Genomic DNA, 144179 nt, shown 5'->3' with positions numbered 1-144179 from the left:
CTGTTCCCAGTGTGGTCGGCCACCAGGAGTCCTCACAGGCTGAGGGGGTGGGTCAGAGGATGAGAACCTCCGTCTTGTCCGAGTTCAGCTTCAGACGGCTGCTCCTCTTCCAATCGGCGACGGCCTTCATTCCCTCGTGGAGGTTTTTTTGTGCGGTGTGTGGGTCCTTGGTGAGGGAGAGGATGGGCTGGGTGTCATCAGCTTAGGAGATGATGTTGAGGTCATGATGGCGGGCCACTTGTGCGAGGGGGGCCATGTAGACGTTGAACAGTGTTGGGCTGAAGGATGAGCCCTGGGGGACGCCGCAGATGAGGTCGGTGGCTTCGGATCGGAAGGGTGGGAGGCGGACACTCTGGGTTCTGCCAGATAGGAAGGAGGTGGTCCAGTAAAGAGCCTTCTCTTGGATTCCGGCTTCTAGGAGGCGTGTCTTCAGAGTGTGATGGCAGACCGTGTCGAAGGCGGCTGACAGGTCCAGGAGGATGAGGGCTGATGTTTCGCTGTTGTCTAGTTGGTGCCTGATGTCGTCTGTGGCAGCGATGAGGGCTGTCTCGGTGCTGTGGTTTCGTCTGAATCCGGACTGGGACGGGTCCAAGATGTTGTTGTCTTCGAGGTGGCGGGCTAGTTGCATGTTGACGATTTTCTTGATGACCTTTGCCGGGAACGGGAGCAGGGAGATGGGCCGGAAGTTCTTGAGGTCCTTGGGGTCCGCTTTGGGCTTCTTGAGAAGGGCGTTGATTTTGGCGTGCCTCCAGCTTTCCGGGAATGTCGCTGTTTCGAAGGAGATGTTGCTGACCTGCCGTCATGGGCGTCCGCAGGGGGGGGGGCAAGGAGGGGTGCTGGCCCCCCCCTGGAGCGACCCTCCTGCGGACGCCCATGAAAACCGTGACTTCAAGTCTGGGTTCTCACTCTCTTTCCTCTACTTTCTTTTATTTGCTTCCCTGTGAAATGGATCCAAAAAAGAAAGACGCTTTTGCTGGAAATGTAGTATTTTTCTGACATTTTAATTCCAAAGTGCATCATTGGGGATAAAAGGCTAAAAATATGAAAAATAGATAAATAACTACATAAAGTAAGACAGAGTGGTAGCAAACTGGCCAACTGATTTTATTCACACTGAAACACATTAGCACCACTTTTACAGAGTTTGCCAGTGAAGCGCTATTTTTGTTTTCTCGTCTTTGTTTTCGCTGGACTTGGAACTAGTGCACCAATCCTGGAGGTACCAAAATGTGTGGATTGGGAAACAAAATGGTGCTGCGGCTCTGCGTTCAGGGATGTGGTCTTTTTACCATACTGCTTACGTTTTGTAAGGATATAAGCAATGGCCATGGGTCCATTCAGGGCACTGTAGTCGTGTCCTTAACTTTTCAGGCAAAAGCACTCACTGATTTCTGAATAGTGAGTGTAAAAGCATTAAGGTAACCATGTTGTCCTGCTTACATTTCCCATGGTTTGCTAAATTTTGCATTCCCTATAAGTGTTTGCTTCTTCCAGGATGTTGTTCCTTCTTTTTTTTGTGGGCCGCCTATTGCTCTTGTCTAGTGCGTAATTTAAATTGCGCATCCAGGTGTTTAAAAGCGGGCAACAATTGGGTTGTAGTTGAAAACAGTGGGAGTTTTTCTCAGTGGGGCAGAACGGTGTTCAGTGGGGGGGGAGGATGTGGCACTATGGTCAGAGCTGCTGAATTTGGAACTGGGAACCAGGTTCAGCCTTAATAACCAGCCCACCAGACCACTCTCCTGCGAGAGCACAATCACATGCTAGACCTTAGAAGGCTTCGCAACACCTTAGAAGTCCTGGTGTCTTCGCACCAGCAGGTGGAGCATGACAAGTGTAGGTTAACCTTCAAGGCCTGTCCACCACTATCCATACTGAAGTTCACCTCCAGTCTTGCGGGCAGGCCAATGAAGCAGCACACCCTAGAACAGTCACTGAGGTCACAGGACCCTTGAGAAGGGCCAGCTCTAGGGCGGTGCAACCAGTGTGACCGCACCGGGTGCTGACTTTAGGTGAAGGCATCATGTTTGCAAGTATATTATGGTTTTAAAAACGCTTGCTGCCTCCTTCCTGGCTTCCAGAAATTTTTGGCAACAATAAAAATGTCATGATGACTCTGGTGATTAAGGTTCCTCCTAGTGAGAGATCAGAATTTTGTCTAGTGGAAGTTTTGACTCATGGAAAGGTAGCTCAGAAGGTTGATGTACCGGCTGCAAAGAACATGTGCCATGCAGATCACAAAGTGCACATGATGTAAATAGGTCAGTGGGCTACTGCTTTTGTCAGAGATCCTTTTGTTACTTGCAGTTTATAAGTTAAAATTCTAACTTAGAACAGTGAGTTATTAACTGTCATCTAAGAGCTGCATACAAACTGCAAGGTATAAATTCGAACGTTATGTCCCCCCCCGTCCCCCAGTCTTTGATTATCCTAATGTCCCAAAAAGTGTTCTTTTGGACAGAAATCAATTCTGATTATTAAGGAGAACCCCCAACCATGGTATTACGTTTTAAATTACGGGTATTGTGTTTCTCCAGACCAATAACTATAAAACTATACGGGCTACTAGTATGGTTGTCATGTGACTCCTACACCTTGTAGTCCTTAGTCTTATGTAACATTTTCTATACCTTGATTTACACACATATTGATTGTCTCTGTGTAATGTGTGTGATGTAAAGTGCTCTGACACCCTACAATGGTATGAGTGGCACTGTAAATCAAATTAAATGCATCTGAGAGCGAGTGGTTATGGAGACTTGGGGGCACAGTTAAAGGGTGGTAGTGAGGGAATCTATGGCAGAGGTGATCATTGGGGGGCACTAACAAATATTAATGCACAGGACACCACCAGTGCTATGGCTGGCCCTGCCCTTGAGGCCAGTCTGCCTCACCCAAAGGTACCTCCATTGGCCTTGTTTCAGCAGCAGTAGCTACAATTCACCAGGGATTGGCAATGCAGGATTTTCACTCACCGCAAACTTCACAGTCTCCCTGCTACATTCACAAGCACTTTTAACATGTGCTGCCTGCTGTGGGGCCACTGGAATTAATTATGCAGCAAAGGATGACAACATTATGCCGTAGTGTTGACTAAATTATGCATTAAAAAAAGGCTGCAGCGTAATGCATTATATTTTCAGATATTTTATTATGTTGACGTGTGTACACTTGCTAACAGTCTCTGGAAAGATTTTGCCTGATTAGTACCAGTGTAACATACAAATGCAGCAGTGAGAAAGGTGACCAGTCAACCTTTACAATAGGCCATCCACTCTGCAGCAACACAAGTCACATTTTATATTAACTTTTGATATGTTTGAGCTACAAACAATTTATTAGTTTAAATGGTCAGATTATGCAGCAGATCTTGCATTATGAGGCAAATATGGCAGAGCCATAATTTTAGAGAAAACATTTGCAAACTAGGATATTGTGCCATTCATGTTTGAACTGCTGTTGTTGAAAAAGGGTGAAGTGCTGATGACAGAAACTCCATGGCTCGGAGACAAAGTGCTTGTGTTTCCACATTTTATCGTATTTGGTACATTCTGTGATTAGAAGCATATCCCACTTTGTGAATATATTTTAATGTCAATAACTCTTTATAACCTTAAATAATCATGTGTATTCATTGGATGATTAAACTGGGCAGTGAAATGCCAAACAAATACTAAAAATTGGGATGTCTGCGCATTCTAGCCACACTTCTGGCTCCACCCACAGATCCAATCCTTGAGTTATTCCCTCCCTCTGATTCTCCGCCCACTGTTCCCCTACTTTTTTCCCCCCACTTCGACCACTGTGTAAGACTCCGCATCCCTGAACCTGTGATGTGGCGCAGCTGCGGGCGCCGGATGTTCCACACATTTACGGTGCCGGGCTTCCGCATAAGGGAGCTGCCCATTATTGTATCCATAAACGTGCGCACGATGTCAGTTTGACATTGACTACACGTAGAGGGACTCTAAGTTTCTTTTCAAAAATATAGCCAACATTTGGACCTATACATTTTATTTTGTATAAATTAATTGAATGTGTGTAAAATTTAGCAATGCCTGGGGAATTCTAGTAAAGGGAGCACCCATTGTCAAATCACTAGCGTGTGTGATTGCTGCATTATTTATTACTAACTTTGACGTTGTGCTTTAACTTTGGATAAAAGTTATCATGAATTCTAGCACCAAGAAGCCAATATTGGTAAATATGTGTGCTACAAATAATCCCTAACATACACTGTGCATACAGTATATTTAATCTGGTGCTTTAATCATAGGCTGTTTTAAAGTATTCTGATAAAAATCGAATCGGGCTGAAGACAGCTTTGATTGGTGTTGGATCGAGGACCCGGAAGTCTGCACACCTAGCAGACAGAAATAAAGCACTTTGTCAGAAAGTTTAGCGTTTTCCCTACAGCTGGTGTTTGTTGGCCCGTGGCAGGGTCAGTCACATGTCCTGGATTCCTCCCATTTGATTGAGTCTATCCCAGTTCTGCGCCCCAGTATTTCTTGTGCCCCACCTGGCACACATCATGTCGGAGGATGGTGAGGACGTTAACATTTTGCCCCCCCCCTGGAAAAATTTCTGCGGACGCCCATGCCTGCCGTAGTTGTGGTGCGATGGCTGCGTCCGCTTTGTTGAATACGTGGTGTGGGCATGGGTCCGATGGAGATCCTGAGTGGATGGAGTTCATGATGTTGCGTGTCTCGTCGTTGTTGACGTAGGACCAGGAGGTCAGGCGGTTGGCGCAGGTGGTGTTCACAGGGGAGGTGGAGTCTGGCACGGTCGGGGCGTTCAAGGTGTTGAAGCTGTCGTGGATGTCAGCGATCTTGCAGTGGAAGAAGATGGCTAGTGAGTCGCACAGTTCTTGTGAGGGCGGGATGGCGTTGGCGCTGGGGTTGGAGAGTTCCTTTACGATGCTGAGAAGCTCTTTGCAGTTGTGTGGGTTTTTATCCAAAAGGAAGATTTCTTGGCTACTCTGATGAGGCGCTGGTGTTTGCGGGTGGCGTCCTTGTGGGCTGCGTGGTTGTCTGGTGTGCGTTCCTGGAGCCATGTCTTCTCCATTTTCCGGCATTAACGCAGCTCGGCCTAATATTGATAACGGCAGCTGATTCCATCACGTTAACTGAGAGTGCATATTTTTCGACAATGGAATGTAGTTTAGCGAAAAAAGATCTTCTACTTTCTCAGTTACATAAATCCCTATGTACCGCTTTGGGCTAGTATTATATGTCTGTCTGAATTCTGATAAAAGAGAACTCACCTCGCAGTTGCATAATATTATTTCTGTTTTGGTCTTATTAATCTTACAGCCCCCTATTTTTTCAAAGTCTCTGAAGATTCTCTTAACTTCTGTCTGGGTATCTGTCTTTGGGTCTAAAAAAAGGACAATGTCATCAGCGTATAATTTTATGTCCGTCATTCCTTGGACCGGGACCTTATGAGCTCTTTTTTCCCTAATCGCGGTTGCAAAAAGCTCAATTAATAGAGCAAATAAGATTGGGGAAAGGGGACAGCCTTGTCTGGTACCACTATTTATTTGGCATGTCCCTATATTAACAGAATTAATTACAGTTTGTGCCTGGGAGTTCATGTAGGGTTGTTCTAGTAAGATTACAAAATCACTTGGGAAGCCAAACTTTTCCAAAATTGTAAAAAGACAGTTCCAAGAAACAACATTGAATGCTTTTTCAGTGTCTAAAAACCAAATCTGTGCCTTAACCTTATTGATATTAAAAAAATCAAGTGCCTCTAACAAATAATGTATGTTGGTATAAATCTGTCTCCCGGCTATAAAGCTGCACTGATCTGCCCGATAAGTGATCCCACCATCTTGTTTAGCCTATTGGCAAGTAGTTTAGTGAACATTTTATAATCAGTATTTAAAAGGCTTATTGGTCTATAATAATTCAAGTTTTCACTATCCTTATTTTTTTTTAAAATACTGACCACTACTGCTGTACGAAAAGATACAGGTGGGTCAACTCCTTGTAATAAATAATTTGCTAATCTTAAGAGCTCGGGGTAGAGTACTGTAGAAAATGCTTTAAAAAACTCTGAAGGAATGCCATCATCTCCAGTAGCTTTACAGTTGGGCAAACAGCTGATAACCGCATCTATTCCTTCCTTTGTGTATTCAGCTAGCAGCAGCTCTTTAAAGTTATTTTCCAGAATTGGAATTGGTAAATTCATTAATGGATTCTTAAGAGACCTGGTAAGATGCCTGATAGATATCTTTATAGTGTCTGAGGAACACCAAACCTATTTTTGACGTAGTCTTTACACGGATTTTAGTTACATTATCCTGGATGCATTCAACTCTGTTTCAAACTTGCTTTTCCTTTGCTTGCCAAGCCAGCAATCTTTCCGTATACTCGCTATCTTCATAGCTTGTCTGAAGATACAACCTACTTGCCATATCCCCTAACTCATAATAAAATTACCTCATTTTTGTTTTTGCATTTAGTACTTCTTGTTTGTTATGCGAGGTCCTATTTCTAAAATATTCTTGATTTGCATGGGACAGTTTATTTTCAATTACCCTTCTCTAATCCTTCTTAACCTTTTGTTTTGGTATCTCTGTTTAGGTAATTATGCCTCTCAATGTAGCCTTGAAGGCATCCCATATTATGTTAATTGGGGCAGAATCTTTATTTATCTGAAAAAAGAAACTCATCTCCTTCTCTAATTCTGCACACCATTGCTTATCAGCTTAGTTGAGTTTATTAAAATACCACCCTCTGGCTGCTGCTTCTTGTTTCTTCCCTAGCAGGGCTTCCAATTAAATAAGGGCATGATCTGAGAAAGCATTTGCAATATGTTCATATTTACTGACTTCCAGATTATGGGAGGTTAAAAAAAAGTCTAGCCTTGATGATGAATCACATTTCGCCGAATAGCAAGAGTACTCACGCTTTGTCAAATTATTGAGCCGCCAATTATCTAGAATATCTAAGTCTGTTTTACAGCTCAAGAGAGTAGTGGCTACTTGTGGTTTATTTTGCCTTCGGTCTTTTTTTGTTGACTCAACCGCGGGGATTTGCAAAAAATTAAAATCACCTTCCCATATGATCTGACCAGGTAAGCCTGACGGTGCTTGTTTTAACTGTAAAATGGGGAGCGGATCATCCACCACTGGTGCATAAATCGTAGCATGTATCAGGCGTGTGTTATTTATTGTCCCATGCAGGAATGCCCACCTACCGCTTGCATCCGAGTGTGATGCTTCAACATGGACATGCTTGCCTATATAAATGCTCACCCCCCTCTGAGCTGTCCCAGACACAGATCAACAATAAAAGCCTGCCTAATTTTTAAAAATTTTACTAGCATCTGCTAAGGTTCGAAAGTGTCTCTCTTGTATAAAGATCACATCTGGGTTGTGTCCTTTCAACTTGCTCTCTATTGCACAAGTTTCACGCCTATTGTTTAAACCGTTAACATTCAAAGATAAAATTGAGAGTTTATTCCTATTCATAATGTTTTAAAAGACGGGAGATTATAGCTTGTTTTGTCCACAGACCCAAAGGTAGCCTATTTAAAGTGCAGCTTGCTCTATATGTGCAAAATGCATATCTAAAGTGCGACTTGTGCAAAATGTGCAAAATGCATAAATGGTTGGCCGCCAGAAATGTTAAATCTTCTCTCCCTATAATACAGTAGCGGCCTACCTTATTAACTAACACACAGACCATTTAAATTGTGCAAACTGCGCAAATGTAACTTATCTGCTATGGCAATTGTGCAAATCATACAATAAAGTGCTGTATGTGCAAAGCACAGGTCTAAAGTGCAATTTATGCAAATATGCAGATTGCACAGATGATTTACCGCTAAAATTATTGAATCTTTTCTTCCTATAAGATATTAGCAGTCCATGACGCGCAGACATAAAGTTCAGGCGTACCTCAAGCGTAGGGGGGTTCATATAGCGTTCCTGCAAGAGACACATCTTAATAAGCAAGAAGGGGCCGCTCTGCAGAGGCGCTGGAGGGGGCAGCTGTTTTACACGACATTCTCAGCTTTTGCAAGGGGGACACTGATTTGGATACGGGCGGGGGTCCCCTTCCAGGTCACAAAGTCATTGGTGGACCCGGAGGGCAGGTATGTGGCGGTGGAAGGGAGGCTGAGAGGCAGGGTGATATCTCTCTGTAATGTGTATGCTCCTAATGTAGACCTGCCCGCATTCTTGTCTACCATCTCGGGCAAAATGGCGGGTTATTTGGCAGGGCCGGTCCTCTTGGGGGGGGGACTTCAACTCGGTTGAGGATGTGTTACTAGATAGGTCCCATCCCCCGCTGCGCGCGTCCCCAGCGCATAGGGTCGCCAAGCGTAGGTTGGAATGGCAGGAGAGCTGGGCCCTCACGGATGCATGGAGGGCGTTGCACCCCACTACTAGGGACTACTCCTTTCACTCGCACCTACATGACCTGCACGTGAGGCTGGACGCGTTTCTTTGTTCGGCGTGTGTGCTCCCCGCGGTGGGAGGGGCGGAATACTTGGCCAGGACGCTATCGGACCACAACCCTTTGTTGATGTCTCTGGACTGGATGGTGACGGTTAACTGCGTGCCAACATGGCGCCTGCAACCCGACACCCTAGATGACTTGTTGTTCAGGGAGGCCCTGGGTGAGCGCATTGAGAGGTACTTTGAGGTGAACAGTGGCTCGGCCTCCACGAGGGCGGTGGAATGGGATGCGTTTAAGGTGGTGGTGCGGGGACACTGTATTGGGCACACGGCTGGGGCTTGGAAAACTCTGTTGGATGACTTAGATAAGGCTGAGGCACGGCTGAGGGACTTAAAGAAGAGGCGCCCGAATCACCCTGAGTTGCAGGAGGGGCTTAGCGGGGCACGGGAGGGGCTGGCGGTAGAGCTGGAGCGGCTGCGTAGCTTCGACCACAAGGCGTACATGACGAGGGCGCATGCGGAGGGAGATAAGGCGGGGTCGATGCTGGCTTGGCTCGCTAACCCAGTTCGGAGGGGAGTGCCGATCATGGGGATCCAGGAGACAGGGGAGGAGCCCTGCCACACTCAACCCGGGATCCTGAATAAGTTTTGTGCTTATTATGAGGGGCTCTATGAGAGTGGTGGAACGGGAGGGGCGGAGGAGCTTGAAGAGTTCTTGGACGGGTTACAGTTACCACGAGTGGAGGACTCGGAGGCGGAAGAGCTAGGTAGGCCCATCTCTCTTGGAGAAATAGGTTGCGCAGTAAAGCAGATGGCCAGAAATAAGACCCCGGGACTTGACGGGCTACCGATCGAATTTTATAGTAAATACCTAGAATACCTTGCCCCACGGCTGCGCGAGGTGTACAATGAGGCACAGGCGAGGGGTCGACTCCCGGGCTCCATGTGCGAGGCCCTCATGATCCCGCTCTTGAAACCGGGCAGAGAGGGTGCGGCTCTGTCCTCGTACCGTCCGTTGTCTATGTTGACGACGGACTACAAGATCCTCAGTAAAATTCTTGCCAACAGACTGCTGGTACACATGACAAGCCTTGTTCACGGTGACCAGTGTGGTTTCATACCGACACGCAACACCACTCATAACATTCGTAGACTTACGAGACTGATGGGTGCGGACTGGCCGGGTGCCGTCTCCCCATTTGTCCTCTCCATTGATATTGAGAAGGCATTTGACAGCCTTGAATGGGGATACTTGTATGAGGTGATGCGCCGCTTCGGACTGGGGGACGGATACATAAAATGGACCAAGGTCCTGTACACCAAGGCGGTAGCGAGGGTTCGGGTGGGCACTCTGATCTCGAGACAATACCCGATCAGGCGTGGCACTAGACAGGGTTGTTCCCTATCCCCGCTCCTATTCGCATTGGCGATGGAACCCTTCGCTGCGGAGGCCAGACTGGGCCGCCACTAGGCAGGTTTATCATTTAGGGGCAGGGCGCACTTCATCTCCCTGTACGCAGATGACCTGCTAATGTTTCTGGCCGATGCGGGCCCCGAGCTCCAGGGGGCGCGGCAGCTACTGGGGCAGTTCGGCCGGTTGTCGGGCCTGAGGGTCAACTGGCCTAAATCCTGCCTGTTCCCCCTGAGGCCGGGAGAACCGTGCCCACTCACCGCACAGGAACTCCGGTGGGAGCCGCGTTGTCTGCATTATTTGGGGGTCTATGTTTATCATACCACGGCCGACTTACTGGACGGCAACATCACTCGCTGTATTAATGCCCTGCGGGGGTCCATGGACTTCTGGGCGACTCTGCCGTTATCCCTGGCTGGTAGGATCTCCCTGCTTAAAATGATAGCCCTGCCCAGGCTTTTGTACTATTTTAGGACACTCCCGGTATGGATCCCGAGCTCTGTTTTCAAACGCCTGAGGTCGTTGGTCATAGCTTTCTTATGGGGCACGGGAAGGAGGCGCATAGCGCTCGACACTCTGTTGCGCCCCAAAGATGAAGGAGGTATGGCGGTGCCGGATTTTGAAGGGTATTACCTAGCCGCGCAGCTGCAGATTTTTACTCAGGAGGTAGCGAGAGTATATAGAGGCCCCGAGGACGCGAGAGTGGAAGGCACCCCGCGGCACGTTCTGGCGTACATCACGCTGCACCAGAAGCTCCGGGTGGGAGACCTAACGGTCGAGGAGCAGACGTTCCGACTCTGCTGGGACCGGCCCGTAAGCGGGCGGGTGTCCGCCTTATGTATGCCCCCGAAATTCCGCTGGGGATGGTCACCGCCCTCCCACATGGAGGCGACTGGTCGCGCTTGCTAGGATGGGAGGAGGCGGGAATACAAATGCTGGGTGATCTCTACGAAGATGGGGTGTTGCTGCCGTTCCAGGACCTGCAGGAGCGATTTGACCTTCCGAGGGGCGACTACTTGCTGCATGCAGCAGTCACGGGCGCTATGCAAGCCCACTGGGGGGAAGGGCTGCAGGAACCGGGCACCTCGATGGCCTGCCAGTACACAATGATGGCGGCGGGAACTTTTAAGGCTGTCACATGCCTGTACTCTAGGATGCAGCGGGAGGCCTTGCAGCCTTTGGCAGCCCTGAAGGCCAAGTGGGAGCTGGACCTTCAAGTGGAGATACCTGACACGACCTGGGGCCAGTTGCTAAGGCGGGCACGGAAGAGTTCGAGAAATGCCAGGTTTCAATTAATTCACTTCTATGTCATTCACAGGGCATACCTCACCCCCGGGAAAATCCAACAGTATTTTGGGGTGGCCGACGCTGCTTGCCCCAGATGTAACACAATTGGGGCGGATCTGGGTCATATGCTGTGGGATTGCCCCTCTCTGGGAGACTATTGGCAGGAAGTTGGGCGGGCCCTTAACGGCGCGACAGATAGGGATATCCAGTTCACTAAAGCGGTTGGCGTCCTTCATTGGTTCCCTCACACGCCTAGGAACAAGACGACTAGTAAATTTATAGATTTAGGGCTTATTCTGGCCAAGCGGGAGATCACGAGAAACTGGAAGTCCAGAGTGGGACCCACGTATAAAAGATGGTATGGGGAGTGCCTGAGATGGGCCGCGTGTGAAAGTACTCTGCGGTACCAGATGGCCTGGAGGATGAATGACGAGAAAGCTCTGGAGAGGGCAACTGCATGGGAAGTGATGGTGCAGACGCTCCGTGATGTGGATGATGAGGGGCAGGAGGGCGAGAGCGAACTGGACCGGGCAGACCCTATCACTACACAGGAGAACACACCTTAGCGAATGACTACTTCCTCCTGCAACACACCAGACACTTTTACACTGATAACTCAGCGCAGAGCGACCACGGGGGAGGGTGGGTAGGAGGCTGGTTTGGAGAGGTGTTGGGGTACCGAAATTTGGGGAGGGGGAGGGGTGAAAATCACAAAAGCAACCCAGAGATATTTGCCTAATGTAGCGGTCAGACGTTGTAAGGAGTCACGAGAAGTGACCAGGGATGAGGTCACCCACACCGAGGACGAGGTGAACCCCCCGGATGAAGAAGGACTGGACCTTACTAATCTTGTACATGCTGAATATTTACTGATGAATATATTGTCTGTACATTTCTATTGGTGATGCAATAAAAATGATGTTAAAAAAAAAAAAAAATGAACAGAAAGGAAAGGAGGTTTGGAAGAAAGAGCCTGGAGCTCACTCACTCTTCTGGCAGAGGTGATAGCTACCAGGAAAGCAGTCTTGAGAGTAAGAAGACGTAAGGGACAGATATGAAGGGGCTCAAAGGGAGTGCACATCAGAAAAGTCAAGACAAGATTCAAGGCCCACTGAGGCATTATAAAGGGTACGGGTGGAAACGTATGCATAATGCTTTTAAGAAAACGGTTAACAACAGGGGACTTAAAAAGAGAAGGCTGATCTGGAAGCCGTAAAAAGGCGGAGATGGCCGAAAGATAACCTTTGATAGTGCCCAGAGCAGAGCCCTGCTGGGCCAAAGAGAGAAGGAACAGAAGAACCTCAGAAAGAGGGGCAGAAAGGGGATCCACAGTCTTAGCTGTGCACCATGCCACAAACCTGTTCCACCTACAGACGTACACCGTTTTGGTGGAGGGACGCCTGGCTGCCAGAATGACATCACAGATTTCGGGAGGAAGATCGAAAGGTGTCAACTGTTGCCGCTCAATCTCCAAGCATGGAGGTGGAGGCAGAACAGGTTCGGGTGGAGGACTGTCCCCTGCTGCTGCGACAGAAGATCCTCCTGAAGAAGCAGACGGATCGAGGGGGTCGATGCTCATACTGAGTAGCTCGGGATACCAAACTCTTTGAGCCTAGTCCAGAGCCACAAGAATCACTTGGGCCCTGTCGCGCCTGATCTTCTTCAGTACTCTGGGCAGAAGTGGTATAGACGGAAAGGCGTACAACAGACCGCAGCTCCAGTCGCAACGAAAAGCGTTGCCGAGCGAGTGCCACCTTGGAAATTCCAACGCGCAGAACTGATAACATTGCGCGTTCTCTTCGGTGGCGAATAGATCTAACCAAGGCTCTCCCCACTGCTGAAAGAGACCTTGTGCCACGTCTGAGTGCAGACGTCATTTGTGGTCCATCAAGCACCGGAGGCTGAGTTCGTCCCCCCTGGCGTTCAGAGAACCTGCCAGGTGTTGAACCACCAAGGTAATGCCTTGACGTTCCACCCATGTCCAGAGCCGCAGAGGCTCCTGACAAAGGGTCCAGGACCCCACCCCACCTTGTTTGTTGCAATACCACATGGCGGTGGTGTTGCCTGTGAACACCTGCACTACACTTCCACGGACAGAGGGAAGGAATGCCTTCAGTGCAAGCCGGATCGCCCGCAGCTCCAGAATGTTGATATGGAGCCGGGACTCCGCCAGAGACCAGAGGTCTCTGATATCCGCCTCTCCCATGTGGCCTCCCCATCCCAGGAGGGACACATCTGTCACCACTGTGTGCTCCCGGTGGGGAAGGGAGAGGGATCTGCCACTGACCCAATCGCGATTCGTGAGCCACCACTGCAACTCTCGTGCAGCGCCCTCTGAGATCTGGACGTGATCGGACAGGTTGCCCTGATGCTGTACAATATAAATGACCTGATCCTTCTATATTGAACAGGCAGGCCAGGCCCGTGCAGGGCGTTATACCGGGGCAGTGACGTTAGGCGGGGGAGGGGCAGGGTGGGAGGTTTCAAAATGCGGGATATGGAACATTACAGGTAAGTAACGAAAAAAATAAATAAAACAAATTTTGTTGCCTACGCTGAATCACATTTGGCGATGCAGCGCGGGCAACGAAATTAGTTTTATTCATTTTATTTGCTACTTACCTGTAATGGTCCATATTCCGCATTTTGAAACCCCCCACCCTGCCCCTCCCCCGCCTGACGTCACCGCCCCGGTATAACGCCCTGCACGGGCCGGGCCTGTGAACAGGCTACTTTTAACCTCACGCGTATCTGTAGTCATCAAACCTTTATGTACTACACAGGCAAATGTTAATGTCCCAATATGCCACCGTGGGTCCCCGTTCTCTTATACGTTGTGTTCCCCACATACACTCATCCTGGCGTGTAGTGCAGCACCGGAGCCGTAGAGAGGGTCAGCAGCACTGGGAGCGGCGCCGGTAACGGCACCAGCCGGGGCCGCGCTGGCGCCGCATCCCAATGTGGATCCCAGGCCGGAACAAAATTGCCTGGGAACCGGGGCAGGGGTGGCATAAACAGCACCCAGTGCGGCGCGGGGACCAGAGCAAAGGGCAGCGCCGGGGCCGGAGCCAGCGGCGCTGCACCTTGTGGCACCATGGCCGGAGCCAAGGGTGCTGGATCCAGTGGTTCAGGGGCCGGCACCAGGGGCGGTGCCGCGGAGCCAACAGGATCTGGACACGGGACCGCGGGGCCCGCAGGCGCGCTGGCAGGAGCTCGAGGCCTAAAAAGGCGGTCCATGGCAGCAAGAAATTCTTGCATCTGCTCTGGAGTAGCCGACGGACCCGGGTATGGCGGGTACGACGTGGGACTCCAATCCTCCGGAGGAGCCGCAGGAGCGGAGCCCCTGTCCCCGCCCCCGTCCACCTCCGAGGAGCAACGGGGGGGGGGGGGGAATGTCAGAGATCGAGCACGCTTCTTCGACTTCTTATGGCGTCGCTCACAGGAGTCTGAAGGTGAAGACTTAGAGCCCTAAGAGCGACGGTTCCGGTCCCGGGAGCGGTCCCGCAAACGGCCTCTAGACCCCAAGTGGCGGTGAGAGGAGTGCTGGGCCTCCAGCAACTTCCGGCGCCGCTCTCGCAAGGCCTTCGGGGCCATGGCTCAACACTTCCGACAATCCCAGGAGTCATGGTCGGTCTCCAGGCAGTAGAGGCAGACATCATGGGGGTCCGCCACCAACATATCACGGCGGCACGACCCACAAGACTTAAAGCCGGGCATCCCTACGTGCACCAGGAGTGGAATGGCATAAACTGGAGTGGAGCAGAGGGGTTGCGTAGTGTAGAGTCGCCTTAAGTGCCATGCAGTGAGGTGGTGTGGAGTGAAGTAGTGGCGTAGAGTGTAGTTGACTTGAGTGTCGTAGAGAGGAGCATCATGGAGTGGGGTTTCCTAGAGTGAAGCGGCAAAAGGAATTGGAGTGAGGGGCGTAGAGAGGAGTGGCATAGTGTGTTGTAGAGTGGCGTTCAGTGGAGTGGTACAGAATGAAGTAGTGGAGTGGAGTGTCGGAGATTGGAGAATCATAGAGTAAAGTTTCCTAGAGTTGTGTGTCAAGCAGTGGGGTTTCGTAAAGTGGAATGGAGTGGCGTCAAGGGAATTGCTTAGTGGAGTAGTGGGTCAGACTGGAGGGGCATAGAGAAGCTGAAGACCTGGCTATTCGAGCAGTAACGGCACCCTCTCCCCCCCCCCCCCCCCCCCCCAAGCGCCTTGAGACCCTACGGGTAAGTAGTGCGCTCTATAAATGTCTTTGATTGATTGATTGAGAGTGGAGGGGCATAAAGGGGAGTTTCACAAAGGGAGTAGAGTTGTATAGTGGCGTAGAGTAGAGAGGAGTGGCATACAGTGGCCTAGAGTGAAGAGGCATAGAGTACCGTAGAGTGGAGTGAAGCAAAGTAGAGCAGAGTCTTGTACAGTGGAGTGTTGTATAATAGAGAAGAGTGTCAGAGTAGAGGGGCATAGAATAGAAAAGTGGCATAGAGGGAGTTGTATAGAGTATCAGAATGAAGTGTCATGGAAGGGAGTAGAGTAGAGTAAAGTGTCATGGAGTGGCACAGAGTGGAGTAGAGTATTGTAGGGTGTAGTGATATAGCGTAGATTGTTGCAGTGTCATAGAGTGGCGTGTCAGAGCACAGAAAAGTGGTGTGAAGTGGCACAGAGGGAATTGTGTAAAGGGGAATACAGTGCTGTAGAGTGGAGGGGCATAGAATTAAGTAGAGTGAAGTGGTGCACAGAGGAGTAAAGTGTCAGAGTACAGTGGAGTGGCATAACGTGGTAGAGAGTAGTGTATAGTGGAGTGGTGTAGAGTGGCGTAGAGTGAAGCAGAATGGTGTAGAGTGAAGCAGAATGGCATAGAGTGGAGCAGCGTAGAGTGTAAGAGAGAGGGGAGTCGAGGGGCATAGAGTGGAGGGGCATAGAGTGGAGGGGACTTGAGTGGAATAGAGTGGGGTGGTGTATAGTTGAGTAGAGTGTCATAGAGAGGAGCGTCGTGCCAAGGAGTCCGTTTTTGTACAGTGGAGTGGTATAGAGGGAATTGCGTAGAGTGGAAGGACATATGGTGGAGGGGCATAGGGTGGAATGTCAGAGTGGGAAGGCGTAAAGTGGTGTGGCATACAGCGATCTACAGTGAAGTGGCATAGAGTTTTGTGGAGTGGCATAGCGTGCATAAGAGTCACAGGGAGCAAGGTGCCAACTGTGTGTAAAGGTGACACTTTGAAATGGGGGGGAAATGAAACTACTGAGTTAACTTTAGGTTGATGCGGATTCCATAAAACTCATCATTTAAATGTTCTTCCATTTCAAACTGTAACATTTACAAAGAGCAGGCATCCATCTCTCCGTGACCTGTAGCCATGGTAGCATATTTACAACTGGAAAATACAGCAATTTGTTTAAATGGGAGGATCTTAAAGTGAAGAAGCATGCTTCAAAAACATTGAGCAAGGTGAAAAACAATATTTTCCTTCACTTTGTTTCATTCCCCCTCCTCATAAAAAAGACTGTATTTTTCAGTTATAATTATGGCACAGTGTCTACTGGCCACTGAGAGCAAGAGGCGTGGTGTTTGTAAATGCAATACTTTGACATGGTAGAAAATTAAATAAAGAGTTGGGGAACCGGGTTCGAGTCTCAGCAACAACCCTCAACATCCTGTGATTCTGGGCAAATCATTTAATCTCCCCGTGCCTAACAAATGAATGTGTCCTCATGTAATGCCATTGGTTCTTGTGTAAAGCGCTCTGATACCCAAATCCTTCGGGTCAAGTTTGCGCTATATAAAACTCCATAATAAATAAATAACGTAATCATTAAGTTAACCATTCATTTTATTTTTACCCCATTTAAAAGCATTCAGAAAAATCATTTTGTTCTCATGCTCCAATATTTAGCTGACAAAGACGGAGTTAAATACCTCGGTTTTTCAGTTCTTCATCTCTATGCCCCATCGTGGGTCATAAATGTCAGTTGGTACTGCTCATTATCAGGCCATGCTATCTACAGCCTGATTATAATAATGTAAAATAAACACAGCCATCCCTTAACTTTAAAAGGGAAAAATTACCCTGAGCTTATTTAAAAATGATCTCAAGGCTGTAAACTACTTTGAAGGTGTCTGTGACCTACTGGTCGCTCGTGATCGCCTGTTTAGAGACATCTGACGTAGTGTATTGATCGTATTGTGTTTCCACCACACTTCGGAGTTACAAAATATTTGCTTCATTTGTGCTTCACTAATTCTGATATACCTTGAAATATTTGGACAGTTCATTTAAACTTTCTTTGCCACCCCCAGCACCCCCAGTACCCAGCAAAATTGTCACATAAATCCTCTGGCTTTGAGGTCAGCGAAGAACAAGCATTTACAATGCAACGGTTTTGCCTTTGGAAAAGTTATAGCTATTGGCATTGTAAATGACAATTTTTTTATTTATGTGTTCGTTTTGAAAACCGATAAATAAATGGCATTGTCATTTACAATGCCAATAGCTTAACAAATGCCACACACACCCACACCCACAGAGAGCCCCCCCACACAGAGCCCCCCCCCACACACACAGGGCCCCCCAACACACACACCCACAGAGCCCACCCACACCCACACAGAGCCCTCACACACACTGCGAGCCCCCCCACACACCCAGACTGAGCCCTCCACACACCCACACCCCCCCACACACACACCCAAACAGAGCCCTCACACACACTGCGAGCCCCCCACACACCCAGACTGAGCCCTCCACACACCCACACAGAGCCCCTCCACACACCCACACCGAGCCCCCACACACCCACACAGAGCCCCCCCCACACACCCACACAGAGCCCCCCACACAGAGCCCCCCCACACACCCACACAGAGCCCCCCACACACCCACACAGAGCCCTCCACACACCCACACAGAGCCCTCCACACACTGCGAGCCCCCCTGTACAAGTTATACACTGTTTTTAGAGATGAACCGACCACATAGGTAACCAATAGGTGTAAAAAGGACTTCAAAGGTGACAGACTGGGGAGAGAGATGATGATGTAGGAGGGCGAGAGAGAGGGGTTGTGCAGATAAAAGAGGAGTGTTAAAAGGGTTGTACACAGCAAGAAGTTTGAGAGGGAGTGTGTAGATAATGGGTAGGTTTGGGTGGGAGAAGCTCTTTGTGTAACATCAGGTGTACAAGGGATTGTACAGGCAACAAACAAGTGTGAAAGGGGCTGCAATGATGTACACTGGTGAAAGGGAGTGCTGCAGACAATAGCGAGGTGTCACAGAGGAACAGCAGACAGTAGGTAGGTGTGAGATAGCTGGGCTTTGAAACTAACTCAAAGGTGGGAAAGGGTTCTTCACAGGCAAGAGACAGGTGTCAAAGGGTGTAAAATACTTTTGCACAGAGCAGGCTGTGAGAGATGGGGGAAAGCAAGTCACAATGCACTTTATTTCCAACAGGCTTGTGTTATCTGCAGAAAATGGTCAGCACCAAAGGAGATCAACATGAGGCCAAGTGAAGGCACCCAAGGGGTGCAGCAGTAGATTAACCACCCAAGAGGGGGATTTAGAAAGTACCACATAGTCACAGTACATTAAGAGCACAACACAAAGCCTTGTCCGTGCCAGAAAGTATGGGGTATAACTAGGCTTTCCTGTTTTCAGTTTCTATTTTTGGTAAATTCTGGTGGGGTTTTTTCAGTGTTTTCAATACCATAAAAAGCTGTGGTTATCAGTGGTTACACATTTTCATGCCTTTATAAACAATAGAAACAGTGTTTTTCCAGTGTTTTGGGAATGTTTTGCTTTTTATTGCTTGCTTTCTGCACTGATAGTGCATGTGTTTAGACAGCGTGTGTACAGGGTATATGCGGTCCAAATAAATTTGTACAAATCAAACCTATTGTAGTACACCATATAATACTTCTTTAGTGAGTCTGTGGTCATACAGGCTCGTTCTTTCCTTCCGATGTAAACGTTTATCTGAGAAAAGGCCTTCTCAACATTGGCACTTGAGATGGTCAATGCCAAAACAGCTGGTACACAATTTGCTAACTATGGCCAATGACATTGCTTTGCATGTCAGTACTGGTGCACCTGAAGATTGTGATTCTCTAGGACATGTTCTGCAGCATTTGCGTTAAATTGGGCACAGTTATTGAAGCAGTCAAAAATGAAGTAGTACTTTTCAAAGTCTGGAGAACATTTAGAAGGGATCTAGAAGTTGTGCAGAGTACCTCGGTGAGGCTTCATTAACTTCAAATGCCATAGTTGGTAAAGGGACATATCTATGACCTCATTGCAAGCCATTTTCTATAGAAAGTAAAATAACATTTCCTGAATTGCTCCTCAACATTTCTTCGCTTACCAAGTAGCAAGAATTCTAACATGCAGCATGGTGCAGTGCCAAAGTCACTAAAAGTGTATCCCAGGCTACTCTCAAGGAGATGTTTCAGATCTACACCAATTTCGCTGAACACTTGGTAGACAAGGGTGTTTTCAGACTCTAGTATTTTGATTATGTCCACTACATCAGTCATGTTTTCCCGTAAAAACCAAACCATGAAGTGGACTGTAATTTTTTCACATCACTATCAATAAGTGACCAAAGATCATCACATTTCTTGCCTTTTGCAACATTACTAAGCACAATTTCTGTAAAAGGTCACCACATGGATAATATAGCATTCACAGCCTCTAGAACTGAGAACCTCCTGCTAAATGACACAGTTAAGATGACTCTTTCTTTGATGCCACACAAAGCACAAAATGAGAAATATTCGCATTTTAGTTCCTGGGCATACCGAAATGGACTACAAAGTCAATGGCAGTCTTCATTAACTCTGAAGATTATAAAGATGCTTTCAGCATACCATCTAGCAAGTGACAAGGGTCTCTTACAGGGAAGCACTTCAGCTCAGGTATCGATGTTGGCAGGTCATCATACAACTTTTTCATGTATGTAGCTGAATTACTGCAAATACAAACAATATCACTCCAATCTTTATTGAACTTGGTAGGAACTTTTAAGTAGCAGCATTCCAAGTGACTCTGCGTTCCATGTTTGCAAACATCTGGTGTCATGTTTTCACCACTATCTCAGATGCTTGGTGACAACACTCTTTTCACATATACCTGTCACTACACCTTGCATTCAATATTTAAAGCTTGGAGAGTTTGGTAATTTATCTACAATCAATAATGACTCACTAGAAAAGGAGGCTGATGTATCAAAGGATTTCACCCATTCTCTGTGGGTAAATGTGATGGTATATATTGGGAAAGATTCTTATGAAACCAGCTATTTTACCTACCAGTGAAATCAAATGTAGCCAAAATATCAAATATTTTTTTGATATTTCCATGTTATCTACAGTTTATAAAATAACTAAATAAGACCTAAAACATGCTGCTAAACACTATCTTTAGACCAAAGACCACAAAACAGAAAAAAAGCAGACGGAAGAAGAAACAATATTTTAGTGATATCCCTAAACAACAAAACTCAAGCAGAATGTTCGCCCAGTCTTTCTTGCTGCTGCCTAGTGTAATAAAGTTACATTGTATTGGCCCCTTCAGGAAGAAATCAAAATGAATCTTCCACTTATCTTGTCCTTTCTTTGAATGGCACTTGGTGTTTTTTCAGTGTTTATACGTTTACACTGGTGATGGCTATTTTCCTTACGGTTGGGTTTTATCAGTTATTATAGGTTTAAACCTAAAACCAAATGGCCTAGGTATAACTAAATGCATACGTACCCCTAACGTCAATTTCTGTGGCTTAATGTGCAGTTTTCATGCCACAAAAACTATAACTGATCCCATAGTATTATAATGGACAATGCATCGCTTCCAGTTCACACTAGTCATTGTATAATTATGTAAGGCAGGGTGCCTATTTTGGAGGCGAACGTAGCAGACAATCTGTAACAAAACTATTTAAAAAAAAAAGACATTTCACATGTATTTCTTGCCGCTGAGATATAAAGATGCTTGAAGCACAAGTATTGACAAAACCAACAGAAATGGCCTTTGGGACTCATTGATTTTGCCACTGGTTTTTAGCAATGATCTACAGCGTGCGTGTGGTTGTGAGTGTGTAAGAGGCGTGCGTGTGGTTGTCAGTGTGTGAGGGGTGCGCGTGTGGTTGTGAGTGTGTAAGAGGCGTGAGTGTGTAAGGCGTGCGTGTGCCTCCAGAGTTCTGGTCTGTGAAGGGTGCGCGTAGGGCTGAGGGCGTGCGTGTTGTTGTTAGTGTGTAAGAGGTGTGTCTGTGAGTGTGTAAGAGGCGTGCGTGTGGTTGTGAGTGTGTAAGAGGCGTGCGTGTGGTTGTGAGTGTGTATAAGGTGTGCGTGTGGTTGTGAGTGTGTAAGAGGCGTGCGTGTGGTTGCGAGTGTGTAAGAGGCGTGCATGTGGTTGTCAGTGTGTGAGGGGTGCGCGTGTGGTTGTGAGTGTGTAAGAGGCGTGCGTGTGGTTGTCAGGATGTGAGAGGGGCGCGCGTGTGGTTGTGGGTGTGAGGGGTGCGCGTGTGGTTGTGAGTAAGAGGCGTGCGTGTGGTTGTGAGTGTGTAAGAGGCGTGCGTGTGCCTCCAGAGTGCTGGTCTGTGAAGGGTGCGCATGGTGCTGAGGGCTGCTGTGAGTGACTGCTGCAGCATGGGTGTGTGCATGAGCTGTCAGTGGGGCCAGACTGCTAGAATGAGAGCACGGTGTGTTTGGGGTGCTGTGGGGAAAGGACAGCCTGTAGTCTGGAAGAGTCGGAGATGCAAGAGCTGAGTATAAATGGCCTCCTGTGGGGCACTGGCTGTCATGTGCGGGGCGTCAGTGAAGCCCCGGGTGTGACCAATGCACGTGTGTACCTGCGCCAAGGATCCAGCGAGATGTCTCGAGCAAGGTCACCTGGTACAAACTGAGCCCTGATGAGACGTAGTCCCCGGCAGTGACGTCACTCCTAACGCGCACATCTTTTCTATTGCAGTGACTGACGTGGTTGACCTGGACCCCGGCCTCTCGGGCCGCTCCGGCGGGATGTTCACAATCACCGTGCTGCTGGCAGTGGCGCTCTTCACGCTGGTTCCGGCTCTCATTGCAGCACTGGTCGTTGGGCGGGAAAAGTCACCGCTCCCCTAAAGGAGCATGTGTGAGTTGCGTTGCGTGGTTGAGTGGCGTTGCGTGGTTGAGTGGCGTTGGGTTGTTGAGTGGCGTTGGGTTGTTGAGTGGCGTTGGGTTGTTGAGTGGCGTTGGGTTGTTGAGTGGCGTTGGGTTGTTGAGTGGCGTTGGGTTGTTGAGTGGCGTTGCATGTGTGAGTGGCGTTGCATGTGTGAGTGGCGTTGCATGTGTGAGTGGCGTTGCATGTGTGAGTGGTGTTGCATGTGTGAGTGGTGTTGCATGTGTGACTGGCGTTGCATGTGTGAGTGGTGTTGCGTTGTTGAGTGGCGTTGCATGTTAGAGTGGCGTTGCGTGTTAGAGTGGCGTTGCATGTTAGAGTGGCGTTGCGTGTTAGAGTGGCGTTGCGTGTTAGAGTGGCGTTGCGTGTTAGAGTGGCGTTGCGTGTTAGAGTGGCGTTGCGTGTTAGAGTGGCGTTGCGTGTTAGAGTGGAGTTGCGTGGTTGAGTGGCGTTGCGTGGTTGAGTGGCGTTGCATGTGTGAGTGGCGTTGCATGTGTGAGTGGCGTTGCATGTGTGAGTGGCGTTGCATGTGTGAGTGGCGTTGCATGTGTGAGTGGCGTTGCATGTGTGAGTGGCGTTGCATGTGTGACTGGTGTTGCATGGTTGAGTTGCGTTGCGTGGTTGAGTTGCGTTGCGTTGTTGAGTGGTGTTGCGTGTTAGAGTGGCGTTGCGTGTGTGAGTGGCATTGCATGTGTGAGTGTTGTTGCATGGGTGAGTGGCGTTGCGTGTGTGAGTGGCGTTGCGTGTGTGATTTGCGTTGCGTGTGTGATTGGCATTGCATGGGTGAGTGTGGCTTTGCGTGTGTGAGAGTGGGCTTGCGTGGGTGTGAGTGGCGTTGTGTGTCTGAAAGTGGTGCTGTGTGGGTAAAAGTGGCACTGCGTGGGTAAAAGTGGCACTGCGTGGGTGTGAGTGGCGTTGCGCGTGTGAGTGGTGTTGCGTGCGTGAGTGGTGTTGCGTGTGTGAGTGGTGTTGCGTGTGTGAGTGGTGTTGCGTGCGTGATTGGCGTTGCGTGCGTGAGTGGCGTTGCGTGCGTGAGTGGCGGTGCGTGCGTGAGTGGCGTTGCATGTGTGAGTGGCGTTGCATGGTTGAGTGGCGTTGCATGTGTGAGTGGCGTTGCATGGTTGAGTGGCGTTGCGTGGTTGAGTGGCATTGCGTGGTTGAGTGGAGTTGCGTGGTTGAGTGGCGTTGCATGTGTGAGTGGCGTTGCATGTGTGAGTGGTGTTGCATGTGTGAGTGGCGTTGCATGTGTGAGTGGCGTTGCATGTGTGAGTGGCGTTGCATGTGTGAGTGGCGTTGCATGTGTGAGTGGCGTTGCATGTGTGAGTGGCGTTGCGTGGTTGAGTTGCGTTGCGTGGTTGAGTTGCGTTGCGTTGTTGAGTGGCGTTGCGTGTTAGAGTGGCGTTGCGTGTGTGAGTGGCATTGGGTGTGTGATTTGCGTTGCATGTGTGAGTGGCGTTGCATGTGTGAGTGGCGTTGCGTGGTTGAGTGGAGTTGCATGTGTGAGTGGTGTTGCGTGGTTGAGTGGCGTTGCGTGGTTGAGTGGCGTTGGGTTGTTGAGTGGCGTTGGGTTGTTGAGTGGCGTTGGGTTGTTGAGTGGCGTTGGGTTGTTGAGTGGCGTTGGGTTGTTGAGTGGCGTTGGGTTGTTGAGTGGCGTTGGGTTGTTGAGTGGCGTTGGGTTGTTGAGTGGCGTTGGGTTGTTGAGTGGCGTTGGGTTGTTGAGTGGCGTTGGGTTGTTGAGTGGCGGTGCATGTGTGAGTGGCGTTGCATGTGTGAGTGGCGTTGCATGTGTGAGTGGCGTTGCATGTGTGAGTGGCGTTGCATGTGTGAGTGGCGTTGCATGTGTGAGTGGTGTTGCATGTGTGACTGGCATTGCATGTGTGAGTGGTGTTGCGTTGTTGAGTGGCGTTGCGTGTTAGAGTGGCGTTGTGTGTTAGAGTGGCGTTGCGTGTTAGAGTGGCGTTGTGTGTTAGAGTGGCGTTGTGTGTTAGAGTGGCGTTGCGTGTTAGAGTGGCTTTGCGTGTGTGAGTGGCGTTGCATGTGTGAGTGGCGTTGTGTGGTTGAGTGGAGTTGCATGTGTGAGTGGCGTTGTGTGGTTGAGTGGAGTTGCATGTGTGATTTGCGTTGCGTGGTTGAGTGGCGTTGCGTGGTTGAGTGGCGTTGGGTTGTTGAGTGGCGTTGCATGTGTGATTGGCGTTGCATGTGTGAGTGGCGTTGCATGTGTGAGTGGCGTTGCATGTGTGAGTGGCGTTGCATGTGTGAGTGGCGTTGCATGTGTGAGTGCCGTTGCGTAGTTGAGTGGCGTTGCATGTGTGAGTGGCGTTGCATGTGTGAGTGGCGTTGCATGTGTGAGTGGCGTTGCATGTGTGAGTGGCGTTGCATGTGTGAGTGGCGTTGCATGTGTGAGTGGCGTTGCATGTGTGAGTGGCGTTGCATGGTTGAGTGGTGTTGCATGGTTGAGTGGCGTTGCATGGTTGCGTGGCGTTGCGTGGTTGAGTGGCGTTGCATGTGTCAGAGGCTAAATGTAGCACAGGGAGACCTCCAGCGGTAAGACAATCAAAAACAACTTAGAAAACATTTCACAGTATGAAAAGATCAAACTCATGAACGAGCGTGATACACCTCAGCTAAAAATCATGATAAATAACAACACACATTAGAAGTGAAACTGCAAGTACAGAAGGACCAGCTTTGCTTGTTTAAAACTCAGAGGCAAAAGAAGAGGACATATGTACTTATGACATATGCTCTCCCAATTCAGGCAGATGAGTGTAATGTGTAAGGCGTCTTGTGGAGCAACCATGTCACATGAGCAGATCGTGGAGTCTGAGAATGGCAGCCGAAGCAAATACAAACAAGCAGCAATTGGCCACGGCCTGCCTGCGAGGCTCAAAGTGTTAGAAGGCAGGTCTTGGGCAGAAGCAGAGTACTGACTTAGGAATGACTGTGAGGCGCGTTGGTGTGAAGCACATCAAAGGGCTTCTCCTCCCCTAATTAGGTGAGGAGAAGCCGTTTCGAGAAACTGAAAGTACGGCCGGCCTGCGGCCGGCCATGAATAATTAGGGGAGGAGAAGCCCTTTGATGTGCTGGGCTGGCCCTGAATGCGCGTGCATGTTAATCACGTGGTTCACGTGAACTGCATGAAAACCGCGGGCTGAAAGCCCTTTGGTTTGACGATGTTTTCGCCACTTGAATTCTCGCTCCGCTCGATGCGCTTGTGCACATCGATAGGTCACGAGACCTAAAAAGGCGAGAGAAGGGCAACTATAATGGAGTTGAAAGGTAAGGTAATAAAGGCCACAAGAGGGCACAGATCAATTATTTGTGAAGAGTCTTCCAGTAGTGGAGACATTGTGATTTCTTGCTCATCGGACATTAGTGATTCCGAGGAGGAAGTGACAGAGAGGAAAAGGGTTAAAAAGAAGAAAGGAGAACTGGGTCAGGTTAGGGATCCTCTAGGAGACTCCATGTTTGACCCACATACTTTTGAACATCAGCACTCTCCTCAGGTCAGTACCTGCTAAACATGTAGCAGAATATGTGGAGTTTTAGATTAGGAGACAGATGCCTAAGGAGGTGAGAACTAGACTCCGCTCGGAGTGCCCAAGACATTCTCTAGCTAAGAAGGTGGCATATAGGCCAGAGCTAGACATGATGAGAACATTCTTGAATAAGTCTAGTAGAGACCAAAGACGTGGTCTTGATAAAGCACTAAAGGGCTGTTAGGACTTGAAGTTTTTGGCCCATTAACTAGAATTTTGATTTATGCGAGAAGGCATATCATCAGGAGACGGCAGTGGATGTACTAGAATTGCGAAAATGGGTCCAAAGAGAAGTGTGCTTGCTAGGAAATACTAATGCTGCATTATGTGCAGAGCTTAGAAAGAGTCTGTTAATGAAAATAGACTCAAAATTAGCTGAGCTAGGAGGCAAAGAATCAGGTCAAGATTTAAATGGCCTCCTTTTTGGAGACGAGTTTGTTAAGGAGATGGCTCGCTATGCAGGGGCATTTAACTCTATTCAGAAGGTTCAGAAGGGCATTAGGAAGGTTTTTGGAGGGGCTGGGAGAATGCGTGGTCGATTCCCCGGCTGTGGATTGGGAATCACGAGAAGTTCCTTTTCACGTGGTATTAGACCCAGTGGGTACCAGAATTATGGATTCAATATGACCGGTTTTTATCCACAGAGACAGAGGGGAAGAGCACGACATAGAGGAGAGAGGACAAGACAACAAGGTATGTTTGGAAAAAGACCCTTTGTGTATTGTGGGAAAGTTGGGTGGTAGACTCGCCCATTTTTTAGAAAGATGGAAAGAGATAACTTCGAATCCGTGGGTTTTACAAACGTGAGTAGATATCGGATAGATTTTGTGGAAAATCCAACTCACATAAGGCATCAAAGGGGTTGTGTTTTTCAAAAAAGGAACAAAAGAATGGTAGATCAGGAAGTGGAAGAGTTAGGAAAGAAGGGAGCAATAGAGAGCAGTAGGATTTGTGAGCAAACTCTTTCTTGTATAGAAAAAGAACAAGGGTATGTGACCTGTGATAAATGTAAAAGAGTTGAACGAGTGGATGCAATACAATCACTTCAAGATGGAAGGGATTCATATGTTGAGAGATCTCTTGAGGAAAGGAGACTGGTTGACTCGGGTAGATCTGTGAGATGCATACCTAACAGCCCCAGTATGTTTCAAGCAAAGGAATTACCTAAAGTTTCTATGGAAAGGGATTATGTGGAGATTCTGAAGTCTCCCTTTTTGGTCTGACGTCAGCTCCTTGGTGTTTCACAAAACTGATGAGACCTATAATTGCTTGGTTACGGAAAAGAGGAGTGCGTTTGATTGTGTACTTGGACCAAATCTCAATTATGTCACAGAGCAGAGAGTTAGCAGAGGAACATACTATGTTGGCGGTACATGTGTTAGAGGATCTAGGGTTTGTAGTAAACAGGAAAACATTGTGTCTGGAACACACACCAGTGACCTGGGACTTTCAGATTTGGACGTTGGATTGTACATTGAGGTTGCCAATGGAAAAGGCAAAGAAGATTCGCAAGGATATTCGCTGAATGCTGGTATGAGAATGGATGCCCGCGAGACAAATAGCAAGGGTATTAGGACTATTGTCAGCTTCCATTCAGGCAGTTTTTCCAGCTCCCCTACATTATCGAGCTCTTCAGAGATTGAAGACAGTTCTTACACAGAGGAGTGACATACTCACAAGAAGTACAGATAGATGTGGAAACAGGAGAGGAATTAGGATGGTGGTTGGAGAACTTGGAGGCATGAAATGGAAGGGCTATTTTCGGTCCTATGCCTGATGTAGTGATAGAATCGGATGCCAGTATTTAGGGCTGCTGAGCAAGATGTGGCTCGCTAACCACGGGGGTGGGGGGGGAAGTGGAGGGATCAGGAAAGACAGATGCACATACATTATCTAAATTTATTGGCAAGTTTCTTTGCGATAAAAAGTTTTGTAAAGGATCATATGACATGTTGTGTACTTTTAAGGATGGACAACATTTCTAAGTATGTTATGTCAACAAATTGGGGGGGGCTCAGTCCAAAGCTTTGGCAGATCTAGCGAGGGATTTGGGAAATGTTTTGCCTGAACAGGAACATCATGATTCAAGCTCAGTACATTCCAGGAATGAACAATACGATAGCAGATTGGAATTCAAGGGAGCTGAAGAATTTCAGCAATCGGAAAGTGAACAAGGCAGTGTTAAACTTAATAAATGACAGATGGGGTCTGTTCATGGTAAAGCAAACAAAGTGAAAGCACAAATAGGAAGGTTTTACAGTTGGAGGTTAGACCCAGAGGCAGAGGCAGTGAATGCATTCCTTCAGAATTGGTGCAAAATTCAGGGATATGCGTCCCCCCTTTTGCTTTGATTCTGAGGGTTTTATTGAAGGTGAAAAAAGGAAAGGCGAAAGTGGTGTTGACTGCACCTTTTTGGCCATTCCAAGTGTGGTACCCAGATGTCATGGAAATGTTGATAGCGAACCCAGTACTTCTACCGAGTTTCCCAGATTTGTTGGTGAGTGCAAGGGGAGACAGGCACAAGTTAATACTGCAAGGACAGTTGCGGTTGATAGCTTGGGGGATTTCGGGAGAGCATGGCAGGTGTCAGGATTATAGTTGGAAGCTTCAAAACTCATTAAGGAATCCTGGGCTCCAGGTACATCAAAGGCATGTAGATTGGCCTGGAATTGATGGGTTTGTTGGTGTGTTTCGAGGAGTTTGAGTCCCATATCAGCACCTACAGTAGATGTAGTGAATTATTTAACTGAGGTTTTCTTATAGAGAAGGTCCTACAGTTCAGTGAACATTAGTAGGTCAGCAATTTCTGCTGGTCATGAATTGATAGATAGTGTATCAATAGGACAACAAGAAGTAGTGATAAGATTGTTAAGGAGAGGAAGGTTAGGGGGCCCCTCCAGGGGCTAAATATTAGGCTTTGTGGGTCGTGGAGGTTGTATTGCAGGAGTTGGCAAGTTGGTCTGAGAATGAGCGTCTAGATTTAAAAAAAATTCTATGAAGTTAGTTTTGCCTGCTTGCCTAATTTCATTTAGGAGGGTCTTGGATGTTAAGGCTCTGGAGGTCTCGGGACAAAGATATTTACCAGGAGGAGTTTGTTTAAAGAGAACAAAGACTATGTCCCGAACTATTTTTTATCTGAATTTGGATGAGTGTAGGAAGTTGTGTGTGGTGAGATGCTTGCAAGAATATGAAAGGACAGTTTGAGAGATGTGGCAAATTCTCAATAGATAATTTCTTTCAGGAAACCTTTCAAAGCAGTGTCTCCAACTACTCTGGCTAGGTGGGTGAAGGTGCTAATGAAGAAAGCAGGAATGGATCTTGCTAAATTTGGAGCGCACTCTGATAAAGGTGTTTTGGCTTCAAAAGCTTATTTGTTGGTTGGTGTATTGACTATAATTTTAGCGGCTGCAGATTGGTCATCTGAATCCGTATTTAAGAAATACTATTTTAAACCTGTGGAATGTACAGTTAGGAATAATATTGCAAGGCTTTAAACATGCATAATATTGGCCGCCATGCCTTGCCATAAAAATCAGATTATCCACAGCTTGCGTGGAGAGAAAATCATGACTTTATTAAAGACACTGAGGCTAATGTTATCCCACCATATAAATTCCCACCCTATGTTTTATTTATCTATTTGCAGGAAATTATAAGAAGTTAATAAGAAAAATGGAGAAGACAGAAGTGATTGCAGTTCGTTTAAAAGTTGGACATTTAAGCTTATTCGCAGCAAAAGAAGGAAGATGGCTGCCCGACAGGGAATTGTATAGAGAATAGCATGTTAATGGAATAGGATGTTAAGTTCTTGCATTGCGATGTTGTTTCTGTGAGTTGGCAGTTAAAGAGGAATGCATAATATCAGCCTCTGTGTCTTTAATAACATCATGATTTTCTACCGACCCCAGCTGTGGAAAATCTGAATTTTTATTCATTAGATTTTCCTTATCAAATGATGCATGGCTGCTACACAATGAATGATCATTGCAAACAACAGTTCAGTTGATGGATTTGGGTATCACCAGTGTTTAGACAACCTCTACAACTGGAAGAATCTGGCAGACGTAAATGTACAAAACTTTGGTAGACTGGCCTTAAGAACAAATGGTTACAAACAAAAAACTGGCTGCTTATTTCGCCTTTCCCCTACTTCTATTCACAATTTTTCAATCCCACTCTTGAGTGATTTACATAAATGATCCGTTGCTGTTTTTAGAATTCTGGATACTTTCAGAAGTGCATAGCCTTCTGGGTTGACCCATGCGTGTCTCAGCCAATTCCCTCACAAATATGTATGATGGGGAAAAAAAAAAATCAGAAAGACAGGAAATATTGACCGCCACTTAGAAAACTGCAAAAGCTGTTGTGAAAAGAAAAAAATGTTTTCTCTACTTTCCCTGGTTCTAAAAGCACTGGCGACGGCAATCTTAGCACAGCAAATCTTTTGTTGATGTCTATTCAACCATTTTTTTCAGAAAAAAGAAAGTGTCACCATATTTTTCTTAGGCCCCTCCAGAGTAGATCACAAAAGCTGGTACCTTTACAGTCCACAAGTGGGAAAAAAGGCACACATTTTGCCTGGATATCTGTTGTTGTAAAAAGGTATTAAAGCTTCAGCGCAAACTACCCCTGAAGTAAAAAAAAAAAAAAGGCTCAGCTTTAGGGGAACACTCAGCTAAGGGTTAATGACAAGCAAATAAAATACTGAAATGCTACTCTGAGGGTGAAGAACATTATAATACGTGTATTAACAAAGACTTGGTTTGAGTATTTTCCTTGTCCATCAGTGAGGTTGATGGAAAGGTGTGGTCATGGCCACATTTAATTTATAGATTATCCCCAGACAAAGGCCAGTCGGCCGAAAGGAATTGGGATTATTGAAGTTTGCAAACCAGTAATAATGCATTCTGGTAATTGGAGTTTGAAATTCTTGAAACATGATGCTATAGTATTGTGATGAAAACAATACAATTGAAAATTGAAGCCCACACTGGGAAGACTTGCGTTTTCTTAAACAACAAAAAGAAAAGATGAAACCTCTTTAAAGGACCGTTAACCTGTGCCCGGGAGACATACCCCACATATATGGGGATGCAACCAGTTTGTCATGGCCACAGTAGCAGCTCCTCCGTTATGTTGAAGGAGCGTCGCCCCACTGCTGGAGCCACCAAATGAAAACATATAAAATAAAGCAATTAATTAAACTGCTTTATCACCATTTTATTTTACATGACGGAGATGGAGCCGCAGCCGAATCTTGAGGGGGGGGGGGCCTCCTCCGACAGCAGCAGGTGAAGTGGTGGGCACAGGGCACTGTAAGTGTGCATGTCGGTTTGGCCAGCAGTCTTACGACAGCCAAACCGACATGCACACTTAAATATCTCCAGGCTGTTGCTTGGAGAACAGCAAGCACAGGCTCCCAGTCCCTGTTGGAGAATAAAATCAGCCCATACCGCCCAATCGCAACGCTATGCTGGGGGATACCAGCATTGAGAGCAGCATCTGGATTCAAGCAGGGGGGTCATGGAGCCTGTGCATCGCGAGATAAAGAGAACTAAGGCGGTGGGCAGCAGGTAAGTTTTCTTTCCTTTTATAATTGTCCCCAGCGCTGCCTCCACTTTTTCCCTGCTAGCAGCCGCCACTACAGGCAGCCTTGCTTGTTGTTCCTTGAGTCAAGCTAAACATCCCTAAGCCCCACCAAGTAGAAAAACATTTGTGTTGCAGCACTGGGGACGTTTCCTTATAGTTCAGGTCTCCTTGCACCACTGGAGTGTGGTAGGACTTATAGGAGTAGATGTGGTTGTGATCTATCTGCCTGCTGTGTCTAGAGTGTCGAGCATCATCTCAACATTACCGATGAAGCCCCACAGGAAAAAAATAAGTCTGAGTTACTGTGGTACAGTGGGGACATGGCACTGTTGTTCAGGTCGGACTGCACCAATGGAGCAGGTTTGGGAGTGATTGGCATGGGGCTGAAACCCTGTTGAAATGAAACAGAAAACCTACAGATGAAGCCGCACTGCAGTATCCTGGTTGTGGGCAGAGAGTGGCTAAAGGTTAGCAATCAAAGATCAATGACATTTTACTTCCATACATGGTTGCACAGTAAAGGCCATGACAGGGCCCAGATGCAGACACCAGAAGGGCCATGGAGGGGATCAAGTGAGGTGGATCATTGGCACCCGATGTTTGAAGGTGGAGTCTGGGGGTACAGAAACACTGCGAAACAACACCATCTCAGGAGTGAAAGAAGAGGCAAGGGTGTGGACACGGAGTGAGCAAATCATCAGGAATGACGGATTAAGGTAAGGTGTAGAGCAGGATCAATTAGTGGGATCTCAAGAGTGAAGCACACGACTAGAGATATGGAAGAGATGCCAATGTTGGCTACTCAAGACAGGAGTCGGTAATACCAGCTCCCCAAATAATGCAGTCTGCCATGGCGCATGATTTGTACAAGGGGCTGAACAAGTATAAACGTAGATGTGCAGCACCCCATAAACACACTGTGTCTGTGCCCTGGAACCACCAACAAGGTCCTGAATGTATAGATTATTTCGGTCATTGCATTGGGAAGGTTAATGTCGGTTAATAATTTATCTTGCCCACTCCTCAGGCTACTTGATGGACTTGCATAAAACCAGGTCCCAAATGCTAGTTCCAAGAGGGAAGCAAAGGATCCTGTCAGATTCAAATCGACAGCAACGATTTGTAAGAGGTTAACGCGTAAGGAAGCTTCAAAAAGCCCAAAATGCAGCACTTCAGCAAACAGGATTAAGAAAATAGGACCCCCTCCTCCACGCCCCCCCCTCATCCCATTGCAGTGGTAATAATACTGGAGTTCAAATGAGTCTGCTTGGTGTACAAAGGTCAATTGAAAAACCCCCCAAAGTATTCACAGTTCAAAATATCCCTACAACATCAAGTCTATTCATCCCAAGAAAAACTAGGCTAACCACCACTGGTGGACACGGGCAGCCTAAAAAGACTTGCACTGTCATTGAAGCCCGAGGGGCTAACCGCCATGGGTGGCTGATGGCTCTCCACTAAGGCACTCATTACGAATTCACGCCTCAATTCTGGTCACTGTGCAAACAAGAATTTGCACAGGGAATCGGAATGAAGAGTTTTGTTATAATTATTTCACCCTCAGAGCTTACTCTGGAAAATTCCGGCACAACAAACCTAACAAAATGTATCTGAGCATAAATTTCCCAAAATAGTTTTTTTTTTAAAGCAAAATTCAGTGTGTTAAAAAACGATTATGAACGCTGTCTGTTTTCTTGTTGAAAGCTTTGAGAATAGGAAGTATTTATCATATGTGAAATCGTTCAACCTATGGTTAATGGTATTGATCACTTGTGGTAAACACCCAACCCTATTCCAACCAACTTGTAATGGGGGCATTAGCATGTTAAGCCGTAAAGTTGTTAACTGTCCTCCCAGAGCCCGTAAGAAAATAAATCACAGAACAGAGTTCTTAGTGTACACCTAAAGTACACATCCATTTAAAGTTGAGCCTAGTTGGTAGCATAATGCAGACAGTTTTTAGTCAAAGATTGCTACATGACTGTGCACGCAAATGTACTCATGTGGTAATCTACCCTTGGTATGCCCCGCCAACCCTTTCCCCTGCACCACTTGGTATATACCTCTCTACGGGTTATGACTTGTTCATTTTCTCAACCTACTATTTACACTGTTTGCTGGGGGAAGGCAGGAGCTACATTTATTTATATACCTGCTAAGATGCCAGTGAGCAAAGAGGGGCGGTTAGAGCTTGAAATCGGTCTGAATGGCACATACTGAACACCTCACGAGAACTGCTTTGAGCACAGCTGGCTTACAGCATCGCAAACAACGCACTGGTGTTAACCCAAGGCTTCTTACAATCTCTAGCAACAAGTCCCAAGCAAGAATTCAAGTTCAGTCCGAGTGGTCCAAGCACTTTATGTCAAGACATTTACATACAAAATACAAAAATATTCCCAGCAGAATACGGTCTGTATCCCTGCCCCACATCCAATGAAAACAGCATCAACATTTGAAGACACCATTACCAAAGACTCACATTAGACATGAGGACGCCTTAGTCGCCATTACCACCCCACCCCTTCATCAAAGTGAAGTTTTGAATTTTCCTTTGTATACTAGGCTGCCGCTCTGCCTCCAATCATCACTGAGCACAGAATCGTGGGAGGTTGAGGAGCGGAGAGTTTGTCCCATCATAACCACACTGGAGACTGTGGTAATCCAGTGATGCAAAGTACCTTGTGTAGGGAGTACCAGAAAAGATGTAAATTTACATGTACCAAAATATGCCAGGGTGGCACGGATATTGTGCTCAGGGGCAGGTAAACCAAGAACTGCATGCTGCTCGGATCAAAGGGATAGGGAGTGTGCCTCAGACTGCTTTCCACAGCAACCTCACTGAAGCCGAATAGGATCTGTAATTAAAAACCTGTGCCCAACCAACTTCTTGAGTGCCATGAAAGACTATGAGGGTATTACCCACCTGCTGTAGATTTAACAATAAAAAAAAATACATATTGTGCAAAAAGAGCTGTTTTCAAAACAGTCTGTAGTTGCACACTTTGGGTGGGTTTTCTTTTACTTTTTTCCACAAGTCTTTCTTTTTTGCAAGATACATGCGAGTTGAATCAGGGTTTGATTAACCTGGGGCACCTGATATGGTTTAATAAAGTTGAAAAATCCAGGGGCCCATATAAGGCATTTTTGTGAAAGAAGGATCATTCTACATGAATTGTAACTCCTACTAGATGGGTGGGCCACGTGCAGAACCTAACGATTCTTTTTATTCTCTCTAGTTATTTTTCATGAAACCGTGTGTGTATCTGCAACAGACACTGGATTCACCCAAAAGCAAGAAATACCCATGACGAAGGTATAGCAAACATTTTTTTCAAATGGGACCATACTTTCCTTCAGTTGGGACATTTCTATTGTGTTGTGGTCTCACTGCACCATTTTCAACATTACAAAGTTGATTAAAACTGATACACAAATTATCAAGCCTCCATAGTGACCCTAGGCTTTAGGACAACCCCACTAGTTGTGCACTTCCTTCGTTTTCTTTCACTGGCAGTCATTCGGTGTGCTATTTTCCAGAGACCGACTCACAAAGGTAAAGTAAGGCGGTGCTAAAGGTCACATTTGGAATGGTTAGGTTTAGCTATTAGCTATCAAATGTAGGGAGATTTTAAGAGATCATAAAATACATTTCAGTCTTAAAAACAGAGTGGTTTTTGCTTTCACTTTAATGCACTCAATAACAGATACATTTTCAATGCCACATTGTACTGCTCCATGGTGGACGCTGTCTTGTCTGAGCCTAACAGAACATTTACCAGTTACTGAAATTTTAATTTCATATATTTCAGGCAAGACTTTGGCTGTTCTGAGAAGACACTGCCGGCGCAAGTTCTAGAACGCTTTTGATGCCCATTAATCAAAGTCCTGGCAAGCATGAACAGCAAGTTCTGGAACCTTCTTGCTGCCTGTCAATCACTTGCCGGGTAGGCATGCAGAGCAAGTTCACATATGTTCGATGCTCCAGCAAGTCACATATCTGGGAACAATGCCAGAGCAAGATCTAGAAAGCTTAGTACCCTCAATCACAGCCCTAACACATATGCACATTAATGCCAGTAAACCGCTGCAAATCAAACTTTAACGCTTCACTGCCAGCGGGAGCTCTTCTATAAACACCTGGATGCATAATTCTGACAGATTTTCGAACTTTCACAGAGTAATGGCTTGCTGGCTATAGGACAAGAAGGAACAAGCATGGGCAAAGCCTATAGGTGTGGTGTGAGCTGCCAGCCTTTTGGCTTCGTCAATGATTGTTTGGTCATTGTTTTGTAAAACGGCATTATTGGGAGTGCTGCTGGGTCCATGCCAATATAAAAACATTCATTAAAATAAAAAATATTTGTAGGGTCTTAAAAAGGCTACGTATCCACAGTAGTCCCTGGCATTGAATGGAACTACTTTGTTTGCAAATGGGCTCCTTGTGAAAACAGAATGCTGTCAGTCACAGTGAAGCTAGCCAATGACTGAAGCGGGCCGATCCAATGCCACATGATGTAGCTAACAGAAGAAAATGTGAATGGCACAAGAACAGACCAATGGATGAAAAGGGCTTGCTGAAAGCCCCCTTAAGTATATATACGATAGACCTATTTTTTGTAAAAGCAAACGGACTCGGCAGCAGCAGATCTAAAAAATAACGCAACGGAGCTCCTGTTTTAAATTTTCTCTATTGCGCACAGAAAACTATGCTCGGCCTAAAGTACTACATTTTAGTCACTTATGTCAAGCTCATCTTTAATCACAAGTCAACCTCTCTGACATCTGTCCAAACTCCTCCATCAAATATCTACATCAGCAGCCCTTACGCCAAAGCTTTCCTGTGGCTTAACCTCAGAGCCCCTTCTCCTCTCACCTGCATCCGTGTGACCTCTTGCAAACGTGTGTCCACGTCTGTCACCTTGATCACAGGCCTGCATCAAGCCCAGGAGGACATTCAGAAGGGGCTTGGGTCCTCTCTTATGTCAAGAAAAATAATGTATTGTTTTTTCATCGTTCTCAATACACAGATGGATGAGTGTATATGATCTGGTGGTATAGCCGAGAGGGGAGAAGAAGCTACAAGACCCTGAGAATTTGACTATCCGGAATGTAGAGGGGTATTGCATAAGGCTTCGATTTTGCAAGGTAGACATTTGCACTGAACACAATGTAACCGCTGGCCAAAGATATTAGGGAAAGGCCATCAGAAAACCGGAAACTAAACAGCTCCCCAGGGAAGAAGTGGCTATTGGAAATTGTCTTGATGAGGAAAAGTGGCTCTGGGAACAGGAGGGCCGCTTTCACACCCTCATTCCAACTAAAAGAATAGCAACACTGTTTATTTGTGTTTAAAAAATACTATTCAATTCATTAACAACATGCGTGTCCCACCAAGCATTACAAACGCGGTGGAAGATGGCCTTTAACCTACAGAACTTTTAACCTGCATCCCATAGTGTATCCTAAATGTAGGTTAATCTTAAACACTGACTAGTTGGAAATGACAGCTCACACGCAAATGGAAACAATGGGTTTGAGCTGGATTCTTAATGCAGGCGTCCCCATAGCATGCGTTGTAAATATATAACATGGACTGCAATGCTGTTTATTCTTTAACATCTTGGCCCATGTGCTTTTGAATAAAGTATTAAGTTCAGCTAAAAGTTGCATTTAAAAAGCACCATAGGCATCAATATTTAGTTTTTCAGGGAGCTCTATCTCTTGCATCCACCCTCTCCCTCTCTTAGGACTGCTCGCGGTGTTTTATGTCACAATGGCCCAAAAACACGTTGGCAACGGGTTCTTGAAAGAAAGCGTGCTTGACTAGATTAGTCCTTCTAAAGAGCTTGGTTTTCATAAGAACATGTAGCAGAAAGAGCGGTGAAAGCCGTGCAGTGTTTCATTTGATCAAGTTGGAGTGTATTTAGTACTAGGATCAAAGCACCTACAAATGACAGCGAAAGTGCATCTAACCCCAAAAACATAGTGTTCCTACAAAACCTGCTCAAAACTCCAGGAGGAGCTAACCCAGAGTTCAGGAATGCTGGGCAGCACCAGCCTCTTGAAAGCATTGCTTTAAGGTAGTGTATCCCAAGCCCCAGTATTGCTTATAAGAATTCTCAAGAGAAGAGGCAGCATCGGAGGTGCCCCACCTCACGCTTTGTCAGATTCAAGGTAGGTCTGCTCCCTTCCAGTCCTCTCCTGCCTACCGCCGCGTCCACTGCAGAGCTACATACATCCTGGAAGAAGTTTTGCCAGCCCTGGAGTGAGATATGTTCACAGATCAGGAAGGGTATCCGTATGTCCGCAAAACTGAGCAGTCAGATCAGGGGATACCCCAACCCAGAGCTCCCAAAGTCAGTTGCTTCGCCTGACTGCCCATGAACATCGGTTTCTATCCAAGTTCCTTAGTGGTTATCAGTTTATAGCTTCTTGGTACAGAACCAAGCACCTGTGCTCTGCAGCAGTGGTGCCTACAGACTTGTTAGAACATCCAGTGTACTTCGTTCACGCCCCACAAAAGAAGGGGAGAAGGGAAGGTCAGTCTTGCTGTAGCAGCAGCTGGGGGGTACCCATTAATATCGCCCAGCTTTGGCATCGCCGATGGCACCCCAGACGTCAAACACAAACTCATCAGGGAAGGCAAAGTCCCCAAGCTTTTCATCCAGAGCTTCAGCAAACTCGTCCGGGTTGTGCTTATCCTTGCCAAGCTCCACCATGGTTGCAGCTGTGGAGAGAGAGATATTATCATTAGAACAGCCGATAAGCCAGGGTTTTCTATAAACCCCAATGCCCACCAACACACTTGCATACACCTGTTCTGTCCACACTAAAAATGATCATCAACACCTCGCCCATGGTTCACCCACCTCTTTCGCAAGCACCAATTATTCCAACCACAGAAAGACACCAGTTTCAACAAGCAGCTTAGGTAAGCCCGGAAAGCAGTGCCATGACAAACATCAAATCCCATTAAATACCCGTGTTAATTAACCTTCTATCAGTCCAGTTGCCCAGCAAAACAAACACACCCTTGTCAAGCAAAATGAGCAGATTTGTTTTTGTAAGAAGAAAAGGGATTGCTAATTTATGAATGATGATCAAGGAGTATTTACCACAAAACTGACAATTGGGTTATCTGCCCAGAGTTATACCCCGTAGGGTAATGAGCATGATAATTTACACTGAGAAGGGTACAGCTCAATACTCCACATGGGTATGTCGAGATACGGCTTCACATGCGCTGGTAGCAGTAGAACGATTCCCTCTTGGGACAGCGTGGAAACAAGTGTTTGAAATGGAGAATGCAAGCGCACTTACCCAGTTCGCAGTCGCGAATGCCCATGTAACTTTCAAGCAGGTCATCCACCTTTTCAATGGCCTTCTCCTCAAACGCAGATGGCTGGAAAAGAGACAAAGTTTTCTTTTCAGAACTAGGTGCACTGAGCTGAGAAAAAGGGAGCTTACTTGTTAAGCTAGTTTCCTAATGACAGGATCTCCTACATAGTCACATACATACCACTCTACAGCAGAACTTTCCCTTCAAAATGCAGTCTTAGTGTCTGCAACAGTTCTGGCATGAGGTTCAAGCCACCCATTTTTTTTTGGTACCAGCAAATGAACCCCACATTTTTAAGAAGTAAATGGTGGGGCGGGGTTGACGTACATGGATCTACAGGACAAAAGACTGAGGAAAGAAATGTAGCTTAGCACATTCATGTCCAGCACGGCATCCTCCATAGATCTGCAAGGCTAGTTACAGTTAATAAACACTTCTCAGACGAGGATTTCATAGGAATGACGAACTGTAGCATCTCCACAAGTGGTGTAAACGCAAGGGGAAAGTGACCCTAAGCCAATACAAATAAATTCCCAGACGCCGATGTGAAATCAAAATGATCAAAATCATGAATAGGTTTAAGAGGGACCAAGGGACTAAAAAAATATATATAGAAAAATCACAAATTAGTTAAATGGTGCCTAATATATAGCATACACGTAAACTAGTACCACAGTTCCACTTAAATTCTGCGTATGTTTTCTATTAGGTGGATATCAGGAATCCAGTCCTGCGTTTGACATCCCTTGGTTAAACACAGAAGCAAAAGAGGCCACATTCTTATGTCGGGAAGAAGCTCAAAAACCTTTGTTAAAGCCATTTATCTTCTGCCAAAAGGATGTTTTTGTTTGCAGATTTTGCTGATGTAGAACGGTTTCTTTCCCATCGATTCGTCAAGTATTGTTTGCTCTTTCAGGAGACATCGAGATCTGAGAGAAATCATTGGGACTGCCAATGCCAGAAGAAACTATTACTATGTAGAGGACCTTCGATAAAAAAAGAGAAGCCTTTTATTTGTACACGAAAAGGAAGAAAGAAGCAGATGGGCTAGAGGAAAGTATCATATCTGGTTGCAATAAGGCATTGTTGGAAAACTTAAGCAGTACAAGGCTGGAGGCACTGACACACACCTCAGGTGTCAGATGAATGTCTAATGCTGTGCGCCACTGTGGAGTGCACCGGGCTGGGGAGTGGCTGTTCAGATAAGTTGTAATAATCTAAGCTAGAACTCATATCAGATCAGATCTGTGTTCATAACCACTAAATCCATTTTTCAAAATATTTTGGAGGACAGCACCTCTGTGGCATCATGCTGAGTCGCTCAGTCCTGGGCTTCTTCTTTGAAGGCTTTCCAAGGGTTGGTTTATGGTGAGAAAGGGATCAGCATTCGTTTTTTCTGTTTTCATGGGGAAAGTGGGAGAGTGTCTACCCGGAGCAATGCCAGGGTTGGGTAACTGCGCACCGCACGGAAGCCATGGCCAAACCAGGGCTTCTGGCTCAATAGGAAAGTCATCCTTTTTATGACAAACAAGTGGCGTTTTCCATACATAGGAGCGCCATCTACTGGTAAAGTAGAGGCAACCGTTTAGAATTGCCTTCACCTAGAGCTGGCCCTAACAGGTCTCTTGCTCTGCTGCTGTGGATTACTTCAAAAGATACATATTTTATTCCCAAATATATAGACAGCAGCACAGCAAAGTGGCAGGAGAACACTGGGTATTCCTCACTTTGCGTCTCGGGAATACAGTAGGCAATTTAATCCGGTTCATCTAAATCTTCATATTCATGCGGTAAAACGGCACTGCTCAAAGCTAATGAACAATCAGTGAAAAGGGAAGCAAGAGGGGTGGATTAGTTGAAAATGCCACCATAAAAAGCAAGGCAATGTTCCCTCTAATTTTTTTACTCCGTGAGTGGCAATGAAGGGCCTCTGCGAACTGCAACCATGGTTATATGCGATAAAGACTAGTGAAAATACTCTAGGGAAGTGAGCACGGTGCACGAGCTTCTAAAATTACTGGAGTTTACTCCGATGTCTGTTTGTGTGAAAATAAATGCAAAAGGGTTTATTTATCAATATGTGATCGTCATTTTAAGGCAAAGGATTTAATGTAATTGCCCTGTAAAACAAAAGGGTCATATCACCACCTTGTACTTTATACTCACCTTTGCCAAAATGCCAAAGCACGATTTGAGCCCTAAAAAACGGTCTTATCAACCTAATTTAATGTTTTCATGAATGTGTTTAACTGCAAGTTACCTCTGTTTATGCAGACTGTGATAGGAAGAAATACAAAATGTAAACAGGGAGCCTCGTACACAAAATATAAACAAATCCAAATTACAAAAAGCTAAAAAAAGCATTCTGAACTCGTGTGTTTTACTGGTAATTCAATAAAATATTTTAATAAAGGATGCATGCTGGGAATTCTATTCCCACTTACAATCACCAGGCCAAACTAAAACTGCCAGAATGCAAAGTGTAGTTTGGCAAGAAGTGTTGCTCATGAGGTGTCCTTTTCCATGCTCACTGGCATTTAGAGGTTTTTGCCAGGTCTAGTTCTACCCATTTAACAGGCTGCAATTTACTGATGTAAATGGCAAATTAAAATGGCAAATTAAAAAAAAAAATCGAGCCCCAAATGCCCCATCCCTTGCCTAGACTTCAACTATGGTGATTGGACAGGAGAAATCCAGCTGTGTCAGAGGGAGTAAAACCAGCCCGAAGTGTCACCATGTTTAAGTGGGCTTCTGCCTTTGACAAAAGTGTTACAGGAGCCCCTCAGAGCTTGGCAGGTAGTAAACCACTGCCTTTTTTTACTGTTCATCGGGCAAGTTGTACTAACGATTGCAATGGGTCCATTGTGATTAGCTCAAGCAGAGTTGCAGTGGATTATTACTACTGTTGCTCCATGTCTTGACAGTTCAGTTCTTTAAAGCACATACCAAAGGTACCGACCTGTAGCAGGCCATACGACTGAATGCTGGCTTTGCCATTTATAGATCTTAAAAATTACTACAACAGTCCAGAGACACACAGTGAAAAAGAAATGAGCTTGAACATAGCACACATGGCTGTATTTAGAGGGTGCAAATTAGGTAACCATGATGTACATCATGGGTTGCATTTCAGTGTTTCGCTTCCAATGCATGTACTTTAAAGCATACCAGTATGGTGTTAATCTGCTATCAATGTTGGAAGGGTGAGGCAAAGTATTTGCTCTGCCACGTTTTTCCAGCTCTGCGAGACCAAAGTGAGTGCTGCTAGCACTACAGGCAGCTGTTCTCCGCCTGCGCATGACCCATACATGCCAAAAGACCCCATTCAGGTGGTAGAAACCATTTGTTAAGCCAAAAATGCCTTTATTTTTGCTGTCTATTACATGAAATTGCCTCTGCTTCAATACAAGACATTGGGGAAAAGAAATTCGCCCGGACTTTCTTTTCTCAAAATCTCACACTTTCCTGTTCTAAAACATTGGCAGGCATGATGACCTATTTTGTCGTACTGGATGTTTCACTGCTTATTTCTTTAAGTGGAGGAACGTCTCTGCGACACTCCGGTGGTCAGAGGGAAAATATGTGTGGCAAATTCTTTTTAGACACTAGCATATCTTGAAATTTCTACTGTGATCTCATCAAAAATCAAATGTTTTCATTCTTTGTGCCTTAAATTTGTGATAAATTATAGAATGTGACATAGGTGCGCATAGTGTGGGTGCAAGGATTTAACAACAACAAGCATTGGAAATGCAATAGGTCTCGCATTAGGAAAGTTTGAGCTATTGGTATTGTAAATGACACTTTTTTTTATTTATGTGTTGGTTTTGAAAGTAGCAAAATTAATAGCTTTGTCAGTTACAATGTCAATAGTTTTAACTTTTGCAAAGGTGACACCTATAGCATTTGTAATGCAATGTGTGTTGTATTTACGTGACTTAGATGTATTGATATTACAAATAACAATGGCTTTTAATTTTGTAAATAATTAATACTTAAATAAAAGTTATTGTAATTTATAATGGCAATAGCTTAAACGTTTGTAAATAACTTTTGTGAAGATTATGTTCAGTGTATTTTATTGTGACGACAATCCAAGAACATTGCATTTGCACCTACACACACACACAGAGCCACACACATGTAGATGTGGTGGTGGTGGATCTGGGGGATATGGTGGTGGTGGATGTGGTGGTGGAGGTGGTCGATGTGGTGGTGGTGGTCGATGTGGTGGTGGATGCGGTGGTGGTGGTGGTGGTGGTGGAGGTGGTCGATGTGGTGGTGATGTGGTGGATGTGGTGGTGATGTGGTGGATGTGGTGGTTGTGGATGTGGTGAAAGTGGTGGTGGAAGTGATGGTGGTGGGTGTGGTGGATGTGGTGGTGGTGGTGGATGTGGTGGTGCTGGATGAGGTGGTGGATGAGGTGGTGGTGGAGGTGGTGGTGGAGGTGGAGGTGGTGGTGGATGTGGTGGTGGATGTGGTGGTGGTGTATGCAGTGATGGATGTGGTGGTGGTGGTGGATGTGGTGGTGGTGGTGGATGTGGTGGTGGTGGTGGATGTGGTGGTTGTGGATGTGGTGAAAGTGGTGGTGGATGTGGTGGTGGATGTGGTGGTGGATGTGGTGGTGGAAGTGATGGTGGTGGGTCTGGTGGATGTGGTGGTGGTGGATGTGGTGGTGGTGGATGCGGTGCTGGATGAGGTGGTGGATGAGGTGGTGGATGAGGTGGTGGATGGGGTGGTGGATGGGGTGGTGGATGGGGTGGTGGATGGGGTGGTGGTGGATGCGGTGATGGATGTGGTGGTGGTGGATGTGGTGGTGGGGGTGGTGGATGTGGTGGTGGTGGATGTGGTGGTGGTGGTGGTGGATGTGGTGGTGGTGGTGGAAGTGGTGGATGTGGTGGTGGATGTGGTGGTGGATGTGGTGGTGGATGTGGTGGTGGATGTGGTGGTGGATGTGGGGGTGGTGGTGGATGTGGTGGTGGTGGATGTGGCGGTGGTGGTGGATGTGGCGGTGGATGTGGTGGATGTGGTGGTGGATGTGGATGTGGTGGTGGATGTGGTGGTGGATGTGATGGTGGATGTGGTGTTGATGGTGGATGTGGTGGTGGATGCGGTGGTGGATGCGGTGGTGGATGCGGTGGATGCGGTGGTGGTGGATGTGGTGATGGTGGATGTGGTGGTGGTGGTGGTGGATGCGGTGGTGGTGGTGGATGCGGTGGTGGTGGTGGTGGTGGTGGTGGATGCGGTGGTGGTGGATGTGGTGGTGGTGGATGGGGTGGTGGTGGATGATGTGGACTCTTCTCACTGTGGTAAGTGTAATGCCGATAGTTAAACAGCGCGCAGGCTCCTGCAATTATTGTTGAGCACATTTGGCCCACACCTGAATTGCTTACTTTTTCCTCATAAGCAAAAATATCATGCAGTGCTGTCCCTCTCCCGCTCAGACGCTGGAATTCCTAGATTGTATATTTTGTTTGAAGTTGATAGCCGTCTGAGCTAATAGCAAGCCTCAGAGCAAGATCGGACAGACTCCCAGCAGGATTCAAAGAAGGGCATGGAGAACCCCAGCAGGCAACTAAGGTTATTCGAAAGGGGCTAAGAGACGTTTTATGGGTCGCTGCATCAGCACTTCTACTTGGAAGCATGCCAACAGAAGGTTTGTTGGGAACATTGTGCGCAAAAGTGGATTAAATGTCCAAGGTCAGGGGTGACCAGAACTAAAAACAGTGTTAAAACCCTCACTGAGGAAATCGGACAAGCTAAAGCTGTCTCGAAATGCAAAGTGCAACAACAACGTTCCCATAAATGTGAGGTCTGCTGCTATTCTCACATTTAGATCTACAAGGGGCTTAAAAATCAGGTACACTTAATTCAGTTCCCAAATGAAGAGCAGCAGATCAAAATAATCATTTAACCAAATTGCTTTCCTTGGCAGCATTAAACTAGGGAAGCAGTTATAAACGACATAAAGTTAAAATAAGTAACGGTTGTTAGCTTTATAATAATCGATCGGATAATTATTATGCATATATCTATGAGGGACAGAGCGAAACACGGAGAAACACGAGAGACGGCCTGTGGCCGTCAAAGTGAAAGTACGGCCGGCTGAGGGCATTGCTGTGGGGAGGGGGAGGAGAAATGCGACACGGCGGGCAGGGGAGGGGGCGGAGCGGGGAGAGCGGCATGAGGGTGTGAAGCAGCAGGGGAGGAGTGCTGCTGACGATTGACTAACGATTTGATGATGTGCACGCGCATTTTAGGTCAATGCGCTTGCGCATTGACCTAAAAGCGCACGGGCACAGCATCAAATCGTCAGTCAATCGCCAGTCTAGGTAAAGCTTATTTAAGCCCCTATATATCTTCGCTCCCGCTCAATGCGCATGCGCATTGAGATAGGTCGCTCGACCTAAAAAAAAAAAGTGTGCATAGCCTGCCCTACAAGAAAGTGGTCTACTACCTACACTTTGCACATGCAGTCACACTGACAGTGGCCTTGGAACAGAGCACATGCCTTTCACCGGTTTAAATACATGCATCAAAAGACAAGCCAGCTAAAGAGATTAACAATAACTCAGCTTTCAGTTCTCATTGGGAAGAGATTAATATTTTAATGGCGAGTAATTGAGGAGGCGGGTTGCATTTTACTGATTACAAAAGGTCAATACATGTTGGTGAATAAAGTAAAGGAGAGATGTATTTAGGTATGCTGGTTGGGACGATCAGCAGTGATGTGCGCAACAGGTGTCACTTGGATCATTTTTATTTTTTTAACTGCTCTCATTTAACCTCTGCACAAGCTAAATCTTGTCAGAACTAAAATGCTTCAGGCTGAACTCCAAGAAAAAAAATATATTCTTTGAAAGGCCGCTCCTCTTTTGAACGAGCGGCTGATTAGATCTCCATCTCTCTTTTGTTGCAGGCTATTGTGCGCATTTATGGAGAGAAACTGGGCGCTGGTGCAAGGTAGACTGCTCCCGCGCAGCCTAGAGGGAATATAGGTCCTGGGTGAGGAAAACGAATCTGCCCAAATTCCGAGGAAAACCATGAATGTGGATAAAGTTTCTGCAAGGGTGGCAGAGTGGGCTAAAGAACGGTGATGGATTAAACCCAGATCTTTTGACTGGGTGTGAGTGTTTTATTGATTCAGATGCTCCGTCCAACACCACCCCCTTTTGTACCGCATATGTAAGTACAGCACATACAAAAGCACACACCTCTACAAACAGCTAAGTTTTAGGGAGCATCTAGAGTTGGCACAAACAGGACAACCAATGTGGCAAGAGAGGAGGTGCCTTCCTAAACCCTCGGATGTCAGCAGGCTATAGTCCCACTGTTTCCACACCCCATTATGGGACTCCATCAAAGGTGATAAGCAACAAAACTACTACCAGAACACGGCTGCGTGGTCTTGTGTTGATAGTGAGAGGCCTGTGCGTTCAACATGAAAATATTGTATTTGCATATGGCTCTGATCTTGCAAGGTAGGCATTTGCACTGAGCGCAATGTAAAAGAGGTCTGTGTAAAACAGAAGAGTGTGTGTTTGTAGATGTATGTGTGATGAGACACTTTAAACTGACAGCCAAAACCACTTACTGTGAACACCTGCACCATTTCTAATGCAAGAACAAAAAGACCTGAAGACCAAGTACAGTATGTGAATGCAGCAGGGAGGGCAATGGGTAGCCTGGAGGGACTTGCTGGTTTCTTTCGGCTTCATACCTAGCTGGCTCGGCTTCAAAACACAGATTTGTTTTTCTAAACTTCCAAACTAATAAGATTTCTTTTAAAACATTGCGCCTGCTCCTGCAGGTGTAGTCTGCAAGGCTTTTATTGAGTTTTTTATTTATTTTTTTATCTCGAAGCATATGTCTAATGGTAAAAAAACGAGAAGTGATGGAGAAAGAAAAATGCAGATTGCAAGGTCATTCCGTTGCTTATAATATTGTTATTATCAGGTCTCTGACATTTGACAACTACATCTAAAAAAGCGTTTAACAAATGTTACATTTACATTGTATATACACATGTATTCTCTATCTACAAGCATTTTGTGCATCTTACCACTTCCTCCACGGTGGCAGGGCCTTTCGATCGTAGCCGCAGGGTTCCGCGCCCAGTGCCAATCTGTGGGTTAGAGCTGACTTTGGCTCCCCCAGATCTCTGGCCAATCATGTCTGAAATTGTAAGTGTGAGAGGTATCAGCGAGAACAACCACAAAAAGCTAAACTTGTAATCCAGCAGAAAATACAACTTACTACAGGCTCTCGAGACCGCTTGGCCCCTCCCATATGCCATAAATGGCCCTTTCACAAACGCCTAAATGCAGACCGGCTTTGGCCTATTGGCAAACCCCAACACTGCAAACTGAAAAAGTTCTCTCAAATGCTACTGCTGACACCCGTGACTAACAGCAACTCTTACACACCAGGCCGCACCCACTAAGTCAACTCGTTGGACTGGCTCACTGCCTCCCATGTGCTGGTTCTCCTCCCCCGCCCGTTCAGCAAACATGCAACTATCTTGTATCTCGTGCATGGAGCACATTCAGCACGTCACAGCCCAGGGCAGCAGCAGGAAGCCCGGCCCATTAAATAGAGGCCTAGTCAGGCGCTGAGGGGAATCCGTCGGGCAGGTCGGGCGGGAACCCCGCCCTTCCGCCGTGAAGGTGCACCGGGCGCGACCTGTGCCGGCTCGCTGCTCCAGGAAGCGAGCCAGGGAGGGAAGGAAACAGGAGGCAGGAGAGAGTGAGGCAGGCAGGCTGCCAGAGAACACAGCGTGGAAGGAAAGGGGAGAAAGTCCATCGCTACAGACTACATGGAAACCAAGGCAGAGGGAGGAGGCAAGAGAAACGAGAAGGAATGTGGAGGAACCACGCACAGAACAGGTGGAGCAGAGAGCACGAGCAGGGAAGCCTCGAGAAGGGACTGGAGAAAAGTAGAACAAAAAGGAAGCGACAAATAATGTGTGAAATGTATTTATGTACTTGATGTACACCATCTTGCGATCGTCTTCAATCCTCAAGGCAATTTACAGTGCTCTATTGCTTCCTAGTTAGGTTTGCGCCATATAAATAACGATAGATACAAACTAACACAGACACAAAAGCACTAGAAACAAGGCGCAGCCTAAAAAGAGATGCAGGGAAACCAGTCAGAAAAAAAGCACAACTCCAGGCACACACTACGAGACAGAGAACCGACAGATGAAAGGGACAAGTACACAAAAGCATAGGAAGGAGATGTGGGAGAGAGAAGAAATAGGAGCTGGGTGGCAGGGGACTAAAGAAAAACTACAAAAGGACTGCGAAGAAACAAGATGCACTCCTCAACATGGGAAGGTCAACTGAGAGGTAGATGTAGAGTAGTGTGAAGAATGAGGGACTAGGAACCATGGGCCAGATGTAGAACACTATTTTAAATGTTCAAACAGGTTTGTGACCCGTTTGCGCATGCAAAATCTATTAGATCCATGTAAATCCCTATTTAGCGAGTCGCAATTTTTTTGCGACTCGCTAAATAGGAATAGCAAGTTGCTATTAGGAAGGGTCGTTCCAAGGGCGTCCCTCCTAATAGCGAGTCAAAGGCCTATGTAAGTTTGTTTTGCAACCGCAATTTAAAAGCAGTCCCAGACATGGAGGTCTACTGAGCCCAGCAGGCCACCATCCCTGGGAGTGCCAGCCATTCCCAATGGGGTCGCAATTTGCGAGTGCCGCATGAATATTGATTAGGCATGCAATTTGCGGCACCATTGGGAACCGCAAAGTGTCTCTGACACTGTTGTACATGGCATATAGCAACTCGCAAATTGCGACTCACAATTGAGAAAAATTTGCGAGTCGCTAAATGCCATGGTCGTACATCTGGCCCCAAGTGGTAAAGACACTACAGACCAGATGGAAATGAAAGAAGAGGGATGGGCCAAGTAGAAGCACTGCTTCTCCTAAGGTCATCGCTCACTGACTAACTTTTTTGTTATGCCCCCCCATCCCCTGTCACTAGTCCTGCCCCACTGTCTTTGCTTCCTACTCAACCAGCCTCCGTCTCCAGTCCCCTCAGCAGGCCCAACCTCTTCTGCCCATACACTTTCGTTTTTATACTACTTCTTTTGTCCACTTCTCCAACTCCTTCTTACCTCCTTCACATTAAACCCCATCGGAAATTAGAGCCGGCCAAAACATAATTCACCTTGCTTTGTGGCTGCTATACTACCTCCTTGAGCCCCAAGCTATTCTGAGATGGCTCAGGCTTCATTTAGTGCAGACAGGTGGCCTTGCACATAGTGCCTTAAAAGTACGACCGGCCTACATTTTCCATCAAATTTAGGGGGCTATCCCTCAACATGAGACTGATGTCTGCCCCTCACCTCCCCCCACACTCTAATCTTTTTATTATAACAGCTGTTAGATCTGCATTAGATTTACTCAGTGAAAATGACTGTTTATCTCGATATGTAAGTTTAGGCTTTCAGTCCCACTCAATGTGCCGAGTAAAAAGTAATGTGTTGAGTATCAAAGGGGTAACCCACAAAAAACTACCCGACCTGGGTCAGTATTGCAGTACATTAACACCTTGGCTGCTAGGCGTTTTCCCCTCCTGTGCTGACTTTTGATTATTCTGGTTGTTTCATGACGAGCTCAGCTCGTCATCAGCACAGCTCAACTGAGAGCATCGAAAGGGTTAAGTGATTGCAGTAGCAACTTTTGTAGCAAAAAAAATATAGCATTCACCATTCGTGCTATTCTTTTGATGCATACATACAATTTAATTCCTGGATCATAAACATCCAATGCGATTTTTAGTCAAAGCATTAGTTATTGGAAACACAGTTCCTTAAGCATATAACAGTGCAATATCTATTTACAGTGCTCTTGGTGTAGAGAGAAAAGGGAGGGTTGGGAGGCAGGTTATCTACACCAAGAGCACTGTAAATAGGTATCGCACTGTTATATGCTTAAGCAACTGTGTTGCCAATAACTAATGTTTTGACTAAAAATAGCATTGGATGTTTATGATCCAGGAATTAAATTCGATTTATGCTTCAAAAGACTAGCAAGAGTGAGATAATGCTATATTATTTCCTTTTCGGTACAGGAGTTGCTGCAGCGACCATTTACTTAAACTACTGAAGTAAAAAGTAAGGCAGCACGGTGATTGAAAAGGGGCGACAACCAAAAAAAAACATGGCAAAAGGTTAGCGTATGGCAGAAGCAACTGAAAAAAGAAGAAAGAGGCAAATGAAGCAACAAGAGGCGGCGCAGAAACCAAACAGGGTTGTAGCATTCAGAACTAGTGCGCGCGCGCGCACACACACACACACACACACACACACACACCACCACACACACACACACACACACACACACGAATAAGCAGACTGAACATGACTGGGTCAGAAGAGAATGCTGACAGCGGGAGGCAAGCTGCAGAAAAACTTGTGGTCGGAGGAAGGTATGTACAGGGACCTAACCCAATGTCCTCTAGCACATGAATAAGGTATATCCTGCCCAGCACTCACCAAACGCCTTAAGAGGCTCAATCAGCTTCAAGGTAAATGTGCGCCCCCTGGGTAGGTCCTTCAGCATCTTCGCCACCTCATAGTGCCGGTAGCCAATAAGGCTCTCCCCATTAATGGACTCAATCATGTCGCCGATGTTGATCAGCTGCATTCGATCGATGGTGCTGCCCTCCTTGATCCTCTGGTGGGTAAATGGTCGAGAGATAGTCATGGTTAGATAAATGTTTCCTAATGTGGAACTGTGGGCTGTTTAGACCACATGCTGGGCTACAGGGCTGAGCAACAAAGACTTCATCCTGCACTAAAATGGGAGTATGTTTTAGCGAGGTGACCATACCACTAGTGGGAAAGGTTATAGCAATGATATTGTTCATTAAACCTAAGTTTGCAGACTAGTGATCATGGAGGAGAGGCTCCAAAACCAGACACATAGTTATCAATGTTACTGGGAATACATAACAAAACATGTGGCTTCTTTTAAGGTCTGGTTTAATAGTGCAGCGGTAGCAAGATATTATTCAATCACCAGAAAAAAAGCTTTAAGGTCCAGGATTGAGACAGGCACTTAGCTCCACCCCCATGTTGATCATCCCCTATACAAGCTTTTGAATGGGCCGACAGCGTGTGCTTCCGCTGAAAAAGAACACTTGTATTGTGTTTTGGTAAAGCGTATGCTCCATTCAGTGGGCCCTGTGTTAGAACAACAAGGTAACAGTAAAGGCAATAGACCTCATAACTTCACCGGGAAAATCAATGTCAGAAGCCATACATCTGATCGGTTTATTATGAAATGTTGTGACAAAGGAGGACGGCTTGACTTGCTTACTGTGAAAAGCATATGTTAAAGCCAATAGGCTTTTAAGAATTGATTGTTATTACACTGTGTTAAAGCAAGCAGACAGGTATTTTGATAGCTGGAAGCTCACAGATTGCTGTAACAGGCAAGGGTTTGGTGTTGTTAGACCCTCTGACAAACGCTTTGTGCAGAAGCCTATGCATGGTGCAATGGGTCACCCCACTTCAGAAATTGCCTTTACTGCCCTGTTAGTGATTGCATTTCATCTGAAAAGGAGCGTGCTTCAATGCCAGAGCTAGTAGGCCAGTCCTTAGTATTCTTCCATTTTCTCCTATTTTGGCTCTCTTTCATGTCTTTCTTTCTCCCTTTTTATATTTCTTTTCTTTGTTGTGAGTGCCCAGCAGCTTCCCAGGCTTTGTTATTGCCTCATTGCTTGCTGGCGATTTTATCTGCAGTGTACCGCATGTAGTAAGTAAGGCCCTGCGTCTAAACCAAATGCTTGTTGGGTTTGGGTGAAGCGCTAAATTGAATTAAGAGCGAGTGGGTAGATGGATGAATCGAATGCAAGAATGAGTAAGAGAGAGAGCACATATTATGAGCTTTGGAATGTCTAAATTCTGTAGTGACCTAAGAAGTATTTTCACTTATAAGCCAGACCTACTGGCATTTCCCAAACGTGTTAAACCGATGCGGTCATTAAGAACACCTGCCCCTAAAATCTTCTTTTGACAGGTTCAAGTATAGACTGACACTTTAGAAAGTTGGTGCAACATTCAGGACCAGGTCAAGTTCAGCTCTCTGTTTAGTACTGTGAAAAAGACAGGCACACAGCTGTGGGAGGTGGAGCCATGCTCACACCTAGAAGAGGAGGCACAATGTGGTGCGTGGTGCCATGGGTCATAGTAAACCAATAGTAAACCGACAACAAGGTGACTGCTGACCTTCAGTATACTTACAAATGCAACCAGGAGAAGAACTGAGTTCTAGTGGCTACGTTGCCGACTTTGGAACGCGGAGTCCTGGATTCTAACCCTGTCCTTGGCACTTACTAAAAAAATGTGATTATGTCCCTCATTTCAAATTATACATCTGTTATATTATTATGTAAAACAAAAATACTGAACATTGCACTGCATCAAGTATGTGTTCGCCCCCCACCCAACTATTACATCCGTTTTAAAGAATTTCGCCTACACACATCATATATTTGCATGTGCTGAAACATATTGAAGTACTTCCGATAAAGTTAATATAGAACTAATGAAAGCAATGTATATGGTTCTATGGCAGACAGGGACCTTACGTTGGCATATTGAAAAGGATTGGTACCTTGATAAACGCATAGCCGGCGCCATTGTCGGTGATGGTCAGCCCCAGCGCATCCTCAGACTTGTACACGTCCACGTCCTTCTTCTGCCCCTTCACATGAGCAAAGATGAAGTCCTCCAAGCCAATCTGCCCTCCAAGGAGCTTATCCATGTCCACCTTGTGTGTATTCAATGTGCAAAACATGACCTGCGAGAAAAAGGGTTGTAAGACTCAGACAATGCACCTGTGTCCGTGGAATGCATGGCGGAATTGTGTCAGGTACACTCGAATCACCTATCCTGACTGGGAATGATCATCTGTTATTATATATAAAGTGTTTGTGTGGGGCTGTTAAATTTACTGTAAATTTATCTTCGAAAAAGTGGTAGAACCTTGTGAAGATAGACATTGTGTGCATCGGATATGTGGCTAGGTATGGTTTGTTAAATCATTGCACTACTGTCGAAGCAAACGGGGTACCCCATAGTCACCCGTTGTTAATTGTGTTAGAGACAACACAACATTTCTTTTAAGAACCCTTTCAACTAGTCGCTATTGTGCAACAAGCCAACTATAGTTCAGAGGCTGAAAAAGTTGCAAATGTGCTACTGGATTAAATGCAGATGAACTCTACATAGGTTTTGCTCTTCTGCTAACACCTCGCTGATGGGACGGATCTCTCTATTCAGGCCCAAACACGTTTGTTAGACACCTGGGAGCTGAAACCCTGTGTAACACTTCACAACTTCTTAAAAGTGCTAAAATGGTGTGCATTGAAAAAAGAAAGTAAACCCTATAAAGATTACATGCCAAAACGTATAAACCAGGGCCACTGGAATTGTGCGACACTGTAGCTGCAGCGTTTTCTGCATAACTATAGGTGTTCCGCATTTGCAATTAAATCCATCATCGGCTGCATAATTTGCAGAATTTTACAAAAAATAGTTTCTAGCTCGAACGGATCAATAGTTACTCAGAAAAAGCAGCAACAGCTGTTGCTGCGCAGTAAAAGGACTTTTGTGAAGGCCGAGTCATCACAACACATTTCAGTTTCTTATTACTGTTTTTGGGTGTTAAACTAATACTAATGAGGTGAATGCTTTGACCAGACAGAGTTTACGTGTGCGAACATAGCAACACAAGCATTTGCAATGCATTAGATCTCGCATTAGGAAAGTTTGAACTATTGGTATTGTAAATGACACATTCTTTATTTATGTGTTGGTATTGAAAATAGCGTAATTAATAGCTTTGTCATTTACAATGCCAATAGTTTTAACTTTCGCAAATGTGACACCTATAGCATTTGTAATGCAATATGTGTTGTATTTACATGACTTACATGTATTGAGATTACAAATAAAAATGGCTTTTCATTTTTTTTAATAATTAATACTTAAATAGAAGGTACTGTAATTTATAATGGCAATAGCTTTTGTAAATAACTTTTGTGAAAATAATATTCATTGTATTTTATTGTGACGAAAATCCAAGAACAGAAGTGAAATATTAACATCTTTTTGTGACATTTGTAATAAAGCTTGAAACATTGAGAGAACATATTTGAACCAGTTGTTGCTGAATGGTTGCACAGATTGATGCTGTGGTGTCACTGAGTGATGGTGCTGAGTGATGCTGTGGTGATGCGATAGATAGATAGATAGATAGACAGAGTGTGGGCGATAGTGTGAGGGCGTTAGAGTGAGGGCGATAGATAAGACAGATAAAGTGTATTTATGCTGCATTGAGTAGAGTGTAAGTATGAGGTGTGTTATATGGCACTGAGTGGTATGTGGAGTGTATTTACGTTGCATTGAGAAGAGTGTAATTATTTGGCGTGTAATTATGTGGCACTGAGTGGTAATATGGGGGGTGTATGTTGTATTCAGTAGAGTAATCTTGTGGTGTAATTATGTGGCACTGAGTGGTATTTGGAGTGTATGTTGCATTGAGTGCAGTGTAATTATGTTGACTATAATTATATGGCACTGAGTGGTATTGTTTGGAGTGCATGTTGCATTGAGTGCAGTGTAATTATGTAGCATATAATTATGTGGCACTGAGTGGTATTGTGTGGAGTGTGTGTTGCATTCAGTAGAGTGTAATTATGTGGTGTGTAATTATCTGGCACCGAGTGGTATTATTTGGAGTGTATGTTGCATTGAGTGCAGTGTAATTATGTAGCATATAATTATGTGGCACTGTGTGGTATTATGTGGAGTGTATTTATGTTGCATTGAGTAGAGTGCAATTATGTTGGATGTAATTATGTGGCACTGAGTGGTATTTTGAGGAGTGTTTGTTGTATTCAGTAGAGGTGTGTAATTATATGGCACTGAGTGGTATGTGGAGTGTATTTACGTTGCATTGAGAAGAGTGTAATTATGTGGAGGGTAATTATGTGGCACTGAGTGGTAATATGGGGAGTGTATGTTGTATTCAGTAGAGTAATTTTGTGGTGTAATTATGTGGCACTGAGTGGTATTTGGAGTGTATGTTGCATTGAGTGCAGTGTAATTATGTAGCATATAATTATGTGGCACTGAGTGGTATAGTGTGGTGTGTGTGTTGCATTCAGTAGAGTGTAATTATGTGGCACTAAGTGGTATTTGGAGTGTATGTTGCATGGAGTGCAGTGTAATTATGCGGCGTGTAATTATGTGGCATTGAGTGGTATTGGGAGTGTATTTTGCATTGAATGCAGTGTAATTATGCGGCGTGTAATTATGTGGCACTGAGTGGTATTTGGAGTGTATGTTGCGTTGAGCGCAGTATAATTATGTAGCATATGATTATGTGGCACGGAGTGGTATTGTGTGGAATGTGTGTTGCATTCAGTGAAGTGTAATTATGTGGTGTGTAATTATGTGGCACTGAGAGGTATTTGGAGTGTATGTTCCATTGCAGAGTGTGTGAGGGTGCAGAGTGTGTGGGTGCAGTGTGTGTGAGGGTGCAGAGTGTGTGAGGGTGCAGAGTGTGTGAGGGTGCAGTGTGTGTGAGGGTGCAGTGTGTGTGAGGGTGCAGTGGGTGTGAGGGTGCAGTGGGTGTGAGGGTGCAGTGGGTGTGAGGGTGCAGTGGGTGTGAGGGTGCAGTGGGTGTGAGGGTGCAGTGGGTGTGAGGGTGCAGTGGGTGTGAGGGTGCAGTGGGTGTGAGGATGCAGTGGGTGTGAGGATGCAGTGGGTGTGAGGGTGCGGTGGGTGTGAGGGTGCGGTGGGTGTGAGGGTGCGGTGTGTGTGAGGGTGCGGTGTGTGTGAGGGTGCAGTGTGTGTGAGGGTGCAGTGTTTGTGAGGGTGCAGTGTTTGTGAGGGTGCAGTGTTTGTGAGGGTGCAGTGTGTGTGAGGGTGCAGTGTGTGTGAGGGTGCAGTGGCTGTGTGAGTGTGCAGTGTGTGTGAGGGTGCAGTGCGTGGGAGGGTGCAGTGCGTGGGAGGGTGCAGTGCGTGGGAGGGTGCAGCGTGGGAGGGTGCAGCGTGGGAGGGGGCAGCGTGGGAGGGGGCAGCGTGGGAGGGGGCAGCGTGGGAGGGGGCAGCGTGGGAGGGGGCAGCGTGGGAGGGGGCAGCGTGGGAGGGGGCAGCGTGGGAGGGGGCAGTGTGGGAGGGGGCAGCGTGGGAGGGGGCAGCGTGGGAGGGGGCAGCGTGGGAGGGGGCAGCGTGGGAGGGGGCAGCGTGGGAAGGGGCAGCGTGGGAAGGGGCAGCGTGTGAGGGGGTAGCGTGTGAGGGGGCAGCGTGTGACGGGGCAGTGTGTGACGGGGCAGTGTGTGACGGGGCAGTGTGTGACGGGGCAGTGTGTGACGGGGCAGTGTGTGACGGGGCAGTGTGTGACGGGGCAGTGTGTGAGGGTGCAGTGTGTGTGGGTGCAGTGTGTGTGAGGGTGAGGTGTGTGAGAGTGCAGTGTGTGAGGGTGCAGCGTGTGTGAGGGTGCATAACTTGTTAGGTTCAATCCTAATAATGTAAAATAGCTCAATGAGAAATTATGATGCAAGTTTATGGAAATGCACTAAAAAATGAACTTCAAGCTCATAGCAACGCTGGGTGCTTAAGCAAACTTCTACAATGTTTGAAAAGTCTTTAAAAGCATAGCAAAACACCATACCAAGCCGGACAGTCTTTCTGCCTCTCTGTTGAGGCTCTCAAAAAAAACAATTTTGTCACAATAGTAATGGTAGGATTATATATATATTAATTTTTTTAACATTGGGTACTTCCATGCATGTACATCTGACTTATTTCATCTTAGAGAAGCCACAGTGAAAATGTATACAGCAACTTATCACAACAAAAGATCACGAGGGAAAAAGAAACTAAAAACGAGTATCCTCCTTTGCAAAAAAAAACAACCAAACATTACAATTTTTTTTAAAATACTGTTGCAAGTTTGGAGGCAAGGGTGCAACAAAAATACTTTACTTCACTATCTTCCCCAAAAACACAAGTTACAAGGTAGCAATGAGCAGGAAAAAGAACAGATGGGAATTATTTTCCTGCCGAAGAGCAGCAATTGCTTCAACCACAAAATTTAGCTCACACAATAAGCTATATAGGAAACTAAACGCTGTCGGAAAATTGACATACAATATACTATATTTAGCCCCACCTCATCCGGCCCCCCCAAAAAAATTCTCATCCAAGACCGAATCTTATTGTATAGTCTGCAACTGTAGGGTGCCTTCTACGAGAGGCTTTGTAAACAGACTACAAATGAAACAAGTGAAACAGAAGACAGGCGACTGGGAGCTTTACCTGGGATCTTACAGGACAGCCAGGCTTCACCTTCAGCCTTCCTACAAGAATGCACAAAATGCGCATTAGAAAAACTCTGTGGCCAGGGCAACAAATGACATCACTACGGACAGCCGTGACGTCATACATGCTCACCTCAGCACCTGGAAGCAGTCGCTTTGCACGAACAGTCGGGCACTCATCTTCGTTGACTTCCCGGGGCGGGGCACCGTGACTCCGAAGGCGTGGCCTAAGCTCTGCCTGGACCTCTCTGAGACGCGACAGCGGCTACGTGCACGTGAGCATGGGAGGAGCACCCGTCCTGCAGAACGGTAGGTGCGGAGTGGGGGCTTCCATGTTACGTCCCATTCAGAACCACGCCTGTTGAGAGGGTACCAATACATTTGAGGCTTAGGCAGGCAAGCGGCAGTTCGCTGTGCCGGTTGGCGTATTGAGCTACGGCCCCCGGACCTAGAGTAAAGTGAAGGTGAAAGAGGCTGACGTGCTCATGGCGTGGTAGAAGCAGGCTGGCTCTCGGTCTACACCACAAAACTACTCTAAGGATAAAGTCAATGGTATAGAGGAAGGACTACAAAGTCAAGGCAGGCTAGATGCGCACGTTAGGAACGGCTTGTGTTTTAGAGATAGGGGTGCAGCCCCGCCTGCTGCCGAGACTGAGCCGCTGCCGAGGGAGAGAGAGGGACACGCGGAAAGAGCCAGGTGAGTGGGAGAGTGGGTAGAGTGGGGGGGGTGGGGGGATGTGTGCGTGTGTGTGCGCGCGTGTCTGTCTGTCTGTCAGTCAGTCTGTGCACGTGTGCGTGCGTGCGTCCTGATCATTGTGACAGTGAACAGCATGCCAGAATCGGAGCGCGTGTTCACGCGCACAACCTGATCCGATTCCGGCATGCTGCGCGTGCCCATCTCCTGTCTCCTTGAAAGCATAGCCGACGACTATAGGTTTTGCGATGAGACAGCGCTTCGCGCTGTAATCGCCAGAGCGAGACCTAAAAATGAAGCGATACTAATAAAAAACTTGCCTTATTACACTGTATACTTTTTTTTTCTTGCAGAATAATTTGGCCGTGCCTTGTTGGATAAATACAGTGGCCATGCTTAAAATATCTTACCTCCTTCATCTAGTACTCACCAAGTACAAATCTCATGTGACGAATAACACGTTCACTTTGATCTTTAATTTTAAGGAAATAAAACAGTCATGATGCAAAGGCCTGTGTGACAAAGTGCATCCGGTAGCTTCACAACATTTAAGAGCGTAATTAAAATCAGGTGCTGCCAAACAAGTTCTTAATTATTTATTTTTTTCATCATCAGAGGTGCTACACTTATATATAAAATCAGTAACTGGTCTGGAGTCTTCAGGTTCGAGCAAACCTATTATTTCCAGGTCAAAAGATATTAGTAACTGTCTTGGAGAAAGAACTATTGCTGCCCCTCAGTCTGGGTTAGGTTGTAAAGCCATTTCTAGACAATATTAAACCGATATTTTCACAGTAGCAACGGTTATTTGCAAAGAAAGAGAGAGTTCAAGAGGGTTGCAAATCTAGCCAAGAATGGTCTTCCCAGTAAATACACCCCAACATCGGACTGTATATGCTCCCAAAGATTGCAAAGATGTCTAAATCTACATCCTAGAATATGCAGAGCTCCATCAACACAGTATACATTACAGTTGATAATTTTACAATTTGGAAAATGCTGATTAGACAGTTTATAACAACAAGAGGTACCATTGTGGCTAAATTGCTGACCTTGAAAAAGTAATATCATTTGCAAGACAGTTTCCTGCATAGAAAATTCTGTAATACTCTGGGAATTACTGTATTGAAAAAAACGTAATGCAAGTAGGCGTGGCTCTGGGATTCTGAATCTGGGAGGGCCACGAAGAGGCACAGATGGGCCAAGAAATGGATTAGGTGTGCCCAAAAGTCAAAGGTTTTGAACGCTGTGCGTTTTTCAGGCAGACGATGACATAGGTCTAACTAACTCTAAGAAGTGAAAGCAATCTATCTTAAGATATACTGGTTCTGGTTGACAAGACCATTGGCCCTGCCCAGTGCTCAATATATAATGGACAGCCATCCTGTAAGGAGACTGGCCTTTTTCAGGTTTAGCGAAAGAGTCCAAAAACAGTGACACACCATAAGAACTCAACCATAAATTCAATTAAGGTGACCACCTGGCATAAAGGAAAATTCTGGGCAGTGCCTGTACAAATTTAGTACGAAGTCCAAATTCAGGACAAAAATCCCGGACTAAAGGTCAATTTTAGAGACCCATCTGAGGTCAATCAATAATTTTAAAAAAACTTAAAATAGACGGGGGACACAAGTACCAGTCAAAATAGGTTTGTGTTCTTCCATGCGTATAACACAATGCTGAATTGAGCAAGCATTCACATCTATTGGGGCATGTTTAAAAATGTTAAAGTAGTAAATATATGAAACAAATTAAAAGGCTGAACAAGTACAGCTTTCTTGGAAGGGTGGCCAGAAGAAAACCACTTCTCCCCAAAAAGAAAACTGCTGCATGGCGTATGTTTGCAAAGCAAAACCTGACTTCTAACTACTAGACTCTCCTCTGGACAGATGAGACTAAAGTGAAGTAGTTTTGCTATGATGCAGAACAATACAATATATTTGGCAGGAAACGAACACTGCATATCATTACAGGAACCTCATACAAACTGTATCATGGCAGTGATGGTGATTTGGGCCTGCTTTGCAGGCACAGGAGCTGGGCACCTCATAATCACAACGTCCACCATTCATTTCTCTCTATACCAGCATATTCTATCGGAAAACATGAGACTATCTGGCAGTAAAATAAAGCTTCAACGAAAATTAAGCACGCAACAGAACAATTGTCGAAAACAAAACAGTTACAACTGAGTAGCTGAATAAGAAAGTCAGGATTTTGGAACGGCCGCATTAAAGCCCCACTGCCGAGTTGTAGCAGAACTTAAAGAAAGAGGTGTGTGTAAACCAATGCTCTCAAACATCACTGAGCTGAAAAGACATTGGACAAAGGTGACGATCTACAGAGGAACATAGTCTTGCAAACGGAAAGTGCAGTTGAATTATTGAAGAGCACTGCAACTACCACTTTACAAATCCAGAGGCTGTCCATGCAAATACACAGCACGTTTGGGGAGCTTTTATGGCGTAACTTGTGCTTGTGTGGGCGTTTGAAATTACTGATGAACAAGATGTGACATGGAAATGGGGGGTGAAGTGTGTACATTTAAGTGACTAATATTGATGTGTCCTAATCAAGCCACTGTTTACTAATGATATGTTCTTACTTGAAAAAAGACAGTAAAATAGTTTATTAAAGAAATTCCAATCTGAAGAAGGTTTGTATTAAGGAACGGGACAACATTTTCCCCAAGTTATTGCTGCGAAAGGAGTTTCCATTAGGGGCCGACTTACAGTTGGTTTGCACGTAATGAAAAACTGAAGTTTGCGAGTATTATTTGCAACCTGAGGGTTCATTTATCTACAAAAGAGAGTTGATGAGGACTAAACGAAGGTCGAATGTATATTAATATGTAAAACAATAGAACCTTACCCAGGTGAACTTTCTCACTTCTTCTCTAGGTGCTTTTTACTTTATGATTTACTGCAAAACGACTGTAAATACACCTCTAATGTTCAGCCATGCTAACCCCTTCATTTCTATTGAGAAAGAAGTACGGTTGTGGTTGTGTGGCGATTTTACACTTTCATGGCACTTTTGTAACGGAGTAACGGTAACGGAGTGGGCCTCAGCCAGAGGATTTTCCTGTGTCAATGGTTTAGAGAAAGCTGGCCACCAGGATCGTCTCTCTGGCCCAGTGGGTAATAAACAAGAAGCCTGCGAGCCACTGAGGAGACTGAATAAACACACTTACACTTCAGTCTCAGTAGACACAAGCAAGTGTGCAGGTAGATTTAAGCTATGTACCATTCTGGTACCCGGAATTGTAGAATACTTCTAGCATTGCGAGAAACTCACTTCTAATCCAATTTTTAATAGCAATTCCTTCCATGCGGATTCGTAGCACTGCAAACACCGTGCGTTATAATTGCTCACCACAATGGTCAACAATGTACTAACCTAGTAAGAATCGGTGCTGATCAAGTCCCAGCAAGACGCAAAATTGTGACAACTTGGTTACACATAATCCCCCACCGAGCCCTCCAACTCACTGAGCTTTCTCGAGTCACATTTAGGAAGAAGACGCGCGCCCTTCCAAGCAGAGATGTGGGTCTGCAGTAACCTTTCAAGAGGCATACATACTTACTAATGAAAAGCAACGAGGTTCCTGTGCACACGAAATTCTCATGTAGTTCTCAGGTGAGAACCAAAATATAGTAAGCCTTCAAGAAATGATTTCACAAACCATCAGTGTGGAATGCAAGAAATGTAATAGTTCCGCATAAATCAGTACAAACAAGAGCAAAAAGCCGACACGTGTTTCGTCACACCGTGTGCGGGTAATGACTCATCAGGGCTGTGAGTGAAAAGCGGCCTTGTGTCAAATGGCAGGCCAAGCGTGGGAAGAGTAGGGGTAATGATGGTATGGATGGAAGCCGTTTCTAAGAAATAATTATAATGATACATGGGCACGTCTGAGGACGGGTCTTTCCAAGTAAGCGTGCTGAAGTGCAACGTAGGCACGGATAAGTGCAGTGGACAATCTCATCATCCAGGTAGTGGATACTTACTAATGAAGGATGGTGCGGCAATGTAACAGCATAGCAGAAAAGTGCCTTTGATTTAAAAATAGAAATAACAAGCATTTGCAATGCAATAGGTCTCGCATTTGCAAGAGTTTCAGCTATTGGCATTATAAATGACAATGTCTTTTATTTATGTCTTTATTTTTACAACCAATAAATAAAAAGTATTGTTATTTAGAAAGCCAATAGCTTAAACTCTCGCAAATGCGAGACCTATTGCATTGCAAATAGGCCTCGCATTTACGCGATTTTAAGATATTGGCATTGTAAATAACCATGCCTTTTATTTACATTTTAAAACAAAAACATAAATAAAAGTCATTGTCATTTACAATGCCAATAGGTAAAACTCACGTAAAAGCGAGACTTTTCATGTAAATGTTACTGGATTTATAAAGCGCTAACTAGCCCATACAAGACGTTGAAGCACTTTACGGCAAGTAGAGCGCTACTCCGGAACCCAAGGTCAATGGTTAGTCCATTGGTTATTGTGATTAGTAATGTGCTCTCACGAAAAGGTGCATGCAGTCATTTTGTGATATATGAATACCAGTGCAGTGTGCTCATTAAAGGGAGCCATGTGGCATTAAAGCGAGACTTATTCTACATATTTCACACACCTGCTCCTTTAATGGGTAATTTTCAAAAGGCCATTATTCAGAAGTAATTAAAACAATGCTCATACTGCAATCCAAGCCCCTGGTAGCTTTTAATATTTAATTTTGCGTGCCACGGAGTTGCCCGGTTTTATGCTCAACTATGGGCAGTTTTCATCTCAATTAATATTTATTTATTCCAGTGACAGCCGGGCTTATGGACCTCTTTCTACCTTCAAGCCCGGAAGTGATGTCCTGCTTAAATAATTTACGTGCGAGCTACTGAATGTCAACTCCTCTCCCATGCAGAGAATTCCCACCATGCGCCTGCAACTTTTAGAATGTTTTATAGGTTTAGGTGGTAAAGGCAGAGGGTTTAGAAAAGCGTTGTCTGTGAGGATAAAAAGAATAACCTGCTTTTATTTAGCACCTCACATCTTTTTTGTATCTCAGCACTGTGAACACCAGATCTGCCTAGTATCACCCATGTTTAAGGTACTCCGTTTACTGGCATCGGAAGGATATACGGCTGAGATGGCCTTGCCGGATACGAATCCGTGACGTGTAGGTTACAGCAGATAACTCATTGAGCCATCTAGATGGTTGACGCATCTAACATGGCGTTCACAAATTTCCGAGTAAGCAGCAGGCATTTACTGCATAGCCTCAGTGGCCAACTGAGGCCAGTCAGGAGCAGGCAACTGGTTGAGAGTTATAACCGGCCTTCGAGTCGGGGTACAGGGCACAGGTGTCTGTCTCAGAAGGCCCGGGAGGAAGATTACTACATTAGGAACCCAGGGGGCTCTGAGGGACGGAGCAGCGATAGATGCGCCTACAGCCTGCCAGGAAATAAACATTCTTTCACACTCCGCCCACAAGTAGATGGACAAGAGGAAACTACACCCAAGCTGTTTGAGCTCACTTTATCGATCACATATTAAAACAAGTTGACAACAAGGCGTCACTGAAGATATGTGCTGGTTTTCATTGTACAATACTGCGCTGCGGACATTAGTTAATTCTTCAGTGCTTTAAAAACCAGCAGTGAATCCCGCCGCTGCCGCACCGGAAGTCAGGCAAGGTCGCCTTGTGACGGGGGCGTGGCCGCGTTCGGACCGGAAGAGGAGGTGTAAATCCGTCTTGCGGCCCGGGGCTCCTGTGAGCGGTGGAGAGCCCCGGGGCCGCCAGCAGGAGGTTGCGGAAGTGTTGCGGGGCTCCCTTGACCAAGTGGGAGCCCCGTGAAAGGAGTGTGCTGCAAGTGGAGTCCCCCGAGATTGGCCCGGTAAGTTCCAAAGGGCTGGGGGGGCCTCAGTGCTCGTGTATGTATGTGTGCGGGGGTGTCTCTGTGCGTGCATTCATGGGCGCTCGTGTGTGTGTGTATGCATTGTGCCTGCGTGGGTGTATGTGTGTGTGCGCACATGCGTGAGTGTGGCTGTGTGTGATTGAGAGTGAATGGCAGGCAGGGGATGTGCACGGCGACGTGCGCGCCCTCGAGGAGGAATCTTAGACAGCGAGGCGCGTGGGCGATCGCGGTCTCACATTTCCCCGAACACGCCAACAAAAGATGTCGAGCAGACAAAGCATGCTTTGCATGCTTTTTAGGTCTGCTCGACCTAAAAAGGAAAAAGCACCAGTGGCCTGGTCCTGGAGATTTGTAAAATATTATATAACAAAATAAGGAGTACCACCAAAGATAAGGCTAGAAAACCAATATCGGTGGGATGAGACTCTAATGTAGAAAAAGAAGAAGTCCTTCTTTGTTTTTAAGGAACCCCTCACTCACCGACCTGGTCGGTGACATGCTTCATCATCGGGGCCACCTTGACAGCCGAGTGCCATCAAGGTGTGCTGCGACACCTGAGATACAGTGGAGCGGGTATGTGAGTGATGAATGTGAAAAAAGAAAAATAGTCAGTGAGTTAAAAATTGTCCTGGTATGACTTATCCAAAGATTATTTATTCTAAGACTACTGGACAATGTTAAAAACAGTGTATGTTGATACAATGAAGGCTTAATTAGGACCAAATGTATCTGTGGTATGTGTTAGGTCTACATGTTTCAAACCAACAAGGGGAGTTACCGGTTTTTCTTCAGGACCAAAAATTATTAAAAGGAGTTGGGTGGTCAGGGTACACTAACACCCTGCCATACCTGCAATCCTTTTAGGACCCAAACTAGCCATTTGCTAAGTGGGTAAAGATAATTGTAACCCAGATGTGGTTACAATAAAAGGCAAAAAACCTGTGAAGAAAGAGAGGATCATAAGTCATAAAAGCTGATTACATGCCTGCAATGTAGTGAAGTGACGTAGTCCGCTCTATCTGTGAATCATCCCACATTCAGTAAATGCGAATTATCCATAGTGCGGTGTATCAGCATTGTTTCTGAGTGGAAGTTATTAAGTTCTAAAAGGACACACATATCAATATAGGTGTGAAGGTGAACACGCATATATATTTCTATTTTTAATAGCCAGTCTGTCACAAGCCAGATAGTGCGTGCTTGTAAAATATGCCTAAGATTGTTATCTATGGAGAATTGTGCTGCAGTAAGAAGAGCGTCCACACGCTATGGGGTTTTATAGTGATAGTACATTGCGTTAAGAATAGTAGAGGGCTTTTTGAGTAACCAAGGCTTCTGTATTGTTACAGATTCTTTCGAGACCACTCGAGCGAGGAGATTTAAGCTCGTAATATTTGGGAAGCAGGTATGATCCTAACAGACCATTCGGTCGGTCTAAAGGTTTTTACCTTTCTCCATAGATAACAATCTTGGGCATATTTTACAAATTATATAGGTAACAACGAATTTGGCGGCACCGCCACGATGTTGGTTTAGCAGTGACAAATCGTGAGTGAGAACTTTTTCACCTTATGGAGTATGTGCGACACATTTGGTGTGGTGAAGGCTTTTCAGATTTCTGGTCTGGTACTGGTACCATATGACTGACTCGACTGGGACAAAGCATTATGGCTGTAATATGTTTATTCTATCTCTGTTAATGAGGGAAAGCATACATTATGGTTATGAAATCGTGAATGGTGTTTTGACCTTTAAGCACTCACTTTATTTATTTGGTGGTAGTGCATAATAAACAAACTCTTAAATTGCTGTGTATTTTGCCTCAGATGAGCATGGAACGTTGATATTGTGTTTTATTAACAGGTTTTGCCCCTGACGAAGGGACAATCCGTCCCGAAATGCATTGGGCGAAGGGCGAAGACTCAAAGGCATTTATACAATGATTGTTAAAAACAGTGATTGTTTTGTAACTGTTTTTTTACTTCAAATGAAAAATGAAAAGATTATGAAAGGATTACGATGCACATGAAGCGTATGAAAATAAATACTGCTGAACAGCTCACGCAAACATATTTGATCGGTTGTTAAATTAAGTATATCAATATAACAGTGCATGCTTGAGTCCAGGTGATGAAAACCTGGCCACAATAATGAATAGTAGTACATGCTAGGCAGGCATATGTCAAGCATAGCACGCAAATAGGTTTAAATTTGATTCACCAAGTTATTCAAATAAAGGGAAAATCTTGATGAGCAGGAGTGCAAATTCTCCCTTACTCTACTCCACTTTCCAACAGTATCACATGGCTAGACAGGCCATTGATACAGTGATTCACCGTCCATCCACATGGGTAGAATAGTCATTCTTCACACCTGATTACAATACTCCTTCTCAGGTATTCAGACATGGCTAGCTTAGTTGGCCACCGACATTCATTCGCCAAACATTCAAACATGGCTTCAACAGTCATTCAACAGGCACTAGCACATGAACAGAATAGTCAGCTAACAAGCCCTGAAACATGCTTGGAATACTCGCGTGCAGACATGCAGATAACGCTGGAATAGGCGCTGACTAAGCATTCACACGTGGCTGCACAAATGCATTCATTATATGCATGCCTAGAATAGCCATTTACCAATCACTAATACGGGACTGGAAACGTCATTTACCAAGCAATTAAGAATGGTTAGATTAGTAATCAGGCATGCACTGCGCACATGTCTAGAATAATCATTTCCCCAACATTCAGGCATGGCCAAAGTGGTCAATTACAAAGCATTCATAAAAGGTGCGAATTATTATTCATCGTGCATATGAGAACCGTTGAGTTGGGTAACAATAAACCTCTGTTATTCAGTGCCAAGATACCTACGGGTGAACGTGCGCTTTACAAATACACATGTTATGCTAAGTTATATACATTCGCGCATGGTTAAAACACTCCTTCAGATAATCACATGAAGGTAAAAGAATTCTCTAATCGCCGACATGAGGATAGAACAGCCATTCCCAAATAAGTGACTGTTTCCCCAACAGTCGCATTAAAGAGAGTCGTTCCGCAAACATTCATACTGGCCACTGGGGCAAAGCTGGCCTCTGAATTTGAACACGTCATTACCTGTAGCCCATTACAGGTGCATTCACTGATGCGTTTATAGCGAAACTTCCCCCAATACGATGGCAATACTTCTCAAATCAGATGAGATCATGGGACCCCACCATTACAGGCAGAAACAGGATTAGGATATAAATAGGAAACATCTGCAAAATAGACTTTAAAAGTTTCAGAGCCAAACTGGCACGAGTTATCTATCGTTCAGGTTTCACCACAGGTCGCCTCTCGCGTAATCATACCAAAGAGTTATGCTACGTTATTAAAAAAGGTGCCGTACTTGGCATTCAATTGCTCGACATTTCGTATTTTGAAAAGGGTGCCTTCCCGAGTTTCCTGGAGAGAATGTAATTGGTTTGGTTTTGGCCACCAAATTATGATTATGATGTAATAAGCCCAAGCACACCAGAAAGATTTTTTTTTTTTTTATAAATGATTAACTAACACCAACCCTTTCACTGGGCACAAACAAAACTGCCATCTGCCCCCAGCCTCCATGCCAGAGGGGCCCTCATCGAGCACTGTAGCTCCTAGCCCCCACAATATTGCCGTCCATCGATCTACAAAATCCAATGCTGTTCTGTCAGCAGGCACAGACAACTTATTACACTATCTGGCATTGCTCGAGAACAAACTCACCAACTTCTACCCCTCTCTGCTAGGACTTCATGTCAACATACATCCACTTCTATTTCAGCAGGAACGAAGAGGTCAAGACAGAATGCACTAATGGAGGAGGTAGGTCCAAATAACAGTCTCGACAGCGAATGTGGAGGGGGAGGAGACATTTTAGTACAGGTAAGTGGGACTCCCTATGAAAGGAAAGATGGACTGGTGACTCTGGCTTTACAACTCTGCATGCATATGCGTTGGGACTCAGGGGTGGGCAATGCTGGATATGGACAGAAGACCGTCTACTTTGTTTCTACACGCTACCAAGAAAGCACAAAAAACAGCAAGTGCAACATTTTACAGGAAACGGCCTGACAGCAGCATAGTGAATTGTGACTCATGTACCACGTATGCACCCCGCACGCTCACTTTGATGACAGTGGTCAGGCCTGCCATACCAATAAACTACTTTGCATTGATGAGCAGAGCTCGCCATATTTTGTGCACAGGTCCTGCAAACCTGGATCAGAAGGGGAGGGCTCTGTTCTGCATCCTTCAAAACAAAGGGGAACTCGAGTTCATCATAGGTCTCTTTTTGGACCAATATGCTTAACTTTGCACCCAATGTTGGTTTATTTCAGTTTAACGTAATAAAGAAAGACATGGTTCATAATCTTTTTTATGGCAGGTGCCAAGCAGAGGAGGTTGCCTCCCACCTGTTATTCACAGCACTCTAGAAAGACAAAAATTGAGTTAGGAAGCACTGTGATAAGAAGAAAAATAAAAAAAGAAGGTGCCATCACTGTTGACATCTCAAATGACATCATCCAGTGATTGTGAAGGTTTTCTAATGGTTTGAGAGTTAAACATATGTACTAAGGTATCGCAAAAGTTAAATTAGCATACTTTCTGTACTACTAATGAGTGATTCCATTTTTTAACACCGATTATGTGATTGGCTGGGTGACTGTATGTATCCATGTATGATTGTGTGTCTTAGTGCGTGTCTGGGTGTGTGAATGGCTCTACGAGTGTATACATGGGTGTGTGAGTAGCTAAGTGGGTAGCTGTACTGGTGAGCAACTGGGTGTGCAGGTGGCTGTATGGGGGAGTGAGTGGCTGAGTTGGTCTATGGTTGGGTGTGTGGGTGAATGTGAGTGGGTGTTTGATTAAGTGAGTTGGTCTGTGTATTGGAGAGTGAGTTATCTGTGTGAATGGCTGTATGGATCCGTGAGTGGTTGTGTGAGTGCTTGTATGGATGTGTGAATGGGAATGTAGGTGTTTGTGTGAGTGAATACTTGGATGAGTGAGTAGCTATGCTGAGAGGCTGTATGGGTGAGTGTATAGGTAAATGTGGGTGTATGTGTGTGTGTTTGAGTAGCTGTATGGGAGAGTGACTGGCAGTACGAATGGCTGTATGGGTGAGTGAGTGGTTGCATGAGTGGCTGTATTAGTGAGTGAGCAAGTGGGTGTGAGAATGACTATGGATGAGTGAGTGGTTGTGTGAGTACTGTAAATGTCTGTGAAGGAGTATGTAAGTAGATGTGCGAGTGGGTGTTTGAGAAGTTATAGACGGGTGTGAGTGGTTCTGTGGATGATGTCATCAGTGATGTCATTTAACCCCTTCCATGCTCATGACGAGCTCAGCTCGTCATGAGGCACAGTGGAGCTGTGCTGATGACGAGCTGAGCTCGTCATGAACTCAGGCATTTTCAATTTTTTCAGCATAGGAGGGGAAAATGCACAGCAGCGATGTGGTTAAGATGTCATCAGTAATGTCACTTACCATGTAACGGGTAATGTAATATGTGAGGTCATTAGCAATGCATTGCAGGGGCATAAGTTTTAGTTGGCTCAGGCAACCATAACTGCTGACTTTCTATGGTTTTGTACGAGTGAAGTCTGAGCCCAACTATAACGTCCTTGTAACTTTTGTTTTTTTGTGAATTTCTACTGTTTTTTATGTTATTTCCTAACTATAATGTCATTATAACTTTTAGTTTTTTAAGTGAATTTCTTAGGTATAAAAAACATTTCTTTCCTAAATGTAACCAGTAACCTTTGACAGTGAGTGAGTGCATGAGTAGATCTGTGACTGGGTTTGAGTGGCTGAGTGGGTGCATGAGTGTCTGAGTGGCTGTCTGAGTGGCTGTCTGAGTGGCTGTCTGAGTGGCTGTCTGAGTGGCTGTCTGAGTGGCTGTCTGAGTGGCTGTCTGAGTGGGTGTCTGAGTGGGTGCATGAGTGGGTGCATGAGTGGGTGCATGAGTGGGTGCATGAGTGGGTGCATGAGTGGGTGCATGAGTGGGTGCATGAGTGGGTGCATGAGTGGGTGCATGAGTGGGTGCATGAGTGGGTGCATGAGTGGGTGCATGAGTGTCTGAGTGGGTCTGTGAATGGGTGTCAGTGTCTAAGTGAGTTTGCAACTGCCTCAATAGGTGTGGGAGTCAGTCTGAGCGAGTGGGCGTATAAGTCTCCAAGTGGGTCTGTGTGTGAGTGCATGAGTCCGATTGGGTCTGTGAGTGAGTGCGTGAGTCTAAGTGCGTGAGTCTCTGAGTGGGTCTGAGTGGGTCTGAGTGTGCATGAGTGTGCATGAGTGGGTCTGAGTGTGCATGAGTGTGCATGAGTTTTGCATGAGTGTGCATGAGTTTTGCATGAGTGTGCATGAGTGTGCATGAGTGTCAGAGTGAGTCTGTCAGTGAGTGCATGAGTCTCAGAGTGAGTCTGTCAGTGAGTGCATGAGTCTGAGTGGGTCAGTGAGTGAGTGCATGAGTCTGACTGGGTCAGTGAGTGAGTGCATGAGTCTGACTGGGTCTGTGAGTGAGATTGTTCATAAAGAATTTCTAGACAACTACTTGGTCATAATCAATGCAGACCATCAACCTACAATGATAGCACTAGTCTCAAAGTACCACTGTAAATGTATAAAACGTCAATTTTAGGAATACAAAACAATGGTTAAAATAGCTACGAAATTCATGAGGTTCAATATATATTAACAATGAACATAGATAAAGTAACGGGACAATGAAACAAAATATCCGACAGAAAATAATGGGGGACTATGTCACAATGAAATTGATGAAGTAATGGCAGTCTTAATACAAATGGGGAAAGGAAATATAACCCCTCCCCCCTTTTTTTGGGTGATCAAACAAAATAATGCAACATCACAATATATATATATATATAGACTTATCACAAAAGACATGAAAACAATACCATAAGTGGAATGAAGGGACACAATACTGTTTGATAAAAACGATGCAATGTTGGTTCTTCAATGTATTGACGCGTGTTTCAGCGAACTATTGACCTTCATCAGGATACCCACATGGAAAACTAAATGCCATTAAGGTCTAGGTAAATGTACTTCCAGGCAAATTACTTGAATACATCCAACAGTGCCAGAAAAGAAAATATCTTATTGATGAAATGAATAACTCAACAGATGGGGTTTTTGTAGATATCTGGTCAGATGGGATAACAGCAAATAATGGAACAAGATCTACAGACTTTAAAATGTATCTTTGCGTGACGCCGAAGTTGGAATACCGAAAGAAAGCAATCTCGTCTAATTGATATCCAGTAAAATCTTTTTTATGGGAGACTAAACAAGAGGGTCTTCAAATTAGCGTCAACATTTGAAAATGCCCATGGGCTATGTGCTCAACGGGTGCGTGAATCCACGAACAATATTTCGAGAGAATGAGTGCATGAATCTCTATGTGGGTCTGTGAATGAGTTTCTGAGCGGGACTGTGGGAGTGGGAGCATCATTGTCTGAATAGTTCTGTGCTATATGGATAGATATATATATTCCCCTTGGTGCTACACTGGGCTGACGGTCGCGACAAATCCACTATTGTGCATGAAAAAAAAATACCTGTTCTGGGGCATATTGTACACATGGAGTCCCTGAAAAATCCATATATTCCTCCCATGGGGTCATGACAAATCTAACCTGACCCCTTTATGCCAAGTTCTGCCCCGATAAACTAAAATGGCAGCCGCTACTCTCTGCCACAAATTATCTGTGATCGTAGATATACAAATTTGAATTTTCTTTAATATCTTGTAAACTACTGAATGGATTTACAACAAATAAAAAGCACAATCTGCAGACCAAAAGCTTGCTTTTTACCAGATTAGGTGTAATTCCGTTCAGTGGTTTGAGCTGCAGACAAGACAAAGTGTCTATAAGAAATAACATGGGAAACTCACTTTTTGGACCCCCGTTTTTCTCGGCCCCCGCTTGACAGATCACCCAGAAACTTTACATGCACAACAAGACTCACAATTACACTCTTTCTCGATCTTTTTGTGAAGATTCGTCAAACGACGCAAAAGATGTAGACAAGTCAAAAAACGCTTTTTCAATAGAAACATGATCCTAACTATAGCTACCTACTGGTGACCGCCAGTAGGTAATATCAATATATATTTATTATTTACTGGCGGCTGCCAGTAGGTAGTTATAGTTAGGACCTATTTTCTATAGGAAGAGCATATTTTGTTTTACCAATTTATATATCCCACAGATCCACTCAGAGACCCACCATATAAATGGTTACACTTGATGTTAATTGAAACCATTTTTCTCCAAGTTTTAAGGGAATAGAATAGAAATTTTTGGGTGTCTCACTCAATTCCAAAATGCAGTGGAAAACTCAAATTGAAAAAAGCAAGCTACTCCTAATACAGAATAGTCACCCAATACTATAAAGGCACGGGGATAGCCGCCAGAACAAAAACAGTGCTACCTGCACTCGAGGTGTACCGAGCCAAAGCACAAGCAGCGGACTTATATGGCGCTGAATTGTGGGGCCCTACATGTAAAAAATCATTTGAGGTGAAAGAAAACATATTTTACAGATCTCTCCTAAAGATACCCGTGCGTACCCCTACAATCCCGATGATGACAGACCTTAATACGAGGCGCACTGACCATCACGCAATACTCAGACCACTAATGTTCAGGGTACGGTTATGGTCCACACCGGCACTCCTTCATTATAGAGCAGCTCTAGAGGAGTTAAAAGATCTGGATATCTCCAACTGCATCACATGGTTCACGCATACAAGAGTATGGTTTGAGAGGGTAGGACTGTCAAATTTTTGGAATAGTCCTACTGCATTAACTCCTAATTCGAGAAGGACATTAAAAGCTATTGTTTGGGTCTATATGAATGAACATAGAACTAATGATATATCAAATGGTTCCCTAACTAGAGAATTTCTTTTGTTCAAAGTAGACCCTCAGTATGAATCCTTCCTGAATGAAGTGAATCCACCAGTAGCTAAAACCCTATACCTTTAATTTAGGTATAGAATACTCTTGCTAATAAGTTGTGTTGCAAGGTGGAGTAAAAACAGCGATGATAAATGTACCATGTGTAGTGGAGGTGGGAGGGAGGACATTACGCATGTTCTGTTCTTCTGTCCTGCCTATAAGGCCCAAAGGATAAAGTGGATTAAACCTCTTTGTATAAATCTAGGAGTGCGGAGGTTCAGAGAAGCAGAAAGAATTCTATTAACAGACACGCGCCAGGTTTTAGTATTTGGCGTTAGCAGGTATTTGCTTGCAGTGTATTTTATAAGGAAAAAAGCGGGAGAAAAAATATGAATTGTTATAACCCGGCTGAATATAGCTGGAATTGATTATGTCACTAGGAAATGTTTACATAGCGCTTTTTAAATTTTTTAAATTTGAAGGAAGAAGGAAAGGAAAGAAAATATGTCCCTATACTGCGACTAATTTGATTAATCAAGACATATTGTAACACCCGTATTTAGGCTAATACTGATGTATATAATGGTTTAACACTTTTTTAACTGTATTTTATTGTACTACCATGTACTTTTATGATACTTTGTATCGAATTAAAGTTAATTGAATAGAATTTTTTCTTTTTCTAAACATATAAAGACACACACACACACACACGTGTATATATATACATACACACAAAAAAGAAAAATGTATATTCTATTACCTTAAAACTTGCAGAAAAATGTCTCTTTAAACTATCAAATGTACCCACAAGGAAGCCTCAGGAGTATCTCTTTGTAGTGGCTCTAGGAATGCTACTGCATCGGAATAAGTTCAGAGATGTCAGCCTTCCATCAAGCCTGCTTCCCTCTACGACTTCTTAGGTGCAGTAAAATACTACAACATTAGAGAGCTACACTTTTGAATGGATCAACTTATCACCACAAAAGGCAAAACGTTAACAGCTGGTACCTCCCTACTAGTCCAAAACATCAGAAATTAAACAGGTATGACTTGACAGTGCAGTATGAAGTTACAACATCCATGAGCTACCAATCTGTATAAACCCTCAACTCAATCATCATTAAAGACTGCTGCACGCCCAGGTTGCATTTTAACTAACCCAAAACATGAACCAATTAATTCGAGTCCAAAGGAAAGTCACAAGACTGACACAGTAACTCTCAGCATGAATCTTCAACTCTGCATGAAAACAATAGAAAGACGAATTCCTCTACATCTACTTATTGTTAACTGCACTGAGTCACAATACTACGGCTTCATTATACTTCGTCAATGCTGTCATAAGCTTGTATCTCTAAGACAAACCTAAGCAAACATTTTGAATTGTAAGACAATACCCTGCCTGTTTTAAGGGAAGTTAAAAATAGCACAGTGCACTAAAGCTTATGGGAGCTTATAGGCTGCCCTACAGTCCAGTAATCGGGGCACACATCTAAAGACGCTGGAAGGCGATACCGGAAACGTGATACTTAAGCCTGAAGCCGGTGACTATGCTAATAAGAGTGCGGCTTTAAAGATGAAACCTTGCAGGAGAAAGTAGGGAAAGCTTCACCTGGACATGCAAGGTGGGAGGGAGGAATGGTAGGTTGAATTTCTTAGTAAAATTAGTGTGTGAACGGATCAGCAGACTGTTGGAACTCTGCCAGGTGCCTCACCGGTCAATGTGGAGCAAGAATTACAGCATGTCTGCCCTTTTATGTAAGGAGCATGCTTTCCCGACGACACTCAAGCTTGCACTGTCCTTACAGAGCCCATTGTTCAAACACTGACCCTGCAAACCCACAGATGCCAAGCTTTCAGCTTGCTTTTAACTTTTCCATGTTTTCTCTATACTTATGTATGACATTTCAATGACTTAAGTGGACAGTGAGTGACATTTTATAGCGAGTAGAACGAAGCAGTTGTATTCAAGTAATGAGATAATTATGAGAAATCAACTGTATTGTGTAATGGTCTGAAAAATGCATTAAAACCACTGCAACACTCCTGAAGCGCTTGTGCAGGCCAACAGCCTTTAGATTTTTAAACATGCCACAGGACCCCTGGCAGCGACGGTCCTTCAAATGTTCTTCCTGGTGCGTACCTCTGGGCCCTGTGCTGATGAAAATGCTTGCTTTTGGACAGTATGTTACCATCACTCCCCCTCCGTCCTGATTCAAGCACGTACAGTAGCAGTCAGTGATCAACCGGAGTAGCAGACCCTGTAATTTACAGAGGTGGACTATTCCTCAGAGACGTCCAATGGCCCGTTGTCATTGTGCGGCATGGGACTTGGTCTCCACACACTTGCAGAGGTGAACCATGACAATGAGACAGTCTTGTTCCGACTCTGGCAGTGGGCCGCCCAAGGGCCGGAGCGATAATGGAAAAGGACTCCTGTTTCTGGAGGAAGACCTAAACCTGAACAGGAATCCAAGGTGGTAATAAATGGTGAGTAAGGTGATGCCTCAGTGCTATATGAAGCTCTGTGTAGGTAAATAAAATAGTGCAGGGGAGGCACTATCCATCTTTTCTTTGTTGTTACACATCAGAAACCTAACACTCTTTCTCCCTTCTTCATCCTTTGCCATCTACTTTGCTGCTTTCTTCTTCTTCGCTCTTGCTTCCTGTCGTCTCCCTTCTTTGCCCCCTTTCCCAATCCTTCATTCACCCTTTGTACACTCTTACTCTGTGCTTCATCTCTCCATCACCTTCATCCTTTTATCTTTTTCCTCATACCTCTCCCCATTCCTCCATCTCTCATGCTCACCTTTACTCTCTTCTCTACCTCGGGTCTCTCACTCTCTCCAACCACACTGTTTGAGTCCCTCCTCTGTTCTCCTCGTCTCCGTCAGTTGTTACATTTTCCACTTCTCTCGCCTTCTGTATTTGTCTCCATCATCTTGCCCATCTCACACTTCTTTTGGCATCTCTCCTCCCTGCCCACGTCTCACTTCAAACTTCCCACTGAAATTCAAGACACTGACCAAGAATATTGCTCATCTGGATAGGAGTAATTTGATTTTGCCAAAAACTATCTTGTTATTCAGGCTGAAAATATCAGCACCGTTCAAAGGTGCTGGGGTTGCCAACTGTTTTTGCTGGCAGTCGTAATCGGCTGCCAGGTTATGTGTTACATTTACCAGTATGAGGGTGAGAGGCCAGGAGAAGGTGCTTAGATGAGTCGATATCCCAGTGCTAGCTAAGTCTGGCTCCTGTTTGTTTCGAGCTGGCAAACGTTGCTATGGCTTCCCTCCCAAGAGTTTTATCTTATTTTTTGGTGGACGGGGTACTAGATTATACAGGTATATTCGGTCTTCCTATATTCCTGGGGGTAGCAGCCTGAGAGCTCTTGTCAAGTGCCTCGAACAACCTAACGGAAGAAAGGAACTCTAATGTGGAACAGTACCTCTCAGGCAGTGATGCGGGGGAAAAAATGAAATGCGTTAGTCTAACCCTTGATGCTTGGTGATTGTCAGGGTTGCAAACGCCAGAAGTCCCCGGAGATATAATTCATCTCTACTATAATCCACAGTACATTCACCAGAGCAGGCGCTGGCCATTGACCACAGTTCACTCTTTCCTAAGGGGCCTTCTTGTAGCCTAGTACACCCGCTGCCACCATGTGCTCCTTCCCAGTGTAATCCATGCCCCCCATACTAAGTGGTAAAAGTATACGCACCTCTGAGAGGGGAATCTTGAAGGCCTCGGCAATCTTTCCATACAGCTCCTTCACGTTGGTGAAGCCCTCAATGCGGCCCGTGGGACTCCCGTGGGCCAGCTGGGTGTGAAAGACGAGTCGCGGCCGCAGGTTAGGGGGTGGAGGGGGGAGCCCCGGCTGCATGGTGGCCATGCCTCCTCCCAGCGGGCCTGTGCCCACTCCAGCCATTCCGCTGCGCACCAGCTCGGCTTCCTCATTTTCCACCAGCGGGGGCGCTTTTTTCCGGCGGCCGAGTCCAAGTGGCATGTGGAGAGACGGAGGCCGGGGGACCAGGTCTCGGACCCAAGACAAGGGCGACGACTGAGCCACGGTGGAGCTGATCTGTGGAGACAAAGAGCAAGCAAAGTCAGTCAGTCCCTTATAGAGCGTCACCCTTAAAAACAGATCTGACGGACAGACAAAAAGCCAATGGCAGTCTCCCATCAACCACGCATAGAAGGGGGCATGTTTACAAGCAATGCCGAACCACGGCACACAATGCTGAATACTTCCATTGAGAAACGCTCGCGACTTGTACGAAGAAAGCGGGTTTAGTGGGAAAAACAACAAAGCTGTTCGAGTCAGGAATGCAGACAATTTCACAAAGAAATACACATCTAAAGAAAGTAAACTGATCACGCTCCCGGGCTCACGAGGGTTGTTTCTGAATCACAAGAGTAATGTATGATACCATAAGAAAGTAAAAGACTTGAAAGCCAGAATGTGTACACTCAAAGGGCGAATAATTCAAAGAAATGCTCCAGAGCCATGTGTAATACAAAAGACACGTCAGAACAGAGCAACCTTCAATCCATACGCCGCGACACAACAGCGATGGGGAATGTGCATCACAGGAGTGGCACCAACAACGTTGTGATATGTTTCACAAGTGCTGTGTCACAGCACTGAAAGTCAGCCTGTATCACAAACGCGCAGTGACAGCATAGCAGGGCAGTGAGTGTTATGGGAGCTACGGCGCAGCATTATCACGTGTAGTGTGTAGCGTTGCAGGGCAACACTTAAGACAAAAGATGAACCACCGCATCACAGAGCAATGTGTTTTGTAGGGGCTCTTTCGCAGCTGGGTAGTGGTATTATGGGAGCTACACTGCAGCTTGGCAATAGCAGAACAATGTGCATTGTGTAGCGCTGAGGGGTAACGAGTCACACAAAAGAAACAACAACGCTGCAGAGCAGTATATTGCAGAGGTTGGGTCATAGCAGGACAATGTGTAATATTGAACGTGCGCCACAGCAAAGCACAACAATCTGTGTAGTATGAAATAAAATCAAAGTGAAAATGAGTTTTATAAAGAGCTCGAATACCCTAGGGCATCTTGGCGCTGGTAGCACAGCAGAAGATATTAATAGCAATAAGAAGCAGAGACTAGAGATTGAAAAGCCAGGTTTTAAAAGTTCCTCCTATAGATTAACAGGGAAGAGCTGGTCTTTAAATTTAAGAGTAGAGCATTCCATCGTTTGATTGGGCTGTATATGAAGCTTCTCTCCCCCCCCCCCCCCCCCCCCCTCGCCCCACTGCGATCGTCTGACCTTAGGCACTGTCAGGTTACCTGCTGAGGACAATCGTAGCGTATCTAGTTAGTTTGTGTTTAAAATAAACAGAGCCCTCGCCATGAAATGCCTTATAGGCGATGCACAGCGCCTTGAAGTCTATCCTCTTATTAACATAGTATGTGTAGCACTGCTAGGCAAAGTGCACTAGAAGGCAAACTACATCACTGCAGAGAAATGCCTATCTAAGGTTGTGTGTCATTGCGGGGCAAGGTGTATTACAAGCGATACCCCATGGTTTCACAACACAATGTGTATTAAAAGATAAGCATTACAGAGCGATGGGATTATAACTGCTCTTTCAGAGCACGACAGTGAGATCTTAATCACAAAAACACGGAAGTGCAATGTGTACTATTACAGTGCTGCATCAAAACACCACAGGGCAGTGTGTATTGCAAAATACATCAGAACATTGCACGACGACTTGAATCACTAGTGCTCAGCCTGGACTCATGCCACTGGTACTCCGTGACACCAGAGCACGAAAACCATACCATAGAAGCGGGGCCATACCATCGAAGGGAAAACTGGTGCACTGCCACAGGACAGTCTGTCACAGGGCAGTCTTTCACAGGACAGTCTGTCACAGGGCAGTCTGTCACAGGGCAGTCTGTCACAGGAGTGGCTCCGCAATACAGGACCATCTGAATCAAACGGGTACAACCACAGCATGCAAAGTGCAAACCATATTATTTCGTCACAGCATCACAGAGCACTCGTTGTCATGAAAGGAAAACACAAGGTGCGAAACAAAACCTTAACCTCAGTTTCTCTGCCCATTAAAGGTGTAAGGCAGAGCAACGCAGATCCGGTAATCTGTCCGAATCAATCCACTGCTCACTCTGGAAACATGAAAACATGCTGTTTAGCTCAGATTATCGCAAACAGGGGACGGATCACAGAAAAACAAAGACAGCTTTATACATAATTCACAGGTAGTTTGAGGGTGAAAGCCTGCTTCGCAAGTATCCCCAACTAGCCGAGTGGCTGTTTTAGCACTTGTACCCTGAAATTATCGCCATTGCCGCCCATTTCTCGGATACTGCCCAGGTGGCTCAAAGCCAAGTACAGTGTGTTTGTGACCTGACTTTCTGCTGCGGTCTCGATTCTCCCATACCAGCCGCTGTGGGTTCACTCTCTATATTTGGTCTGACTCTGACTCTTCACTCCATAATGAACATCGCTGGCCAAACACACCCTCATAAACTCCCTGACTCCCTGGTAAATTCTTCTCTCTGTAGCCAGATTCCACATTATTGTCTCCGTGGCCAGATTTCCCGTTTTATTGGCCATAATCCCAGGCACAATCTGTGTGGGCAGTCCTCTGTACCCTCTTCATGGCCAGAGTCCACGGTACCTTCTCCACAGCCATCAGTCTCCGGTATCCCCTCCACGGCCCCGGAGTACCCCCATTTGAACCCTCTCCGTGGCCACCAAAGCCCCAATTAACCTCTTCGTGGCCCCCGGATTCCCGTTATCCTCTCTGTGGTACTAGAGTGGCCAGTATCCTCTTTTTGGCCACCGGGGTCCCTGATATCGCCTCCTTTGCCACCAGAGTGCCCAGTGGCCACTTACCTCAGCAGTCAAGTCCTCGGACCATCTCTCAATACGGTCTTGGGACTTGGGAGGCCGTTCCACCTGCAGTCACCTGACTCCAAAGCACACGCCGTCCCTGTGTTCCCAGCTGCACAGTCTCCCTCTGGGTCTAGTTTCCTGGGTACAATCTGTTGCTGTGGCCTGAATCTTTAGTGTATAGCCCCTTGAGGCCTGATTCCCCGTTCCGGTGCAGACACTGTGCCAGCATTAGCAGCTCAATGTCCCCTGTCACTGGCTGGGTCAAGGGCAGAAGTGCACAGGTGCTTGTCAGAACTGGATTTATAACCACCACCTCGCACAGTTTCCGGTTCTTCTGGGTATGTGTGCGTCAGACCCAACCATTCCCGGTGCTGTAGTCTTGATTTGCTCCCCTTGAAAAAATTAGATGAACACACCGGATAGCAGTGATTTGCAGGTGAAAAGTTCAGGGCAGGCAGGTGTGTCCGTGAGGGCACGGAGTGAGGTGGCCACCTTAAGTAGATTACTCAGCGCCACTCCCTTGTCACACAGAAACTTCCTGCCTCCTCTAGACTGCTGGTAGGGAGAGAGAGAGAGAGAGGGCCGGGACTGATCTTCGGTACACAGGGGCGTAGCTTCCAATGGTACAGCAGGTGCAGTGTCACCGGGGCCCACAGGCCTGAGGGCCCCCACTGAACCTTGGTTATTGCTGTATCTAATAATCTAAACAGCAGCCACGGGGGGGGGGGGGGGGGCATCTTCCTCTTGCGTTAGGGCCCACTGGCTACGCTACTGGCTGCACAAGCAAGGGGGAACTCGAAGTCCACATGTAAAAGAGTGACCCCTAGTTTCTAACTGTGGGGGTTTGGAGCAGAAGTAGAGGGGACAAGGACCCGAACACATGCATCCCATACAGAGACACGCTCCAAGGGTGCCGAGGCAGGGAAATGGGTCACATCGTTGCAGAACCATAATTGGTGCCAGTGGGCCCTTACACCACTGGGTACCGGCGTGGACACTGCACTGTTTCTTTCAGTGGAGAGAGAGTGTCAAGGGAAAAACAAACGCTTATCAACATTTAGGAGATTCTGAAAAGTTAATCATTTGTCTGACCGAAACGGAAACAATATATTTACACACCAGCCTCTCTCTGCCTATGGAAGGTCAGGAGGGTTTGGATAGAGATGTACAGGCCCGACGCCTAAACAATTCCTCAAACACCTCGCCATCACCTTAGGTCTTGGTGCTGTTTGTCTGTCAACACTTCAGTGGGGCTGACTTTGTTTGAGATTAAGGGGCCTAAGGTGAGTAAATATTGGCCCAAATGCTGGAGAGCTTCAAGATGGTGGATTGGAGAGGTCGGTAGGAGTAATACTTGGAAACGACAGCTCTACATGGTAAATCAGGATAAAGTGTTCTCCATTGTAAACAGCATACCTCTCAGCTGACCTCAGTCGGAAAGGTTCACCCTAAAGTGTTTACATGTCCACACGCACACATTGCAGCCCTATTTACACTCAAACGTCTTTCACTTCACCTACAGTTTCCGAGAAAAAATTACCACTGTCTTACAAACGCCCTGCAAATAATGCACGTATTTCAAAAGAAAGTTGAATCAGCGCTCTATGTCCTTCACATGGGAGTAGAGCACTTATGTGGGCACACATGCGATGGGCTCCTTGTTGAGTGTACATACAAGCTATGCTCTGGTATGCGCACATGCAAAATAGCCTTTGGGGCGTGAACATACTAGGTGGAACTTGGGTCATTACACATGCAGTGGGGTAGCGGCATGGGGTTGGCTCTAGTGTGGAAAGGAGCAATCTGGTATAGGTAAATGGAGATTCTGGAGCGTCTTTTGGGGGTGGGGGTGTTCACACGCACATTGGGTGTGTTTGAACCTACTTAAACGCTTTAATAAGTGCATATGAGGTGGGCACTGATGGGATTTTCTTGAGTGTGTTTATGTACATCGGGTTGCTGGTGTTTATGCGAGGTAGACTGCGTATGACGGGTGACTCAACATGGGGGATATGTGTGGGTGTGTAGTTGCTCTGTTGATTATACATGAGGTAGGCTTTGGCAAGTGCGTATTTGGTGACATAAGGCAAATGTGCGCATAGACATACCTTTTTGGAGTGACCACCATCCCGCTCCTTCAATGCTAAGAAGCAAGGACTATTACACAGTGAACTCAACTACTTGCAGGCAATGGAACAAACTCATGCTCTTTGCAATTGAAAACTCTCTTGCCAAACTCAACATCCAATCCCATTAACACTTAGTCAGCTGTACAATTGGCTGTCCAGAGGATTTGAGAAGCTGGGTATATCTCAAAACATCATCCCTAAAAGCCGACATAATATGTCTTGGATTAAAGGAATAAAGAAAATAAAAACCAGAAACTGCTGCACTTAATTGCCAACGGAAGTAATTGAACAGGTTACACACAAACTGCCTCTAATAGCTTAACAGCATCTACAAATTCAACCACAAGACGCCCATTTTCCAGCCTACTGAGGCTAAATATAAAGACCTACACTAAGTGAAAGATACCGGGCAATTGCTTCCTTCAAGAAACAATCATCTTCGGAATTCTAAGATATGATCAAGGCTAGTGGACCAGTAGGTTCACCATCTGAACCTTCCTTACCTGCCACAAATCTTTAAGAAAATCCTCCAATCAACGGCAGCAGCAACCCCTTCTATGACCGTTGTCAACTCCTGTCTGCTATCAAGTACCATCCCCTCAGCACGAACAATGTCTTCCGTACCACCACTCAGCAACAACAATTTAGACGTAGCAGAGACAGGCTTTTTCAGATCATTCTCAAGCAGCCAGTCCTTACGAAAAATATCGATCTGTAACTTCTTTTGAGAGAAAAAAATACTTTCAGACAAATAAACTGGTTCTGCCCTGGGACAGGCAACAAATCTGCTGTTATCTCAGTTTAGGATGGTGTGAAGACTACAATGGCCAGAAATATAGACCTACACTTCTACTAGAGGAGCTGTCCACCGCATTCATTCAACACAGTCTACCACTACTACATCCTAGCTAGAGAGACTGGAGTAACCTGGCATCAAAGGATTTATCCTAGTCTCCTATTACCTTTCTGTAAGATCCAGCATTATCTTGCTCCCATTCAAATTATCAGCGATCAGTGTTGAAGCAAGCAGTCCCCAATGACCTTTATACCCATCTCAGTAAACTGCAGATCACCCTTCAATATTATATGCTGCAGCTATGGCAACAACATCAAGATCACCATGAAACTGGAAAACTGGAGAAAGCTTACATGTCAGTACTAGACCGCTGCCTCCAAGTCATCAACCAATGAACACTAAGAAAATGCCTTAAAGTTATCTTATCTATAACAAAGTTCATGACATAAGCAGATTGGAAGAATTAGCAACCACGTTCAGCTGGCATGCAGAAGTTCTTGGCTACAATTTTCCTCGGCCTGTCAGATCGAATATGAGAGAGGACTCTGGTTAGGGGCATACTTTTTCGACTCCAACCTGAACACATCCATCAATGTGAAGTGTGACTACAGTTCAACAGCTCTCAAAGCAATCCACAAGCTTCCCATCGCTAGAAGCTCAGTTTTTAAGTTTCTCTGCATCACCCACGAGGCCATAAATCGCAAAGGTCCAGCTTTCACCCATGTAAAACAGAAAAGATATTAACAAAAGTAAACCCATTGCTCTAGGCTGGTAGCTCAGCTGGCTATCCTTCCTTACAAGAGGCACATCAGTGTAACCTCCTCCTCCTCCTCTGTACAAGCAGGAAAACTCTGGAACTCTCATCCACCAAAGACAAAAACATACATCAACTGAAATTCAGGAAGGCAATAAAGATATGTCTCTTCCCAAGATGAGCCCAAAACAAGCAGACCACGCCATAACCTAATATTAGGCAGAGAAGGATAGTAAAGAACATATGGTGACTAGGATCTGAAACTGGAATCAAACAACCAAGGATTTTAGGCAAAACCCACGATGAGCCCACAACAAGAAGTTAACACCAACCCCTATTACTAAGAAGGGATAAACAGTACAGAACTCATTGTGGCAAGGGCCTGAATAAGGACCAAGCTTCACATGATTTTTTTTGCATAACAACATGCTTAACTAATCTCTCAATCTCCTTTGCTTTAATCCACGCACAAATGCAGATACACTTTTGCAGCATCTTACAGCTCTCTGCCACCAGCACATAACACCAAAAAGCTTCTCACATGGGTCGTACGCTATTCACACAATTTCCTCGATCCATATATTAGCAATTTGTAAGCCTAAACGACCCCTCTTTTCTTGTCACTTCATGCCAACACGCAACACAAAAACACAATAAGAGCACAAATCTGGTCTTCACAAAGCATCACAAGGTTACTGATATAGTCCACATGGCGAATACAGATTTCTTCCATCCAAGAACCCCAAGGAATGCCGTGCTACCTATTTTCAAATGTGACTCAGCACCCCATAATGGTGTATGATACTATACATTAATGCAGCTACAATACTAAAGTGTGTGGTTTACTAAGTGTGTGTTTATGTGGCTGAATCTCTGGGGAGTATATGAAGTGGGCTTTGAGTGTCTCTAGCAGATATGCAGTGGTCTCTGGTGTATATGTGACTTTAATGAGTAAGAACATTGGTCCACTCTGTTTTTTATGTGTATATGGGTGTGTGTGACATTTATGGGTGAACATGAAGTGGCCTCTAATATAGGCATAGGGGACTTTAAAGAGTGGATAAGGGTTTGTCTACAGATTTGATGTGTGGAAATATGATGGGCTACCCTCATAAATCGGGCTGCTATAAGAGGAAATGAAGAGGGCTCTTGGGATTTGATTCTTGATTAATGGATAAGTGAGTGAGCTCTTAAGTATGAATGTGGCCTGATAAGTGGTGGCTCTGGTGTATGCACATGTGGCGTTGATGAGTGGGTAAGAGGTGGGTTCTGGTTTATGTTAATGTGCCCGATGAGTGGATTTGAGGTGGGTTCTGCAGTGAGTATGTGACTTTAATGAGTGGGTATAGGGCTGGCTCTGAATATACTTGATGAGGGAGGTCTCTGATGAACCAATTCATTGCTATACAATGGGATCTGGTAAATGTATATGGGGAGGACTCCAAGGTGTATGTGGGGAGAGTTCAAAAAAGTACATGGGGCGAGCTCAATGGTGCATAAGAGACAGGCTAATGTTACATAGGATCTACAGTGTACATGTTGGTGTGTACAGTGGTTTCTGGGATGAGGCAGTCTTCGGTGTGAATATGCAGAAAGGAACTAGGGTTTGTATGGAATATTAGATCCTATATGTTGTTGGCCTCTTTGTATAGGCTATTCGGATCATGTTTATATAAGAGGTGGCTCCCGAATGTATGTAAATAGGTGGGCTCTAGCCTGGTATATGTACGAATGGCTCTGATGTATATATGATGGTTCTGGTGCAGAAGTATGGAGCTCTGGTATGTACATAAGGGGGAGCCCCAAGTTTATGTACCAGTGAAGTTGTGTATACTATAGACCAAACTCTCTTAGGCACAGAGGGTGCTTTGATTGGTAGTAGCACGTTATGTGTGTGTGTGTAGGGGGGGGGGGGGGGGGGAGTGTACATGGGGGCTGGGATGTTTAAATGTCTGGGCCCTACGTACAAATGTACTTGGGGTACCGTCCGAGATTATATGGGGCTCTGTGTATTTGCACAATGGTGGTATCAGCTATGCGTACATGAGAGTGGTTGCGTGTACGGGGCCTCAGGTGAGTGAGTGGCAATCTCTGGTATATGTTGTTTGCTCGACTATACATGTGGGCTCTGAAAGATGCCCCAGAGGGGCTCTGAGCTTATGAGGGACGAATTGGTGTGTCCTATGTGGTCCGAGCAGAACTGCGGGTTCCTGTAAGTATACAGAGGGGATTCGGCATAATACTTATAATGGGGGTGTCATATCTATGAGGAGTATAATGGCTTTGAAGGTGAAGAAAAAGTTCTAGTATACGATGCCGATGCCACTGTATAGGTGGTGGGGTCCCTTTCTACCGACTCTCACCTCTTTCCCACGTTCTGTACGGCTCTCCCCTGCTCCAACGCCTCTCTCCTCCGCTCGTCCTCAGTTCCTTAGTCCTTACTTGGTTCGTAGCACCGAGCATCAGCGAAACTCTCAGGAGGCGGTCGCTGTCTATCTCCACCAATGACAGGCCGCGCATAGATGGCAACAGCCAATGAATGTGAACTTTCTCGTATACATCCCGCCTCGCCCTAAGCTGGGTGGGGCCACATTCCAGACTGTTCGCGCTTCCGGGAGTAGAGACCCGCCTATAATTCTTGAGAGAAACTCACAACAACCAATAAAACAACAGTCACGCGCCCTGTTGCCCTAGGGCATTTTTTATGACGTTTCGTATCCATGAGAACAGCCACACCTTCCTTCGACCAGAAACCAATCGTGGGAGGTCTGTCATTTGCAAGGCTCTTCAAGTGACAGAAAGGACCCACTGTTTGTTCCAACTTCAAAGTGTGCAGTCTTCAAATTAAGAGATAATGTATATTGTTTAGTATTTGCAATTAAACAGCACTTCATAGCCATGAGTTGGCGATAAAGCTCGTTAGCGGAAAGGCAGTACACTTGCTATCAAGCACAGCACACCGTAGGGTGTGCTTGATAGCAAGAGTACTGAATTTCAGTGTGGCTAGAGTGGGTGGCTTTTTGGTGATGCACATTATGACAAGAATTGTTTACTGATGCTGATATCAGTCAGTGCTTTAACCACTTGACTGCTAGGACCCCCCCCCCCCCCCATCTGTGGTAGCTGGCAATTAAACCTTCATAACCTTTACCCAAACGTTTTCTTAAGCCCCCATCCCTTTGTACTTTCTCATTAGGTACACATTCCCTGGCTTCTGGTAGTTTTTCTACCGCCCCTGGGGGCAGACTAAGGTGAAAGCCTGGCATGGAGAAAAATTCAGGAGAGGACTGTAAAACATTCAGGATTAAACGTCAAAATTCAGGACAAAAATTCAGGACAAAAGGTCAATTTTACAGACACATCTGAGTTGCGACCATACAGCACTACTTTATCAATGCATTTATTTACTATTTTTAGGTCAAGCCTGGTCAGCGCATGCTGTATTAGAGTATGGACGTTAAGCCCTGCCCACTCTCCTCCCATATTTTTCATTAGCTTGTGTCATTGTCCTTCGTAAATGCTGGCTTCTGATTCGTTAATGGGCTTGTTAGTCCCTCCTTAGTACTGCCTTGTCTTCATTTGTAACATCCCATGAGGACTGTCCCTTTAACTTCTGTTGTTATATAGTATGTTTATTTAGTGTGTAAGCAGTATTTTCTTTAACAACGGCGTGCTTTCCTGCAACCTTCAGCGCACTTATGCACACTTTCAGTTTCAAAGCAGCTCGGGACAATCGCAGCAGCTTCTTTGAAGTGAAATTGGTCTCGCATTTACAAGAGTTTGAGCTATTGCCATTATAAATGACAGTAGCTTAAACTCTCTCAAATGTGAGACCTATTGCTTTTCAATTTTTTTTTTTATAAAAGAGCCGTACAAAACTACTCAGAGTTCCCCTGCACTGCTTATTTAGTAATATGCCTCCATGGATTAACGCTGTAAAGGGTTGCAATGAATACTGGCATTCATCCCTCCTAAGTATGGATACTGAGATCCTGAGTGCAGTTGGAACGGGGTCAGTGAGCGTGGAGGCGGAATCATAGGTGTGGCGAAAAAGAAGAAAATATTCAGTGACTATTTTATTGATCTTTCACCATCAGGTAACTGCATATAACATAATTCACACTTTAAATGAAAAATAAATGCAAGTTAAACTAACCAGTTGGAAATAGGCTATTTTATATTGTGAAATCTCTGTTGATTGATGTTGTCACTGCAGATGTGTGTGTGGAAATCCAGAGGCACCTGGAATGTAACCTTGTTTGTCTAGCAGAGTTTAGTGATGTGTATGTTTGGTATTTTTTGTGCTAATAGGTCCCTGCACCTCACAGAAAGCACTGTGAGTGTATGTCACTATTTTAAGGGGGGCGTGGCTTGGACGCATGGCGGACTAGTGTCTGCCTGAGCTCACGCCTTAGCTTCATAATCCAACATCATCCTGATCTCCCCAGACTCTGAAATACCCCAGGCAGGTAGTGGAGCAGAGTGGGACCCCACTGGGCTTGGTGGTGGTCCCGTAGATGTGACCCAAAGGCGGGAGTTGGAAGAGAAAATTGCGGGGCTGCTGAAGTGCGTTGGGTGCCATCTTTGGGCATGCCCTGTCGGACCTGGGCGAGCCGGTGGCCCCGAATGCAGATTCTGCTAGCACGGAGAAGCTCCAGATATGAGTGCAGAGGGGGGCCAGCACAAGAGAAGATCGCAGTGGGGGTAGTGGTGGGACCCGGAGCCCAGTGAGTGCGTCAGTGAGCGTGGCTCCCGGGCACAGCAAGCAGCATCATCCACGGCGCAGACGGCAGCCAGTAGTACTTGGGGTCACTGAGAGGTGGAGTACCGGGCCACTACTCAACTCGGAACAGAGTATAAAGCAGAGCGGAGCTGGTGGAGGCACAGGAATAGTATCACTGCACCCCCTCCTTCCACCATGGCAGAGGGCATGCTCACCAAGCACGTGCAGTCAGTGACCCAGGAGACATTCTGCACTTAATCTGCACATGCACAGCACTGCAGCAAGAGAGGATACAGCTGCTAGAGCTCCCACTCAAGCAATTAGGGATCCGCACCAGGCGGCAAGCGGTGCTGGCATGTTTTGATTCAGGGGACACACAACTGAACTGTAGAGTGGTCAAATTTCTCACACTGGCAGAGCAAAAAATTAATCAACATCATAGGAGCGCACAAGCCGCTCTAGCATGAGGCAGACAATGAAGAACCAGACATGCCAACCGGAAGCTACTTCCTTAGAACTTAATTTTTAACAAACTCAAAAAAGAGCCCACCGAGATGGGAAATTCCATCCTGTCGCTCAGCCATCAGGAGACTCCTGATATGAATGCATTCTCTGCCCTGTTGATGTCTGGCACTATTGCCTTATACAATACATGCCCATGGCAGGCCACACTAACTATTATCATCACAGCCATGTAGTAGTGCAGTGTATACTTTTTTAGGGCCCCTGCTTTTTACTGTTTTTACTGTCATATATTTGGCATTCACCAAATGGTTTTATCCATCTTGTAAACTTGTATGTAAGCAATGAACAGAACTTTTGTCGTGTGTATTAATGTTTTACTGTTGAACCATAATGACTTTTGTTTATCTTGACAGCACATAACTGTGCAATGGTTTTTAATAACTATGCATAGTAAAATAAACCTAAACCTCCTTTAAAGTGGTAACCAGTCCGGCTCGTATGGGACGCCGGCCGCGGCAGCTGAAGGGGGCCGATACAGAGACACAGTGAATGGGGGATGAGAAAAGTCATAAGGGGACCCCACCTCCCCTCCCATTTGGACAGTTATTTCTGTGTCTGTCGGAGCACCGCTGAGGGGCCAGAAAGTGCCATCGTCTCCGATAGTGTGAGGAGGCCAAGGACATATTAAGGAAGCACTTGACGGCACCCCATAAGTAGTGGAGTGTGTACAGACGGGCTCTCACATGGCCCGCAAAGGAAGAAGAACCTGCAACATTTTGCCACACACAGAAGCAGGTACAAGGGCAAAGGGACGTGAACTGGTGTTTGTGGGCCCAAATACCACATACTGGGCGCGACCCTTGGCAGGACATTCTTCACACTTCACAGGGCAATACTGGTCCTGAAACCTCACAGAGATGGTGAAGAAAAAGAAAAACACAGTGCACACCAATAAGATATCCAACTACGCACAGCCATGCCCTCCGGACCCGGCCGGGGCGGCCATAAACCCAGAGGACCAGGTAGAAGCAGCAAGTCATCCTTCAGATAAGTCCCCATCTCTGATGGAGATTATGGCGGCGATTCAATCATCCAGAGAAGACGTAGTACACAGAATCGATGCCGTGGCCATAGAGTTGAACCTTTTGCGGTGTGACCTTCATAAGGTCTCGGCCAGAGTGTCCGCTATGGAACAAAACATGGAGAATATGCACCAAGAAGTACATTCATTCAGCGATTCGATGGTGCATTTACAGCGACGAGTGGCGCAGCTAGATGAATGCGCCAAGGATGCAGAAGAAAGATCACGCAGGAATAATCTGCACTTTATCGGATTTCCTGAAAAGGCGGAGGGGCCAGCCGTGGACCTGTTCCTGGAGGAGTGGATTGTTAACAAAGTCGCTCCTAAAAGGCTGTCAAAGTTCTCGTTGAGCGAGCCCATAGGGCATTGGGAATGGCTCCCCGTTCAGGTGCCCCCCTTCAGGCGATTATAGACCTATTCTTTAATTATAGGGACTAGGACATGATACTTTAGGCCACCGGAGCGAAAGGAAGACTGAACTTCATATTGCAATTTTCCCGGACTATACTCAGCGTGTACAAGAACAAAGATTCCTAGTGGTGAAATGCAGACTGAGGTAGGCTGACCTGAAGTACAGCCTGTTATATCCAGCCAAACTGCGGATGGAGCACAAAGGGAAGTCACACTTCTGCATGTCGGCAGAGGCGGCGACGACATGGATGGACGAGACAGACCTGGCGGACACAGGGGTGGGTCCCCAAGGGAGTGCTTATGGATCATGGCGCAGGAGAGAACGAGCAAACGACAAAGCCGGAACGGTCCAGAAGACACAAGGAGAGCATGAGGTCAGCCCTGGAAGAATAAGAGTACAAACTGACGGAACTGTGCAGTGAGAGGGGACCCAGGACTCGGAGGTGGGGGTCACAAGATATGGTTCCAGACGCCTTCCTGTCAAACGCGGATGTATCTCAAACGGGGGCACTGAACTCTAATGAAGATGTTTCGGATAAGTGATTGTAGTGTGGATAATGTAACAGATTTGCAATATGGTTAGTTTGGGGATATTAGCTGGGGGCACCTGCAAGGGGGGGGTCCTGCTCACATCCCGCAGGGACCCGGATCGTGGTTTGCAGCTTGTGAAAAACGCAGAAGGGTTTATGCTTATTTGAAAAGATATAAAGTGTTGATTGAATATCTACAAGTAACTCATTTGTGGGGGGACACAATCCCGTGTATGAGACGCCGATGGAGGGGTCAGATATTTGCTACTTCATATTCCGGATTTGCAAGAGCGAACTTATTATGGGTGGCATCTGGGGTCCCATTCAAGCCTCTCCACCAGATAATAGACCCCGAAGGCCGATATGTGTTTGTACAGGGCACATTAGAGGGAAAATAACTATGTATCATCAATGTATATGCTCCGAATTCTGATTGAGCAGATTTCTTCCCGTCTGTTATGATTGCACCTGCACAAAAACAACAGAAGAATGGGCCCAGAGATAATGACAAAACGACAGAAAGAGCCACTCTTATTTGTAAAAAAGAACCGGCACTCACCAACCTAGTTAGTGACATGCTTCATCATTGGGTTCCCACCAGAGAGGCCGAGTGCCCCCTGGTGTGCTTCAACGGGTGGTTACAGCGGAGCGGGTTTTTTAGATAGTGACAGTGCAAAACGTGATAATGTGAAAGGTTTAAATTGTCTTTGCCATTCAAAAAGATTTTAATTAGTGGAGTGGTAAGACAAGGTTAAAAAGTGAGGTGGATGCTAGACCGTGTAGATTGGCCTGTCACATCACTACATGGTCGTTAGAAATGGTTCAAAAAAAGGGGGACTGGGAGCTGAGTTAAATGAGGTCCTGCACACAGGCTCCCGAAGAGGACTGAGAATCAGAGGGGTGTGCAGTTCTTAACTGGATGTGAGGGGAATGGGAAGTCTTTCTTCGTGATGCCCTCACACACCCTGGAAGATGTCATGCTTCATCATTGGGCTTTGCTCCTCGTCGGGCCGGCGCTGTAATGCCTGAAGGGCCCCCGTAAACAGGGCTCTTTGTCGGAGATCTTTTGAAGAAGTCGTTTGGTGCATGCGAGTGTGAGGGCTGGGTAGTGCACGGGTTGGTGAGGTAAAATAGGTCAGGAGCAGTCCTACTCTGGTCGGGTTTATTGGTTTGGGCAGCTCAAACCTAATTAAAAAGACAGTGTGTGAGCCCTTATGTGGATTTAATATTCCTCAAGGGCTGCCAAGGTGGAGTGAGTCAACATGTTTCGTGCCTCTTTAGCCCTTAGCGGGTCTAGTGGCACTTCGTCAGAACCGGAAAAAACTAAAATGTATGTGGTGCACTACCGTCTGGTTCTGCAATTATTATGGCTATTGCCCAGAAACGGCAGGGTTTACCCTAGTAGGTTCGTACTGGGTGAATAGTAGACCTGGTTAGAAGGGGAGAAAGGGGAAGAAGGTAAAATGGGTCAACCAAGCAAATATTAAAAACAAAGAGAGCAGCAATGAGTACGAGCAATGATTAATAACAGTTGAAATTAACCTGTGGTTGTAAATGCTTGTGCAGGTGCAAATGGGTTGATTTATTGCACTTATTGTGAATCATAGAGCCTGCAAGGTGTAGTGAAGATGCTCATAAAATATCAAGTGCGGGGTGAGCAGAACTTCCGGAGGTTAAAATTCTACTATTAACAATGTCAGCTGTTTAATAGCAAGCTGGGTTCCGTGGTTCGTATGTCCAAAGGGCAGTGATTGCTAACCCTGTGGTGATAGCTATTGAGCCCCGTGGTCGTAAAGTGTGATAAGTGAGAATTGGCGCGCACCTAATTGATGCGAGGGTTCAGGGCAATTGTGCTCACAAGCATTAGCGTGCGGTTGCCAGTACAGAAGTTCAAAACGCCAATAAGAAATGTAAATGTAAATGTAGTAGTATTTGTATAGCGCACCGAATCGACCCCCAAAGGGGTATCTCAGGCGCTTGTACGCATACCGCTGTGGAACCCTTCCTGGCTTTTCCCTGTGAAGTGCCCACTCCTGGGCACCCCCAAGGTGAAGCCAGGCATCCTAGCGTTGTTGGGGCCGTTGTGGAGATTAAGCAAGCTATTGCCCAGAGTTGCAGAGTGGGACCCATGATTGGAATAGGCACCGAGGAGAGAATTATCAGGTCCGCTGAAACAGTATTAGCTTGTGGTAAAATCACTCGGCCCCTACGTGAGTGCGTGCAAAGAGTTATCAAATTCTGTCTTTGCCTGGGGCGCCAATAACGCCTTGGTGTGTGCCCATTATTACAGAAGATAACGCTTGGCAACATGTGCACGTGGGCTTGGTGGTAGTGCCAAATTTCGAGCAAGCAGAGAAGCATGCACATTTATGACAATTAAAAATGAACAAGACATAAACCGATTGTAAGAAACAATGCCTGAAAGGTACTCACCCCTAGTGCCGAAGCCTAGGGCTGACTGGGGAGGCAGAGCACGTCGTTGCTCTAAGGCTGCGGGAAACAATAAATATGAGTCGCCTGTGTGCCAGCAGTGTATTGCTTACCGGGATTGCAGGAATCTCAGTATACTCACAGTGGGAAGCTGACGACTTGCTTTCATCCTACCCTTAGCTCCGGGCCCCGTAACGCTTGCTTCCTGGTACCGGCTTTTTATAGGAACATCTGGAGCGTGCATAGGCTAGTAAGTTGACTGCGGCGGCCCTCTTAGGTGTAAAATTTGAGTGCACTTTATTGAGACAATCATAGCGGGCAATAGACATTCGGATGGGTCATGTATGGCGCTACATTGTTAGCAAGCATAACAAATGTTAGAGTGTATATGGAACCAGTTGGAATTGTTAGTCAGATCAATTCAAGGACAGTGTTACTCATAATGAAGAATGGTCAGTGCTCGGTTGGAAGACGTGATGAGTTGGATTCTGGACAACCCATGGTCAGTACATCAGATTAACTTAACTGATGAAGTTACTAGGGTGTTGCACCAGTTAGCAAGGGTGTTAGTGGCACTAGTAACTTGCTTCTAAATGGGGCTTGCTAATGCCATACTGATTGCCTATCTGGGTGAAGGGAAGGGGTTAACTACTCCAAGGACGATATGTGAGGTTGAAAGGGTAGATGTAATAGACCCTAGCGGTTCAGTTCAGCCCATGGGATGTCATCGTTGAGCCCCCTGGAATGTCCCCCTAATTTGAAAACCCAACATTGTTCATTCCTAAACAATGCTTCTTTTGTGATGTTTGGGAAAGCTTCTAGGACGGTCCATTGTAGGTTGTTAGGTGTATGGTTTTATTCCGTGTAGTGTGCACACATTTTGGTATTGGTCTTTTTACATCGGAAGTTACTCATGTGTTCGGTGATCCTTGTTTTCACCGGGCGGGTAGTCACACCTATGTACTGCAGGTGACAGGGGCACGTGATAAGATAGACACAGTTGCGTATGTTGCAGTTAGTGTGTTTGTTCTGCGTCCATGTCCAATTGTTGGTTAATTGAATGGACTTGGTTGCTCATGTAATGGGACAGACTATACATTATCCACAGGGGTAGTGGCCTGTTACTGGTGGAAGACTCCATAATGTGTTAGGGGCTGATATTAATGAGTAGGTCTTTAATGTTAGAGGTGCGTTTAAATGTGAACCTAGGTTTGTTCACGGAGAGTTCTCCCATCTCAAGTATTTTCCAGTGTATGTTAATCACCCTTTTCAACATGTTGGATTCTGAAGTGTAAGTAGTAACACATGTGATGAGGTCACTTTCAGGTTTGGCATGTGTTTTCAAAAGGGTCAGCCTATGAGTATTGCGGGCTCTTTTCTAGGCATTTTTTATGGTGAGAGGCGGGTATTGTCTTTTGGCTAGGTGTGTACTTAATTCTGACGCTTGTCTTTTATAGTCCTCCACATTGCTGCAGTTTCTGCAGATACACAGGAACTGGCCATAAGGCAGATTTTCTCTCACATCCTTTGGGTGGAAACTCTGATAGAGTAATGGACAGTGGCTGTCAGTGGGTTTTCTGTAGGTAATGATGTCAAGTCTATCTTCTTTTTTGATGATCATTAAGTCAAGAAAAGAGAGTTCTTGTTCAGAACTATTGGCAGTAAACTTCAGGTAGGGGTTGAGGCTATTGATCCATGTGAGGAAGGCAGGAATCTCATTTATCTAGCCCTTCCAAAAGACCAGAATGTTGTACTGACCATGGGTTGTCCAGAATTCAACTCATCACGTCTTCCAACCTAGCACTGACCAATCCTTATTATGAGTAACACTGTCCTTGAATTGATCTGACTAACAATTCCAATTGGTTCCATATACACTCTAATATTTGTTATGCATGTTCACAATGTAGCGTCATACATGACCCATCTGTGAGAAAGTGCCATCTTTCTTGCATGGTATGCCCCCACCTTTTGCTGAATTGCCGATGTGCTTTGACTGAGTGTACCCTGGGCTCCTGCTAATTAGGTGCCTAGGGCCTGTGTTCCTTCCCTAAAACTGTGTTGAACTTAAACACCATTGGCATCTCTGGCCACCTGTCAGCCCCTGGTAAATGGTACCCTAGGTACCCAGGGCACTGTGACCAAAGAAGACCCCTAAGGGCTGCAGCACTTATTGTGCCACCTTTAGGTGCCCTGTAACCTGACACTCACACACTGCCTTTGAAGGCTAAGTGTCCTGGTGCAGAACTAAATAAGGAGTCGACATGGTACACATCCCTGTGTACAACAAGAGTAGGAGTCCGCTGCACTCACTAGGTCATGAAGATAGCCAAAAGTGTAAAATCCAAATGGCCAAGGTGGGGGTGCTCAGGAGGTTCACCTCCCGTCCAAGAGGTGCTGTGCTTAGATACTCGATAAACCTTACAAGGGTAAGGTGGGACTCTTGAGCACGCCAAAATTAAACTTGAAAAAAAGTGTCAACAAATCTTTAGTCCATAAAGTAATGAAGGTTTATGTTGCCATCAATTTATTCCAAATATTCATTTATCCAAAATGAAGATATTGCGCTATTCCAATTTGATTCTTGGTTGCACAAGTGTAACACAAATCATAGGATATCAACTGTAGACATCATCCTTCTGTACAGTCCATATTAACCCCAATATATTTCGAGCCTGGCTTGGCTCTTCTTCAGGGGGTCAGATGTCTAGGAGAAAAAACATATAATGGACAACTATATGTAAATTTAGAGGCTGAGGCTATACAAGCTTCATCAAGAAAACGGTGAGCTGTAACAAGTATAAAAGTCAAATGAAAAAGGTAACGTGTCAAAAGAGAGAACTGATGTGAACCACAATGCTACACGTGATGATATTAGGGTACACAGGGTGCTAAAACGCCAAGGGTGATGTTAATATCTAATGTGAACGCAAAACCGTGCTAAAAATGGTGACTGAAATAACGAAGAAAACGAAAACATCGGAAGTCCCTAAAACGTGGTAAAAGGTGTGCTGCCCACTGAAGTGACAAAATCTTACTGGATAAGTCGGTTATAATGTTCTGTGATTCAATCAGCATGCCGTTCAATGGTGCTAGAAGGTCGAAACAATACATGCAAATTGTGGACACAAACTGCATCGGACAGTAAACTCACCAATGCACCGCGTACAAAGCTAAACGGCACCCGCACCGAGTACAGAACGCCGTGGACCAAACCAGGATACTGGAAGCGTGTGTATACACCGCGTATGGTTAGTACGTATAAAAATAGGACTGCAAAAAGGAAGTGAGCGTACGTGAGGTGTACGTCACGAGGCACTAGTGCAAGTGAAGACGGGCTAAAACGTCCCGTAAAGGTTAGAAAATGAAACAAGTGGAATAGATGTAGGATGTGATAACGTACAAGAAACCTATGGATAAGAACATAATGTAAACACATGAACAGTAAAAGTAAACAATGTGCGTACGATTAACACAAGAGAATATTATGAAAGAACCAACAGATGCTGGGATATATCAAGTGTGGTAAAGGGAAAAATAAAAAATTCTGCAAAGAGAACTATTCTGGATTCATAAAATGCATTCCATGCATCCAAAAGGACTCAATGAAAGACTGGAATATAGTAGTTTTCTCTAACTTATTGGTCAATCTAAGTATCTTTGTGGTACACTTGTGCAAACAAGAATCAAATTGGAATAGCGCAATATCTTCATTTTGGATAAATGAATATTTGGAATAAATTGATGGCAACATAAACCTTCATTACTTTATGGACTAAAGATTTGTTGACACTTTTTTTCAAGTTTAATTTTGGCGTGCTCAAGAGTCCCACCTTACCCTTCGTAAGGTTTCTCGAACACATCCCTGTGTGCCATACCCACAAACACACTGCTGTGGCATACATCAGTCACCCCTTGAGCTGGGTGCACTATGCCAGTGGTGAGGGCACAGGTGCATGAGCCCTGTGCCCCTACAGTACCCAGGGCCATTCCTGAGCACTGTAAGTGCAGAGATCCCATTAAGAGTATATGGTGCTGGGAGGTTGCCATTACGAACACCACAGCAACATGATGGCTACACTGAAGGCTGAGAAGTTTGATATCAAACTTCTCAGCACATTAAACCCACACTGATGCCAGTGTGGGATTGAATGTAAAATGCACTACAGAGTGCATCTTAGAGATGCCCCCTGAAACCTAACCTACAATCCATGTCTTGTCTGAGAGGCTGCCACACAGCAGACATGTTGCTGGACCCCTGGTAGAGAGCCCTCCACTCTCCTGGACCTGCAACAATGCACATCCTGGGCGAGGTGCTAGGTCTCCTCCCCCAGGATGGGCAGGGGAAGCTTCAAAGGCATGCCCGCTTTGTGAGCTTCTCCAGGCCACTTGCTGTACTCAGCAACTGGCTCCCATCGGTTCTGACCCCCACTCTGGCAGGAAGACTGGAGGGAAACCCTACGTAAGGTAAGGGGGTGTGCCAGCCTGTGCCAACTCCACATAGACTCAGGGGTCACCCAGGTTCAGGTAGGTACAGTTGGTACACCCACCGGGATCCATGGCATGATTTTATTCCACGTAGCATGCAAGCCCAGCTGCTCTCTATCTGCAACCCTTTTTTTTGAACTTCTATTCAGATACCACTAACCACACGATTACGTGTGTTTATTTTAAGAGTCATGTTCAACGTTGTCACCTTTACGCGATAAGATGCTATTATACCGGCAAAGTTTGCCATTTTTCTAAACATTGTTAAGATATATGTGTTCCAAGTAACCATTTGCACATACAATTGAGCACAAGAAACCACAGGATATCAAGTTAATTCCTATGTCTATATAGTGAACAGGTTCAAAAGAACAAAATGGAGGAGTACTACCCGATGAGGGTAACTGAAGGCTTTTGTCTAAACTCAGGAAACATTGTTCCTTTGTTAGGAAACCCCTCACTCACCACCTAGTGGTGACTTGCTTCATCATCGGGGCCCACCCAAGTGGCCTAGCGTCACTTGGGTGTGCTTCAACACCTGCAATTGCAGTGGAGCTGGTAGTGAAGTGTGGGGTGCAAACAAAAAAGAGTGTAAGTGTTAAAATTGTCCTGGTATGCTTTTATATAAAGTTTAATAAAAAAGTAACTGGACAGGATTAAAAATATAGGTGAGATAGTAGTAGGGAAGTTACGACCTACTTATCTCTGTTTTATGTGTTGGTCGACATGTTTCTACCATTAGGGGAAAATCCCCGGTATTCCTCAGGACCAAAAACAAGGAAGTGGGTGGTATGTGCCCCCTAAAAGACACACCCAGCCCTAATTCCTTGGACGACCAGAAGAAAAATAGACTTCTGGGTACGCACACCTAAAATTAAGGGTGCTGAAAAACCTGTGGAAAAGGAAGAAAAGTGAATAAAATAATTACTATCCTGTTACGTAGTGCAGTGATAGAGTGCAGGATACGTGCAATTATTCTGGCTTTCCACAGTGGTGGTTGACACAGTGCCTTCATCGATGCAGAGCGTGTCTACAGGTGGTGTGCAAACGTGCTCATAGCCTTGGAGTTAAAATATCTATGAAATAAGGTCTGATTTAAGCCTTAGTGCGTGCCTTATAGAATACATGCTGGCATCGTAGTCTGGGGTGCACTAGGTCGGAGTGCTCATATTTTGTACCGCCGTGGTTTTTCTGGTGCCAGCTAAATGGTGATTAATCACTATGTAGGACCTGTTCAGAGTTCGTGGTCAACAGAAAGAGACAAACTGGACTGACAAACACAAACAACATAGAGTAATTCACGACATGTGATATGGCAGAAAGATGGAATAGGGCTTACAATGCTGGGGCTCAGGTCGAGCTGCATCAAGCAGGAGTAGGGCGCTATGCCGGTAACAACATAATCTAAGAAGAAAAGGATATGTTGTGGGTCGAGGGATAACTTCCCTATTCAGCGCTAGGGGGTGGCCTGCGTTGTTGGTCCTGCTTGGGGTGAGGGAGGGAAAAAGGACAACTTACAGTTGTGTTGGCGGAATCAGGCGGATCACCTACTTCTCCGTGCTCGCTGCTTGGTAGCAACGAGTCAGTGAGGGCGTGGCGCATAAATGCGTCCGATCGCTTCCGGGAAGCCCGTGTCAGTACGGGAGCCCGGGAGGGTCAGTGGTAGGCATGGTTACCAACCGGCGCTGCGCCTGCGCAGAGGTGTGGTAAACAGTGGCTGACTGCTTGGGGTGGGCGTGGTTGCCGCCCGGCGCCGTAGGTGTACGGGACCCTGGGAGGGTCAGCGGTTGGCATAGGAACTGAACGGCGCCGCGCCTGCGCAGTGGTATTGTAAACACTGGCTGACGGATGGAGGCGTGGTTGCCGCCCGGCGCCGTGTGTTTGCTAAAAGGGTCTGATAGGAGCGATCATAACATGGGTTGGTGTCAAAAAACTCGCTGGAGCTATTGTCAGCGGGAGGAGAGATCTCACTGGGGCTTAATGGGGATGCCAAGTCGGTCGCTAGACGAAGGGAAGTAGTGCCGTCTAGCGACCGACTTGGCATCACCATTTAGCTGGCACCAGAAAAACCACGGCGGTACAAAATATGAGCACTCCGACCTAGTGCACCCCAGACTACGATGCCAGCATGTATTCTATAAGGCACGCACTAAGGCTTAAATCAGACCTTATTTCATAGATATTTTAACTCCAAGGCTATGAGCACGTTTGCACACCACCTGTAGACACGCTCTGCATCGATGAAGGCACTGTGTCAACCACCACTGTGGAAAGCCAGAATAATTGCACGTATCCTGCACTCTATCACTGCACTACGTAACAGGATAGTAATTATTTTATTCACTTTTCTTCCTTTTCCACAGGTTTTTCAGCACCCTTAATTTTAGGTGTGCGTACCCAGAAGTCTATTTTTAGGTCTCGCCTGTCGATGCGCATGCGCATCGAGCAAGGCGAGAGTATTGGCACTTATCCGCTCTTTATCCACACTGCAAGGAATCGTGGCGATTCCTTGCAGTGCACGAGAAATTTAAGCTCAATGCGCATGCGCATTGAGCTTAAATGCGCGTGCACATGCCCCCAGCCGCCTGCCTTGCCTACTCTCTTCCACAGCCTCCCCCAGCTCCGCCCCCTCACTACTTGATTGCACGGCCGCTAGGCCGTGCCTCCCCTACTCTCCTCCCCCCTCCTCCTCTCCTCCCCTGCCTGCCTGCCGCTAGCCTTGTTTCCAATTATTTCTACACGCAGGCTCCATATCCAGTAGCGCTGCCTGTAAATATCGCGAGCGTTCCCCAGTCCGCCACTGCGGCTGTCCAGGTAAATAAATACAAAATGGTTGCTTGGGCGGGATCGTTAATGGGGCTGCATAGTACAGCCTGCATCTCTCCAATCCATGCATCTCTCCCCTTACCCAGTCTTCGGTTTCCAAACACGCCTCTACTGGTGCTTGCTTTTACTATTGTGCCGAAGATTATTGTGTCGCCGATTTCACGAAGCGCCTTCTGATTTGTTTTTAAGGGTCAGCATTCTAGTGTTGCCTGCTGTACCAGCACGCACGCACCATAGAGTCTGGCACTGCGTAGACTTGAATGCCCTGATCACGTGACCCGGAAATACCGAGCAATCTGGTTTGGCGCGCTCTGGCTTACCTATTTAAAAATAATCGGCCAAGACAAGCCCGTGTACACATCGAGGGAAGCGGGCAGACACTTTTGGTACCAGCGGCATGTAAGTAACCCTCCAGATTGTCCAGCTTGCTAATCTCCATTTTACTTTGAGGACATAGTGCGAAGCCGCATCACTCAGTTAAATTACCCACTATTCGTTAACACCCTATCTTGGATGTATTTGAGTATATGATCTAGCTGCACTTATTGTTTGCGCCACGTCCCCACCACATTCCACTGCTTTACAAATATTGTGTTAATCTCCTATTGATTTGGTTCAAAATCAATTGGCGCTCCAATCTTATTAGTGATCTGGTCAATATTCCTCGGTGTTGTGCCTCGTTTTATTAACCAGCGTGCGTTAGAGGGGTGTTTCAGTCTGCCGTGACAGCTGGTGTTGTGTGTTTTCAGTGTCTATGGGTGCGCCTTGTTTTTCACGCGCCATTTGACCCGCGCAGTCTCTCTGGTCAATGGTTCCTAGAAGGGCTTCAACACGCAGTCGTCCGCGAGCCAGTCGCGGCCTGGCCTCTATGGCCGTAGCACCCTATGAGATATTACTGTGCACAGTCGCCGCATCTGCAATAGTCAACGTAGAATGTTTGGTGGTGTGGGCGCCCATCTTGGACGGTGCAAAGCCCAGGGCTACCCCTCGAGGCTGCGGCCTTGACCTCCGCAATGGAAAAGGCCTACTGTCTGTCACTCGGCTGCTTTCTAGTCTTTTACCATCTGGACCAAGTTCCGCACAGCTGCACGGATTTCTTGTGTGATAGAACATTTTTTCCATTCAGTGCTAAATGTTCCTTCCTATGAAACGCACAGACGCGCTTAATTTAGTCTGCGAGAAGAAATGCTCATGCAAAAGCACAAAAGGTGCCTTAATCTCTGCAAGCTGTTTGTTTTTCTACCCCAGGCTTGTCTATTTGGGTTTGAAAAGTCGTGTTTATTGAGGAGATGTTTCTGGGGTGTGACATTAAAATAATACACGGCTTTTCATGCTGGCTGCGGATTTTTTCAGTTAATCTGCAGGGATAGGTTTTATAGCTGTCAAAGCATGGCTGGTCCAGAATTTTTTTGCACTAATTAAAAATATATTGTTTACAGTGCTTTATCCTGTACCTTAGGATATCTAATTATGTTCAGTTCTCTGCTACCACATTATTTACTTTTGTTAATCATTTCTGCATATATATATGGTTGGAAGTTATTAGTTCACGTCATCCTGTTTTTGATTTTCATGATGGTAATTCTTTTTTTGGATGCTGGCTAAATGTTCTGCTTATTAAGCGTTAAAATACCAGGTGCACCAAACATGTTTCATGTAAATTGGGAGGTTGTTTAGTGTATCAAATTGCACATTATTACACGTATACATGTGCATTTAGAAATAACTTCACGTTTCGAAGGTACTCGGTACTTAAAGATTGTAATATTTTATTATGTACAGTGTATATCTGCCAGTGTTTTCACAAATATCTATTTTATACATACTGTGTCCTGCTATGCTATGGGCTTCAATGTGGGTGTGCAAGTGTATGTACTTTTAACTGATTCCAAAGTCATGTATGTTAGGATGTTTGTGTGTGCGTGTAACTATTTTCGTGTGTGTTGGAGAATGTGTGTATGAATAGAGGTCTAAGACTGCCGTGTGGCTTAAATGTGTTTGTTGGGATAGAAACATATACATTGGTCTGGCCCTGTCCTACCAAACTGTGACTTTGGACATATATTAGGGTGTTATCAGGGTCAATAGTACTTACTATCGACAATGGTTGTAATTTAAACAGTCTATAAGCAGTCCTCTGAAGTCATTAGATGTAGCTCACTCACCCTCACCCACACTCACCCTCACTCACCCTCACTCACCCTCAACCCCTCACTCACACTCACCCTCACTCACCCTCACTCACCCTCAACCCCTCACCCTCACTCACCCTCACCCACACTCACCCTCACCCACACTCACCCTCACCCTCACTCACCCTCACCCTCACTCACCCTCAACCCCTCACTCACCCTCACTCACCCTCAACCCCTCACCTACCCTCACCCTCACTCACCCTCAACCCCTCACCCTCACCCTCACTCACCCTCAACACCTCACCCTCACTCACCCTCAACACCTCACCCTCACTCACCCTCAACCCCTCACCCTCACTCACCCTCAACCCCTCACCCTCAACCCCTCACTCACCCTCACTCTCACTCATCCTCACTCACCCTCAACCCCTCACCCTCACTCACCCTCACTCACCCTCAACCCCTCACCCTCACTCACCCTCACCCTCACCTTCACTCACCCTCACTCACCCTCACCCTCACCTTCACTCACCCTCAACCCCTCACCCTCACTCACCCTCAACGCCTCACCCTCAACCCCTCACCCTCACCCACCTTCACTCACCCTCACTCACCCTCACTCACACTCACCCTCACCCACCCTCAACCCCTCATCCTCACTCACCCTCAACCCCTCACCCACCCTCAACCCCTCACCCCCACTCACCCCCACTCACCCTCAACCCCTCACCCTCAACCCCTCACCCTCACTCACCCTCACTCACCCTCAACCCCTCACCCACCCTCAACCCCTCACCCTCAATCCCTCACCCTCACTCACCCACACTCACCCACACTCACCCTCACCCACCCTCACTCACCCTCACCCTCACTCACCTTCACCCTCACTCACCTTCACCCTCACTCACCCTCAACCCCTCACCCTCACTCACCCCCACTCACCCTCAACCCCTCACCCTCAACCCCTCACCCTCCCTCACCCTCATTCACCCTCAACCCCTCACCCTCACTCACCCTCAACCCCTCACCCTCACTCACCCTCAACCCCTCACCCTCACTCACCCTCAACCCCTCACCCTCAATCCCTCACCCTCACCCACACTCACCCACACTCACCCACACTCACCCCCACTCACCCTCACTCACACTCACCCACCCTCACTCACCCTCACCCTCACTCACCCTCACTCACCCTCACTCACCCTCACTCACCCTCACCCTCACTCACCCTCAACCTCATGCTAAAGATTTACAAAAAAAACCATTAACAATTCTAAAAGCACTAACTCTAATGCTGCGAGACCTATTGCATTTCTAATGCTTGTTCTTCTGGTCGTCCAAGGAATTAGGGCTGGGTGTGTCTTTTAGGGGGCACATACCACCCACTTCCTTGTTTTTGGTCCTGAGGAATACCGGGGATTTTCCCCTAATGGTAGAAACATGTCGACCAACACATAAAACAGAGATAAGTAGGTCGTAACTTCCCTACTACTATCTCACCTATATTTTTAATCCTGTCCAGTTACTTTTTTATTAAACTTTATATAAAAGCATACCAGGACAATTTTAACACTTACACTCTTTTTTGTTTGCACCCCACACTTCACTACCAGCTCCACTGCAATTGCAGGTGTTGAAGCACACCCAAGTGACGCTAGGCCACTTGGGTGGGCCCCGATGATGAAGCAAGTCACCACTAGGTGGTGAGTGAGGGGTTTCCTAACAAAGGAACAATGTTTCCTGAGTTTAGACAAAAGCCTTCAGTTACCCTCATCGGGTAGTACTCCTCCATTTTGTTCTTTTGAACCTTGACCAGGGAATCAGGAGTATTCCCCGTCCGACTACTACGGACGCAACTCCTTACTCTCCTCCTTGTTTTTCATTATATAGTGAACAGCACATCATTGCAGCATGAAGAGTGTCACTCGCACTACAGTTTATTTAAATTGTTGACTAGATGTACTCTGTTTGTTGGCAAATTTGTTTCTATGTGTGTTTGTTTTTCAGAGTAATGACGCTTTCAGCAATTTTGAAGGTGGTCCGGTAACCGTAAGTTGTGCGGTCATTTTCATGCCACAGTTCAGGGTGCACCTTAGCGAGTGCATACCGCTGTGGCACAAGGGCCTGAAGAAAGCCTCACTACTGGCCCTTTAGAGGCTGAAACATGTAGGCCATTTCTACCTACCATGTAGTGATGAGACTGGCCAATCTACCCGGTCTAGCATCCACCTCACTTTTTAATCTTGTCTTACCACTCCACTAATTAAAATCTTTTGGATTGGTCAGGACAATTTTAACTTATCACATTATGACATTTTGCACTGTCACTATAAAAAAAACGCTCCGCTGTAACCAGGTGTTGAAGCACACCAGAAAGGCATTCGGTCTCTCTGGGGCGAACCCAATGATGAAGCATGTCACCAACTAGGTTGATGAGTGAGGGTTCTTTTTTTACAAATAAGAGTGACTCTGCCATTTTGTCATTATCTCTGGCCCCACTCTTCTGTTTTTTTTGTACTACTTACCAGGGGGTCTAAGAGTGGCTACAATTCCTCATCCTCCCTTTCTTGTTGCTTATTAATTATTGCAGCTGTGCCATTCATGAGGGAGGCGATAATAATGTTGGGAGATATAAATTGTGTTATAGATGGGAATCTAGACCGAGAACCCCCTCGGCTACATAGTAAACCACAAATGACGGCAACACTGACAGACATGTTGAAGGAAATTCCCCTTCTAGATATATGAAGGGAACGTAGCCCTACACAAAAAACATTCTCCTGCCACACACCAGCCACCAACACATTCAGCAGAGTGAGCAAGGGAAATGAAGGGGATAAAGTATCAAGCAAGGTATATTTTAGATCACTCTCCGATTTTGATCAGCTTTGAGGGCCCGAAACCCAGAACGGCCATACCCATGTGGCGCCTCCGAATGGAAAGCAGTCTCAGTGGCGTTAACAGAATATTTTGAGGAAAATTGAGATACGGCTACAAATAGTGCATACGAATGGGAAGCCATGAAGGTGGTACTTCGGCGGGTATGAATACACAGGACATATAGAGTAAGGCAACAACTGTTGAAATATATTGGGAAACATGATTGTAACTTGTCCAGGTTAGAAAAGAGACTACATGCCGACCCACAAACACTTGAGGAATGGCAGGGGGTGAAGACTGAATTATTGGAGACATGGAAACGCCTAGAGAAGTACGACCATAGGGTTTATCGACAGTTGCACCGTGAGGGGGATAGGTCAGGCGCCCTATTAGCTAGATTTTTGAGACTTGAACGATCCACGGAACCAATACTGCAACTGCAGGACATCGAGGGGAAAATGATTTACACACAAACAAGAATCACAGAAATTTTAGACAGTCACTTGCATAAAGTCTATGCGCAGGGAACCAAGCCCTTGAATACTGCAATAGCAGAGTTCCTGGTCTCAGTGGAATTACCCCACTTAGAGAAAGACACGTAAGAGATACTAGGAGGCCCAATGACGCAAGAAGAAGTAGTAGGGGCCATAAAACACTTAAAGTCTGGGAAATCACCCCGGAACAACGGGTTCCCGGCAGAATTTTACCAACGATATGCACTGATACTATTAGACAGATTAGTGGAAGTATATAACGAGGTGCTACACACACAAAAATTGCCGGACTCCATGCGGGAAGCCCTGGTAATAAGGATCCCACAAGCAGGACAGAGATCCTACACAACCAAACTCATACAGGCCAATTTCCCTTTTAAATATTAACATGAAGGTGCTGGGCGGAATACTGGTGAGTAGACTGCTCCCGTATGTGTCACATCTGAATCACCCAGATCAATCGAGATTCATCCCACGCCGCAATACTATGCTTAATCTAAGAGGCTTGGCTCACTTATGGCACGATCTGGGTTTGAGACGGGAAGAACACGCCCTGGTTCTCCTCGACATCGAACAAGCGTTCAACTCCGTGTCCTGGCCCTTTGTTTGGGCCACATTGCAAAAAATGACTTTGGGACAAGGGTTTATCAAATGTGTTTAATTACTCTATGCTTCACCCAGGGCAAGGGTTAAAGTGGGAGGTAGAGTTTTGGAGGCGCTCCAGCTGAAAAGGGGTACCAGGCAGGGTTGCCCCCTATCGCCTCTGATATTCGCCATGGCAATGGATCCATTGGCTTGTGTGCTGCGAACCCACCTGGAAGTTTGGGGAATAAAAGTGGGTTGCACCAACCATATAGTCTCAATGTATGCTGGTGATACCCTTGTGTATTGTAGACAACCACAGGAGGCAATACCAACCCTGCTGAGGGCATTGGAAGAATGTGGGAAGGTGTCAGGGTTCTGAGTGAATCCCCAAAAATCGAAGGTGCTCCCTATGGGAAGCGTGATAGATCGATTAATGGAAATGCTTCCGGAAGTGGGGCTGCCATGGACGAAAGACCCTGGCAAGTATTTGGGTATGATTCTGGCTCAATCGGAAGAAAGGTTCCTAGAGCTCAACGTAGGCAGGGTGATGGAGGGAGTACAATATTCTGTGAGCATCTGGAAAGACCTGCCTCTATCTTTGATGGGAAAGGTTGCAATCACAAAAATGATCATTGTACCGCGCTGATTGCACGTTCTCCAAAATTCATTTTATAAAATTCTGCATCACGTCTTTAAACAAATAGAAACCTTGCTAACAAAACTGTTTTGGAGCAATAAACGCAAGTGTATTAGCCTTTCAACACTACAGAGACCATGGCAGATGAGGGGTAGATGTACCCTGTATTGAATATCACTATATGGCCACACAATTACAGCATGCAGTCCACTGCTGTAACGACCAGATTTTCGGACCAGATAGAATCAGCTCACCAAGACACCACAAACCCAGCCGAAACGCAACCAACCTCCCTCCTTAGGACCTATTTACAACAGGTATCTGTGTTCCTACCTAAGGATGGGGAATTAGCAATATACAAGCTCATATCATCAGAAACACCACTAAATCTATAGGGATTACTAAGAACACTCACTGATTACTAAGGACGTCCATGCTCTACACCACACTCATACCGTATAGTCTCGCGGCAACTCAGACCCAGACTATGCTACCCTCCTACTCATAGTGAAGGGGGCAGTTCCAATAACTTACCATTACACACTGACCACAATCAGTGCTCTCACTAGCCACATACACACTGTGTCCTCCCAGTGCTCTCACTATTTCATACATACACAAGCCACAATCCTGTGGGTATACACATTGACTATAATCAATCCTCTCATTAACGCCACTTTCCCTAGCGGCGATCTCATTACACACTGACACACTCAGTGCTCTCACTAACGCCACTTTCCCTAGCGGCGATCTCATTACACACTGACACACTCAGTGCTCTCACTAATACACAAGCCACAATCCTGTGGGTATACACATCGACTACAGTCAATGCTCTCACTAACGCCACTTTCCCTAACGGCGATCTCATTACACACTGACACACTCAGTGCTCTCACTAATGCCACTCTCTCTCTAGTGGCAATCTCTGTCCTATGAATACCTTCAGCTCTCTCTCTCTGTTGGGAAGTTTCTCTCATACATCTAATACCTACTGGGAATGTCTCATATATTTTATGTGGTACACAAGAATGGCCAAATTACACTGTGCAATTATTATTATCTAATACAAGTTCTCCTCTCCCCCTCATTATTCAGTTACCATTTACCTGGACGGGAATCGCATCCGTTCACATAACAGTACCTGACTAGAAGAAAGGTTAACTTTATTGTAATAACAATATCTACACAGCTGTTCATTAAGAACTGGGGTTCCTTTATTATAACAATATCAGCAATATAATACTGCACTATAACACATAGCCTAAAAAGCAAAAGGGGAATAGACACATACACAGATCTGCGGGGTCTCTTTATTATAATGGAAAGCTTTATTACTATAACACATCCACATGTAACTGACAGGGAATGGATTATACTGCACACCGCTGAAAGAAAAAGGATTAGCAATACAGTAGGGGAATCTAGCCTAGGAAATAAAGGACAAGATTAATGTTTATGGGCATTAATATAACAGGACAGATATCACCTGATTAGTATGACGTCTTGCTCTAGCTGTCATCTGGGTTCCTCTCTCGTCTGTGCCTTGGCTCGTCTCAGATTCTCCCCAGCACTCTTGGACACGCATCTGCGCTGATCACTCTGCACTGGATTCCTCTCCCCCACGAACTGTCTTCACTTTCAAACTTCAGTCTAATGATATAGTTTCTGCCGCTCTGATAACCGTTCGCTCCACTAGCTTCTTCACTCTGTCTGATTATCCCAGCTCCAATGTCCAACTCACTCGAGCTGCTCCCACAGACTAATCCACGATATAACTTCAGTCTCTTCCAAAAGGCATCACTCCAGACTCCAGCTGATCACAACTCCTTCTGATAAGTAACTGCTTCTGACTGCTTTCTTCAGCTCCAAACATCATCTGCCTTCTCTCTCCAGCTCCAAACACCATCTGCTCACAACTGCTTCTGATAACTCCAGCCACCAACTGACTGCTCTCTCTCTCTCCGTTCCAAACACCTACTGACTTCTCTCTGTTCCAAACACCAACTGACTCCTCTCCCCGGCTCCAACTGACTGACACTCCTCCTCTTTTGCACTTCGTTAATATGGAATGCTCTCCTCTAGTGGAAAGTTCCAGCCAGTAGCCTCCTCCCACCGAATCCATGCACCAGGCTCCTTGCTCCAGACGCCCCCACAGTGATCAACTGCTTGTTTTGTCTAGAGACTTGAGCCCAGGGACACTTCTTGATAAGATTCAGCTCTGGCCGGTTCTCTCTAGTTTGCAAAGAGCGAACAACACCTCATAACTAAAACATCACCTTTACCCTGCAAGCATCTCAGTCTGCAGGGACAGAAAGCAAAATGGAGTATCTCTAGTTCTGGGCCTTGTAGGCCCGAAAAGGATGAAATAACACTTAGCTCTATCAGAATACATACACAAACCATAATATAAAGTCAGGACTACAGGATCCACCCTCTACTATAGGTAGGATGATGAAAGGACACATAATTATGTCAAAGCCAATAGGCAATAGATGGATTAGAGTCAAGAATAAGGGATCTATCATCATATAAAGCAGCTATCCTCTAGTTTATGCTTCTAGGTCTGGAAAAAGGCCTGAAAAGGACCAACACAAGCCAAGAATAGGGATTCAGGATGGTAGCAAGCTTAAAGTCACCATCACTCAGAAATAGAGCCAAAAACACGGTCACAACACTCCACCCTTGACTTTAATTTGCTAACATCCGTAAACAACAACAAACAAATAAACAAACATCAACATAATCTATCAACAAAATCAAAAAGAAAAGACTCCCTAAAATGAATGACAACTAAGGAAAATACCACCTAAAACTTAATGTAAGGAATGTAAATCTCACAACCAATTGAAAACAAATCAAAGCACCCTTGACCTGAATGTTGAAATGTAACTAAGATTGATCTGATAACAACAGAAACTAACCAAAGCACCCTTAAACTAAATGTGCCTCAACTTCTAGTAATAACTCATGAAATCTATTGATGATTGGACATGTTTGTGAAATGAAAACAACAAAGGGCCTAAATGAAGCCTACCTACTTTGGTCAACTTAAGAAACGATTTGGTAAAATCTGACAAATAAACATAACAAAGGGCCCTCAAGGTCTGGGCAACTATTACTAATAGATGTAGGATATAACCTGACTAAAAGACACACCTCCCAGGACAACTTAAAGTTTAAGGTGACCACCCTTGGAACTAATCCCACTGTTCTAAATAAGAGTTGATGGATCAAAGTGATAGTGCAATAATAGGGAAACAAGGACAACCCCATCTCTACAAAATAGCTGGTGTAGCACTATGCATATCAAGCAATAAATCAAAAAGTTATCTAAGTGTGGTGTATATATTCTTCTAAAAGATAATTCAGACATAAATAGTCTGTCCAGAAATCCCTATAGCTAAAATAGATAAATCATAGACTTAAAATTGGAAAACTCAGTAATAGTAGACCATGCCAAAGTCAATAGGCAAAGGTCATAAGTCATCTAACTCAGGAAACAGTTTGCACCTAATCCCTCTGCATCAATCTGTGGAACACATGTGTGCACCATCATTTAAAACATTGCTTTCCCTTCATTGGCAAAACTGTTTTAGAGAAAACAGGAAAACTATGAAATAGGTGAAAGATAAACAAGTGTAAAGTCAATCTGTATCAATAATGAAATAGCGTAGCATGCTAAAATCAAAATATTATGTATCACAGGGCATCAGATTATTAAAGCAGCTCACTAATTATCAAATAATATCATTTGCATATAGTAAAAGGAATCATTGAACCAAAGGCCAAATCATGAATGTGGCACTGCATCTTTTAAACTGGAAAATCAAAACCATGAACAGGACTGAGAAATTTTGAATTGGGGCCGGTTTGTGGTAATTGCAAAAGTGGCATAATGTCCATCTGAAATAGAAACATGGGAAAAATGCAAGACTCAAGAATGCAGGCCAAGGAATTACATTTCAGACTCCTTTCGTAAAGAAACATCATTATAACCAAATAAAAATGGGTTCTTTTAGATCATCACTTGCAAAAGTCAATTAATATTTTTTTTTTTTTAAATAGAACTTTTGGCTTTGTCAAGGATTTTTTTTTTCTTTTTTTGGGGGTCAAAAGTTCAGTCAATATAAAAAGTTCTAATCCATAGTTGGTTTCTCCTTAGGAAAACAGTTCATTCGTATAGGCCACGATCCTCCATCTTCATCTGTATCCTTTGCCAAGGAAGCACGCCTTCCAATCTGGTCATCAGCTCCAGGCACGTCAGCTTCCGGTCTGGGTCCAGGCTCGGGGGTTTTTGGGGGTAGGGGCACTCATCCGAAAATAATAAAACACATCACTCCAAAATAAGAAAAAAATACACTCATACAGGGCCCCCAGCATATCAGCCATCTGAAACGAAAAACACGCATCATCAATCTTGCAAAAACAAATTTTCCATTCAAAAAGCACCCCAATTGCTTTTCATTTCTGTAAGAAACCTCCTAATTCATGAAAAGAACTCTTCTAAATGCAAGGAATGATTTAAACATTCTACCTATACCATATTCTTTAAATTTGTTTGGGCAAAATCTAATTTTGTCATACACAGCCATAAGGGCTGGGCCTAGCTACTCTGTCACTAAAGATGTCCGCGCTCAGAGTTTTGAACCAACTCCAACCATAACAATCAGGAGCCGGGCTACCTTGCGATGTAATATTGAATCACTGCCAAATGCTGATCTCATTGCAGGAGCGAAGCTCCTGCCAAGTTTTTTCTCTACACTGCCTTCCCCTCATCGTGATGTCACCCACGGGGCAGGTCCTCCACCCTTTCAAAACTCTGTGAGCTGAGAACTGCTGAATATCTGCCAAAAATAAAAAAACAAGGCAAGGGCAAGTCTGCCTCAGACGGACGCTCCAAAAAGGGCCCCTCCTTCTACAATGCTCTTGAGAGCCTGGCTGAGCTGTCATATCAGCCAAGGTCAAAAAACAAATTCCTTCGAACTTAAAACATACCCGTTCTCAGGCTTCAAAGAAATCCTGCCTTTAATTCGAAACACTGCACCATTATTTCTAACTAATTTAAGCAAATCAGACACAATGAAAAAGCATCCTAAAAACAGAAATTAATAAAGACATTTTTTGTAACCTAGACACATGCTAGCATTCTCAAATAGGAAGCAAAATATTTCTGCAGGTCTAAGACAAACTATATATCATAATGTACTGTTACTTGCTGAAAAGGAAAACATTAAAATAACATTACATGCAGCAACATAGAAAATCACGACAAATTTCTTAAAATAACATTTGAAACACCATCAATTTAAACAAGGGGAAAAAAAAGTTATACATGTAATTTTGCACTGCATAACCAAGAATTCATAAGTTGGTGCGCAAGCTTTTCTGTACTAATTATTAAAAGGGTCTGATTTATTTTTGCAGATAGCCTTTTTTCCTAACTGAGTGGGTTTACTCTCGCACTGGTCTGCTTCATATCAGCGCAAAATACAGAATCATTTGCATTAGAACTCTAAACAAAAGGGGCAGCTTGCTTTAGGGAAATAATCATTTATATTGTCTACATGTGCAAAATACACTACAGAACATTTTTTAAAAGCACACGGTTGCATTTCACTGATTAAAGCACATTCTATGATGGGTCTGATTTATTTCCACAACCGGTGACTGGTTGATTTATAACACTCCGACCTCCGAGTCAGACACATTAAATCATGTGTTCAAAGGCAAACCCACAGAAACTCGTGGACGCATTTCAAACAGTATGTTTAAATGAACACTGCTTTTTTTCTACGTGCAAGATGTGACCCTTCCGTCAGCTAGCTGTCAAAGTACATAGGCGAACCCTGCAACTAATTAAAAAGTCAAATCAAACCATCATTAATCTAAACAGTCACTGACTTTTAGTGTCAGCTCACATAACAATGCATGGTAAACAGCATGTTGAAATAAATACTGCCGTCTCAATTCAAGATATTAACCCTTTGGCAGCTCAAACACAACCGTTCCCCAATGTCTGCAGATACATGGGGAAGTCAAGAAGTTATCTCTCCACGTTTTCATATAACACGTGCACACATCTTCAAAATATTTTCTCCAAGCATTTGAAAGAGATCCAGCTCTCTCCTGCCTAACGTAACGATAACATGCTATGTACAAGCCATATTCACAAGGCGCTATTCACACGGAACTCAATGATAACATGCTATTCACAAGGCACATTCACAAGGCGCTACAAGCCATATTCACAAGGCGCTATTCACAAGCCATATTCACAAGGCGCTACAAGCCATATTCACAAGGTGCTACAAGCCATATTCACAAGGCGCTACAAGTCATATTCACAAGGCGCTACAAGCCATATTCACAAGGCGCTATTCACATGGAACTCAATGATAACATGCTATTCACAAACCATATTTACAAGGCACTATTCACAAGAAACTCAATAAGTCATAATGATGACATGCAATTCACAAACCATATTTACAAGGCGCTATTCACAAGGCGCTATTCACAAAGAACTCAACAAATCATATTGATGACATGCTATTCACAAGCCATATTTACAAGGAGCTATTCACAAGGAACTCAGCAAGTCATATTACACTGAATACATTTCATATTTCACAGCATAAGCAAATGCAGCAAGCCATTTAATAGGCAATTTACAAGCATTTTTCACACACATATGTACAACTGCATCAACACCAAGATGTAATTGGCTCCCTCATGTACTGTTACCCTTCAAGCCTGTCAGTTCAAACACCAAGACGAAAAGCATTTCTTCCACACTGCATAAGTCAAATGCCATGATGTCAATCTCCTTACACTCCAACTGTTCAAGTCCATAGGTCAGGGACCACACCTCACCATGCAATTCACAGACTGTTCCCAGATGTCAAATTTAAAGGGTTTTAAGTCCAAATACATGTCAAGGGCTCCCTCCTCTGCGCTTAATTCGAAACTGCCCGACTACGCCAGATGCAACGACCGGATTTTCGGACCAGATAGAATCAGCTCACCAAGACACCACCAACCCAGCCGAAACGCAACCACCTCCCTCCTTAGGACCTTATTTACAACAGGTATCTGTGTTCCTACCTAAGGATGGGGAATTAGCAATATACAAGCTCATATCATCAGAAACACCACTAAATCTATAGGGATTACTAAGAATACTCACTGATTACTAAGGACGTCCATGCTCTACACCACACTCATACCTTATAGTCTCGTGGCAACTCAGACCCAGACTATGCTACCCTCCTACTCATAGTGAAGGGGGCAGTTCCAATAACTTACCATTACACACTGACCACAATCAGTGCTCTCACTAGCCACATACACACTGTGTCCTCCCAGTGCTCTCACTATTTCATACATACACAAGCCACAATCCTGTGGGTATACACATTGACTATAATCAATGCTCTCATTAACGCCACTTTCCCTAGCGGCGATCTCATTACACACTGACACACTCAGTGCTCTCACTAACGCCACTTTCCCTAGCGGCGATCTCATTACACACTGACACACTCAGTGCTCTCACTAATACACAAGCCACAATCCTGTGGGTATACACATCGACTACAGTCAATGCTCTCACTAACGCCACTTTCCCTAGCGGCGATCTCATTACACACTGACACACTCAGTGCTCCCACTAATGCCACTCTCTCTCTAGTGGCAATCTCTGTCCTATGAATACCTTCAGCTCTCTCTCTCCGTTGGGAAGTTTCTCTCATACATCTAATACCTACTGGGAATGTCTCATATATTTTATGTGGTACACAAGAATGGCCAAATTACACTGTGCAATTATTATTATCTAATACAAGTTCTCCTCTCCCCCTCATTACTCAGTTACCATTTACCTGGACGGGAATCGCATCCGTTCACATAACAGTACCTGACTAGAAGAAAGGTTAACTTTATTATAATAACAATATCTACACAGCTGTTCATTAAGAACTGGGGTTCCTTTAATCAATATCAACAATATAATACTGCACTATAACACATAGCCTAAAAAGCAAAAGGGGAATAGACACATACACAGATCTGCGGGGTCTCTTTATTATAATGGAAAGCTTTATTACTATAACACATCCACATGTAACTGACAGGGAATGGATTATAATGCACACCGCTAAAAGAAAAAGGATTAGCAATACAGTAGGGGAATCTAGCCTAGGAAATAAAGGACAAGATTAATGTTTATGGGCATTAATATATCAGGACAGATATCACCTGATTAGTATGAAGTCTTGCTCTAGCTGTCATCTGGGTTCCTCTCTCGTCTGTGCCTTGGCTCGTCTCAGATTCTCCCCTGCACTCTTGGACACGCATCTGCGCTGATCACTCTGCACTGGATTCCTCTCCCCCACGAACTGTCTTCACTTTCAAACTTCAGTCTAATGATATAGTTTCTGCCGCTCTGATAACCGTTCGCTCCACTAGCTTCTTCACTCTGTCTGATTATCCCAGCTCCAATGTCCAACTCACTCCAGCTGCTCCCACGGACTAATCCACGATATAACTTCAGTCTCTTCCAAAAGGCATCACTCCAGACTCCAGCTGATAACAACTCCTTCTGATAAGTAACTGCTTCTGACTGCTTTCTTCAGCTCCAAACATCATCTGCCTTCTCTCTCCAGCTCCAAACACCATCTGCTCACAACTGCTTCTGATAACTCCAGCCACCAACTGACTGCTCTCTCTCTCTCTGTTCCAAACACCAACTGACTCCTCTCCCCGGCTCCAACTGACTGACACTCCTCCTCTTCTGCACTTCGTTAATATGGAATGCTCTCCTCTAGTGGAAAGTTCCAGCCAGTAGCCTCCTCCCACCGAATCCATGCACCAGGCTCCTTGCTCCAGACGCCCCCACAGTGATCAACTGCTTGTTTCGTTTAGAGACTTGAGCCCAGGGACACTTCTTGATAAGATTCAGCTCTGGCCGGTTCTCTCTAGTTTGCAAAGAGCGAACAACACCTCATAACTAAAACATCACCATTACCCTGCAAGCATCTCAGTCTGCAGGGACAGAAAGCAAAATGGAGTCTCTCTAGTTCTGGGCCTTGTAGGCCCGAAAAGGATGAAATAACACTTAGCTCTATCAGAATACATACACAAACCATAATATAAAGTCAGGACTACAGGATCCACCCTCTACTATAGGTAGGATGATGAAAGGACACATAATTATGTCAAAGCCAATAGGCAATAGATGGATTAGAGTCAAGAATAAGGGATCTATCATCATATAAAGCAGCTATCCTCTAGTTTATGCTTCTAGGTCTGGAAAAAGGCCTGAAAAGGACCAACACAAGCCAAGAATAGGGATTCAGGATGGTAGCAAGCTTAAAGTCACCATCACTCAGAAATAGAGCCAAAAACACGGTCACAACAACTGCCTGGATGACTAATATAAATGGGAAAAAAGACTCCAGGAAGGGTCTTATAAGGGAGGTTCGTTGCCAGAGTTATTAATGCACGGGAGAGTGAGTATTGGTGGGGAATAGAGTAAAAAGTACATTCCCTCCCTATTAGACCTGGCATTCTTGGCGTGGTTTCCCCCTAACTGTAATTCTCACCTGAGGTTTCCGCAGGGGGTAGATGCAGGTCCTGAAGCAAGGTCCCAACTTCCCTCACCCACCAAGACAGTGTCAAAGCCAGAAATGGTGAAATGAGGGAAGAGGGGTAAACAAGGGAAGACAAATGACACATGTCCACAACACACTCACGGATGAATGGTAAGCTTCAGGTACTTCCTATGTGATTTCTGCATGTAAAGAAAAGAGTATAAATGTATGTATATGGTTTTGATATAATATTGTGCACTCCTGTTTTAAAAGTATTCACAATTAATGAGTAACTACCTGTAAAATTCCCCTCTTCCACTTAGCATATAGTCGTGGTAGATGCAGGATCAGATTACCATCTAATTAAGTAATAGAGGACAATAAGGTGTTATGTAGTCAGAGCAGAGAACGCATATAGACAGAGTAAATTATCATATGAACTGACCTATAATGGTGACAAAGCCTGGAGTCAATAAAAAGGCCAAAACAGATATCCATACAGAGGAAAACGAGAAAATAAGAAATATTCCCAATTGGAACAATTCCTAGACAATGATACCAGGAAAATGCACAAAATGTGCAGGGCTACAAGATAAGTATTAATTCCTTAACTTCAGGAATTACTAATCCTTAATTGCTTTTCTTTATATAGCTTCTTCAGACATGTACATAAGGCATTGAGATCTCCATGTGCCATGGATAACTAAATCAGGTAAGTAAAGGCACAATATATATCTCTTGCAGAGCATGTTACCGCCTTTATAGATAGCATTGATTCTTTTGTTTGTTTTTGTTCTTCTTTTGCAGGTCTCCAGAAGCGTAGTCCGACATCACCGCAGGAGACAGAAGAACCGAAATGGGAATGAAGCAGAAAGAGGAGCCGGTGTACTGCAACCTGGCGAGGGTAAAGGGCAGGGCAGAAGACATGCGCTCGTCAACTAGAACGCAAAGTGCTCTTCCGCCCATGCCAGCCATTTTTATTTTGGGGTTGCTCTCCCCGTCTACAGACACGATCAGGCACAGAGCAGGCCTGACAAAAACTTTTTGCATTCAGACCTCTTGTTTTTGCTGGCCATAGGATTTTGCACACATTATCACTGCTAACCAGTGCTAAAGTGCTTGTGCTCTCTCCTTAAAACATAGTAATATTGGCTTACACCGAATTGCCATATTTAATTAACTTGAAAGTCCCTATTAAAATTGTACTACATGTGCCCAGGGCCGGTAACTTAAATACTACTAGTGAACCTGCAGAACTGGTTGTGCCAACCACTTAAGTAGCCCTTTAAACATGTCTCGGGCCTGCCATTCCAGAGCCTGTGTGTGCAGTTTTAAACTGCCATGTCAAGGTGCAAGTTAACCCTCTTGCCAGGCCCAAACCTTCCTTTTAATGCACTTAAGTCACCCCATGGGTAGGCCATAGACAGCCTAGAGGATAGGGTGAAAAGTATTTAAAAAGCAGGACATATACTTTTAAGTGTTATATGTCCTGGAAGTGAAAAACTCTTCAAATTCGTTTTTCACTACTGCAAGGCCTACCATAGGATAACATTGGGATTACCTTACTACATTTTATAAGTATAATTTTCAAATGGGAAGCTATAATTGATTCATGTTTGGTGTCTCTGGAATCCTAATTTAAAATCTTAACTTGTGCTGAAGTCGGATTTTAAATTATAATTCTGAAAATGCCACTTTTAGAAAGTTGGCACTTTCCTTAGCCGTTTGGTGCCTGCAGCCTGTCTCTGGTCACATAACTGAGTGTAGTTAGCAATTGGGCTCTGTGTATTCGTCCTACCCAGCACACATAATGAGAGCTTAGGTGAAACTTCATGGGCCATCCTGGTAGGATGGGATAGAGGAGTTGGGCACAGCCTCACTTACATCTGAAGAGGATGTGTCTTGGCCCGACACAAAGAGCTGAATGCCCCCTGTAGTTAGTCTATAGCCTGGGCTAGCAGAGTTTCATATCTTTTCAATTCAAAGGCCTGCCTCTAGAGCTTCTCTCCATCTCAAAGGCAAAACTGTGTGTAAAAGAAGGACCTCGGACAACAACACTTCAGTACACTTCTGGACCTGTGGATACTCTACTAGTAGCTGTGCTACTGGAAGGCTGCCAACCAATCTGCTACACTGCTACTCTGCTGTGCTGACCTGCTGCGCTCTTGCATGGGAAAGAAAAACTGGACCTGGAACCCATTTTGAACCCAGGATACCAGAGTGACTCAAAGGGCTAGTCTGCCGGCCACCTGATCTGAGCCTCAAGGACACACCAGACTCCCCACAGCTCCTGGACCCATCTTCAACAAGCTCTTGAACCCCCCCCCCCCCCCCCCAAGATGTGCGTCCCTTGTCCTGGGCCCTTGGTGTGGCACTCAAACCCTTTAAATCAAGCTTATGGGCTCTTTGTTAATAGGCCTGTTTGTTTCAAAACCATTCCCACAAAGAATCAGAGTGAGCCGCCGCAAATTCATCTCTTCATACAGCAAGTATTGTCTGCTCACATGGGCCACCACCACGAGACTCCAGCCCACTCGTCCGTGCCACCCTACCTGTTCCTTGCACCACGCCGACTGTAGGAAGGTGGATATCTGACTATGGTTGCCCCCAACTTTTTGCCTGGTGTTTTGCTGGTTTTTCGACTTAGTTGACCTGGGACCCTGCTATTCAGGACCCCAGGCCCACTGCTCTCTCTGTAAAATGGATTCCATGTACCTTAGGTACATATCTAATTGATACTGGGCCACCTTATCGGTCCCTGTACAGCATACCTTAGGTATCCAGGGCATAGGTGTACCCAGGGCCTACCAGGGGCTGCAGCATGTATTATGCACCCCTGGCTGGCCACTCAAATCTGACACAACTGGCTGCATGACAGCTGGGGCAAGGTGGTGTAATCACCCTTTACTTTAGATATAGTATACCTATATCTAACCCTAAAATGGACACATGTATTCCTATCAGTCACTCCTATGGCAGGCCTTAACAATCCTGAAGGCAGAGTGCTTGGAATTATGTGAGATAGTGCTCTGGCATGAGATGAGCCCATTTGCAGCTTGCGGAACCAAGTCCTAATAGCTGTTCCATGATAACGCGTACCATATACTCTTAAGTGCATTATAATCCTCGCAGTTATTTGCTATCTTTGGTATCGCTTTATCAAAACATGTCGAGTAAGGTGTCATACGAATTGGAATACTAACCCCATACCAATTCTGGCGACGGGGTTAGCATTCCACCCTTCTAGAGGGACACAACATGTATGTAACTGTGAACCCCGGTTAAAGTTAACTCGAGCCTCAGCACCACAAAATGGATGCTGCCACCACAGACACAAGTCTGACCTCCTGCTGCTGGGAGTCCTTCCAGCAAGGAGAGCTCGGACAAAGGGTTTCCTGTCAGGGGCGGTGCTAGCACCATCCCAGACAGGGTTTTGTGTATCCCAGGTAGGCAGGGCTGAGAGGAAGGTGACTGCAAGTGGCTCCCCGGTGCTCACTGTGCATATGCCGGCTCAAACCAGTTCCAGGGGCACCCCAGCCCCTGAGCTGGGGAAAGTCCGGACAAGGGAGAGAGGTGTAACCACCCCCCTCCTGGTCCCACCCATGGGCAGGACCTAGTCGCGTGCCAGCCCCTTTTCTTAGAATAAAGGTAGGAGCGGGCCCCCTTCCCAAATTAGATAATCTTGAATCTTGAACTACTTTCCACGAAAGGAACTCTTGACATTCTCTGAAGACTCTCCCTTGTGGCTAAGGAGTAGCCACCCTGCATCCGCAGGCACCACCTAAGCATCACGGTTTGCTGCACGTCCATCCTCCAGATCAAGACTGACCAGCTCGACGAGACCCAGATTCCCTGGCATCTCTGACCTCTACCTGCATCATCAGCCCAGCTGAGATTCGTGGGTGTGACGAGACCTGAGGGACCGGCCATCTTCAAAACCTGCACGACGCTTAACCAGCACGACCGCCGAGGGATCCTCGAGTGAGTGCACTGGGGTTTGAGAAGCCCCAACCCAGAGCAGCTCCAGCACCGAAGTCCAGCCCCCCAGCATCCACGAGATCTGCATGGGGCCCTTCTGCTCTCTGCTGCTTGCCACGTTGTCCGGTCACTTGCCAGCTGGCTAGTGACCCTCCTGACGATGTACCACGACCTTTTCACCTCTGGTCTGGTTGCTCCAGACTGGCCCTTGCTCCCTTCCAAAAGAGGAGCACCCCGGACCCTCCTGGTCCACTCCAGACGCCATCTTGACTCCACCGCTTAGCCAAGGCTTGTTGCTCCAATCCTGGTTCCAGCATCGCCGACAGCAGACACCCTAGTGGGACAGCTTGCACCTCCAGCTTGGTCGCCGACAACGCCTCCTGGCCCGTGTGACTGCAGAGTCCAGCTTCGCCCACTCACTTGATCGCGGTGACCTCATCCGGTGCCATCCTGGTGCCCACACAATCACTGGCTAGTGATTAAGAACTGAGTCCCCTCTGCTTTCAGGTCGTCTCCATCACCGATCCAGGCTTGGATCACACCGAACATCTTCACTGGTCGCCTGCCAGCAACTTCTTCTTTCAGGCTCCATAGACTACAACGAGGATTCCCGACGTCTTTTGAACCCTATGCAGCCGCATCCCCTGGGCTAGGTAACCCAAGCATTTCGGTGCTCCAACGCAGGTTCACTATCCAAGTGTCCAGATCCTTTTTCGTTTTAAGTCTACCTAGTCGGATTCGTCTGGAAACAGTAACTTTAGAAATACTAGCCTCCATAGGCGTTGTCCCGCATCCCGCGTGAGAGTGCACACTCTGCACCCGATCTCCCTGGGCCTCCTGCTCCTAACCTTAGGGTTCAGTAGTATAGTCCTAGCGATCCTTAAGCCTCTGGATCCAGTTACTTACCTGCTAGTATTTCGCATTCCACTTTTAGTGTATATGGTTTTTCGTGCCCCTCGGGCATTTGTGTAAATTGTGCAACTTGAAGTATTTTCGTAGAGTTTTGTATTGTGCTTAGCTCCCTGACTCATAAAGAGTTCAGGGTAGACTTGTTATTAATAAATAACCTTTATTTTTATAACAACTTGTGTGGTGTCCTTTCACTTGGTGTTCAAGGGGTATATGTGATGGTAAAACAGCTGGCTTAATACGTCCTCTAGAGTTTAGCCTAAAGACTGCTTTTGTCCACACTACTAGGATAGCTGGCCTATAAGGTTGACTTACAACCAATCATCAATAAGGGTCGTTTGGTATGATACACAGTGAACACTAGAATAGTGAGCACTATATATCAGGCCAACTTCTCACACCGACCACCACCAGTGATGCTGCCCTTACTTCCGGCTACCTTAAAAGCTAACAGGACTCTCGGCACAAAATTAGAGAAGGTAAACCTTCAGCGGAACTAATCCGAGACTGTATCCAACCCGCGCTCCATCAGACAACTTGAACCTTTGGATTTGAACTGGGCTAGCGTGACCAGATATCCCTAGTTGGTGCTTCATGCTTTTAGGCACTATATTGCAGTTTATTCTTTAAAAATTAATGACTCGGGGGGCGCGTGGCTAGCAGCCGACGATGGCGGCAGCAACCTAGAGAGGCTCCCGGCGTAAGGCGGCATCCCGCATCAATCGCATGCCTATCCGTTCAACAACGAACCCAGACGGGATGTCCCGGGTCCAGTGACCGAACGGCACCTAACAGAGAAGTTTTGGAGCAGCGGTGCACCGGGAACTGGTGGAAAAGACGGCACCCGAACAAGGCCTAGTGGCACATGAAAAGCAGCGGAGGCTGGTTGAGGCGATGCCCGGGCGGAAGTGAGGCCTCGGCGGTGTAACCAACCGGAAGTGCTCATAGTGCTGAACGACCCGAGCGAAAACTGCGGTAGGGAATCCGATGTCCCTGCAGACCGTCCATGGGCAGTATATATCGCCCCTCGACAATGCAGCACTGCGGGGAACGGCAACACTGACGGAAATCGAAGCCTAAAAAAAGTGCGACGACGCCACCATTTTGCATAGCCTACGCCATTACGGGCACGAACTCCCTCGAATAACAGGCTGGGCGGCCCGCGCCGAGGTCTCAACAGGCTCAACGACGGATTCTATTAACAACAACGCGACTGGGGAAGGGGTGTAAACCCGTCTGTGGGGATCCGGCCCGGAAAGCCCAATTATTGCGTAGCCGAGGCGCCATCGAAACTCGGGCGACCCCATCGACCACTCTCGTCGAAGAAACACCTGGCAGAATACCACCACAGGCTACGCTCAACGGTGAGCCATTTCTTGGTGTGTGAACATGGCGGGCAGAGGGTCTAAGCATAATTCCACCCAAGCTAAGCTTGACAAATTTGCGTATGAAAAACAGTCTCTCCGGATGTATGACATCACAACGCATGCTTTCACAACGCATGCCTTTACAACGCGGTTTTCACAACGCATGCCTTTACAACGCATAGTGCTTTGGGGCGCTGGATAGTGAATTGTTTAATTTACTATTCTAACTCCAGTCCCCGTGGATAGTAGGGAAGGTGTTGGATAGTAAATTAAACCTATTCCCTATCCTAGAGCGCCCCCAGCGCAATGTGTTGTAATGGTTTGCGTTGTAAAAGTTGCGTCGTAATGGCACTGCGTAGTAAAAGTTGCGTTGTAAAGGTTGTCTCCTGTCTCTCCCCCTGATGGAACAACGCAAGTCCCTGGGTAAAGGGACGGAGGGAGACGGTGCAAAGAAAGCCACGTTGGAAGATGTGCTAAGCGCCCTGGCCCAAGTGCAAGCGACGGTGGGGGCGACAGCAACGGAAGTAACCCTCATACGGGCAGAAAATGAGTGAAAGAGTGAAGCAAGTGGAGGTGATAGCCAAAACCCTGGTGGAGGATGTGTCGGATCTGCAGGTGGAAATGGAGAAACTGCAAGCTGATAACAAATTGCTCAAGGAGAAGCTGGACGACCATGAAGGACGCTCCCGAAGGAACGTCCTTATCCTGGGAGTACCGGAATCGGAAACTACGGGTGCTATGGATCTCTATGTGGAGGACCTGATCAAGAACCAGCTTGCCCCCAAGGGCCTCTCAAACTTTTTCACTGTGGAAAGGGCCCATAGAGTGCCAGGAGGAAAACCGAAACCAGGCGCCTTGCCAAGACCGATCCTGGCAACACTTTTCAACTTTCGCGACCGAGACACCATCCTTCAGGCGGCCAGAGTGGCGCCGGCCATCCAAATTCAAAACTCAAGGATATCGTTCTTCCCGGACTACACGGCTGAGGTATCGCGACAGAGGAGGACAATCTTAGAAGTGAAAAAGACATTGCGAGAGCAAGAGCTGCCCTACTCAATGCTGTTTGCAGCCCGGCTTAGGGTGGTCGCGGACAAAAAGGTCTGGTTCTTTGACTCTCCGGAGGCGGCCAGAGATTGGCTCGAGGGCTGGCGCACCGCGGGAACTCCCCGTAGGTCCAACAGAACGAACCACGGACACCGAGACGGCAGCCGAACTGGATCACAAACATCAGGCAGAGGAGGCGCGAGCAAGTCACCGACACATGAACTTTCTGAGGCTGGCGGAGGGCAATAACGCGGACAACCCATAAAAACAATGGACGCTGACTTCTTTTATTGACTACAGTTGCACAAGAGTCGTGGTTGGACGCTGGCCTGGGTGGCCTGGGTGGCCCTGAAGGGATCAGGGATGCCGCATGCCTGCCCTGGGAGGCGCTCTCCCCCAACGTGCAAGTACTCTGGTTTTGGGAAGGGTTAAGCGCTCTGCTCAGTTGGGGAGGCGGGCAGTTGAAGGTCCGTTAAGCAGGGAGGCAGGGAGGGGGAGGAGAGGGGGGGTTGTTGGTTGTTTGTTAGAAATTCACAAAGTCGGTAGAGAAATGGAGTTTTATGTTTGAATGCTCTAGCTGAAAAGGTAAAATTAAGGGTCCGGGTCCACCACCTGGATACATTCGTATACATCTGCATGACCAGAAATGGCGGATGGTCTGATACGTAGTGCAGGGGAGACCGAGTCACGGACACGTGGCGCCCCCCTACGAATACTGTCATGGAATGTAAGAGGACTGGGGGATAAGGTGAAACGTGGCCTGGTATTGACTGCGTTGAAGAGACAAAAACCTCACCTAGCACTATTACAAGACACACATTTAACGAGGGGGGCATCTAAGGCCCTAGACAGGAGAGGATATAAGATGGTGGTTTACTCAGAGTTTACTTCGGGCTCCCGGGGTACCGGCATTTTGATTAAGAAGTCCTCGCAATTCATCCCACTGGGCACAAAGACTGACGGGCAGGGTTGTTTCGCAGCCATACAGGGACAATGGGAGGGACGACTCCTTAATGTGGTATCGGTATATATCCCGCCATCCCTTCACTCAATAAAGTTTCCAGCGCTCAGTGACTTTTTGCTGTCCCTTCCCGAGGGTGATGTACTTCTTGAGGGAGACTTCAACGCCACAGTAGACACACAGCTTGACAAATTCCCAGTGACAGGCCCGATTGGGGGACCTTCCCGGTTTCAACGATTCCTAACAGCGATGGGTCTGGTAGACATCTGGCGGCATGTCCAACCCCAGGATAGGCAATACACATTTCATTCAACGGTTCACAACAGCCTATCACGAATTGACTACTTTTTAGCGCTAGGTGACGGCATACAACATGTTGATGCCATAGACATCCACCCTAGAGGCATATCAGATCACTCTCCAATCACCCTGACAGTCTCTACTCAAGAAAAGTCTTGCAAGCGTATATATCCCATTCAAGCATCATACCTCAAAATCCCGAAAGTCAGGAAAGCCCTTCAGAAGGTGACAACACAGTACTTCGAGGAAAATGTCGCCTCCGTGACTTCTTCGGAGGTTATATGGGAAGCTTACAAGACGGTGCTGCGGGGGCAGGCCATAAACTCGATCACGGGCCACAAAAGGGAACAAGCTGCCGAACAGTCTAGGCTCGAATTGGCTCTTCGCGACATGACAACTTCACATGAGACAAACCCTACACCAGACACGGCGCACACACTTTTACTCCAACAACAATTGTACACGGAGCACGTCCGGCAGCGGGTGAAGGGGCACATAACTGATACACAGAACAGGATATATGATGTGGGAGATAAGGCGGGAAAGATGTTAGCCTGGCTAGATAAGAGAGGGGGAAGCTCAAGGGGCATCCAGCAGGTGAGGGATAGCGATGGTGAAATTCAGACAAGCCCTGAACAGATAGTGGAAGCACTGGCGGCGCACTTTGAAGGAGTCTACACCCCCGAAAGGGCTATATCTACTGACATGGCACGGGCAGCATTAGACAGGATAGAAACTCCGATACTGCAACCAGAAGCAACTGCCGAATTAGATGCGGCCATAACTAGGGATGAAATTCAAATGTCTATACGAGCGCTGAAGCCTGGCAAGGCACTCGGACCAAATGGCATTCCAGTAGAGTGGTATCAGGCCACATCGGAGGAGCTAAGTGCACATTTACTAGCCATGTATGAAGGATGTTTAGAAAGGGGTGAACTTCCGCTCGATCAGAGAATGGCTACTATAGTAGCGATTCCCAAGCCTGGGAAGCCGCAAGAGGACTGCTCCTCATACCGCCCTATCTCTTTGCTGAATGTGGAGGTTAAAATCTTAGCCAAACTCCTTGCTACCCGGCTGATGGCGCATCGACCCGACCTCATACATCCGGATGAATCCGGGTTTATGCCTCACAGGAACACGGCAATGAACCTTCGCAGAGTGCACGGGGTGTTGGCGAGAGCAGACTTGATCCACGAACAAGCAGTTATACTGGCCCTGGATGCAAAAATGGCCTTTGACCTAGTAGAATGGAACTATCTGTTTGAGGTTCTTGCTTGTTTGGGTTTCGGCTCGAAATTTATATCGTGGATCAGACTACTATATATGAAGCCGGTCGCACATGTGGTGGGGAACGGGCATATTTCACGAACATTCCCTTTGGGGAGAGGCACCCGCAAGGGCTGCCCCCTCTTGCCGTTGCTCTTTGCACTCTCCCTAGAACCACTAGCAATTTTGATAAGACAAACACCATTACTTAAAGGAATACATTGGAAGGAGGGCTGGGAGGACCGGCTATCCCTTTATGCGGACGACATGCTGGTGTACTTAACAGACCCAGAGCGTGGTGTGCCGGCACTCCTAGACCTCTGTGATGATCATGGCAAAATCTCGGGCTATGCGATAAACTGGAATAAATCAGAAATGTATGTTTTGAAAGGCCCGGTCCCGGCACTGCGCTCAGACTGACCCTTAAGGTTAGCTGGCTCCTCCTTTAAATGTTTGGGGATCCAAGTTACAATGGACCCAACGGAATTTGTACAAAAGAATCTGGCACCACCCATGGAACGGCTTAAACAAGACGTCAAGTTCTGGGCGGGGTTGCCCCTAACAATGCTGGGTAAAGCAGCGCTGTACAAAATGATGTCCTTGCCCCGCTTTCTATACATACTAGAGAACACGCCGTATCCAGTGGCGCCAGGATACTTCAAAAAGGTGGCAGCAGTGGTATCTGGTTTGCTGTGGGGCAACCGCCCGGCACGTATTGCGCAAGCCAAACTGAACAGGGGTTGGTACGACGGTGGAATCGCTTTGCCGAATCTTAAATTATACTACTGGGCAGCTCACCTTAAGCCCATTAATCAATGGATTCATGTCTCGCAGACTGACCCAGCTTTCCAAGCAGATAGGGCACAACTAGGTACCAATAGTATGCTAGCCCCGCTCTATGACCAACGGCGAGTGCGCAAGTTGGTGGGACCCACTAGACTCACTGCAGCGCTGTGGCGTATGGCGCTGGCGGCGTTGGGCTGGAAGGGGAAAATAACCAAACTCACCCCGCTCTGGGACTCGCGTGCCTTGGGAAAGTTGAGACACAGCAAGGGCTTCTCACACTGGGACACCATAGGGATATCCACGGTAGGAGACCTGTGGGAAAGGGGAGAGGTTATAACATTTGACCGCCTGAGGGAACTGTACGAACTGTGGCCACGAGAATCATACCGTTATGTCCAGATACGTCATGCGTTACTCGCTGCCATCCCCCCCGGGGAGGAAATACCAGAATCATCCCCGATGGAGGATCGTCTCCTCACGGACTTTATGATTGAGCGAGCGACGTCATTGACATACCGCAAGTTAATTAATAACTTGCCTGACCACTGACTTTATTGAAAGATAAATGGGAAGGAGATGTAGACGCCCTGGACGAACACGAATGGAATGAGGCGCTTGCATCCCCCAGAGAGGTGGGCATCTCAGCCAGGCTGAGGCTCGTACAACTCAAGGTCCTACATAGAGTATACTACACTAGAACAACACTGCACCGCATACACAGAGCACAACACCCTTACTGTTTTCGTGGCTGTGGGGAGGAGGGTACCTTCTTTCACACGATCTGGGACTGCCCACGCATCCAAGACTATTGGAGACAAATAATGCGCACTGTGTCACAGACCCTGGAGACCTCTCTAATCCCCGAGCCGCGAAAATGTCTCTTAAATGTGTGGGGACCAAACAATCTGTCCAGATGTGGCCAACTTTGGGTTACATTGGGCATGATAGTGGCCAAGCGGGATATCGCACAGCGCTGGGGGGCGGCGGAACTACCAACGAAATCACAGTGGTGTATGAACATGGATAAAGTGATGGTGACAGAGAGGGCAGTATACTTGAGTCGCGCATGTCCAGGGAAATGGAACAAAATCTGGACCCCATGGAATGTGTATAGAGGGGAGATCTGTGATCCTCTGCCGGAGGATGACCCGTTAGAGTCAGATGAAGAGGGGGAGGAAGGCTGATGTGCCCTGAGGGTGTTGTAGGGGGAAGAGGCCATCTGGAATGGGGAAGGGGCTCGAGTCCTGGAAGATAGGTAGCGAGGGTAAACGAGGGCGACACTCATGGACAGTCACGTGCAGGAAGCATAGGCGTTGCCAACCTTTCATTACATGTTTGATTCAACGGGTATAAACAGTGGCACGTACTATGGGGTAGCCCTAAATTCAGCTAAAATATCACTAATTACTCATTGATGACCGCAATGTGATTTCTTTGTTGATTTTCTTTTTGTTGTTTTCATAAAAAAATAGAAAACTAAAACCTCTATTGATTAGCAACGTATCGCTAGTTATGTGCCTTTCACTTTGCCTTAAAGTAAACATTTCTCTTCTAAGCAACGTAACCAATTTGTGGACTTAACCTGGTGCAATATATCCAACAATGAATGATTGCGGCCGGCCCTCTGAGTTGTAGGCCAATGGCTGCGTAATTTTGTAAAGGTACAATAAAGGTTTAATAAAAAAAAAAATTAATGACTCCAGTTCTATTAATTGGATTTTTGTCGTTTTGGTCTTGTTTTGTTAATTGAATTAAGCTCTATTTTTAGGTCTCGCCTGTCGATGCGCATGCGCATCGAGCAAGCGAGAGTATTGGGACTTATCCACTCTTTCCCCAACTTGCAAGGAATCGTGGCGATTCCTTGCAGTGCCCGTGACTTTTAAGCTCAATGCGCATGCGCATTGAGCTTAAAAGCGCGTGCACGTCCGTCTTGGTTTACCCGCTCCGCCCCCTCCCCTTCCCGCCGTGTCGCATTTCTCCTCCCCCCTCCCCTCTCTTCCCTCCGTCTTGTTTGTTATTTTACCCGCTCCGCCCCCTCCCCTTCCCGCCGTGTCGCATTTCTCCTCCCCCTCCCCTCTCTTCCCTCCGTCTTGTTTTTTTTTTTTTTTACCCGCTCCGCCCCCTCCCCTGCCCGCCGTGTCGCATTTTTTTTTAAAACCCCCACTATTTGTTTTTGTCCATGTTGTTGTTAATCTCTCATCAAAGACACAATTTTGAATGTGTATCTGTGCCAAAGAGGATAAAATGCAAGGCGAACAAAACAGGCAGTTCTGGAATCAATTCAACTCTAAGGGGTTTTCGTAATATTTATCATTGTGTGATGTTAAAATTGCACAAGCCATTTAATGTACAGTTTTGGAGCCACGCTGCCGAAAAAGCTTTTATCTTCCCACACGGAGCGGCTCACTCGGTGAGGGTTTCCCGGTCGGCTCGAGCACCAGCAGCCTCGCAGCAAGTCTGAAGCCCTAACGTTACTGGGACTCAGTGGATAAAACCAAGTGGATAGCAGCCGAGAAGCAGAGAGCCTGACAGCAAAAATTCCACAAATCAGCGTCCGCGTCCTTCGATCACATGACACATGTTTTGCTTCCGTCCCAGGCGATTACAAAAGAAAACTTACTTCCTCATCCTCACGTACAGCATTTGGAACAACCAGATTTGGCTGTTCTTGTTCCACCTTCAAAGAGCTTTACAATTTAGCGACTAAAATGGCCAATACATTATCGACTTCATTCCTATTGGATTAGAGTGTCGTATGTATATTATACCGAAAGATTTGATTTGGAGTTGGTAAACACGCACGCCACACTTCCTGGCTGTTTGCAAATCGACTGCAAGTTTTCCTTGCTCTTTCTCTGGGTTATCTAAAGGCAGGCATTGCTAATCGAGGAAGGGAAAGGAACCAACCTCCGCTCACCCTCACTCTCACTCATCCTCACTCACCCTCAACCCCTCACCCTCACTCACCCTCACTCACCCTCCACCCCTCACCCTCACTCACCCTCACCCTCACTCACCCTCAACCCCTCACCCTCAACCCCTCACTCACCCTCACTCTCACTCATCCTCACTCACCCTCAACCCCTCACCCTCACTCACCCTCACCCTCACTCACCCTCAACCCCTCACCCTCACTCACTCACCCTCAACCCCTCACCCTCAACCCCTCACTCACCCTCACTCTCACTCATCCTCACTCAACCACCCTCAACCTCACTCACCCTCAACCCCTCACCCTCACTCACCCTCAACCCCTCACCCTCACTCACTCACCCGCAACCCCTCACCCTCACTCACCCACCCTCAACCCCTCACCCTCACTCACCCTCAACCCCTCACCCTCACTCACTCACCCTCACTCACCCTCAACCCCTCCCCCTCGACCCCTCCCCCTCAACCCCTCACCCTAACCCTCACTCACCCTCCCTCACCCTCAACCCCTCACCCTCAAACCCTCACTCACCCTCAACCCCTCACCCTCAACCCCTCACTCACCCTCAACCCCTCACCCTCACTCACCCTCACCCTCACTCACCCTCAACCCCTCACCCTCAACCCCTCACCCTCAACCCCTCACCCTCAGCCCCTCACTCACCCTCACTCTCACTCACCCTCACTCAGCCTCAACTACTCCCCCTCACCCTCACTCACCCAAAACACCTCACCCTCACTCACCCTCACCCTCACTCACCCTCAACACCTCACTCGCCCTCACCCTCACTCACCCTCAACACCTCACCCTCAACCTCAACCCCTCACCCTCACTCACCCTCACTCACCCTCACTCACCCTCACTCACCCTCACTCACCCTCAACCCCTCACCCTCACTCACCCTCACTCACCCTCACCCTCACTCACCCTCACCCTCACTCACCCTCACCCTCACTCACCCTCTCCCTCACACAGTGCAATAGTTCTCAGACCATTTCAGTTAGAGCTTTTAGAAATGTTTATGGCTTTTTTTATTTGTAATACTTTAGCATTGGCTACAGGAAACAAAAATGCTAAACATTTACAAAATAAACCCATAAACAATTCTAAAAGCACTAACTCTAATGGTGCGAGACCTATTGCATTTCCAATGCTTGTTTTAACCTGGTGTGGGTTCTTTTCATGTGGTGTTTTCACTGTTTTACTTCTTGAAGTGTTGCACAAATTCTTCACACATTGCCTTTAAGTTAAGCCTGACTACTCTGTTGTAAGCTACCAGGGTGTTGAGCTTTTGCCCTATCCTGAGTAGTATTGTGGTTGTTGCTTGATCAGAGCTCACACCCCAGTCAACCGGAAAACCACTTTCTAACATTCCCCACGGTTACCCTTTCTCAATGTGTCAGTTATCCCTTAGATAGCCATCATTTTACAGTCTTGCAGATGTGCAATCAAGGAAATAAGCGTACATCATCATTTTTTCTCAAGTTAGAATTGCTTTAAGGCCTATCATGTTTAAGGCAAGAATATTGTCATTTTTCTCACATCCTTTAGGGAAAATGGTTGATGATAAAGTAAGATGCTATTTTCTTTTACCCGATCTTCAAGTTCCTTCAAAAGAATCTTAACAAATATTGCTATTGTGCAATCAAGATGAGCTACAAATCTATAATTCTTAGGGAATATTGGAGTACCTTTTTTGAATAACAAGTGAAGCACTGACTCCTGTCATTGGATATGAGTGTGATGTTAAAGTCAAAGTATAATGTCAAGGAATAGTCTTCATGGGGTACTCCAGATCTTCTTTTGATGGAGATATGGCCTGCTGTTTCCTTCCACCACAACGATATCCTGAATTAGAACAAAAATATTTTCAGGTAAAAGATTAAAAACAAGATTGGATTACAGTACGGTGCGCAGGGGGGAAACCCGGAGACCAGAACAGGTGAAATATTTATTGCAGAAATGATGACCACTATAGCAATGCTGACAATTATAGTTGATAATGAGAAGGAAAGCAGATCCAAGAAGCAAGAAAGAAGATATCTGATTAAGCGGAGCCTTTAGCGACTTGCTGTCTGTGGTCATCCAAAGTGAGCAACTAACTGAAGAATCTGCAACACATTATGGATCTGATTCACAAAGGGCCTCTGCACTTGTGGGAGAGGCCTCACAGTCGTGGGGAAGTCTCTGCGCTTTGGGCAGAATCTCCGCAATGAGAATCTCCGCATCAAGAATTCTCATTGCGGAAATTCCACCCAGAGTGTGGAGGCTCCTGCACGATTGAGGGTCTTCGCAACGAGTGTGGAGGCCCTTTGTTGTGAATTAGGCCCTGAGTCTCCAGACCAACCCCTTTCTATACCCTAGAACCCATTTTGACCTGGGAGAAACGTTGTGTGGAACTCGGAAGCAATATCCTCCACCATCAGAAGTGGGGTAGAATAGCATATGTTTCATGGCGTAAAAACCCTGATCCCAAAGTAAGTCAAGGAGGTGGGCCTTTAAGCAATGGATGAATAGATTGCAGAGTTCAAGATGGCAGAATGGAGTAAAACCAGGAGGGAAAAAAGCCAGAACAACCACAGGCCCATACTCCAAATTCCTATGAGACCATGGGTTCTTGTTATTTCGAAGTGTGAGCCATAGAACTCCAAAAGCAGCGTTCAGAGCAACAACAAAAAACGCTACGCATCTGGCAGGTGATGTGAGGACGGCAAGCCACATGTGAAAATGCTCAGGATGTTACCTTAAACAGTTGAGTAGAAAAGGCAAATCACGTGGAGCTGAAACTTGAGTGCCTGATTGGAAACCTGAGCTGCTCCCAACCCAGAATGCTGTGCTGCCTGCGCCTCAAAAATAAAGCCTTAAGGAAGGAAGGTAAGTTCTAAGGTAAACGATGCAGAACCACCAGTATCTTCCGAATTGAGATGTCTGTTGGTGCCTTGATTGTATGTAGGATGAAGAGTAGTGCCCGATTCCCTGCGGAGATCGTGGCGGGGCTCCTTTGGTAGGGATCTGGCGACACACAATCTAAACAACGGCAGTAGAGATTTGTCCCGACACATTTAGGATGCTAATTGGTATACTGTGGGGGAAAGAGCCCCGATATCTGTGCTTTCTTAATGCTACCTTCGAGCTGAGCTTGGTCAAAAAAACTTTTTTGCCAGATACGGAGGCCAACTTCGTTAATTTTCTTATCCACATAAACTTTAGTGACACATTTTATCCAATTTAAGGCTGGAATCATGATTTAATTATGGTTACCTACCTTGTTCTCTAAATTATTGAGTGCATTCCAGAACTTTCAGGGCCCTTTCCCTTTGAATTTTTTTTAAGGCGTTTATGTATATATTTGTATTGCTATTTTTTGCTGCTGTTTGCACAAGAGGGAGATGCTTTGTTTATTTCCCACTTTTCTTTTGCTGTCAAGTTAAAAACTCAGCCAAAGTGTGATTATGGATTGTGTTTTGCACATGTACTGCTGCTATTGAATTGTTGTTTGCACATATTAGGCCATGTTTTATAATCCCTTTTCTTGCTGTTAAAGCTGAACTTTTTGCAGAGGGTGAATTCTGGATTTTATCAAGTACCTGAACTAGCTGCTACCTATTGCCTCTCGTACATTTTTGTATGTCGTAGGATATGCCTTGCCACTTTATTCTGTTTGTTGTTAACTCCAACTGTGGAATGAGTTTTGTTATGTTTAATTTCTTTTTGTAATAATTTGTATGTACTTTTAAGTGGACCTCATATGAGTTCAAAATCTTAATAAATATTTTAATTGAATTGAAATATAAAGTATGTCTAGCCAATTCCTTTCACTAAATATTTTTTGCTTTCCAAAGTATTTTTTTATACTCTGTGCTAGTACCCTTTTCATTTGTTGTTATCATATCGTCTCTTGTAGTTGATAATGCCCGAGACAGCTACCTTTTTAGGTTTCACCTAGACAACAAATGCACTATATCTGTTAGACATTTTGTTTACATACAGTGGGCTTACAGCCCGCCCATAGCTCATCATTTGTTAGCCTCAGGGTCACTCACATTTCCTTCATTCCCGTTTGTCTTGGCACGCTTGCGTCATATCCTCTTGTATTGGGCCCTTCTCTGGAACATGAACTGTGTACTTGTGTCCTTCCAATGCCCCAGTTTTTGAAGCTACATTTTTGGGGGGTTTAAGTCAGTGCTTTAAATGGGCCGGTACTCACCGGTACTGAGTACCGGCACTTTTAATTTTTAACCTCCCGAGTACTGGCACTTTTTTCATCGTCATGGAGCGTACCGGTACTCATTGTGCTGCTGAGGATGAGGTTGTCTGAACACAACTCAGACAAAGCGCCACCGTAGGCCTGTGCCGAGCCGCGGCTGAATCATTCAGCAGCGGCTCATTACATTTTGATAGTGTGGCAGGGGAGCAACCTCAGTATCACGCTGTGAGTGAAAGGGGGTCACGCTCAGTATCACATTGTGGGTGATAGGGTCCGATCAGACCCTGCACTGTAAATCACAGGTGTGAAATTTCGCAGCCACTCAAGGTCCAGACAACTGGCTGAGAGTCTGCAAGGAGAAAGCCGTGGGAGGTAGGAACTGGCGGCATTGATGCTCTCTTGACCGGGTGAGAGGGGTGTTGGAAGTCACTGTCTCTCTCCCTTTTCTGTAGTGTAGGCTTCGATCTTCACCTGTCTGCGGCTCCTTCACTTTTCGCCATCGAGATGTCTCTACTGGCTCCGTCTAGTTCCTACCATTTACCGGTAGCCACCGAAGTAAAGAAAAAAAATGCATATTCACCGGCATCTGCAGAAGTATTCGGGATGGGAACCATAGTGGTTTACGTGGTGTTCATCAGGGATGGTTCCAGTCAGCAGTCCGTATATTATAATCAAAATAACATTTTTACAGAATTGTGATCTGGATGAATTAAAGGTATGTTCACAAATAATGAGGCTAAAGTTTGTATACTGCACACCACGAAGCATAAATACATAAAACTAGGGTTCTGGCGAATTCTGATTATTGACAAGAGTCATGAAAACTGGTGTATAGTAAAGGAATCGTGTGGGTTCTTTATTTGAAAGTGAAAGGAGCTAAAGACTTACATATTTAAGGCTCTGTTCCTGTTGATACACAGCTTACCGCCATGGTCTGCTCCTGGTAACTAATATCCATGCTGTCCTGAGCCTGGCCTCTGGCCTGAAAATCCGAGCAAGGTTGAGCTGTGGTTGGGGTGGGGTCGGAGTTGAAATCTTTTCAGGTTTCAAAGCTGAACTGGACTGTGATTTAGGGTCTCTGTGGGACTGGGGGTGGTCTCTAGTTTTAGGGTGGAAGATGGGTAGGTCTGGGCTGCGTTTTGTGCCCAGCCGGAGAGATTGATGAATTATGTGCTCATCTAGTCTCTGAGCTGGACAACAAAACTAAACTCTAAACTTAGGTGGGCTCTGAGCTGTGCTGGTTCATCAACTGGTCAGTGAATGGGCTAGAATCATTAACCCTCACCCGGTTGGACAGAGAACAGGACTGGAGTGAGCTGCAGACATGGGCGCGCTGAAAACGGGTGATAAAATGGCTGCACGTGGGAGGCTGATGCTGGAGTTTACTCACAGAAAGCACAACTGGGACAGAGCCACACCAGCCACACACTTACCGAAGACGGACTGACAACACTTACTACTCACACATTGCCTCACAAGAACAGGGAGTGGCTCGCAAGCAGCTCCTGTCTCTGGCACAGGCAGGGTTATGGGCTGGGTCATTTTGGGAAGGGTTGGGTTCTACTGGATAGGGTTGGGTTCTGCACTGAGTTATTCTGGATAGGGTTGGGCTCTGCACGGAGTTCTTTGGGGCAGGGTTGGGTATGGACTGGGTTCTTCTGGGCAGAGTTTGGTTCGGGACTGAGTTCTTCTGGGCAGGGTTAGGTTCTGGACTGGGTTCTACTGGGCAAGGTTGGATTCTGCATTGGGTTCTTCTGGGCAGAGTGGTTCTTGACTGAGTTCTCTGGGCAGAGTTAGGCTCTGGACTGGGTTCTTGGGTTCTGGACTGTGTTCTTCTGGGCAGGGTTGGATTCTGCACTGGGTTCTTCTGGGCAGGGTTGGAATCTGCACTGAGCTCTTCTGGGCAGGGTTGGGTTATGGGCTGGGTTCTTCTGGGCAGGGTTGGCTTCTGCACTGAGTTCTTCTGGGCAGGGTTGGGTTATGGGCTGGGTTCTTCTGGGCAGGATTGTGTTCTGGGTTGTGTTCTTCTAGATAGGGTTGGGTTCAGGGCTCGGTTCTTCTGGGCAGGGTTGGGGTCGTCTGGACTGAGTTCTTCTGGGCAGGATTAGGTTCTGGACTGGGTTCTTGGGTTCTGGACTGGGTTCTTCTGGGCAGGGTTGGATTCTGCACTGGGTTCTTCTGGGCAGAGTTGGGTTCTGGACTGAGTTCTTCTGGGCAGGGTTAGGTTCTGGACTGGGTTCTTGACTGGGTTCTTCTAGGCAGGGTTGGATTCTGCACTGGGTTCTTCTGGGCAGAGTTAGGTTCTGGACTGGGTTCTTGGGTTCTGGACTGGGATCTTCTGGGCAGAGTTGGATTCTGCACTGGGTTCTTCTGGGAAGGGTTGTGTTCTGGGAGTTGGGTTCTGGACTGAGTTCTTCTGGGCAGGGTTAGGTTCTGCACTGGGTTCTTCTGGACAGGGTTGGAATCTGAACTGAGTTCTTCTGGGCAGGGTTGGGTTTATGGGCTGGGTTCTTCTGGGCAAGGTTGGCTTCTGCACTGAGTTCTTCTGGGCAGGGTTGGGTTATGGGCTGGGTTCTTCTGGGCAAAATTGTGTTCTGGGTTGGGTTCTTCTAGATAGGGTTGGGTTCAGGGCTCGGTTCTTCTGGGCAGGGTTGGGGTCGTCTGGACTGAGTTCTTCAGGGCAGGGTTAGGTTCTGGACTGGGTTCTTGGGTTCTGGACTGGGTTCTTCTGGGCAGGGTTGGATTCTGCACTGGGTTCTACTGGGCATAGTTGGGTTCTGGACTGAGTTCTTCTGGGCAGGGTTAGGTACTGGACTGGGTTCTTGACTGGGTTCTTCTAGGCAGGGTTGGATTCTGCACTGGGTTCTTCTGGGCAGAGTTGGATTCTGGACTGAGTTCCATTGGGCAGCGTTGGATTCTGGACTGAGTTCTTCTGGGCAGAGTTAGGTTCTGGACTGGGTTCTTGGGTTCTGGCTGGGATCTTCTGGGCAGGGTTGGATTCTGCACTTGGTTCTTCTGGGCAGGGTTGTGTTCTGGGAGTTGGGTTCTGGACTGAGTTCTTCTGGGCAGGGTTAAGTTCTGCACTGGGTTCTTCGGACAGGGTTGGAATCTGAACTGAGTTCTTCTGGGCAGGGTTGGGTTATGGGCTGGGTTCTTCTGGGCAGGGTTGGCTTCTGCACTGAGTTCTTCTGGGCAGGGTTGGGTTATGGGCCAGGTTCTTCTGGGCAGGGTTGTGTTCTGGGTTGGGTTCTTCTAGATAGGATTGGGTTCAGGACTCTGTTCTTCAGGCAGCGTTGGGTTCTGGACAAAGTTCTTCTGGGCAGGGTTAAGTTCTGGACTGGGATTTTGGGTTCTGGACTGGGTTCTTCTGGGCAGGGTTGGATTCTGCACTGGGTTCTTCTGGGCAGGGTTGGATTCTGCACTGGGTTCTTCTGGGCAGTGTTGTGTTCTGGACTGGGTTTTTGGGTTCTGGACTGGGTTCTTCTGGGCAGGGTTGGATTCTGCACTGGGTTCTTCTGGGCAGGGCTGGATTCTGCACTGGGTTCTTCTGGGCAGTGTTGTGTTCTGGACTGAGTTCTTCTGGGCAGGGTTAGGTTCTGGACTGGGTTCTTGGGTTCTGGACTGGGTTCTTCTGGACAGGGTTGTGTTCTGGGCTGTGTTCTTCTGGATAAGGTTGGGTTCTGCACTGGGTTCTTCTGGACACAGCTGTGTTCTGGGCTGGGCCCTGTGTTAGGCCCTGAGCTGGACTCCACCCTCGTCTGAGCAGGGGACAGACTGGCTCTTGGCTGTGCTGTGAGAAGGAAAGGGCTGAACCAAGGGTAGGATAGATTAAAGGGCAGGGTTGGGTTGCACTTGCAAAGAGAGGTGAGCTGAGGGCAGGACTTGTTCACTGAAGGAGATTAGCTCTAGACTTGGCTGGGGTGGGTTGGACCCAAGGCTGGGATCATCCCTGAGCTGAGTTCTGGGATCTTCAGATTTGGGCTTGAAGTGAGATGTCTCTGTGTTGGCATTGCCAATAGGTCACGCTTTTGGGACCTCATAAGTATTTAGTTATGCAGCACAATATCCTTGGTGCAACAACATCAGCTGTTACACTTATAAGGTCCCAAAGGCGAGACCTATTGGCTATGCCAGTGCTTGTTAATTCTGTGGTGAGCCTTTTGTGTCATTAAATATGTGCTTTTGTGTGAGAGAGCGGAAGCGACAGAGAGAGCATCAGAACATAATATGAAGGTATTTTAACTGAAAATGTGAGGAATGTTTTGTGTGTGCATGTCTGCTTGTTCTTGGGCCTGTGTATGAGCGCATGCTCATAGGCAAGAATGTATGAATGCTGTACCAAAATAAAACACATAAGAACTGAAGCTGCAAATATAAAAAAACGTAGAAACTAAAGCATAACACAATATTTGGCCTTGATGTAATTTTTTGTGAGGAAATAACCACTTTATGTTCATACATTTTATCATGTTTTTTGGTGTGTGCTGAAACTGCTGTAACTAACGGGTTCCTTTAAATGCAATGATCGGCTTACACAGTTGAAAGGGGCATATTAGGAGACAGGTTATTAATTGTCTCATATGCCATGCGCACATGTGCAGAGGTAATTTGCACATCCAGGCAATTTGAGACTGTTAAGTGTTTAAGGGCAAAATGATTACTTGACAGATGCCAGTAGTGTCTTTATATAATTATGCCCGCCCTCAGCTCCGCCCCTTGCCCCGCCCCTAGCTCAATTTGATGAGTACCTGCATTTATTTTTCCCCATTTAAAGCACTGCTTTAAGTACTCCATAGGAGTGCTAGTGTTCTCAGTCCATCTCGCATATCCCCATCCATGTACCTTCTATTACCTCACACATGCACCCTTCCATGTTGCTATTTTTTTGTTCCACCCCCTGCCAAATAAGGTAAGCAAATCAGCTCATCTATGACAACGAATAGGTCCATTGTTGTAACATAGAATCCCATATCCTTGAATTGTAAAGCGTGGCTGTGATTCTGCATGCCTTTCAAATAAAGAATGCTGCAACATTATTTCTTGTCCCCCAAATATTATTTACTGAGTAAAACATTGTTTCTGCTGCAGTCTTCTACTTTGTTCAAAATACAGTGCTCACCGGTGCAGTGCTTCTGTAAAATATTGACAAAACCCATGAGAGTGGCTTCTCTTTAGAGATTAAGGACTCAGTGGAACCTAAAATGAGGTTCTGACATACGCTACATCACATGACAAGATGGCTGCGGTGTAGGAGATCTGCACCGGAGCTCCTAGAGGTGTGGGATTCCCTTATGGTATTAATCCTAACATAACCCAGAGCCTCGCTCTACAAAGTTGCACTTAGCTGCACTTCCACGCACCGAAGCCGATGTGGGAGCAGATTCAAGAAGCGTGACGGTGTTGACCCGATGACCCATGGGACTTGCTATGGACGGAACGGGGAGCCGTCCAGGAATAACAATGACACCGTGCATGGGGCATCGGAGAGCGTCTGGTGCAGTTGAGCAGCCAACGAGCAGACACTGAACGGATTACCCGGTGAGTGCCCAGCGGTCTGCTGCACAGTCGCTGTCGCCCTATCTCTCAGCTCTGTGCCCCGCTGAAGCCTTCCGGGCCCCACTGAGACTGAGCAGACAGCGCCAGGCAGGAGAGAAAGGAGCAAGGCTGGCTCCTAGCAGACCGGATGACCAGCGAAGATGGAGTAAGTCACTTCGGTGGGTGCCTTGCACTTTTGCTGCATGGGCACAGATGCCCTGCTTTGGACCCCTGCGGTGTCGCATCTGTGGACAGGTACTGATCGTGGCTCCTGGCTGTTCCCGGGGGGTGGATTGGATCGGTCGGACCCTGACCTTCCCTTATATCACAACTGTTTCTTGCCTGAGCTTTTTGACTCGCCCTTTGCTAGGGGTGCTGCGATCCTTAGCGACCGCATGGTGCCTGAAGGGGAGTGGTGCTCTCCCCTTTCTATCCCACAATGTGGCTGTATCTGTGAGAGCCTCCGCACAACGCCATCGTCGTCATGCCTGGGAGACTAAGAGGCTGCCCACACAGTACCTGAAGGCCCAGACCTTCATTTTGTGAAAAATTCCCCTCTTCCAGCTCCTGATCCAAAGATGGCGCCCCCCTCTCTTTGTAAACTGGATACTAATACAGGTACAGCAAACTAAGCCTACAAAAGCGGTGGCCATCTTGGAATGGGGTCAACCCTTCTCAAAATGGATACCAATACAGGCCCATCAAACTAAGGCTGCAAAAGCAGCGGCCATCTTGGAAAGGTGTCAACCCCTATCAGTGCCTTCACCAGTCAATAACTGATTAAAATGGAGGACTCTAGCGAATAAGAGAAGAAAGTTACTATGCAGAAAGGATTTAAAAATGTATTTCTTTTTAAAAAGAGAAGACTGAAGCAAATTACTAGGCAAAAAGGAGTAATAGAGAACTTAGGAAAGAAAAAGAGAATAAAGAAAGGAGAGGTAAAACCATTTTTTTAAATGGATCAAAACCTAGAACCCTCAGGTCTACATGCCTTCACCATCAAATATCCACCCAATCTATCCAAAATGCGGCAAAAAAGTTCAAACACAGACTTATCAAAATGCCCTCAGAGACACTGATCTCAGATCCCTTTTTCTGCATCAACAAAGGCGTTATAACTAGGGCTCACGGTTTTATGGTATTTATTTTTTTGCCATTTCCCTCTGCATTTATCCATATTCATTTTTTGGGCATTTTATCTGTATTTATCCACATGTATTTTTGCCACAAGCAAAAGTTGACACTGCAGCTAGTATTTTTCCACATTTATTCAAATTGACAATGCACACATGCACTCAGTTGTTATTGGCCAACACAATACATTCATCTGAAAAATTAGCAATTTGCAGAATGTCCCAAATACGCTTAAAAATGCTATCACAAGCCATTTGTCTCAGGGCCTTGCAGTTTCTGTCATCAGTAGAGTGCCACATCCTCTCCCTTACTGAACACCATACTGCCCCACTGAGAGAAACTCACACTGCCTTCAGCTACAACCCAATTGTTTCCCGCTATAAACACCTGGAAGCAACTCAATTCAAATTATGCACTAGACTAGAGTAATATGCTGCCTGAAAAAAAAGTAACAACGTACTAAAAAAAAGCGAACGCTCATAGGGAATACACCTTAAAGCTTTTACACTCATTATTCAGAAATAAATTAGTGTATTTGCTTGAAAAGCTAACAACAGGAAAAGAAAAGTAGCGCTTCACTGGCAAACTCTGAAAGGTGGCTCTAATGTGTTTGGGTGTAAATAAAACCAAACTGGCCCCTTTGTGACTACTCTGTCTAGTTTTATTTAGTTATGTATTTATTGTTTGCATCTTAAAACCATTTTCTCTCCTCCTGAGGCTGCATTTTGGTGTGGAAAAATGTCAGACAAAAACATTTTCAGCAAACATGTTTCTCCTTTTTTGGATCCATTTCACAGAGGAACCATAGACAGAAAGGAAGAGAAAGAACAATCACGGTTTTCTACAAGTAAGGAGGAGCGCAACAGAAAGAGAGGGAAGAAGAGGAAGAAAGAGGGGGGAGGGTAGCAGAGGTTGACACTGTCCTTGTCTTGTCCAGTAAAAAAGGAAGAGACCGCAACGGTTATGGGCTATGCAGTCCAGCCACAAACTCTGCAAACACTCCAGTCAGTGGATTAGAAAGATTTTGAGTTTTTGGCCAGATTGTTCTTGCAGCCACACATACACAGAGTACTGCTCTGCAGTCCAGCCACAAACTCGGCAACACTCCACTGACGTACCTAGGTTTTGGCGCCCCACGGGATGCTAGCATTCGAATCCTGTTTCTGCCACCCCCAAAACTGCATACGCCACTGACTCCAGCCCCAACCCCTTCCCCAAGAACACTTACTTTTGTTTACAAATGGCTGGTGCAGAGCTCACTTGAGGGGCGTAGCGGTGCCCCGGAAATGGCTGGGGCATTAACAAAAACGTTTCATGTTACTGTAGGCAAGCACAGCCCTAGAATCAGGAAAAGGATGTTGTGAGGCAACTCTCTGCTGGTGCATGGCAGTAGTATTTTCCCATTTTTACATATAAATACAGACAAAGGAAAACTTGTTATCGTCTGTATTTATATGTAAAAATCAGTTTAAACGGAAAACCCGGAGCCCTAGTTATAACTAATGACCTCATCTTCCACACCAAACAACGTGCACAATGGAGAAATATCTTATTCTCATTGCTTCAAATTACTGAATCCAGAAAAAAGAAACATGCCCTCAAATTGACGTTATCCGCCTCAGAGTTCTGCAATGCGAACACCACTATATCCCTATACAATATTGGTAATATCCTTATGCAAGCCTCAAATGTCAATCTCGCTATTATAGATAAGAACTTCCCTACTCTCAAGAAAGCACTGAACAAGAAAAACCCACTCCCCATCAGAAACCATCCTGTTTAACCTATCGACACTACAACTCTACCACAATATCACACGACTGCGTCACCTGTTCCAAATTCTCACCATACCCCCATGCTCGTCCACCCATCCATCACAACGGTCCCAATCACACCAGGATCCCCAGACGGGACAAGGATACACTTAATAAAGTCCAACCCAATACATACACACCCCAGGCATCCTTGATACCCAATGGTGAATCCATCAACTCTGAACCCAGTCCTGATAACCACATTGTCTCATCGACAAATGAACTGTCCACATGCCTCCCCGACATGTCAACAACCCTGGTCTGTGATCGGTTCCTCCCCCTCCCAACACTTCTACCTCCCAACCTAATCCAAAACTCCTCAAGCATACCCCTCTCAGTCGCAACAGGCCTTACCAACCCATCAATTAACCAGGCCATCACCCTTTCAAATACGATCCCTCACACAATCCGCACTAATCAACTCACCCCATTGGAATCTAATAATGCTTTCCTCCCTCACCAAGACCGAACATGCAGACTCCCTTTAATACAGCACACACACCCCAACTCCAACTTGCTATCCTAACTCTGATTGGATCGCTTGTCTCAACAAGATATTCCTCTGTTGCAGAGTCATCCTGTGCCCTGGGCACCCCCCACCTTTTTGCTGACTGATACTGGTGGTAACTGATTTTGACTGGCCCAGGGCTTGGCCTAAACAGGCCCAGGCCCAGTGCAATGCTGAAAGAGACACATTAGAATATAGTTAAAACACACATATACTAGGGTACACAATGGTATGGTGGGGTACGGATTTATGATGGTACAACGCGTGCTTTTACAACGCGTACCGTTACGACGCAGGTTTTACAACGCAAGTCGTTACAACGACTTGCGTTGGGGGGCGCTGGATAGTGAATAGTTTAATTTAGTATTCCAACTCCAGTCCCCGTGGATAGTAGGGAAGGTGTTGGATAGTAAATTAAACTATTACCTATCCTAGAGCGCCCTCCAGCAAAAGTCGTTGTAATGACTTTCGTTGTTAAACCTGCGTCGTAACGGTACTTCGTTGTAAAAGTTCCGTTGTAAAGGACGTTCCCCGTGGGGTACCCCTGTGATTGGCATGACCTCCCCTATATGCCACTAGTATAGAATAGGGCAGGGGGATTGAAACTACCTAGAAGTCCCCAGTACCCTGGGGCATGGCCAGCAGCCTTTTTCTGCACTTGCATGTGTGCACTGCTGAAGCCTGAGGTCAGTTTAAAAACAGCCTTGGATGCCAGGACTGCTTTTATAAAGTAAAGTGTGCCCAAACTCGATGTTGGTGTTTGTTGCACTTAAAAATGGATATCCTACAATGTTTGGCATATTAGGGACCCCCAGGGTCTTTCCTAGATATCCCAGGGGTGGGGGGGGTCAGGTATTTATAAGGTACACCCTTATAAAATGATTTTTTATATGCCTGGGTAAAGTGACATTTCACATTTCACTCCCCACATTGTGGTAAAGTGCTGTTAAAATTTG

At 46.0% G+C, this 144179-nt stretch overlaps 1 protein-coding gene across 3 annotated transcripts; it reads right to left on the bottom strand.

Moving 5' to 3' along the window:
• Positions 1–33705: 33705 nt before the first annotated feature.
• GIPC1 (GIPC PDZ domain containing family member 1) lies at positions 33706–131874 on the bottom strand. 3 transcript variants are annotated; one of them, XM_086961000.1, is made up of 9 exons: positions 131717–131874; positions 116780–116841; positions 116495–116682; positions 76358–76717; positions 52342–52527; positions 50217–50397; positions 46764–46876; positions 38683–38764; positions 33706–38089 (listed from the first exon to the last, which is right to left on the bottom strand). In XM_086961000.1, the coding sequence occupies exons 4-9, from the start codon at positions 76640–76642 to the stop codon at positions 37938–37940; spliced, it is 999 nt and encodes a 332-aa protein (XP_086817126.1). In that variant the 5' UTR covers positions 76643–76717; positions 116495–116682; positions 116780–116841; positions 131717–131874; the 3' UTR covers positions 33706–37937. The 3 variants fall into 3 exon arrangements, with proteins under 3 accessions (XP_086817126.1, XP_086817106.1, XP_086817117.1); XM_086960980.1 differs by lacking the exons at positions 116495–116682; positions 116780–116841; positions 131717–131874 and adding an exon at positions 85568–85693; XM_086960991.1 differs by lacking the exons at positions 116495–116682; positions 116780–116841; positions 131717–131874 and adding an exon at positions 79526–80045.
• Positions 131875–144179: the final 12305 nt, after the last annotated feature.

This window comes from Lissotriton vulgaris, chromosome 1_1 (assembly GCF_964263255.1).
Source record: "Lissotriton vulgaris chromosome 1_1, aLisVul1.2, whole genome shotgun sequence".
In the NCBI taxonomy this organism is placed as follows: Eukaryota; Metazoa; Chordata; class Amphibia; order Caudata; family Salamandridae; genus Lissotriton; species Lissotriton vulgaris.
Note: the sequence above shows the minus strand (reverse complement) of the source record. Positions and strands in the feature narration are given on the sequence as shown.

Coding starts and splice junctions, on each gene's coding strand:
- GIPC1 (XM_086961000.1), bottom strand. CDS start 76,642: ATGCCACTTGGACTCGGCCGCCGGAAAAAAGCGCCCCCGCTGGTGGAA. Junction 50,398..52,341: donor CCGGCTATGCGTTTATCAAG/GTACCAATCCTT, acceptor TTTACCCACCAG/AGGATCAAGGAGGGCAGCAC. Junction 46,877..50,216: donor TGAGCCTCTTAAGGCGTTTG/GTGAGTGCTGGG, acceptor TTACAATTTCAG/ACATGATTGGCCAGAGATCT.